Genomic DNA, 144,179 nt, shown 5'->3' on the forward strand with positions numbered 1-144,179 from the left:
AATCTCAGGGTTGGGACTAGAACCCAGCTTCTGATCCCTAGGCTTGGGGTTCTGCTGCTGCTCCAGGACACCCCTTTCTTCTTTCGGGGCTGACCAATTTCCTCGCTCCCTCCCCATCACCATAGCAGCCTCCGAATGTGTTTGCCTGGCCCTGAGCTTGGTCCAAGTTCCCAGGCTAAAGTTTTTACGTCTGGAAGTTCTGGTGGGGGCTAGGGAGGTTCAAGAGCAACCTGTTCAGACTCACAGGTGGGATGCCTTCAACCTATGAGAGTCCAGCCAGCGAGGTCTTGAAAGTGATTGTGAGGAGGAAACCACACAGCAGTGACCTCATGTTTGGTAGACCAGGGGCAGTGCCAGCAGGTATAGTCCTGGGGATGAGTGTGTGTGTGTATAGTTATACACACCTGTGTTAGCAAAATAGATGTGGATTAAGCATGTGGGTGTCTGCAGCCATTAAAAATTTAAATCCACATGTACTGAGTTGAAGGAAACAAAACAGTGTTAAAGATGCAAGCCGCTGAAAAACAAGTTTAGTAATAATTCTATTTTTAGATCTAAAACTCCTTGATGAATGTTTATGTTTGAATTCGTTCAAAGATACGGAAGGATACACCCCAAACTGCTAACATCGATTACATCCAATCAAGGGATTGAGATAACTTTAAAGTATTATCTCTGTAATACCTGGCCTATTATAGAGAGCCTGTTACCTTTGTAATTATAAAAAACTTGAATAGAAAACTGTGATTATGTGTGCATAGAAATATTAGTATGTACACATGTACACACGTGTCTGGATGTTTATGTTAGTGTGTGCACGTTTATTTACAGATGGGGAAGTCTCAAAGGAAAGCAGTACTTTGGGTACAAATTCCAGACACTGGTCACATCCTCTAACCCTTGCATCTTGGAAAGGACTCTCAAGAGTATGTACATTACTTGAAAATTTTGACATAAACATTGCCTGCATTGCAGGTGTAGGCTATTCCTGGGATTCTAGCTTAACCAAAACCCTTGGGGTAAATTACAAACGGGAGAGACTAGAGGAGAGGCTGCCGCCTCGCAGCCAAGACCAATGGTGGTTTAGAGGCTTCTTCGGGAAAATTCACCTCCCCTTGTATAGTGTTTGGGGGAGACCTCCAGTGTGCAGAGCACTGTGTGAAGTAGGAAATTTTGGGGGGCGGAGGGCGGGCGGGGGAGGGGCGGGAAGGTGGCTGCGCAAAAAAAGAGGGCTTAGAAATCTCAGCCTATGTTTCTGTTTTTTTGCTTTTTTGGCTGGCAGCGGCTTGTGGGATCTTAGTTCCCCCCACCCAGGGATCGGCCGCCCTCGGCAGTGAAAGCGTGGAGTCCTAACCACTGGACCACCAGGGAATTCCCCAGGGCAGACGCTTTAACCACCTCTCTTCCCTTCTCCCTCCCTCTCTCCCCACCCCACTCTCCCCTCTCCCGGTCCCCTTCCTCCTCCCCTTCTCCCACATCCTGAAGGAGTTCCCAGGCACCAGGATTTATTCCTTGAGTTTGACTATGCGTCCCTGAAGTGGTTAAGGGCTGGTTTCCTACTGACCTGGGCTTTCAAATTCCTACCTAGAGCTCCAAGAGTCCGTTTCTACCCATTGGGGGTTAGAAAGACTTTTTTCTAGTTAGGTGAGTTACCGAGCATGTGTGTGTATGCGTGTGCAGGCACGCTCACACAACACGTGAGAAGAGGAGACACGCCAAGGCTGACCGAGGGTCGTGCCGCCTGCACAGGGCTATAGACCTCGGCGCGCACACGGTCCCTCTGTAATAGAAGCCAGCTGTTCTAGTGACCTGATGTCCTTCCTGCTCTGCTGCTGCATCCCTTCTCCCCCTAAGCTTGTTGGCAGCAGCTTGGGGAGTTTGAGAGAAAGCGCAGCTCTCTGTGTCACTGGACCCTTTCCTTTGGACACCTCTCTGGGGGGGAGGCAGCTGGAGCCAGGCTGGCGGGAGCAGCAGGCAGAGCTGTTTGGGCGTCTTTCTGATGTTTCTGGGCCCAGCCAGGGGGTGGTTCTGTCCTCCAAGAACTTGGGGGCACAGTGGGAGGGAACTGTGGTTGCTTTCCCCCCAGAAGCCAGAAAGAAGAGCAAGAAGCGAAAAGGAGGGCAAGCGGAGAGAGAGGAGGAGGAGGAAACGGACATTCCCTCAGAGGGACTCCCAGAGAGCCAGGAGGGACCTCGCCAAGCCCTCTCCTGACCGCCTCGGGGCGTCGGTGCGAGGGTTACGCAGCGGCTGCGTGTGCTCAAGCCTGCCCGAGGGGAAAGGCGCGTCTCCCGGGCAGAAAACCCTGGTCTCTGCGTCTTTTCTCTGTGCTTAATCCCGGAGCTCTGCCATTTCTGCCTTCACTTGTGCTCCTCCACGCTGTGCATCTTGTTTTCTGGCAGAATTTTGCTCCCTCGAGCCTCCAAACTCGGACCTCCGTTTCCCGGGCAGGGGGTGGGGGCGAGGGGTGGTGCGGGGTCTCCTAGTCATTCTCGTCTCCGCTTTCCCCCGTGCATCTCAGCTGGACCCCCCCCCCCCCCCCCCACACACACACACCACTGCCCAAGAGCCTGCAGCAGCTGCCTATGGCTGGCAGCCCTCATCAACCTCAACTCTCTGCTCCGTTCTGTTTTCAAGACCCCCTCCCCCTTCCCAGCCGCATCGTACTTAACCGCCAGGTTTCCGGCTTTTCTCCCGCCCGAGCTGCTGGTCTCCCCGGTGAGCCCTGAATAGACTGACTTCATCTCTGTGCAGTACCTCGCTTGGCTGCAGTTCTTACCCCTCCTGAGGGAGTCTAAAGCCGACTTTTCTCTCGAGACCAGTTGACGTTCTGGAAGCCTCCCTGGTCCCTTCAGCCCACACTGACCACTCCATTCCCGGAATCCTACTGCATATACGATTCAGAACACCCACAAGTTTGCTTCTCATTATTTTTGTCCCCGACTACATGCAGGCTCCTTTAGGCATAAAGCCATGCCTTTTACTTTCTTCTCTCTCTGTCCCAACCCAAGGCTGGGATCATTGACTGAAATGGGAAAACGATAGCAAGAGATTAGAGGAGGCAGAGTGCTTAGAGAGTCCAGAATCTTCCACCAGCGTCTTGGAGGACATGTGCACATGCGTGGTCATCCGAGGTGTCGCCAATACCGTGGCAAACACTTGGATGTTCAATTGTTTAGAGCCATTTCTATTTTATTCTCCTCACAAGGACACAGCCCAGGTGGCTGTACAGAGACAGAGAACACCAGAGTGAAAACAGATTTGGGAGTCATTTCCCCTGCTCATTCTGTGATGAGAGAATCAACCACCTATCTTGCTACTGCCAGCCAGGTTCTTTTTGTCCCCATGCGCAGCAAGCTAAAACCCTGAGACACAGAGGTTTGCAGGAAAAAGAGGAGTTACTCGAAAAGGCAGCTAGAGGAGAAGACAGAAAAAAACCTCAAACCCGCCTCCTGGAAGGCAAGGGGCTAGGGTATTTATAGGCTAACGGATAAAGCAGTAGGGCGCTCTGAGGCGTGGGCAGCGTGGGGCGTGTGGGGAAAGCTGATTGGAAAAAGGCGTGGTAATCATTCTGCGCAGGTGTAACTAGGCTCCGGGCTTTGGCACGTTCAAAAAGTCACCTAGCGGGCACTCGCGGGTGCCCAGTTACAGGGTCAGTGGTCTCATCCAGTCTTAACCAGCTCAGCTCCAAGTAGTCACAGCTGACTCCCAAGTTCCTGGAGAATAGCTCAGGCACACACCTTATTGTTTAGGCTACATGCAGCTTGAAGGACACGCAGGTCTTAAAACAACCTTGATGAGTGAAGGCAGGTGAAATGGATTTGACTAATCATTACACAGGGTTTCAAAATGAACCACTGCAGCCAATTACAGTGACTGGGAGTCCCTGGATCTTAAGACCATTCACTGACTCTCCAATGTTTACAACTGTGGAGGCATCCGCCTTTATTCAGAGTGCAAACCTGCCTGTGATGGGGGAAATGTGCTGGTCGTCCTTTCACTGGCATTTGAAAATTTCCCCTATACTTCTCCATGATATCGTGGCTTCTCTTTGACAGAATAAGAGGTCAAGGAGGAGGGTGGATTTGAATAAGATTATCAGTAAGACTCCTTATAATTTAGATTTTTGTTCCAATTGTGATTCATATCTTTATGACCTTTGCAATGAGTCAGGAATCTCTGGTTGCAAGTGATAAAAACCCTACAGATATTTTCTGGTGTCCATGGAATTCCATTAACCGTTAGAATGATTAATTGATACTGTCAACGAAGTATCAATATGTCTGGTGGACACTTGTCATTCCCCACAGCCCTTCCACTCGTCTTCACTGACAAAGCCCCAGTGTGACCAGCCCCAGGGGTTAAATCTAGGATTCTGGAAACTATCTCTGTTGGGGACCCCAAGACCACTCCCAGTTCCAGTGATTTGCTAGGAGAACTCACAGGACTTAGCACATAGTTATACTCATGACTAAGGTTTATTACAGTGAAAGGATGCAAAGCCAAATCACAGAGGAACCCAGGCACAAGCATCTAAGAGTTTCTCGCAGTGGAGTCACATGGGACGTGCTTAATTCCTCCAGTGGGCTGTGACAACACATGTGAAATGCTGTCTACCAGTGACGCTCATTAGAGACTTAGTGCCCAGGGTTTGTACTAGGGAGTGGTCGTAATAGGCACTTTTTGCCGAGCACATACCAATATTCCAGACTTCCAGAAGGAAAGCAGGTGTTCCACATAAACCATATTATTTTTACACACAGTTTTGGCATAGTGAGGGGAGGTCTCCATGGGGAGGTCCTGAAGCAGAGGCAGAGAGAAGAGAAAGATTCCTCTTGTGTCAATAGGTCTTGGAGAGACCATAGCTGGTTATGGGCTTCCTCCAGAGACAAGGACTCTCAGGTGGGAATCAAGTGAAGGTAGTTACCTCTGTGTGCTCTCTGGCTTGTTACTAGGAAAGATGGTCAGTTTCGTGTGGGATGACTGGGATATGTCCTTCTGGTTAGAATTCATTTGATCCTACTGATTTGGGGCCTTTTGAGGATACTGTGTGGCCCAAGATTATTGACTAAGGTATGAGTGAGTCAGAGTAGCCACAAACCCAACTCAGATTAATTTAAGCAAAAAAGAGGACTTTATTAGCTTATGTAACTGGAAGGTCCAGAGCTGCAGTGGCTTCAGCTGGATCAAGGGGCTCATGAGGGTTGGTTTTCTTTCTCTACCTCCCTGTTCATCTAACTTGTTTCTGTGAGGCTTTCATTCCTCCGACTAGCTCTCTCTACACGACTGTCAAGGAAACTGCTGGCACTCTTGCCAAAAGTGAATCCAATCACAAGGAGATAATCAGACAAACCTAAATTCAGGAACAGTCTACAAAACCAGCCCATATTTTTAAAAAATCCAATGTCATGAAAGACGAAGAAAGGCTAAGGATCTCTTCAAACTGAATGAGACTAAGGAGTCTCATTTTCATGTATGAGAACTAATTGCAAAGTACCAACCCGGATCCTGGATTAGATCTTGGAATAAATTGTTATAAAGAAATGTACCGTGTATAAGACAATAGTATTGTTTCAGTGTTACATTTTCTGAATTTGATCTTTGTATTGTGGTTCTATAAAAGAATATCCTTGTTCTTAAGAGATAAATACAAAGTATTTAGGGATAAAGGAGCAAGATGTCTGCAACTTACTTTCAAATACAGTAATAATTACACAACAATATACTACAATATCAGAATAGACTAGACTAGACTAGAATAGGACATGCAGGGAAGGGGAAGAGAAGAAGAATGATAAAGCAAATTTGGCAAAATGTTAATCTAGATGAAGGACAAACTAAGTTCATTGTACTGTTCTTGCTACTTTTCTGTTTGATTTTTTGAAAACTTAAATTTAAAAATTAACAAAAAATGTGATGGCAGACCTCTGTCTCACAATGTCCATGTATCTATCTCATGGAAGAATCTAATTAGTCTGGATCACATACTCGTTTCATGAGGGTCAGATACTGTGATTGACAGCCTCACCAGGGACCTTATGAAATGGGAAGAATTCCCCAAAGAATCCAAAGGGAAGAGCATGGGAAGGAATGCCGGTTGCACAAAAATGAAAACCATCATATCCATCACAACACTCTCTCAGTCTTCCCTCTTCTCACAGCTCCCGGTCTCTCAGATCCTCCTTTGTTCGTCACCCGATGTCCACATGTGCACGTGGCTCCTTTCCAGGCCCTTCCTCCCTCCAGAATGGCACCAGGCAGAGGCAGCGACCTCTCAACAAATAGCTCCACACTTGGGGCTTTGGGGGCTTCCTCTCTCCTCTCATCACATCCACCTGGATCCCATTCCGCTTGGTCCTACTTTCTCTTAGGTCGATGATAAAGGGATCTATGTTCATGTCAATGTGTTACCAAGGATTAGCTGTGTGCTCTTACTCTCAGTTTACAGATTCACATTTTTTGACTGGGCCTTGCTTAATCCAAGCAAAAGGAGCCAACGGCAGGAGTGTCAAGCACAGAAGCAGTCCAAGGAGATAATCATTTGGGGCAGGTGGGCCTCTGGCTTCCTTTGCGGGTGCTGTGTGGGTGGCTTTTTTCTTCCTCTCCGGCCGGGATTTCTGACTTGGGGCTGACTGCTGTCCCTCGCAGTTGGGAGGAAGCCAGGGTAGCCAAAAGGAACCAGGCCAATATCACTTCATTTCCCAAAAGGCAATTTTGACAATTGATTTGTTCCCAAGCAGGAATGCCGAGTTAGCAAAGAGGTTGCTGGAACTGCATCCGTGCAGTCTTGGCTTGGATATCTCTGCATTCAGCCTTCTTGAGAACAAGGCAGAATTTAGGGAACCCATCTGCTGAGAGTGAAACTAGTAAGAAGAAATGAAGAGAATTCATTCATTCATTTATCGTGTATTTGTTCACTCATTTATTCATTTATGAAAGACTGAGTAGCATAGTGGTAAATGTAGGCCCACATGAACCTTCTTGAAGGTTGTGCTATATTTTGCACAACTCCAGGGGGCGCTGTTCACAAGGATCATATATGGCAGCCCTAGGTTAGAGGCAGTTGCGTTGGATTGCCTCACCTGGTTTTAAATCTGTCTACATCACCTCCAGCTGTGTGATCTTGGGTAGATTCTTCACATCTCTGTGATAGTGATTTCATATGTAAAGTAAGGATACCATCTGCCTCAAGGGGTGTCGTGAGGATTAAACGTGCAGATACATCTTCAGTACTCTGAACAGTTTAGACAGCCTCATAATGATCTGTTCCTAAAAACTTGGTAGAATTCCCTGGGGAGGTTATCTCAGTCTAAGCCTTTTCTGTGTGCATGTATTTTCCCAGACCTTTTAAAAGCAAATGCCAGACAGCATATTATTTCACCCATAAATATTGTATGTGCAAGTAACAGAAAAGGACTAAAGCAAAAAACAAACAACAATGACAACCCACCCCTATACAATACCATTATCACAATATCCAGTTGACATTAAAATTTCTCTGTCTCAATTACTTGTTTTTTTTCTTTTTGTAGTATCCAAAATGTGTTTATTAGGATGGTTTCCCCTGCATCCTGGTGCTTTTAGTGTTGCCTCCGTCTGAGGGAGCATCCTTCTGTAAGCCTTGCTTTGCCTCCTGCAGGCTGGGAGGGACAGTGCAGTAGCCAACACACAAAACTGCGATTCAATAGCATCTGAGCATTTTGAATCCATGAAGTAGGGTTTGAGGCTCTGAACCAGGCACTTCTTGTGTTTCCTCTCCTCGTCTGAAGAGGGGTGAAGAGATGAAGGAGATCCTTTGAGAGGCGTGTTCTCATAGGAAGGTTGTTCCTGCAGAAAAGCTCATGCTTCTCATAGATGGTTTTCACATCAGAATCCAAACGCAATTCACAAATAGTATTCACATGATATTTTATCTGACCTTTGGTATCTGACGACAAATGCCTCAAACCCCTTTCCACACACAGGTGTCCTGTGCCTTTCCCTGGATAGTACAGCTGGGCGCCTCTTGTTCCAATCTCCCACTTTCCTGAAGGCTCAATATCCACTTTTCAAGGCTCCTTGCTTTTCTCTTCCGGCGCCCATGCTGACATGGATGGTGGCCGATTTCCCTTCACTTTCTCAAAACGGTACTTGCATGCAGCTCTCAGGGGATCTGGGGTGGGGGAGGGGACTGGAAGCAGCGGTGGTTTGGGTGGAGAACTTGTTAAATGGTAGCAGCACACAGCACAAAACCCACATCCTGGTTCTTCACCGTCTCTCTGCTATCCCTGCCACCTGAGACTTCTACCTGGTCTTTGCTTCTCTCTGGAATCCTGGCCTCTGGCCGTCTTGCTGGGCCCCCTCTCCCTTGCCACTGCTGCAATGTCTCTCCATCCCTGTGCTTCCTCGTCCCTTCCTTTGGGATTGCCCATAGTGACCTCAGCTTCTTCTCACATTATCAGGCCAGGCACCTATTTCCCTTGGTCTAACTTCTCTCCCTCTGGACGAGCCCTAGGACCTCTTACTACAATGAAAAGGCCCATCAGAGTGTTTTGTTCCACAAAAGTCAGAATTCTTAGCTTCCCAACTCCTATCCCTACATCCTCTACAGCCTCGGGCACTGTGCTCGTGGAGGCTAACACAGTTGTTCCCCTGGATCGCACTAGCCTTTTACCTGGCTTCTGTGATGCCATTCTTGGCTCTCTCCAACGCGTACTTTATACTGAAGCTACAGTGATCTTTCCAAGACATTAACGTGCTCACACGGCTGCCCTGCTTAAAATACATCAGTGGTGTCCCCTTGCGCTTCAGACAACGTCCCAAATCCTCCACGTGCTCACAGCCTCTACCTGAGTCCAGACATCCCCCCTCCCCACCCTCACCTCATGCCACACTTCCTCTCACTTTCTCCATCCACTGGTTTTCCTTTAGTTCCTCAAACACCTGTAGTTGTCTCTAGTGGCCAGACCTTGGTCATGCTTTTTCCTCCACCAGCTCTGCCCTGCTACCTCCTTTCATCTGGTACCTCCCACTCCTCCTTCAAGTATCTGCTTAGAACTTCCCTGGGCTTGGGCTGCACCTGCAACTTCCTCTCCCTTTGTCTTACTTATGTACTTAGCACTGTTTGTTTAACGTCTGCTGTCCCTGCTAGAGTGTGGGTTATATAAAGGCAGGAACTGTGACTGTCTTGTTCATTATTCTACCACCAACTCCTGACACAGTGTCGGGCACAGATACTCAACAAATAATTATAAACTTAATTGAACATGTAAGAGGATAACTCTGGTGCCATGGACACTGGTGATAATGGAAAAACCCCAGTAACTCCAAAGTGGACTCATCTCTCTTTTAAGGAAATCAACAAGGCTGAATTATGCTCATACGCAGGTGCCAAGATTCTGCCATCTCAAAAGAGAGAGAGAGAAAAAAAGTGCATCCAGAGCTGCCCAGCTGGTGCTTACAGAAATACTGCTCTGCAATTTTTCTTTCTTCACCCAGGAGAGAATATTTTTTTAAGCCACATTTCCAGAGTGATACAGTTGCATGCAAAATGCCTCAGCTCCTGCTGATGAAGTGATTTCTGCAGAGAACTGACTGCCTTCCAAGAGGAAGGAAGGGCCCCTGAGATGTCTCTGAAAAAGATGAAAGAATTTCTAAAATAGCAGCTTAATATTGTATCACATATGGGATTTTCAAATTCACAGCTGGTTGGAAAACCATTTCCGGCTTCAAGTCATTGACTTACTGTTTCAGTGGCTTGAAGCACCCAGAGCTTTATTTGTGTGCTTGTTATCCAGGGGGTTTCTCTGCCTTTTTCCTCCCCTGTCCCTCCTTCTTGTTGACTGTTTCCAGTTGTGTGATGATAGCATTTGACTAAGTGTCCACATAGAATAGAAACTCTGTGGAGGTGGCACCATATTTGTGCTTTGTGCCTTTGATCCTGCATATAGCTATATCTCAGTATGTATTGTTGAGTAAATGAGTCCTCCATCAAAAGGTTGAGAGCCAATCAAAAAAGCATACAGAGGGACTTCCCAGGCAGTGTAGTGGTTGGGAATCTGCCTGCCCATGCAGGGGACACGGGTTCAAGCCCTGGGCCGGGAAGATCCCACATGCTCCAGAGCAACTAAGCTCGTGCACCACAACTACTGAGCCTGCACTCTAAAGCCCTTGTGCCACAACTACCGAGCCCACGTGCTTGCCACAACTACTGAAGCCTGAGCACCTAGAGCCTGTGCTCCTCAACAAGAGCAGCCACCGCACCGGGAAGCCCACACACTGCAACTTGCCGCAACTAGAGAAAGCCCACAAGTAGCAACGAAGAACCAACGCAGCCAAAAATAAAAAATAAATAATTTTTAAAAAGCGCGTACAGAAGAGAATCGCCTATCGATATAAAAGAGAATACTGATAGCGATCTAAACCCTCAGCTTAAATGCACTCACTCATACCTGTGTTACGCACACTACAGTTCCTATTGCTGTATAAAAATTACCCCGAAAGTTACTGGCTCAAAACAAGCACCGTTTTTATTATGCCCACAGGTTCTTTGGGTCAAGAATTTAGACAGAGCACAAAGGGGATGGCTGGTCACTACTCGATGACCTCTGGGACCTCAGCTGGGGGTGACTCAACAGGGAGCTGTTGATTGAAAAAGCACACAACCTAACAGTTGAGAAATATATTTTATTGGTGGACATACTGAGGACTTAAGCCCGGAAGACAGCCTCTCAGATAGCTATAAGGGACTGTTTCAGAGAGGTGAGGGAGGAACCAGGATACATAGGAGGTTTTGCAAAAAAACAAAAAACAAAAAACAAAACCAAAAACAACCCCAGGTAGTGGGAACATTGAAAGATTACTCTAAATTAAAGAAAAACAGACATCTCAAGTTAATAAATTTAGTGCTTTTCTATGTATGGGAAGATGCAAGAGTCTGAGCTCATTGACATCATTCCTTTGCTATGCAGCTTAGCTATCTAGGGCCAGTGTCCTGGTTTTCTCCATCCTGAATCCCCTCAGGGTGCACAGTGTGGGGTGGCTGTAGTGGCTGATGACTTGGTGGGCCGTAACACCCTTTGTTTACTGAAACATAGACAACATTCTTCATCCACAGGGCTGTAATCAACTGCAGGTTCCTTTACTCACATGTCTGGTGCTGGGCTGATATGACTTCAAGGCCAGGGTTGCAGGATTGTGGCCTCTTCAGGGGCTTGGGCTTCCTCCCAGCACAGCAACCTCGGGGTGGCTGGACTGCTTACAGGGCTATGAATTTCCAGTGAACAAGGTAGAAGCTGCATCACTTTTTATGACAGCCCCAGAAGTCACACAGCATTACTTCCCTGCCACTTAAGGGGAAGGAAAACTGATTCTGCCTCCTAATAACATCTTAGCAAGTGTGCACTGTAGAAAAGAGTGTGGGACAGGAGAGATCTTTGAAAAGATTCAGTCTGGTATACTCTCCCAAGTTTCTCCTACTGGTAGTTGGGTAACCAACTTTCAGGCATCAGGTATTGGCGGAAGGACCTGAAGCCAAGGTAATCTCATGTTCATACTGAATCTTTCTTGGGATTTTTTTTTTTTCAAGAAGAGGTCCCTGTCTTTATTTTCTTAATCAGGACTGATTTTTGGCTTACAAAATGGCTTTGTAAATGAAAACAGACAGGCAAGATGAGACCAACAGTTCTTGCCTGTGTTATTTACCAAGACATTGATAAGTGTTTGTTGTGGAAAAAAGGACTTAAGGTTTGGAAGAACTTTGAAAGTGATTTTACTCTTAGAAATTAATGCACATTATATAAAGGCTGGAAGCCCTGCAATAAAGAAACCCTTTAAATTTCGATTTGGGCACCTATTAGGTGGTCAACAAAATGTTAATTTGGGGAGACCAGAGTCTTGTCCCCAGCTCTGCACTGACCGTATCATGACCCTGACACAGTTATGCTCACGGGGAAGTTTTTCCCCTTTTTGGGCCTCAACTTATTCTGTTTGTAAAACGAGAAAGTTAAATTAGATGATATCGAAGGTTTGGTGGTCTCCAGGGGCAGCTGTCAGTTCCCCAAGCCACCCTCAAATCGACCCACAACAGTGTGCTTCCAAGCACACCAAATTTCAAGATAATCCACTTTCCAGGTTGCTGACCCAAAGACATGACAATTTAAAGAACCTAGAGCAGATGCCAAAGGTCCGTCTACTCTTAATCCGCTGGGACAGCCTTGCCCCATCAGCCTCATGGGGCTGTTGTGAGGGCTGAGTGATAGTGTGTAGCAGAGATGCTGCATACGCTAGACAGATGTTTTCACCACTGAAAATAACGTGTATCACAACAGCTGAGAGGTGAGATCAAAGTGCGACCTGACTCGTCTTTAGAGTGACTGGATTGAGGAGTGGGTGGATGATACATACCATTGATTACTTGACGTTGAACTTGTCAACCTTTCGTCAGGAAGAAAGTTTCAGACAGACAGATTAGAATTTGTGGGATGGAGGTGGGGCCAGCAGGAGATGTGTTGAAATCTGTTGAGCAAACCGAAGTTTCCACAAAGCCTTTGGGAGGGAAGGACCCATTTCGGTGGAAGGACCCATCAGAAGTTTGCGGTTGTGGCTGCTCTCCCTGTGGCCCCCGAGGGGCCCTTACCCTGTGTCACCACTATAGGCCATATTTGGGCTTTGGGTTGGGAAGTGACATGTACCAGTCCGCGTAGGCTGCATGAGCCCACAAACTGTGACAGTAGCCAACAGTAGCTTAATAAACGCCAGGCCCTGAGCCAACCTGCTTACAAGCTTGTTCCATTTAGTCCCTCCAACAGCCCTCTGAGTTGGGTCCCATTATCATTCCCATTTCATGGGGGAGGAAACTGAAGTTTAGGAAGGCCACATCTTTTACCAGGATTCAAACCCGCAGGCATGTCCTAAACCCGGCTCTGGACCTTGATTCAGAGAGTCTGCACTGTTTGCTCCTCAAAGGGGAAAAAAATGCCTGTTGAGCCTCCACAGGCAGGAAGCAGCACGTACACAATCTTCAGTAAGTCTGCAATAGCCCTGTGAGGGGGCGGGGGTGTTATCCGCACTTTACGGATGAGACTGGGCGCAGAGATGTTAACATGCACAAAGTGACCCAGCAGGAAGTGGAAGGTTTACACCTGATCCGCCTGACCCCGGCGTCCTTGCTCTTCATCCTTCTACGCTCTTGACCCTCCCTGAGCCATCCCGGATCTGCTCACGAGATGATTGCTCCCTTCTTGGGGTTCCGTGGGTCTATGACGATTCTCTCCATAGCACAACCCACCATGAGCTCTATGTGACTAGCGCATAGAGATCCCATCTCTACCAGGTGGAGAGCTCTGCCAGGGCGGGCCTAGGTCCTGCTTAATCTCTGTTTTCTGTGCCCCAATGCCAAGGGAGCAGAGAAGGCTGTCCAGAGCAGGACTGTAGAGAAGCTTGGTTGTAGAGTCCTTGGGCAGAGTTTTGGGGGCTGAGACTAGCAGGAGGTATCCTGAGATCTTATAGGCAGGGAGTAGTGAGTTGGGACAAAGGTCCCATTAAATGGAGGGCAGAGGGGTGGAGATCCTAGGGCGTTGGGGATTAAGCACCTGGGCAAAGACTTAAAGAGGAGTGGGGCGGTCGACGAGGGAGTAAGAGATACAAGAGGCTCTGAGAGCTGATGCCGGCCAGCAGACCGGTCCCCAGGACTTTATAGACACACGTCCCTCCCACATCCTTGTTGTTTAAACTGCCCTTTAAAAGATGCCAGAGAGACCATCGTGTCGCCCCCGCTGTCACCTCTCTGTCCACACAGTGCTTCGTGCAGTGGCTTGTTCAGAGGCATCGGGCACAGTGAGCAGAGGCCGAAGGGGGATAGGCAGTCAACCTGCACCAAGGAGCCAGGGTTCCCAAACCCTCTTGCAAACTGTCTGGGGAAAGCAATGACGCAACCACGGGCCTTGCTGCAAGTTGACGTGGCTGTCAGGATTCCAGGAAACCTTGAGAAGAGGAAGAGAGGCTTAGTAAAGGCCGGAACCACGAGGGGAGCCGGGGCAGGGCTCTGCCAGGATTGCCAGGTGATGGGGCAGGTTCCCCCTCCCCCACCCCATTCCAGGCTCCTCCTGCAGCGGCGCCCTGAGGGGCTGGATTGGATGGGTGATGTTTTCTGCTTAGGGTTTTGGAAGCCCTGAGGTTCCACAAAGAGGACTCAGGGGAGCTGCAAGACAGAGGCCACGTGGTCTGAGTCCTGAGTCCCTCACCCCCATGTTAAACGAAGCCACTCCTCTCTTAGCTGATTTCCGTGCTTGGCGCTCCCCTCCAGGCTGCGCTGCCCAGTGCCCTGCCTTCCTCCCCGCCCTCCGCTGAAGAGCCCACGTACACAGACACACGCACAAGCCATGAAGAAAGTGCACTTAGTCCCTTACTGCACGTCCACAGTGACACATTCAACATTCAGACTACAGAAGGGGGTGAGGAAGTGGCTACCCTTAGCGCTGCTGCATCCATGCGGGGCCTCTCTGCCAGCCCAGGGGGGTGACCCAAGGAAGCCAGCAAAGCAGGTTCCCCGGGCTCCCTCATCTCTCCTCACCACTCTTCCCTGCTCCTGCCCTGGACCCTGGCTCCTTCCGAAGCCCACTCCCCTAGACGGGGACATCTTCAAGCCTTGGCTGTGATGCGCACTCCTCTCCTGGGAGTGGAGGAGGGAGGGAAGACTGCCAAGGTGACTGGGGCCCCGTGGGGTGTGGGGGAGCCACCTGTCTTTTCTTGCTTTCTTGCACACCCTGGAGAGTGAAACTGAAAATCTGACGTGCAAAGGTGGTTACTCTCCTGAGATGATTCCCAGAGCTCTGGGAGCCTTATTTGCCGCAAGATCAACCATCTCCTTTGGGATCCTGGGTACAAAGCCTGTGATGCTGGGACTGTGTTCCCTCCCTCAGAGACTGTGTCTCTGAGTTCTGACCCAGCTTAAGAGGTTTCTGGTCCTGTGGGCTCTGATCGCCCTTAAGGCCAGGCTGCCATCCTGGCCACAGTAAGGAGGCAAAAAAGAAGCAGACCTTTAACAAATCCATCCACAGGGATACACAAAGGACTTCACCATGGTCCCCAGGCATTTGAATAGCGGAACTCAGAAGCAAAGAAATGCCTCCATTGGGAGATAGAGCTCCCTGATGTCTGAGATCTGGTCTCACATCTGCTCTACATGCTGTTCTGAGTAGGGTTCTAGGTGGAAGACCTAGGGGTGGAGCACTCCCTGCTTATCAACACAGGCTTATAAGCAGTGTGTGTGTGTGTGTGTGTGTGCGCGTGCGCGCGCGTGCTGGGACTGGGGGTGGGAGGGAGAATGGCTCCTTTTCCAGGGCTCTTTCTGTGCTCTTGGGTGGGATAGAAGGACCACCCCTTTGGCAGAGAACAGCTTGTTGCTTCCCCCACTGCTGAGTCCTTAAAAACTGGGATCAGTGAGAACTAAACTGTAGGCGGCTCTGGAGGAGATAACATCGGTGGTAAAAGAATGCTGAGTCAGGGTGGACGTTCTAGTTCTCATTCATCTCACCCCCACAGAACAAAACACGTTTCCAGCTCTCAAGCAATGGAACAGGGCAGTGGCTGGACCTATACGGTGGGGCACTGGGATCCAAGTTCCTTGGAGACAAAGCTTGGTGATTTCCTGGGGTCAGGCCTTGCTCACAGGTAGTGACACCCTGGAGGCGTCACACAGAAGCAGCTCTGCCCTGCTCACCAATGCTTCATGTCCCCAGCATCTGCCACCGCCTGCCCTGTCCTGGTTGGGGGAGGATATGGTGGCTATATAAATACCAGCAAAGAGTCTGGGAAGAAAATGCCAGGCAGCATTTCCAAGTTGGTTACCAGCTGGGCTAACTTTCTGTCTAGATTCCTTCCCACTGGTGAGCCCTGGGGCAAATGCTGCTGTATCCTGGGACCTCCTGTCCCGACCCTCTGGGTGGATCTTAGGCTTTTCTGTATGTGAGTCTTCCAGCTCACCTGCTGCTTGGTAGGCGATATAAACACCCCCCCAGTGATTTTTGGAAGCTGCTCCCGCTTGTCTGCATTGATAGTCTCACTAGCCAGAACCATCCTGGGATCCATGAATCATATCACATTTAGTTCAATCAAGAGAGTGGCCTGGTTGTAAAACTCTGCATTTAAGGAGCCAAAAGCTACCGAAGAGATCCGTCAAGACTGCAATGTTAACCCAGACAGTGCTGAATTGCAGCAGGAGCAGCCCAGATGTTTGTGACATGTGCATCTCTGGGCTGTTTGGGTGACAAATACTCCCAATCCCTCCCCATGGCCACCAGTGTCCCAGCCCAAGGTGAAGTGGGGCGTGAGTGGAGCCATTACTGCACATCTGGGCCCTGCCCGTCTCTGGGGCCCCAGGTTGGAATCCCAGGAAGGACCATGTTCAGTGGTTGACCAGGGGCAGTCAAGTGGCAAGAACATGGCTTTGGGAGTCCCATGGACCTGGCTCGCCTCCCAGCACTGCTGGCTTACTAGCTGGTGACCTAGCCATGGGCCCAGGGTACAACAGAGGCCCTGGCTCTCAGGGACTTCAGTGCCCCTCACCTCGAGAAAGCTCTAGGATTCTGCCCTCAGGAATGGGAACTGGCCTATTTCGCCCAAATGTACTGTTTTCCAAAGTAAACAAACCCTGGTTACTAATTACCTGACTTACATTCCCCGTGATCGCAATGGCAGGAGACAGAGCTAAGATTTGTAAGGAAGAACTGGAAAGGAGAAAATAGAGAGCATTCAGAGGTGAGGCCAAAGGCTCACATCAATCGGGCAGAATCTTGAAATTCCGGTTGGTGCTATTCAGAAAAGGCTGTATTTTAGAAGAGCCCCTTAGTCTCTAAACACAAATAAGCAGTGTCCTATTTTTTCATAGTTACAAAGACAAGTTTATTGTATCTATCACATATGTAATTGTTATGATGGTACATATATTATGTCACATTATTATATTAATATAATATATATAGTAACTATATTATATAATATATATAAAATAACTATTTTATATATAATACTATAGTATATATGATACATATAACTGCAATCCAACACTACAGACATGATGGTTTAGAAAGTGAAAACCTCCTGGGACTCTATGGCTGCCTTCTCCCTGCTGTCCCCAGCCCCCAGGATAACACACACAGTTAACAATTGGGTTTATATTCTTGTGGGTATTTTGTATGTAAAAACAAAAATAAATCTATGACTTTTGTGGAAATTGGATCACACTAAACATGCTGCTCTGAAGGTTGCTTTTCATACTTAACCACCTGTTTTGGCTATCTGTCCATGTTAGCACATGTCAACTTGTCTCATTCCTTTTAACAGGCAGGGGTCTTCTTAATGCATTGGGGAATCTAGACAAAGGAGGTAACCATGAAGTATATAAAGTTTGTTTGTTTTCATTTTCAATATTTTCTCTGCTGTATTTAGGAAACAGAGAATATCTGAAATTAGTTTTTAAATACTTCAGATACAGTTAAAAAAAAAACCATCACAGGAATGACAGTTGAATTGCTGTAGGAAATCAGTGAATAAATGGAAGATGCACTTCCCCATCCTGACCATTCTTTATTATTCCTTTTTTGTCCATTTTACCTTCAACCGGCCTGTTCGGACAATGGAAAACTTTCTATGGTAGGCAGAATAGTGGCTTCCACAGACGTCTATGTCTTAATCCCAGGAACCTGTGAATACGTTACCTCACATGGCAAGTGGGACTTTGCAGATGCAATTAAATTAGGGATCTTGATCTGGGCAGATTATTCTGGATTACCTAGGTGGGACTAATGTAATCATGGAGGCTCTCATAAGGGAAAGAGGAAGCAGGAGGGTCAGAGTGCTACACTGCTGGCTTTGAGGATGAAGAAGGAAGGGGCCGCGAGCCAAGGAATGTGGGCAGCCTCTAGGAGCTTAACAAGGCAAGGAAACGAAGTCTCCCCTAGAGCCTCCGGAAGGAATGCAGCCCTTTTGACACCTTGGCTTTAGCCTAGTATGATCTATTTCTCACGTCAGATCTCCAGAACGATAAGATGATAAAAGTGTATTGTTTTAAGCCTCCGAGTTTGTGATAACTTGTTACAGCAACAGTAGGAAACAAGTACCTCTCCATTCATTTGTTTGTCTCTAGGATGCTGACATGACATTTGGTACTCCCTTGGATCCAAACACAAATGCTGTGTCTTAAATCATGATGCATCTGTGGTTCTGGATGACCAGGAACTAACCAGAGTCTGCTTGTGGGAATCATTTTAGGTTATCAAAAGAAAAAAGAAAAATGACAGAGGAGAGCTCGCTGGCCTCCAGGAGAATGTGCATGGACCTCCCGGTTGAAAAGGCCACCAGAGAGGCAGGGGGACTTAGTATTCTGGCTCCATTTAATGGTTGGATCACAGAGGCTCTGTGAGGTCACTTGCCCAAGGTCACAGAGTGGGCTAGGGCCTGAGCAGGGCTGAGATGGTCTCTTCTCCCTGGTTCTGTGATGGTTCCTCTGCTCCCTAAAGGGAACACCAGCTTTGGGCACCACTGAGGGGTGGCAGGAGGAGGGGTGGGCCCACATTTGCCCATACAGCCAGGCCCACTCCCACCACCCCTTGGCTGGCAGCCAGCCAGATTTCCTGCTTGGGGAGGTGCTGTGGTACCCAATCCAGAAGACCAGGAGCTAACCCACAGCCTCCCTGGTTCTGGAACAATTTCCCAGTGTTCTCATGTGAGGGGTCAAAGAGGAGTGCTTGGCAGCTGCGACCTGCACAGAGAACGGTCCAACTTTTCCTCTGACCACGGGAACCTCAGAAGCGACAGTCAAAAGAGAAAAATAGCAGGTCACTTGTTACAAAGTGGGGGATTTATTTCTAGGTCTCCAGATTTTTCTCTTGGGCCTGAAAGTGATTGTAGGCCCTCAGCATCTCAGAGGTCAAGGCTGATAGGCCCACTCATAAACAAGGGCAGTTGTGTAACCCAGGGGCCACTTTCACCTCCCCTTTTACTTAATGAATCACTCCGAGTAATGATGAGTGGGGCTCCAGAGGGGCTGGTCATGCTCTCGAAGAAGCCTGATCCAGCCGTGAAAGCTGGAGATGGAAGCCACGTGGTCTGGGAACCTCCTGTCCAGGCACTTTACAGGCAGTATTGCTAGGGTTAGGTCCCAGTGCCTGCCAGCCCCGCCCCTCAGGGTCCTAGCAGGTGGGGTAAATCAGTGGCTAAATGGAGATCAGACTGCCTGTTGCATCAAGAAACTCCCAAGTACAGGCTCCTTTGCAAAGTCTGTTTGGAGAGCATGCTGAGATCTTGTCTGATTGCCAGATGCTACCACACCTGGCTCTCCCTCGTCTTAGGCAGCTGGACCACATTTCTCAGACTCCCTGGCAGCCAGGTGTGGCCATGTGTGGAGGACTGCAGGCCTCTAGAACCACCCTGCTAAGGAAGGGCTTGCTGCCTGGGGCAGGAAGTGCGGTCAGCAGACAGGCCTGGCTGTCAGCTCCTTCAGGGTCCGCTTCAGCGGCCGAGAGCTGCCTCGCCCGCTGTCACACCCTTCCTAGGGGCCCCCTGACTGCCTCAGGCCCGACAGAAAGGCTGGCCATTTTGGCCCAATAGAGGACAACCCTGACCGGCAGTATTGGCTCCGTTGCTTTGTCGGGACTGTGTCACAGCTTGACCTCTCCCTCTGCCCAACGCGGGTTCCTCTCCTTTTCCTTTCAGAGGTATTGATTCCCAATAACCTTCGTGCATCCCCGCACTTCACATCAGCATCCACGTCCCGAGAATCCAGCCTGCGGCTGTGTGACGGAGCGCCCTCCAGCGTGGTGTGAGGGGTGGAGGTCAGATGCGAGGACAGGCTGGGGCAGAGCGCGGACCCGGGAGGAGCCCTGGGTGTGAGGAATGTCTGCTGCGCAGGGTCCGCGTGGCCCCGTGGCACACCCCTGCTTACTTGCAACCGTGTCTTGATTCTCATCTAGTGTGTTTTTCCTTTTTACCTGGATAATATTTGCTAGAAATTTATTTTTACGAGCTTTTTCAAGCTCAAGTCTCCTTTTGAGTTTGTGCCTCAATTATACTGTTTTTATGTTTTCTAATTGAATTATTTATGGATGCTTTTATCTTTTTCTCTTTATTTTTCTTTGTTCCCTCTCCGTTGCCCCTTTCCCTGAAATTTTAATTTGTTGAATTCATTAATTTTATCTTTTTTTAAAAAGAAACTATTTATTTATTTCTTGGCTGCATTGGGTCTTTGTTGCTGCACCTGGGTCTTCTCTGGTTGCGGCAAGCAGGGGCTACTCTTCGTTGTGGTGTGCAGACTTCTCATTGAGGTGGCTTCTCTTGTTGCGAAGCACAGGCTCTAGGAGCCAGGGCTTCAGTAGTTGCAGCATGAAGGCTCATTAGGTGCAGTTAATGGGCTCTAGAGCACAGGCTCAATAATTGTGATTCACCGGCTTAGTTGCTCTGTGACATGTGGGACCTTCCTGGACCAGGGATTAAACCTGTTTCCCCTGCACTGGCAGGCGGATTCTTAACCACTGCGCCACCAGGGAACTCCCTATTAATTTTAGCTTTTAGTAATAAAAATATTTAGATCTATAAATTTCCTCACAAATACCCTTTGCCTATATCCCAGGTGATCAAATATATAGTGTTGTCACTGTCATGGTTTTCTAAGTACTCCTTATTATAGACTTAATTTCTTCCTTGACCCGGAGCAAATTATAATCTGTACTACATTTTAAAGTTTCTAAGGGTATCTATACTTTTTTTGGAAGACACACCGGGAAGCAAAACAATCATTTAAGGTTACATAGCCCTTAAGTGTCAGACTTAGGACTAGAATTCAGATTGACTGACTCCTGGTCCAAACAGGGGAACATGTTTAATCCATGTCTGGCAGAATAGTTCAAGCTTGGGAGTTTCTGGGAAGCCTCATTAGCTGAGGGAGCATATGAAATGGGAAATCATGATGTTTAGTGTCAGAGAGACATGAGTTCAAATTCTGCCTTGGCTCCTTGGCGCCTGTGTGACCTTGGGCAAACTTCTAGGCCTCTCTGAGTTTCAATCCCTTATCTATAGCATGGGGACAATAACATCAATTTCATGCTGTTGTAAAGATTAAATGAAATGTGAAATAGTGTGCCTCATACACTCCTTCCAGTAATATTCTATAGATGCTTGGGGTACTGGATAACTGGTTTAAACGACTAAACAAAAGGGTTTCTTTTCTTATTACAAAGTGTTCATTGCAGAGAAATTTTTTAAAAAATCCACAACAAAGCAAAAAGAAAAAAATAAAGTCATGTATAAGCCCACTGATAGCTACTATTAACAGTGTGATATAACCTTTCAGAATATACACACACATTCATATACATTCACACTCAGCTTAAAAGTTGGATGATACCCCAGAGCTATCCTGCAACCATCTTTTTCCCCTTTCACAGTTAACGCACGATGGCACCACTGCTCACTGGTTTTGTTTCGTCTGGTGAATGAGCACTTGGGAACCGGAGGTGGGCAGGCTAAGGCTGTGTGTTGGGAGTGGAAAGGCTGGCCTAGACTGATGGGAACATGGTGGTAGGCGGGGCTTCAGAAGGTGTCTTCCTGAGGCTGATTCTCTGAAGTCTGGACAACCAGAATGACAGTGGGTTTGTGAGAGTCAGGGCAAGAGGCTACAAACGAAAGATGAGACTATTTACCCATGGGGTTTCTGGTTCACTCCGCTGATTTGATGACTGTTTCACCTGCCCAGTCAAGTCCACAAGTCAGGTAGGATTTTATCTGAGTTGACTGACCCCTCTCTGGGCTAGGTGGGGACACAGGAAATGCGTCTGTTCTCAGGTTGCTGATGTAGTTCACACAATGCACCACAGCAAATATGAAAAAACTAAGAGCCACCTGAGCAGTGAAGACAGGTAGGATGGTTCGAAAAAGAGGGAGAGGTGCCTTCCAGCTAGCTTTTTTGTTTGGGGGTTGGTGGTAGTTCAGGACAAGGTTTGGCAGGGGAGAGAAAATTGTACTTTGGGGAAGTTTGGAGTTCAGGAGACCTGAGCCGGACTGGGCTAGGGCTGAGGGAGGAGTTGGTTGGTTGGAGAGGAGCAGGAGGAGCACCTCAGAAGCCCTGGGCTGAGCAGCGATGCGACTGTGCAGGGTGCACTCAGGAGACAGTAAAGGAGCGATCCTTTTGGAAGTCGGTGCTGGGGAATATGCACAATGAAAGTGGAACACATGCTTGGCTCTGGAATTGGGAGGTGGTCAGACAAGGACTTGATACCAAGGCACATGGTAAGAACAGAATTTTACAAAGACTAACAGTAGGGACCCTAGCTAGGATAAATGAGGGAAGAGTAAGCCTATAGTCAGAGAGGCCAGTCAGCTATGAAGGACTGAGGGTCTAAACTAAAGAGGGGTCTGTAGGAATATAGCAGAAAGTAGGGTCAAATCTGAGAAACAGCATAAAGATGAGGCTTGCAGACATGAGGTTAAAGAGAATGAAAAGTCAAAATGAGAGCAGTGTTTACAAGCCAAGCAAATCAGGAGAATAAGATTGTCAGAGACAGAAACAGACAAGTAAGGAAGGCACATGGAAGGTCTTATAAGCAGAGGTGGCCTATTTGCAGATGGGAAATAGCACACGATTATGCTCCTTGAGGAACCCTACTGAAATAATTCTATATTTTTTCTATCACAATGTATGTGTGTGTGTGTGTGTGTGTACATACATAGAAAAAGTCAAGCTGGGTTGCCAAAAAAATCTAGCAACTTAACTCAGTGGTGACTAATGCTCCTATGGTAGGTATACCAGAGTGGTAACATCTAACTGTCATGAAAACATTGAGTTGTATAATTGTCATGAAAGTCCTGGAGAAATTTTCTTGCTATGATACACATTTTAATGCTTTACAAGGTAAGTATTCAGAACTACATCTGCTTCTTTTTATTTGTAAAGAATAAGCAAATGATGTATGGAGCTGAAAATCAGCCTCCAGCTGAAATATAATAGGCACTCATTACACAAATGTTAAATTAACAAATTAACAAACATCGGTGCAAATAACCCACAGAGAACAATGTATTTAAAAGTTTTATGCATTGCATAGGATAAAAAATAACCAAGGGGCAGGGATGTATAGGCTGAGATGAAAGGGAAGAGCACATTTACTACTATAACCTTTTATAAACTTTGGACAATACATAGCTACAAAAATCTTGAAATATAAATGTCCAAGATTAAAAGGAAGGGAAGAAGGAAAAAGAAAAAAAAGGAAGGGAAGAAGGGAAGTCACCAGTTATAGGAAATGAGGAAGAAATGAAAACCCAGAAGTTGTAAGCAGGATTAGGTGACTCATGGGGGTCATGAACCCTCTCACGAACTTTAATGCCCATATGAGTTCAGCAGACATGCCTTAAGCCTATTCAAGGCGAGGAGCCGTAACTGATTCCACTTCATAAAGCCTAGAATTTAAAAGGGGGTAGAAAAACTTTACTCATAGGTGCCACTTGGGTGAGGGGGTCCAAATTTACACACGTGGGGAAGGAACCCTAATCCAAGGAGGTAACAAAAATTGATGTGGGAAACCTGTAGGGCCTTGGTTGAGAAAAACATGAAACTACTCTGCTAGGGGCACTGGCACTATTCAGGGCACAAAATTACATTAAAAATGCAAAAATAGAAAATTATAGATCACACAAGGAAACAAATCACTATGAGAGCCAGTAGATGAACAAATATAAGAACTAGTACTTCAAGAACTGAGGAGAGTAAAACAATCTAAAAGAGAGTAACAAACAAGTATGCTGAAAATTATTTTTAAAAAAACCATACGAAAGAACAGTATGTAAAAAGAGCAGGTGGACTTGGAGAGGAACCAAAAGAATTTCTAGAAATGAAAAATACAACCATTGAAATACACATGATTAAACAACAGATTAGGCACCAAGAGGGATTAATGGTTGAGTGAGATGGTCCAACACATGTTTAAGAGGAGAGATTAGAGAGAAGAGGGAAGAGCAGCATTCAAAGAGGAAAAAGCTAACGACTTTTCTAAAATTGAAGGACAGAAATCCCTAGTTTCAAGAAATATAACAAATCCTAAGTGGGATAAAAAATACATAATACACCCTTGTCTTTGATGTCTTGCAGTTTCAGGAGAAAAAAAAAATATCTTAAAAGTAGCCAGAGTAAAAGAGATTATCTACCAAGGAATAACAATTACACTGACAGCTAACTTGCGGCAACAGTGAAACCCAAAGAGATTAAAAGTCCTAAGAAAACAATAAGTACCATAATAGGAATGCATGCTTGATGAATCTTTCATGAATAAACGTGAAATAAATTCATTTTCAGACAGATGGAAAAAGAATTTACTACCAATAAACCCTCATTAAAACAGCTTCTAATAGATGTAATTTAGGATGAAAAAAATTGATCCCAGAGGTGGGTGTGAAGAACAATGGAAGAGGGAATGGTGTGCAAATAAGCTATAAATATGTGGTTAAATCTAACAAACTATTAATATATAAAATAATATTTTATGGACTGTATTAAAAATTCATATTATGAAAGAAAAGTCATGAGACTTCCCTGGTGGCACAATGGTTAAGAATCCACCTGCCAATGCAGGGAACACAGGTTTGATCCCTGGACAGGGAAGATCCCACATGCTGAGTAGCAACTAAGCCTGTGCACCACAGCTACTGAAGCCCGCGCACAGCTACTGAAGTCCGTGCACAGCAATGAAGACTCAATACAGCCAAGAATTCAAGTGAATTAAAGCCATAAAAAAAAAAAAAAAAAAAGGCAGGCCACAACTAGATCTCTGCAATGCATGAGCTATAATAAAAAAGGTAATAGTAATAATACCAAACACATAATGCTTATTATAGGTTAGGCATGATATAAGTACTTTATTTATGTACATTTATATGTTAAATATGTCATATAAATATGTTTTATGTATAAGCATATATCTATATATCTAATTCATATATATGCACACATTACTTGTATTTGTATATAAGATATATACATATAAAGTATATACACATGTATATACTTCCATTATACATAAGCTTATTTAACAAATCTATGAGCTATGTATTATTTTCTTTATTTTACAATCAGGTAAACTGAGGTCAAGAATGTTAAGTAATTTGTCCAAAGTCACATAGTCACTGACAGATCTGGGATTCAAACTGAAGCAATGTGGCGCATAACCATTAACAAAGAATCAATATCCAGAATAAAGAAATAACTCCTAGAAACCAATGAGGAAAAGAATAGAAAAAAAGTTAGGCAAAAAATATTGAACTGGCCATTCACAGAAGATATCTGAATGGCCTGTAAACATACAAAAAGGTGCAATGTCATTATCAAGTTTGAAAATGGATATTTAATTTTGGAAATTAAAACACATTGGTCAGATTAGCAAAAAAAAAAAAAAGTCTGCTAAAACCTGGTGTTGGGAGAATGTGGAGAATTACACCTCTTATAATGTGGAAATTCATGCTGGAAGCACTACTCTGGAAAGCAACTGGATGATTGATACCCGGTAGGGCTGAAGATGTGCAGCCTGTGATCCAGCCACCCCACACCTGGGCTGCAGCCGTGGGGGACTGTGCACGCATACTCGGTACAGGCAAGGTGCTCGTCACAGCCTGGGCCACACTGGGGAAAACATCGGAACGCTAGCCCGTAGGAGGATGGATCGACAAACTGCGGTATATTCATTTAACAGGATTCTATTCTGATTAAAATGGGTGAATTAATGCACAATCAGGGATAAATCTAGAAAAGACAACACTGGGTGTAAAAAGTTGTGTGAAGATAGGGAGAGTGTAATATTAGGCATATGCAACTGTAACAGTACTGTACTGAGGACCCTTGAACAACATGGGTTTGAACTGTGAGGGTCCACTTATACACAGATTTTTTTTCAATAGTAAATACTACAGCACTACATGACCTGCAGTTGGTTGAATCTGAGGACGGCAAATTGTGGATACTGAGGAACCACATACACAGACAAACCCCTGGACATAAGGGCCAGCTATAAGCTCTATGGAGATTTTGGATTTTTGACTGCATGACGGTTGGGACCCCAACCCCGGCATTGTTCAAGGGTCAGTTTAGAGAAAGACACATATAATACAAATGTCATACAGTGTGGGAAGGATTCACACCAACTGCAGTTCAACAGGGAAGAGTATACTGGGTTTGGAGAGGAGCACAAATCGCGGCTTCCACTCCACCTGTAATTTTTTTTTTTTTAATCTGGCAAAATGTTAATATTTGTTAGATCTGAGTGTGGGGACATGGTGTTTTATGTTAATCTCTGAAATTTTTCTCTATATTTGAAATGTTTCATTAAAAAACACTGCTCATTTATTGTTGAACTTTAAAATGTCTTGTTACGTATCTGCAAAACAGTATTAAAAGCCCTTGCCTAACGAGACGTCTACAAGGACAAATTCTAAAGCATTGTTTCCAGAATAAGAATATTCTCCTAACACAATTTTGATGCCTCAAAGCACTTTGTGTTCTTTAACCTGTGGTTGAACCTGATGTCTGGGTGTAAAAAACCTCCAAAAGGCCTCAGAAGCAGCGGTTGTAAAACGTAATCCCATTGGCACCATGGTTCCTCTGGTATCACATTATATTCCTTACTATATGCCAGGCATTGTGTAAGTGCTTTACACATAGGAATTCATTTATTCCTCCCTAGAACCCTAACATTGAAATAGGTTTATTATTTCCATTTTATAAATTATTTTCACTTGATAATTGAGGCATGGGCAGATTAAGTAACCTGCCCAAGGAAAGACAACTATTGAACAGTTAACACATACCCAGGTAGTCTGGCTCCAAAACACAGTTCTTAACCACTCACTGCACTAAAGGCTGTATGCCCTCTGCGTGAATTGATCTTGTACCCTCCCCTGTGAAAACTTGCCTTAGTCTTCCATCCAGCTACCTATCTTCTTCCATCCATCACCCATGACATTCGCTCCTACACTCTTATGATCTCCTCTCTTCTTTCACTAAGCAGAGAAAAAGTGGGCAAGGAAAAAAGGGCCAAACTAATGGTTGGGGGGGGTGGGGAATACTGAAGATCTGAAGTTGTCTGTTGATGGCCAATGAAATGTCATACTTAGTTCACTTTTAGGTGGCCGCAATGGTGGTATAACGTTCATTTGGAATATCTGTGCGGTCATAAAGACATTGGCGACACATTGTTTCATGCTGAAAAATAACGCTAGAGGTCAGTTATATTTGGTGTCAACAACACACATCTTTTGATGGTGTATGTATTAGCAATTTTCCTAAGCACCAGTTTAAGAGACAGTGTAACAGAGTAATTTGCATTTGTATTTTAAATCTGTGGTTTTAATTCATTGCCTAATGTTCAAAAAAAATGAACTGAAGCCTGGCTGATTATATAACTTTAATATTTGAAAAAAAAATTATCTGGAAATTAACAATGTAATACAATACACATTTGTACAAAAATGAGGGACTGTTAAAAACTTCTGATCATACAGACAAAAATATGATTAATTAAGCAAAGATTAGAAAAGGACAGGACATTTTGTAAATACTGTGCAATGCTTTAATTTACTGTGGCAGATACAAAAATCAAGAATTTATTAACAGATTATATTAAAAAAAGCAATTGCATGAATTTCCTAGCTGTTTAAATTAACGAAATTTAACAGTAGTGGTTCTTTTAAAAAATGAGGTATTAATTACACTGTAAACCAAAACCAGAGCATAAATAAATAAAGGCAATGTGCAATTTAGTGATAAATGATTATAAATTTCCACAACAGACAACAAAAATTTTCCAGTTATTTATGGGCTGTCATTTAAAAATTTGGCTTGCTTGTGTACTTCTTATTTAAAAATGACATAGCTATCGATATACAAGCACATCATTAAACATGCAGACCAAACCAACACAATTTTTCCATCTCTACCAAATAAAAATTTTGTTTACATTTTATTTAAAAACTTAAATCTGGCTTCTTATACATGATTCTTTTGTGCTTATTAGTTAGTAGTAACCTACATTAATCTTACTTTCTAGTTCAAGCAGTTTAAGAGAGAAGCAGTTTTATTTGCATGTGGATTAAAAACAGAGCAAACAAAACAAAATCAAAATGCCTTTAAATCTCTTAGGTGTTGCGAAAATTTTAATGATAAAAATCCTTTAAGTAGTATGTCCAAGTGGAAAACCGGAGTCACTTCTGTCTCAAAGAGAATAGTAAACTAACTCTTTTTCCTCCAAGATTCAGAAGTTGGCTTCAGAAATGCAGAGCAAGGTGATCAGTTCCTCCACCCTATAAGAATTCTGCTGGTGGGGTGTAGGAAGCATAGCGATAAGATAGTAGTGTAACTCAGAAAAAATATGGGAAAGTATTATTTGCATGTGAACCATGTGCTGGTACTAAATGCTGGCTTCATTATTATTGCAAATATATCTTCAGAGTTTTCTGAAGGAAAGCTATCAAAGCATAATAGAGAAGTCTTGATTTGGAAATATCTATAATGTGCTAATAAAACTGCTTCATTTGCTGTAAATTAAAAAGAAAACCATTTACTGTCTGACTTAAAAATGGTTTCTTTTTACATGCTACTTTATTAGAAACTCCAAAAAGGGTACTTTTGAATTTGCTATATTCAGAATCCAGTGAAAAACAAACATTTTGGCCAAAATGTTGAACTTTATTTTTACACCAAGCTACTTTGACACAAATGTTATTATTGTATTCACTTTTGTCAAATATCTTATCCTACCTTTCCCCCCAAATTAGTGTTTCAGTACAACTGGTGATGAAAAAATATCAGAAATAAGTCTTGTACGTCAATCAAAGTATATATAAAAACAGTTCTCTTTTTTTTTGTGCTTGTAATTGACTTAATTTATCAGTGATTAGTCAGGTCTATTTCCTTTTCTATATAATATTCTGACCCTTAAGAAGAAATGATTATACAAATATTACAGAGTGCTCAAAGTAACTAGTTTACTTTGCTGTGTGCGCCATGTGCATGCAGACTAACAACACTTAGAAGAATATAACCTTGAACCCAATTAGTGTGAAAATAGTTACACTCTTGTACAGTCATCTTTATTGATTTGTAAAAGCTGTGTACACATCTAAAACCCTGAATTTACTTTGTAAAAATAAATCTTTAGCAATAAATGGCACTATCAAAATCCCATTATTCTCAGGCTATTATGTAGTTATTTACATGCTTTTCAGCAAAGGTTGAAAAGAATCTTAGAGGACCAAAGCCAGTATATCAAAAAACCCTGTAAATTGCATTTGCAATTATACTGCTGTTTAACTGCTATATGAAAATATGGCTACATGCCTTACATGAATGATAATGTAGCTGTCTGTGTTGCTACTGTGTGCTAGCAGCACACAATCTGCCACTGGGCTCCACTCTGTCATCGGTGCATTTTTTTACTGCACGATGCTTTCCCCGTGGAACACCTGTGACAAACTACTTATGGAGAATGATAAAGTGCTATAAAAAAGAGGGACTGGACCCACACCTGTCTCTGCCATCTGGTCTTTTGCTTACTCAAGACGTGTTGTGTGTTTTAGAAAACCACGCCTCTACTGAACATACTTCATATTTGATTTTTAAAAAATCAGTATTTTAAAGTTGGTGAGCTTTGTCAAGGTGTTTTGAGACAGAAACATGAAGAGGTTAAAGGCACAATAAGAGGGAAGTAAATGCTACATATAAAATATATTTCAAGTCTTCTAGGTTACTCAAGTCCAAAACCTTCTGAATTTGAAATTCCAATGATCAATTTCTGTTTCAGGTCCTTTTTGCTCTTGTAGGGGGGAAGGCAAAGTTGATTGAAGCAGGTGTGGGCCACAGGCAGCCTAGGGAAAATTGTTTTAAAAGATACAAAGTCTTAAAACACACACAGAAAGACTGGTAATCAACTTTCAAAGTACCTGGATACACACATTCAGATTTGTTTTACTGCACTGAGATGACATCCATCCCTTTACTGAACAAATACTTTTGGAGTACCTGCTGTGTATCAGGCACCATTCTAGACACTGGGGCTGGGTTTACCAACAAGACAATGTTCTGCTCTAACGAAACTTACCTTCTAGAGGCATTATTTTTGGAGTCAGACAAATCTGAATTTGAATACTGTCTCCCCCATTTCCTGGCTGTGTGATTTTGTTCAAGCAGCTTCATGTCTCCACATCTCAGCTGCCTCATTACCACAAAAAGGCAAACTATCCGAATGGGTGGAAAGATGAAAAGAGCTGTCTACGTAAAACACCCAGCAGAACAGCAGATACTATAACTGGTATTATTATTTTAGTCTTGACTGTCAAACAATAGTAAAAAAGAACACTTGATACCCACACTTCTCATGCTGCTTCCCTCAAGGTACAAGCAACATTTTTTGATCAGCTCTCCCAACCCTCTCCCTGATGACACTGTTATCTTTATTCACGGTTCCTACAGGTTTCTAGACCTTTCCCTCAGTCTTTCTGAACTCCAGAGCATCAGAACAGCTGTCTGTGGCGGCAGTGAGAAAGAAAAGGACAGATTTCACTTCTGATTTATAAAGGGAAGAACTGACAGAGCTCAGGGCATATATGGGGCAGGAGAAAAAAAATGATTATGCTCAAAGGAGTGCCTACTCAAATTAACTAAAAATTACAAGGAGATTGGGAAAAGAAGCAGATTAGCATTCACCCATCAACACTATGGAAAATAATTTAAAGCCATCATCGGTATCACTTTCATATGCAAAGGGCACTAGATAAAGATTAGCATTAGAGGTGTTCCAGTACAAGAGGACTTCTGCAACTGATTACAATAGCCCCAAACTCACCTTAGTATTTTAAATTAAAAATACCTTTAAGTAAAAATGAAGGTCAAACAATCTACTATGAAAAGCAAGCTAGACTCTGGAAGCAACTACAAAGTAGTTGACTTAGCAAAGGAAAACGTTGATAGAAAGGAATTATTATCAGTTAGTACTGGTAGTTCTCAACATTCATACAGAACCGTAAGCCATAGTCTCTCTTATTTCAAAGCCATGTTTACTCCCAAGATTTTTCTATAAAAACAACTTCAGACTGAAAGAATCCTCTCATTCCAAACATATTATTATCAGCAAAACCTATAGATTAAAAAAAATTACAATCTGGAAATTCACCAGTTAGTAGAAGTTTCATTCTTTGAGATTTTAAAGTTCAAATCAGCCATTCCTCCCACAGGTACTCTGTCACTTCCTGTAGTAAAATGTAGTAACTTCTTTTGAAGATCAAGAGGAAATCCAAGCACAACATCCCAAAAGTATCTAGAGAACATCAAAGGAAATTTATATAAAATGTCTTGACAAAAATCCTGCAGACCAGAATAAAGTAAGGTAAAATAAGCTCGAGGGAAACAACTTTTCTTAAAGGTACATAATACTTTTAATGCGAAATTGAGAAATGACAGGCTTCTAAATATAGATTAGATTTTTGACTAACATCATTATAAAAATAGTCCAACAGTGGAGAGTACAAAAGCCATTTTTCTCCCATATAAGTTTCCTTATTTTTCAACACAGTGCTATTAAAAGGCTATTTATAGGCATGGCATCCCTGCAATTCTAGAACCAAAGTCATTTTTTAAAAAAAGTCAAATCTCTATACTTTTGTAGAAACTTATTTATATCACTTTCTTACCAGGAGACTGCTAAGTGATTTCATACTTAACATTCTCACATTATTTTCAAGATAAAATAAGGCAGTGTGTGCTATACAATATTTCAGCAGACTTAACTTGATTCAAAGATTGTAAGTTATACAAATAAAGGAACCACATTCTCTTTCCTTCCCTCTTCAGAACCCTGACTCTCAGACGCAGTGAGAGCTCACCGTATAGTCAAGTCGGTTTTCGCGTAGCCATCATACTGGGTACTTCTCTGCAGGGCATGCATATCCAGTTCAGGACTTCCACAGACCAGAATTTCAACCTCTTCTGGACGAAGCAGCTGCCAATAATTATTTATCAAAAGTGATAAGAAACGTGATGATTAAAAAAAGTGAAATTGGAACTATTTTCACTGAATCAAATAACAAAAATCATGACATTCTGATAGTAAATCAAACCATTTTTGTTCAAGAAAAATCTCCATTTATATTTTTCCTACTGAGGTAAGGTATTTTTGCTTCTGAAAGTTTATACATCTGGTCAAACTGTTAGGTTCCCCCTTCTGCAAATAATAGCAATTAACAGTTTGCCAGAAAAACAAGCAGATGACTAAGCATAAATCCAAACGGCAACCCTTCCCTGAAACCCAGCCTGAAACTCTTTCAGCTACTCCAGCATCTGTTGACATGTCTGGTTCCAACATCCATGAAACCTCCTGTCTACACTGTAGAGTTTGAGTAGTAGGCTAGTCTGTCTTGTATTGTTCACTTGTTTTTTTCAACTACATAGGTTGTCTCCCACCTTTTTAAGATTACAACTTAAAAACAGAGACCTGCTATGCTATTTATTTACTTTCCTTCCCTCCACCCCCATAACTACAGTGCATCACAGACAAAATCAATCAGAAATCAACAAGTGCTCCATTTTCAAAGGTACTTTCAATGAACATGTGACAAAGATCACTCTCAAATAAGCTCTCTCTTATGCAAAATAATTCACATGGAAGACCTCACTCCAAGTGAATGGAGGTACAAATGGCTTGATGGAGTGAGCCCAGGGTAGGAGGGGTGAAGAGAAAACTACGCTTTTATCTTATGACATTTCCGACATGCTATGCTCAACAGCATCTCACACGGCTAAGAAAAACTCAAACCAACCAGAGTCTACCATGACTCTGGAGACAAACTACTTCCTGTGGGTAAAAGGCAACCCAGAGGTGCTGGGGACCCCTGCAGAGTTAGGAAGCAGTTATAAACCTGTTCCTTAAACAGTGAGAAGTTGTCGCTTTTGCCCTGGAGCTTATTGTTAACTATTTTCTGTGTGTTGCCCCTCAGTATTAAAGACATGGAGCCCTTGGAATCTCTTCATCCACTCTGCCTGGGGAAATTTTTTAAAGCCTTAAAAGACGTAGTATAAGACATAGCATAAGGGGGGCGGGGGGTGGAGTTGACTGGTTTTTCCCTTTAGAGAATTAAGGCTGAAAGGAGAGAACTATTTTTATTTCTAGCTCTATCTTTAAAAACTAGAAAGCATTTTTTTAAATTTAAAAAGCCTATCTACTAAAATATTTAAGGAATTATTTGTTGATATTATAGTATTACAAAACCTAACTAGAAGCAAGAAGTTTTTAACTCACCATTAGGGCATTTGAAGCACACACACTATGAAATCCATAATAAAATGCAGCAAATTGCTTATAGATGGATTTGTTGAGAAGAAAGTCAATATAAAGCTGTACATATTCTGGAAGGCAATTTTACATCTGTTAAATAGTAAAAGTAAATGGCAAACACTAATTCACTTTAATTAAGAAATGGTGTTTTAACTTACCCTTCCTATTTTGATTGGTAACTGGAATTTTATCACCACCTGGCTTTAAATTGTATGACTTAATTATTCCAAATTCTTCTTGAAACACCTGATGGGAGATTCCAACACAGCATATTTATTGGTATGGCTGATATATTAACAGACTTCAGTGAACAGGCTTGTAAAATTTAAAAAGAAAAGTTTTTTCCCCCTCTTCTAAATATACAAACTACAGAAAGGCTAGGCTTTTGTGATGTTTGTATTAAAAATCGTGTCATGAAAGCATTTCAGGGTTAAAAAGTAGGGTCTTAACCTTCTTGAATACAGCTAAATACTGATGTTAGCAAAATTTGTGTGACCATTTAGGGTAGCACTCTGGTCTCTGGAGCTATGTGTATTACTATAATTTCCACCTCCCAATTACTGGTAGGGGAGCGGAAATGAGTGAGTTTTGGTGTGATCAATTAGCTTCTGCTCCTAACTTCTTGTACTGAAGTGACAGAAGAGGCTTGTTTTTAGAAGAGCTCTGAGAAAGTAACTGAGTCAAGGGCATAGGCCAGAAAAACAAGCAGATGACTAAGCACAAATCCAAATGACAACTCTTCCCTGAAACCCAGCCTGAAGCTGACTTTCTTCCAGCACTTTCCTTCACTGCTCACCTGTATGTGTCTGCTTCACGGTCTCAACTTTCTCATGTTAAGATCCTTTAAGATAGGGGGTGGTATGTACTGATCAACCCTTATTCATCTTTTCTAATGATGGGTGTATGGTAACAAAGGGTATTTTTCACATATGAAATACCTGGTTAACAGAAAGCTACCTGCTCTTAATGGTACCTGAAACGTTGAAAAGAAATCTTCTTCGACATTGCCTTCATAGGACAGGAGTTCACTTAATCCATGGGCCAACTCCTGTAAAGAGAAATCTGTTATCTGTGTTTTTTAAATCAAATAGTACTACCTCAAATAGTTAAGCAGATCTACTATAGTTCACTTACATGTGAGATAGAGTAGATAAACTCAGATTTTGAAATAAGATAATATTTGAAATATATTTTCCAGGGCACAAAATGCTGATTAATGATTTCTACCATGTAAAAGGCTTGGAAATATTTATTGGAAAAGCTCACATAAAGGAAAATATCTAGTTACACCCAGAGATATCACTCTGGGGTATATTCTATGCAGTGAGTAAGAGCACAGTTTCCACCATAATTCACTGCTATTTGCAACATCACTGTTTATGAGTTTGTAGTATTACTCACTTTCAGTTTATATTCTTAAAAAACCTGTTAATGTTTTAGGATTCATCTTTTAAACATAAAAATACACAGTTTGTACATGTGAAGTGGTTTTTACATTTCAGTTACAGTGCCCTCCTCTCCTAAGTTGAGAACACTGGGGAAAGTATTTTCCTACATTGCAACTCACTTCTCTGAACAGAGATTTAAGAACAGAAAAACTAAGCCAGTATTTTAAAAAAATTCAGGTTTTATGAAAAAAAAAGTTATATTTTAAATATTAGTAGAAAAGATAAAGAACAGCATGGTTAGAATGATCTTACACACTTTACATATTAAATTCTCCATTCCATTAAACTAAGACACTTTTAAACAAATGTACACTGGCACAGGTTTCGATATGATTTTCATCATCTGTTTCAATTATTAATAAAATTATGGATGCTGAAAATTGTAACAGAGAGATCTGCAGTTTTTTAAAGAATTCAAGGGACTAGTAGATGAATCCAATGGAAAGGATTTACTATCTTCTTTCAAAGATAAAATTTTTAATGATAAAATACAAAGTCAATTAGGTAATAAAGTTATATACTCAGATCTGCTTTATTCAGGATTGTAGGGCCTTTTATTCCCAGCCTTTATATTTTCAAATCCAATTTCTGTTGATTTTTTTTGTTTATCTATACTTAGACTCCACTGTAATATGTTATATCTAAAATATTAATTATCCATATAGTTCAAAACCTTTATGATTTTGTAAACGTAAAATTAAGAGTGTGCGATGATACAGACTGTTGGTTTTACACACTGTTTGAAAACCATGGTATTATTTAATAGAGCATGTTTGAGAGTGACTTAAGCAAAAAGAAAAGAGCTTTTGCAGTTGCTGATTCAAGGTTATACTGAGCCTCTCTTCCATTCTCAACTAAAGCCCTCAAGGGTAATTTCACAAGGCTGTGGGGAAGACTTGTGGCTGCTGGACAGCTCTGATGCTTTGAGTCATGGATCCCTTCTCTAGGAAACTAATGGAGTTTTCATCAACATGGTCATGGAAAAGCACTGGTCTATCAACAACTATGTTGAAGGCTCCAGCATTGAATATTTTGCTTATTTTCTGTATTTTTTGTCCTTATTCACAGATACTGTGTTTAAATTAAGAAATGTATCACTATAGGTTTCTCTTTGCTTTCCTATTTACTCTCCTTGAAACACACAGTGTACAAATCTAAATGGTAAACAAAGTACTGAATAAAAAAAAAAACACTTAAAACTTCTTTATGGATATATTTTACCACATATGAAATGGGAATTAGGTGCTAATTTTTAATAGATGCCATTAATAAACTGATAATCCATTTTTAAATTAAAAAAAAAATCCCCCACGTTCCACTGTCCTAACACAGTAGTTTTCTTGCTTTCTTTCAATCTTTATTCATGCATGCATGGAGACTGTTTTTTCTATAGTTGATCTCACACTACATGCACAGTCTTGATTCATTATTAAAGAGGCAATGTAAGAGTATGAAATGAACTCAGTGTCATCTTCAGCTCCATAATATAAAACAACATATTGGTATAGTCATTCAGAAAATATCATTATTAACTAAAAAAAATGGATATAAATGAGTCAAATTCAAATAGCTCTAATCATAAAATTAGACAATTTATTGATAAAAACCAATAACAAAATTAGGAAATTTATTGGCAAAAAATTTGACAAAAACTGCATATATGGGACAAAAAAAAATCACAGAAATCTAAAATGAGAAAGTAGCTTAGCCATCAGTATATATTATCTACTAACTAGTATATATTAGTTAGTATAGCTATAACAATAATTTCCATTGTTATACAAATAGGGAAATTAATTGAATCATCCAAGGTCATAGGTAGTGTGTGGCCAAAATACAAGACTATAGAGGACAAATCTTTCAGTTTCTCAAATAGAGTCTGCTGTATAACTTTTGCAATTTTTTCCAACTATTGTCTTATAAAAATATGGATTCAGGCTCTTAATCTGAAAGAATCCAAACCAACTTCCAAAAATGTGTCTGATATCACATGAAGAATGGATTTCTAATTGGTCACCTGTTCTGGAGAGGTTTCTCAACTTTGATAGGAAGGCTCCAACCCTACACCAGTCATCTGACCATTAAAACACAAAGATATCTAAATAGGCCCTTAATGAGCAACGAGAATGTCCACATCCAGGTACTTACTAAGAATATTATGGGAAATTCTCTGCTGACCAACGGCTATCAAAACTCAGCTGTAAAAAGCATTATTATTGTAGGGGATTATCAGGATGATGTGTATACTATCCATTTTTCTACTAAATTTTAACACTGGATTAAATCTGATGATTGGAAATCTAATTTCTGAATTGAATGTTATCAGAGACAGGCCTGTGAAATTCATTAATTTTATTCAGGGATGTTGTTGCAGACGTTGTTAACGATATTGCGTAGTGACACATTAGAAAGAATCCACAGAAGCTATCAAATACTGAGTCCTTTATTTTCTCATGTAATCTTCCCAATAGGTAAGTTTTACTATCCCATTGTTCACAAAAGGAAACTAGAGCTCAGAAATATAAATAGCTTATCTAAATTCACAGAGCTAATATGTCGCAGAGGCTAGATTCAAATCTCTGCCCCTGACTCAAAGCCAGTTCTACTATGCTGGAGGAACTTAGAAGTGCTGCAAAGTGGGTTATGTGTCTCTATATGGAAGGAGAAAACTCAACGAAAAGGAGACGGGTTACAAAGATAGAGGAAAACCACATTTAAAGATAAGAATAGCGTTAGAAGGAGAGAGACTGCAGTAGAAGAGAAATGATTTAGCATTAAGGGATAAAATGCTAAACAACTTTATACTTACAGGCATAATTTGACACAAGTCATCAGTGGTAACACTGCAGATGCCTACTGGCATATTTTGATCACTAGGAACGATGGGAGGGCTCAATAATTTCTTGTAGCAGCAGGGGGGGAAACGAATATCCAAAGTAATGCTGTTATAAACAGCTAGTCCCATAAGCTATGCATACTAAATGTTAAGCATTAACATAAAATCCATGACAACAAATGAGTTCTGAATCATGCGTCAGTCTATTTCTTGCATACTTCTTTCAGATCTAACACTGACTTTCTAATTAATCCCACACACTTCCTCTTTCCTTTCATTTATTTTCCCTTTATTTTACATAATATATTGATAATTCCTTGATTACCAAAAATCATGTAAAAAGGAGAGGTTCAGGTGATAGTATTTGATGATTTCCCTAGAAAAGTTTATCTAAGATCACAATAGATAACAACTGCATACATTTCTATAAAGTATTTAACATACAGGAAAACTTTCTAAATTTAAACAAAGATGTTGGTGATTTTATAAGCATCAGCAATTTATTCAGAACTCACTGCAGAACACACCATTGATTTTGGTGATCATTTTGGCTATTTCAAAATTAAATACAGGCTATGTAGAGAGCGCTGTGTTGAGCAGGCATATGGATACACACACAGACGTCCACATACACACATACTACTGATAAGCTAATAGGACAATTAATCTCCCATAGTAATACTTGAAAGGCTTATTACTTGGAGTTTACTCAAAGTTAAAAAGCCATAGATGTTATATTTATAAACTTTGCCCAATTGTATTTTGTTCATCAGTTATACAGCAGAATGTAATTTATCCATTTGCTAAAAAAGGGGTTTTAGATCAAATTTCATATCATTTCAACTGTCAAATAAAGATTATAATATCAATTCTTAAGGAAGTCATTAAATTTTATTGACTTAAAAGGAAATCTAAACATATGGGCTAGATAAATTATTGAAAACAACTTAAAAGATTAGAAGACAGCCAATATTTTAATTTGCTAAGGCAGAATGAAGGCTAATAATAATTTAAGGACTCGATATGTTATTTTACAGGTAACCATATCAACAGAGTCTGAGCAATGTGCTCTAGGGGAAAGATACAGAAAATAAGCTCTAACATACCCCTATAATTGTGATAACAGCAATAACAGTAATAAGCACGGTACTACTGTAGTCATCATTTATGACCATCTACTATAGCCACAAGTTCTAAGCGTTTTTCATTAAAATTTTTTTTTTTAATTATAATCCTGAAGGAAGGTTTTTAACAGATGAGGAAGTAGGTTCATAGGATCTGCTTCAGGACATTTCCATAAACAGAAGAGTCATGTTGAATTTCACACTAAATCAAGCTGCCCTGGTTGAAGCAGGGGTGGGGGGTGCAGGAATTCTGCTGGAGCCACTGAGGTGTCATGTGGTGCAAACAGAGCAGAGATTGAAAACCCTGCACTATATTACATCATCCCCACTCTTCTGCCCCTTTGGTAATTCTACTTCTAAAAAACCGTTACATTATGGATCTTCCTGCCATCTTTAAAACATTTTATAGTTATTTCTATAGGTTTTACTATAACATTTCTTGTATGTTTACTATAACATTTCTTGTAAACTTTATAGATTTTAATATTTAAAAATAATTGTATTAGAAATACAATAATTGTATTATAAATCTCAATACTGTGAGAACTACTAGAACAATAAATCTTTGGTCCTGAAATGTAAAAGCTGGAAATACGTATGGAACCAACTATATTTTCTAAATCATCATACCTATTCTCAATTTTTTGTTCTCCTCACATCTGACAGATCTCTTAGCCACTTACGTGATCCAATCCACCGTCTCTCACATTTTTTGTATATATTATCATGCTTTTTAGGGCATCAATCTTACTTTCTATAGTTTTTTTGGGGTGTGTGTGTGTGAGGTAAACACACATGATAATGAGACAGTAGTGGCTATAACTTAATTTTAGACAACTACTTAACTTGTAATATACAACATGTAAATATGCTTAATATGCTCTTTTGGGTAATGACTGAATAGAAACTAATGCCTACTGCAAAAGAAAAAAATACGCAAATTCATGATATTACATATCCCACTCTAAAAATGTTGTATAAGAACTGATACTTCATAACAAATATTAGAAAGTCAAAATAGCCAAATCTAAGCTATGATAAGAATGTAAAGTAATAAACATATTTATCAGGAAATTCAAATAGCTCCTAGTCTAGTGAGAAGCATCAATGACTCAGGCCTTCCATGAAGTTGAAACATTCAACAAATGACTACTGTAGATAACAGAATAAAAGCAGGAGTCTAATAATTGTTAAACATTCCTTACTGTGGGCTTAGCACCTCGGACCTTTAGATATGACAACACATACAAAATTTCAAATTAAGTTTACCATCACAATGTGTGGTTTTCCTTACTGCCTTTTCTTCCATCTAGCCTCTCAATTTTCATATACATTTTTCAGGATTTACTCTAACAGATGCAACAAAGACAGACATTCAAAGCCCTCCATCAGATCGCTCTTAATTCTTCTTTTGCCAGCACCTTTCAAACCTCTCTGAGCGCCCTCTGCTCCCATCAAGTGGACCTACACATTGCTCTGCAACAGGGCCTGCACAATGCTGACTTTTCCCCAGCCATTCTCCCAGCCTATGTCCTACTCTCTTCAGTCCTGTGTTAATCAAATATATTGGTTCCATTTTAAAATTTGGGAGGAATACGATGAATCTTTTCCTTCTCAGAACTCCTCAGTACTTAATGCCAAATGGTCACTTGACTCTGAGAACAGACTACCCTGCGTTGGTGGTAATCTGCCTATCTAGATGGCAAGCTTCTTAAAGGTAGATTTTTTTCCTGCTTTTAACCTATGTATCCCCAGTGTTTGCTCATTTATTCATTCCTCCCTCCTTTCTTCCAGAGACAATTATATTTTTCAGAATTTAAAAATGAATGTAGAAGGCATCTTGTCCAATCTCCCACCCAGTTCACGAATGCCCTCTCCAACACACCTGACAGGCATCAGAGGATGGCATAGGAACTTATAAAATTTTAAAGAACACCATAAAATAATGCCCTATGCTTTAAATGTTCCCATTCCATTCTACTGTTAATTTTATGAATGTCTCAGTGTTTGCGCCCACATTAAGAGTTAGATTTAATTTACATAATTTCAATTTAGAAAACTTAGTGAAATAAGCACAGGTGAAAGAACTAACAGAAAAATAGTTCATTATGAATAGGAAAGATACTATGACTTTTAAAAAATGTCTTAAATTTCTACTTTAGTTTATATATGAAATAGGAAATAATATTTATTTTGAAATAAGGTTTTCAGAGAAAAATGTTAATTCAGTCACTCCTTCCAATTAACTAAATCTGCTGATATAATATAGTTGTGATATTACAAAATAATACAGATTACTGGAAAATCTACTAGTAATTTGATAAGAATGTTTAATCTGAATAAAATGCTTAATGAGAACAGTTTTCCAAAATTCAGATAAAATTCTTAAAAATCTCTAGTCTACTAGCACCTCCTAGTGGAAAGTTTAAAGGATACAATTCCAACCAATCGGAATTCAGAATAGTTATCACATTTAAAGCTGCTAAACCAATGGCAGTATGAATCCTTATGATACGTAAACATGCCTGGAAAACAGAAGCATAATTTCATCAATATGACTGATTAAAAAAATCATCTATTAGAAGTAAAACATTTCAGCAATAGTTCTGTTACAAACCACCCTCATGTTAAAATATATCAAATACATGTCCAGAGAATGTGCAAGAACATTTTATTGTTCACTGGTATCCTGAATCAAGTGTAGAAACAGGGTAAAAAGACAGAAACTAAATTAATCAGTTGATTTATAAAAACTATAGTTTTATACTTTATAAGTTATGATCAAAATTAATTTTGAGGAGTATCTGAAGATTTCAATTTATCTCTGTCATCTCTATTTCCTGTTGCCAGAGAGATGCTATATATACATATATACAAAATTGAGAAAAATAAAGAATAAGAAAAACACTTAAAACTCTCTTTTGAAGAAAAATGTTTAATGATACTAAGGATTATATAAGTATTTTCTCTAAATAAAATCAAATTAAATTTCAAAGGTTTATTTAATGATTCTTATTTATTAAAATGGCTCATTTTTTAATGAAATAGACTTTGAATATTAGTGAAGAGCAAACTACAGTTCTGTTTTTTTTTAATTTCGAATGTTCTTTTCATTTCAATGACAAATTTTCACGCATTTGGTTTAGTCAGAAAACATGTGCATGCTTCCTTGCAAACAAACACTTTGTGTAGGATTCCCAGTAAGGTAATGAATATTATAATCATCAATTTGGTCAATTTTAAAAATATAACTAACAGTCCTTAAACAATTATTCAACATTTAAGGTTGACCAAAAAATCTGTAAAATCATAGGGCAGATTAAAAATAAGAGTGACCACTTGAATCTAACAATTAGGAAGAAAATACTTTCATAGAAATTAACTACTCACCATAATCTGGATGAAATATTTGGCGAATTAGAAGAAGGAACCATTCTTTAGTCAAGCCACCCATATCCAAACCAGCTTCCCCTACAAATGTAACTTTCAACTTCTTTTTCAGGTCTCCTCTTTTCCGGGTTAGCTATTGGATGAAATTATAAAGTAGAGGAGAACAAAGGGCAGTAAAGAGGAAATTAACTTTTTAAATTCTGGGAAATGTATTATTTACAGTGTCACAAAACTGCATCCTTCCTTCCTTCCATCCATCATCCATCATCCATCCAACCAAGCAACCAACTGACCAATAAATTTGCCCAACACTGTATGAGCCAGGTGTTGTAATGCTTGTTGAATAGATCAAGGCACAGAATTAGAGAGGTCAGGGAGCTTGCCCAAGGTTACTGCCTCCTAGCATCATATTGTCTCCAAGATTTTAATTTAGCAGAATACAATACAAAGTAATTCATTTCCTCTTAAATTGCCCTCAACATTAAACTTTAAAAAAAAATCACCTAAGTCAAATATTATAATAGCCACATGAAGATCTGGCTAAGGAAATGTATATGCACAAAGCTCTATAATATATATACATACAATGAAAGTATGTTTGACCCTAAATAGACCCAAGTTATCCTTGTAGATCAGACTTCTGGATGAGTAATCTGAGGCCTGGAGAAGTTAAAATGACTTGTTACACACCCAACCAGTTAACAAAGGTGGTCTAGAATCTAGGTTATATATTCAGAAACATGAATTGCTTATTTAAGTGTCCTATATGAAATCCTTTTCTGAAGATTTAACAACAAATCACTAAAAAACATATAAAAATGAACATTAGGCTTAATTGTGAACACAGAACTGTTTTTAACTATGGCATCAAAATATAAGGAAGCACACTACTGGCATATAGAAACAAGAGAGAGCTTACTAAGATTTTAGAAACAAGTAATATTATCAAATTTATTTAAAACTTTAATCAATTAATACTATTCTGGAATAAATGATATACCTCATCAAGAGAATCGCTAACCAGATGTGTCCGCCTTACTTTCATATTTAGAAATAACATATTCATATCAGGTCTCTGTCTTCGAGATACTTTATCCACCAGACTTTGCTAATCAAAAAAGAAAGCAAACATTTTCATTTTTACTTAAACTATAATCCCATTTAAAACATTTAAACACTTTAGTAAAAATCACTTAATTCTTCTCTTTGCCATCTCTCATATAAACAATTCCATAAACTCAACTATACAAATTTTGATTTATGAGAATGCCCTACTATTATTTCATTTTGGGACAATGATAACTGAAGGGGACCCAAAATGGAGGACCTGAAATAATTCATCTTCTTTAGTAAAATAATGTTGCATTACTGTTTCCATTTGTCTCATCTCTTAAATAGCATAGTTTTCTGTTTAATAAATACAAACAAAGTGGGAACACTGGAAACCAGGTATACACCTCTGATGGCTTAAGCTTTTTTAGATACTGGACTTACTCTAAAAGCACAATCTACTTTTAGAAAGTAATTTTTCAACATATTTCAGAAACCATTAACAATGTTCATATCCTTTGTCCCAATAATTCCACTTCTGGGAATTCTAAACACAGAAAATATTTTACACAGTGAGATGATCATCCCAGCATTATCTATAAGAGTAAAACTTTAGAAACATTTTAAGTATGTATCACTAATGGACTATAATATAGTTATCAAAAATGGTGGTCATAAAAACTATGTAAATAGCATGGAAAATGTTTAAGGAATGTACAACTGAAAAAAAAGCGGGGAAACAACATTGTATACACAATATTGTTTCAACTGTGCTGCCTTTTATATACAGGTAAAAACTATCAAAAGAACATTCCCTAAAATGTTAACAATAGTTATGCCTGGGTGATGGAAATATGGATGATTTAAAAAATATAAGGAATATATAAGTATCATGCTTGTATATCCAATTTAAATCTTTTTCAGGCTACCTCATCTTCTTCAGTAGCAAAGAAAATGAACTACTGTACAGATTAAAGATGAACATTTCAGACGTTTTAAGTACACCCAGCAATTTGCTTTAGTAGGTAAAATTTTAATACCCCAAATCTATATAATAAAGCTACTTCATGATTTTATAGATTATTATAATAATACACTAATTCAGAGCCCTTCCTCTTCTCTCCAATATTCAATTCTAAAGGCTCTTAGCCCTTTTTTTTCCCTTCTATGGTCCTCTCTTTTGTGCTCAAAGAGATTTGTATTCCTGGGCTAGTATGTTGTGTCATGGACCTGTTTTCCTACCCTTTACTATCTTCTGTTCCCAGTCTAGCTCCTGGGAGGCTGTCACACTGGAAATGTCCAACACACAAATTTAAACTAGGATGCTAATGGAAGCCAAGGCTTAGTGGCTACTCCTTCTATCAGGAATTCATATTGAATAAAAAGTGTTTCAAGTGAAAGATATAACTCAACAACAGTAGAATTTTAGACATGGTCTGATGAGGAAGTTATTTTTATTCTGGGGAATCTCTTTTACAACTTTAAATTATACTATATAAACTCTTGCTTACATTAACTACCTATAAGGCCGTCCTTGTGTTAAAATAGTCACCAGTCATTAATTCCAAGTGGTATGGCAGTTTACAAGTTAAAATGCTAGGAAACACCCGTAACTGATAATGCCACTTGACTCTTCAATTGCTACTTATTTGTGCCCATGCTCTGTGGAAGGCAGCCTGGGACACAGTCTATAGCTACTACTCTCCTTTTAATTGGAAGAAAAGTTAAAAGAAGATAGTTAATATCTTAAGCATGAGTGACACAGCAGAAAACTGCTCAGAGGAACTTAAACTTCTAGCTCTTTAGACTTACAGATATAAAAAAATCATAGCCCAAGGTTAAAAAAAAGCAATAAAAAGTCACATGAAATTGTATAACTGCAACTAATAGAAAACGTCAAAATAGCTAGCTATATTGGCTAATTTTTGAGCCAATATCTACCCAAGATTAAGTAATAATTCTGGTGCTAAATATACCTGAAACCTACTTTTCAGCAGGGTAATGTGGCTATGTTACTCCTTTGGTATAAACAGGCAATAACATTTCTTCTAATATTCCAATACTCAGTGTAAATCGACTCTGGGATGTCACTAGTCACTCAAATCTTTTGTCCCACTCTGAGACAGGAAAAAAATACTCACCTTATGGTGATTACTGAAGAATAAACAATTCTTATTTTTATAGTATTTTGAAGTAATACAACTTATGCCTTAGGATATATTCTTGGACAAGACATGGAAATCATTTCCTTTTACTCTATGGGTCTCTCTTTTAAGAAGACTACAGCCAATCTTCCAAGTTTTAAAGTTGCAAGCAATTATGTCACAAAAGCAGATACTCAAAATATATGAGCATTTAAATGTATAGTCTAGAGTGCTAATTAAAAAAAAAAAAAACTCCATCAATCTGATATCTATTAGATAAAGTACGTAACTTTACTGTGCTGAAACCGTGGTAGGCAGTAGACAGGACAAGCCCAGGGATGAACTTCATCCTGCTCCATTAATTTGCCTAAAACCAGCCTGATTGCTACCCCCAGTTTCAATGGGCCTCTATGCATTTTGGTTCCCTAAGAATCAATAAAACATCTCTCACCTTCTTTGGACATATTCCTCAGTTTTCCAAGACTATACTTCCTGTTACATTTTCTAATTTTTCAGTTGTTTCTATTTGACTTTCATAAAATCTAGAAAACAAGTCAGTGGTTGGAGTGGTTTGCTTTTAAGGACTCCTTTCTTTGTCCTCACTGTAGTTCTTTCTCACCAATGCTCTACTAGTGACCCTGGAGGATGGTATCTATAAAATGATGTCCAACAAGTTCCCAGTACTTTGGATCTGTGAGAGGCATTTAATCCTCCTGTTATATTTATAATATAATAAGAAGTTGACAAGGGGTATCTTTTCCCCATATCATGAACAGGTTGAAGTACTTTTTGAGGGAGTATGATATGAATTTTACTTTTAACATTTCCTGATTATGCTAGAACAATTCACAAGACATTTGACTTATTTGTTAAATTATTTACTATATATTGATTATAGTCAGCATAAATGTTTTCATAGCTGGCTTACCCTTGCGATGCTTATCATCTGTTGTTCTGAGTCTCTTTGAATAATGATTTTTTTTGCAGCTATAGAAATAACGAATGGGTACTGACAGAAGGAAAACCTGCTCAACAAGTGAAAACAGAAAAAGCAAAATGGTGTATTTTTAGCAAAATTATACTAAGGGAATCTAAGGTATCCCTTCTAACAATATTAAACATTATTTTTGTATTGTGTTTTACCATTCACAAAATGATTTTAGGTGCATCATTTCTTTGAATCCCCACAGCCCTGTGAAGTACGCTTCATTACTAGATGTGCAGTGCCTTTATTCTCAAAAGGAAGCTACATCTAATGTTCTGAAATATGTGCTAACCACTATTATTGTTTATATAATTTCAGTTTACGCAGTCACTTGTATATCATTACCTGGCAAAAATATGGGCAACAGCAGAACCAGGAGGCAGAAGTGTTGATGAAGGATTAGGACAGAAAATTCACGTGCAAAAATTAATATAAGGACCCATTATCATATGGATATTTCTGATGTGTGAGCTTCAGAAATGAGGAAATCTAGCAATAACTATGGTAGGAAAAGCAGTAAATTTACAAGCAATAAAATAAAAGTTAAAAAAAAGTGTGTTGCTTTAGTGCTGCATTTAATGATATAGTAATATGAAATGGTATGCATTTGTGAAAACACAACATATGAGAAAAGTTACGAAAATAACTTCTTTCCTGGGTCAGAGCTCATTCTGTGTTATGTAAAAGAGCCACAAGCCACACAGAGAGGTGCATTTAGAGAGAACTAGTACCGCAGCAATGACGCTGCAGGAGTTAGACTCCCACCAGCGATGGCTGTAATGAATCATCAGTTACAGGTGGAACGCATCCGAGGACAGTCAAACAGTGCATCCGTGACCGCTGGGTGCAATGTAGGCATTACGGGGAAAAAGGAGCTAGCCCTAGTGGAACTGGAAATGAACTGGCTTTCCCCTTGGAACAAAACCGTTAAAAAGCAGTAAGAAAACTGATCAGTATTAGTGTGTAATAATTTTGAATCACTAAGTGCTAACTAAAAATTTGGAAATGAAAAGAAGTGCAATGAACTCAGTAGGATAACACTGGTCTTATTATGTACTTTAAAACAGTGTGTCTCAGCCTTGCCCTAGTCAGGGCACACAGACAAATGATACTATGTGTATGACACACTGAGATAAACAGATGAGGTTGCCCATGGGCAGACATGAGACGTGCCCTGGGGCTCCAGGCGCCCCTCTAGGTCCAGGCTGGCTTCCCAAGGGCTGAAGGGATCACAGTCTCAAACCTCTGTAACTCGTTTTCGGTACATGAATACTACAGCACAGTGTTTAGTGAAGCTCTGCATTAAAAGATATCACTGAAATATGCACAATAACTCTTGGAATTGTACTGTGGTCTTGTCTACAACATTATAATTACATTCAAGTGGGACAAAAAGTGTCTTTGTGAAATAAGCCTTGTCAAGAAAATATCCATCAGACTGACCAAGGTCCCCAGAAATGGAATTCTTACTCAGTTCAGGTGTGGACTGAGATATGTCCAGAAGGCTAGTCTATGTTTTAGGCCAATTCTGGTAGAAAGGGTCCCTGGGAGCTTGAACCAATTTATGAACTAACCTGGGGTTTTAGGTTACTTATATCTATATCATATCTCTTAATCAGTCTCTTTTAGAATAATGCATTCTGCAGGGTATCTCGTGGTCTGGGAATACATTATGTCTGCGATAGTCTTGCTGGTTTAATCCAAAGTGTAAGTGTGAATATAAGGCTCAGGGTAATAAAGATGTTGGCCAAGTGTTTTGAAAATCTATTATCCTACTGTAATAAATCATTTCTGGTGAAGCCCTTTCTCTGTAAGATCCATTCTTTTAATGCTGTGTATAAAGGACAAATACTTCATCTACAGAAAAAGGGAGAAAAGGAGTGAATGAAAATGTGTGTGCACACACATGTGATCACTGTGTTAGATCAGGCGCCAGCCCATTATGGCCCACAGGACGAATACGGCCTACAACCTAGGCTTGTGAATAAAGCTTTTGGGACACAGACACACCTCTTCAGTTACATATTTTCTAAGGCTGTTTTTGTGCTATAATGGTAAATCAGAGACTGTATAGCCCAAAGAGTCAGGAACAGTTATAATCCTGTCCTTTGTAGAAAAAGTCTGTTGACCTCTGTGCTGGGTGATGGCACATAGAATAAGAAGATATAAGAAACTGCACACTAAACAGAATGTATCCCTTCTTAAAAAGATGTTACTAATCAAGCCAAAACCATATTAACATAAATACAAATTCAAAATGTAATAGAAAAAGAAAATGCTTTAAGAAATATAATGATATTTCAAGGCTGGATATCTAAACTACACTTATAAGTTTATATGTAAACATATGTGTATACTTAAATTTATTTATACAAACTTAAAAGCCAGTCATTATTTTGAATAGTATTTTACTTAGGTGAGTAATCAGATGAGCTTTTGATCGTACCTGTGAGAGTTTCCGAAGCTCTGCCAGGTGTGGTATTCTTCCATGAGATCAATGTGATCCAATGTAGAATTATAGAAATCAGTATAAGGAATAAGGGGAGGGTGAACCAAATTGTTTGCAGTATCTGTAAAGATAAATTCTAACATAATGATCTTTCCTAACATTACATGATTCATTTTAATAAGAACATTTTAATACCCACCAGAAAGCCTGTATCTAGAAATTCCTATTTTAAGCAATTGTAGTGCCAAATGAAAAAGGGAGTTCTAAAATTGTGATCAAAATGCAGCTAATAATTTCTTGCTTTAAAAAAAAACTTGAGGGCTTGCCTGGTGGCGTAGTGGTTAAGAATCTGCCTGCCAATGCAGGAGACACGGGTTCGATCCCTGGAACAGGAAGATCCCACATGCCATGGAGCAAATGAGCCTGTGTGCCACAACTACTGAGCCTGTGCTCTAGAGCCTGTGAGCCATAACTACTGAGCCCACGTGCCACAACTGCTGAAGCCCACGTGCCTAAAGCCCGTGCTCTGCAACAAGAGAAGCCACTGTAGTGAGAAGCCACTGCACTGAGAAGCCCCTGCAATGCAACGAAGAGTGGCCCCCGCTTGCCACAACTAGAGAAAGCCTGCACACAGCAATGAAGACCCAATGAAGCCAAAAACAAATAAATAAAACAATAAAATAAATCTTAAAAAAAAACTTGAATGGTGAGGATTATAATAGTATAGTAGTGGAAGTATGCAGATGGCCAGCTATTCATCCTATTTCCCCATCAGTCTCTTTTAGGGGTCCTCAGGAATGAATGGAAGTTCTTATATTCTTAGGAATCACTAATTAACAGGTCACGTGCAGCTGACAGCCATAAAACAGAATACTGCCCAATAAAATACATGAAGCTTTTTCATGCTTATACATTAATTGTGAAATCCATTAGCAAATTAGAAAATAAATTACTACAATGCTCCTCCTCAGAGGAATGGTTTAAGATGTAAGAATGCCTCTATAGTATTTTGAGACCCTTATGGAAATGTCTTTATATTTAATGAAAGAAAAGTAAAGATGATTGAATAATAAAACCTACTAAGTAAAGCCAACACTTTAGATGCTGATGGGATCCACCAGGAACACTTTGATATAGGTGGAAATTCTTCAGGCTTTGCAGGAAACAGGCGTAAAGAAATAAACTGCAGCAATCTCTCTACCAATTGTTTGAACCTCTTCTGGGATAATCTGGTAAAGATTTTGAAATAATTCCAATCAAAATTCACATTTTCTATTTTGACAATATATTTGTTAAAGATTAAAGTTCATCTTTTATGCATAAAATTTTAGACTATTCCTCCAAATTCCATTTCTTAAATTGCCAAAATTTTGAAAAGATGCAAAATCTTACCTCAAATATTGTTTATTAATTAAATAAGAAATAAACACCAAAATTACTATGAAGTTAGCATTAAACATTTCACTTTTAAGGCTTTTAGTATGCAGTCAATCCTCATTCATAGACCCTGTATTTGCAAATTCACCCATTCCCTACAATTTAATTCTAATCCCCAAATCAATAATGGTGGCGCTTTCCTAGCCATTTCATGGCTGTGCAAAGAGCGGCAAAAAACTGGAGTGGCTTATGTTGAGGCTGAACAAGGCCATGGTCTGCCTTCTTGTTTTAGCTCTCATAATGCAAACAAGAGTTCTTTATGCAGTCTACTTGGGGTTGTGATTTTCAAATTCTTGTGCTTTTTGTTAGCGATTTTGCCGTTTTAAAACGGCCCCTAACTACAGTGCTAAAGTTCTGTCTAGTGTTCCTGAGTAAAGAAGGATGTGATGTGCCTTACGGAGAAGGTACTTATGTCAGATAAAATTTTCCCAGACATGAGTTATGGTGCTGTTGGCCGTGAGTTCAATGTTAATAAAACAATAATTTATATCAAATAAGATGTCTTTAAATAGAAATACAGATAAAGCAAGGTTATGTACTGACTGGTTGGTAAAAATGTTGTGATCAAAGGCTCACAGGAATCTAACCCTGTATTTCTCATGGGAGCAATCGTTCACTAATTCACTGTTCACAGTAGCTTTATAGAATATAACTGTTGTTAATAACTAGAATTGACTGTATTTAAAAGTACCTTTGAGAATATTTAGCTTCTTTAACTTTTATTAGTCATGTGGAAAATAAGTGTTAATGTAAGTATAGTTCTGTGAAAAAAAAAGTACTGTACTTTTATAAATTGATGTTGATGGCTAATATTTTTTACAATGATGTTTTTAGGTAAGGAAAAGGAATCACATAAATATTGGTAAAATTTATTGATAGACAGGAAATAAAAAGACAAATTAAAATAGTAATGTCTGAGCAAATCTAGTCACCATCTTTGAGATATGTGAAAAATCAATGATAGGAATGTGCTATATAAAACGCAAAAGCAGTGGAGAAAAATCTCAGCAATAGCTGGCACAAGCAAAATGGTTACTTACATACAAAACAGATTTTTCATGTATCCTCTATGTAGTACTAAAGAATATGCTTATAATTGGCTTCTGAAGCACTGTGAATTACAAGTTTCATTTCTAAAGACCTGAAAACATTTAATATATCTTATTATAAAATTACCAACAAACTTAAAGCTTTAAGATTATAAAAGTTCTTAATATCATAGAATAATTTACTTTTTAAACCAGTGAACTAGGAAATTATGGTCGGCTTCCACTAAGGTAGCTATCTGTCGAAGCAAGTGAGCATAGATGACATACGTAGATGTGTTATTAAATTGAGGATTCTGAAAAAGATATTAAAGATAATTGCGTTAAAATTTTGTTAACATGTAAAAGGAAAGATACTATGCTTAATAAGCTAAGTGGCAAATTCAGAAAACTAAATTTGAGATTATGAAATACTAGGTGAAATCCTTTAAAACAAGAATCCATTTGTTTAATTATTTAATTAACAGTGACTTTGGAATTAAGACAGAGCTGGGTCTGAGAGCTAATTCTACCACTTACTACTATATGACCTTAGGAATGTTTCTTAAACTTTCATTTTCAACTCCCTCATCTGTAAAATGGGGATGATAATATCTACCATGGAGGTTGTTTTGAGTATTAAAAAAAAAACTGTATGTAAAGCACCTAGCTCACTGCCTGGTATAAATGGTGGCAATCACTACGATCCAATTAAAAACCTGGTTCTTCCTTGATTAAAAAAAAAGGGGAGAGAGAATGCTAGAAAAATAAAAGCTTTTAATGAAACTTCTGCCATTGTGAAATGAGTTATTTGCATATTTCACAAAGAACAAAGGGAGAACCACACAATAGCTTCTGAGAACTTTTAAACGTTAAAGGAGAGCTTGTAAACCAAGCAAAACCTCTAGTTACATTTCCAAAATCTAAAACTCCATCACAATGTACATTTCAGAACTCCACGGGAAAAATGAGTATTATTAAACAACAAACTGAAATTGTAAAAGATAAAAGAGCACCATGTGTTTTTCAAAACTGACTTATGGTCAGGATGTTTCAAAACGAGGGAGTGACCCCAGCTGATAACTACATCAAGCGATAGCTATAAGAAAAAGATGTCATGAGCAGAGCTTACTGCTGACCAGTACAGTCACTTAAAAATTTGAGCTTCATGTTGTCACTTTCTAGCTTTTACTATTCTCCATGTATATTTCCTCTTTTATATAGTTTTGTCTTTCTCCCCTTACCTCTTCCCTTCCTCTCCTTACATCTCTCAACTATCTCTTACCTATTTTTCCCTTTTTCCACTTTCTCTTTTTTCCTCTCTCCTCCTTCTTCTATCCCTATCTTCTATATTTCCTTTTATTGGACATAATATTGAACTAAACAGTCTATCTTATTTAATATAATTTTTCTTATCTTTAAATGAGATAATAATCTATATGAACACCTTTGGTAAATTGTAGAGAAGAATATAAACATAGTATGTTAGCTATGGGAATAATATACTTCTTTCTCAAAAAATGATAAAAACTAAAATTGCTTTTCATTTGTTTGGACCTTATTTATTTTTGTATCAATGAATCTGTATCTCTCAAGAGGAAAAAGTTCATCAACTTTGCTTTAGCAAATATAAACAACCACTTTGATTTTTCCATTAGAATTCTAGCTTAAACATTTATTGAAAATACACAGAAAAGTTAGAAACCTACTAATTGGGAAATAAAAGAAAGTTTGGAGCCCCTTAAAAAACTAGTTACAAGAAAGGAGGTTGATTGGAGGAGGAAGAAGTGCTTCCATTCTGTTTGTTCCAGAATCCCACAGCAGGAAGGCAAGAACTAAATTAAAATATTAATCCTGGAGATAATTTAGCCTCCCATTGTTTGTTATAGCTTTAATTCTCTGGTTACAAGTAATTATAATCTAAAAAGTATCAAAAATGTTGCTCAAAATAATATTAGTATTTGATATCATTTCACTTACACATGCATAGATTGAGATATGAATTACACACAACTATGTTCTTGCTTTCTTACCTGTAAAAGTATAAAGTATGCTCTAAGGTCATCTTTTGTTCGTGGACTGAAAAAGAAATGTGTAATTGATTAGAGATGAATGGTTAATCTTACAGTATCTAATAAAAAATTAGCAATGTTTCTGTGAGAATTGACTTGATAAAAGCCAAAAACTAGACTTAAATCTGAAAACATAAATCATTGCCCAAAGTGTACTAGATGACCGTTACGAAATATAAAACCACATCATCTGAAATATAAATATATAACGTGTGTATTACATTTTGAAATTGATATGTATACACATGTATATAAATACAGTTTTTAAATTAGTAGTAATATTTCTCTGTGGAAGCATTATCTTGACTGAATTATGATTTAAATTATTTAGGTTTAAATAAAATCTAAACTATTTCTTTCTATACTATTCTACATAACTGTCAGATTATTTTCTCAATGGAACTACTGTTTTGTTTTAGAAATTATACTTGAAAACATTTTAAAAAGCTCAAAGCAATTCATAAATATTAAAATCCCTGGTGATAGGAGAGTCCTTTTTTTTTTTTTCCATTTTATAGCTGTACCATGAAAATTTGCATTTTCCTGTCCTATGCACTAGTATTTTAGTACAATATATAGTTCTGGGTACAGAAATTGTATTAAGATAACAGGCTCTTTTGCCAGACAGCCTGGGTTCTAATTCTGACTCAGGAACTTACTGGTTAATTTGGGTAATTTACTTCTCTGTGAATTAGTTTCCTCAATGTGAAGTGAAAATAATCATATTACCTATTCCACAGAATTGTAGTGAAGATTCAATGAGAAATACTTGCAAAATTGTCTGAAAGGTGCCTAGCCCATAGTAAATAGTCAACAAACTATAGATCTTGTTGTCGTCACTATAAATCTAAAATAAAACAAGATTTTGGGGTAAAGACCACATGATCCTTTGATAAGTAAGTTACATCAAATTATCTTAATCTGTCTCGGGCACACATGTGAGGAGCAGGGGTTAGAAAGCTGTGCAAGCGTGCTTAGAGAGGACTGAGGTCCCAGCAGTTTCAGACCACTGGACTTCCTCATCCTCCTAAGCACTCTTTCCACATTCCAAATTTTCCTCTTCATTTTCAATGAAGCATTATGTATTCAACCAGAAACATAAAATTCTAGGAAAATGCAAAAGTATTACTAGAATGATAAACTAGGAAAATACTAAGTTAAAAATCACATGAAAAATACAGTGATTTCAATTGTTTTAAAAAGATGACTAGAAAAAACTGCAAAATGTTACATTTTTACTTTCACTATACTATCCTGTTTTTTCTCAATTTCCTATAAAACCACAAATTTTCTGAAAATTGGAACAATTATTTAACGCTACATTTAAGAACTCTAGTTCGTTTTTTTTGTTTTTTTCATTTTTTCTAGTTGGGTATTTTCAAATTGGGCTTAATATAAACATTTATATATAATTTAGTGGTATTACTTGGCTTTAATAGAAGCTACTATTTAAATTATAATGTTATTTAAGTAATATCAATTTAAATAATATGTACTTTTAAAAGTATACTCTTGTGTTCTGCATATTCACAGTTCAAAACATTATCAATTACGTTGTACATCACTCCTTACATAACAATTCAATATTTAGTTCCAGGAAAAATTATTTCAGTAGCTAAATTTACATTTCCTTATATTAGAAATAAGAAAAATTTTGCTCTGCTCCCAGGAAGCCCAAGGCTAAATTTAATGACTATATTATTTCATTCTAGGTGACTGACTTAACTACCCATTCTATTTTTGTAAAGCACATATATCTGTACACGACGAATTTGATATACAATTTTAAAGAATTCACAGATCCTCTGAAGCTCACCTGTGGACCTTCCTGAGAAGTCATAAGTCAAGTTAAAAAGGTTTGTTATAAATGGTTTATAATTTTGTTCTGATCTATGTTTTTTTTTTTAGGCTCTTTATTGGAATATAATTGCTTTACACTTTTGTGATGATCTATGTTTTTATTGTAGCAACTAAAATCTTTTCTGAGAGTAAAGCACACACATATATATTAAAGATAGATGAGATGTGTAAATTAACCATCTGTACTGATTAGCCAAATATTAGTTACAATTACCCTTTCCATTCTCGTAATAGGCTGTTAATGACTCCCTTTAATACTGTCTTCTGAATGTCTTGAGGCTGTAGGCAAAAGAAAATCATGAAATAATTGGGATTAGCTATTTAGGTGACTTTCATATGTTAATTATATTTACAGATCTGTTTCAATAGTTAGAACCAGACCTGATGACAGAGGACTGCCACTTACGGTAGTCTCCATTTCACATCTGAGAGACTACAATGAGAATGCTCCCTGGGATGTGCATAGTACAACCTGCACAAACATACATGGTGGCTGTTCGATGACAGCCATCAGTTTTATGTAACAGTGACAAACAGGAAGAGAAAAACAATTTCACTTTCTCTGGATTGGCAGGATAAAATCATGAACACAAGTCCAAGAACAGCATGTTTAACAATATAAAATGACTGTGTACATTTTGGACATATTTAGTCCCACCAACACTAAGTTATAATTGGCAGTTAGGCCCACAATTCATTAGTAAGTACAATCAAATTATGTTCAATTAAAAAAAAATAACAAGATAAAGATTTTTTGTTATAGGATTTGAAGAAGGCACTAAACATTTTTTATAGTTTAATAACTCAAATACTAAAAAAACTTAATTACTACCAAACATGTCACATAAGAATGAATGAAAACACATCTAGATGGTGCTTTTAATTTATGAGAAATAGTGACTAAAACCTTCATTAATGAGAAACTCCAAACAGTCATTAAAATTTGTCTGCCATGTTGTTATACAAAAGGAGCAAACATCAAGAAAACAAGCATACATCGTGGATTTGTTTAAAAAAACACATCATCACTTCTAAGACATGTCTGTCAGCACTCATTCAGCCTAGCATCTTATTTAATGTACATATTTAATATATCATTCCTTTCTCCTCCTTTGCTTGCAGTGACCCTTTATACCCAGAAGGCAAACAGCACCCCAGAGCGGCGGAAGGCTGCAGGAGAAAAATCACAGAAGTGTGCTGACTGGACACACTGGGTTTATGACACAAATCTCAAAAGGACACTCAACATCACTGACAGTGCTTCAACATTTCCTTTTTATCTACTTCCCTACCCTCCATGACAACTATTTCCAACCTTCTTCTCATTCCTCAAACCTCTAACACCTCCTTCACATCATCACTCTCAGTTATGACCTTGCCACACAGTTTAGAGAGAAAAAAGATGCACCCAAATGAGAACAGATGCATCTCCCCATTATCATTCTATCATTTTACCTGCACTGCAACTGACCAAGCCCAACCCCCTCATCTGAGGCCTATACTCCATCCCTCAACAATCTGGTTATTCAATTTTCTTCTCTCTCCCCTGTATCATCTATTTCTTCCACTCTACTAGATCATTCCCATCAGTAGAACACTACATCCTAATATCATCTGCATGGATGTGTCTCTACATTTTCACTCTTCTCCACCCTGATCTATGCCCTAAGAGGCTGACTACATCAATCAGACTCCTTTTTTTTTTTTTTTTTGCCTTCTGCTTGGATTCAGCCAATAGAGAACACTAACAGAAGAGGGAAGAGAGGAAAGCTGGGGTATCTATTCCCTCAACTCCTTCCCTGCAAGGTCACCCTGGGCTGTGCCCCTCAACTGAAAGTCACATCTCCTGTAAGGCAGCCCTCTCCCCCACAGCTCACCTCCAGATTCACCATACTGTACTGCTCCTGATGGTCTCCCTTATTCTGCTAACGCTTTTGTAAACAGTCCTCTCCAGGTTACCCATTTGAGTCTGTCATGTTTCCTGTCAGGACCCTGGCTAATATACTGCTCATATTAAAAACGTTTCATTTGGACCCAGGTACACTTTCAGCTAACCCTTCATTTCTCTGCTTTCCTTTACAGCAAAACTCTTCAAGAGCTGTCTGTGTTCACTATCTCTACTTCCTCTCCTCTCATGGTCTCTTCAACCCATTCCAAGCAGGCTGTGTTTCCACAACTCTGCGGAAACGGCTCTTATGAAAGTCAGTCATCAGTTATTCATCTTATCAAAGACAGTGCTCAATTCTCTGTCCAAATCTTACTAAATCTCTCAGCAGCATCTGACAAGGTTAATTATTCCCTCCTTGAAACACTTTTTTCCTCTCTGCTGATGCCTAAGCCCTATCCATCTAATTAAATGGCAATACCATCCACTCAGTTTCCTTCTTCCTTCAAGTCCCACATCCAATCTGTAGAAGTATGTTTAGCTCTAGTTCCATAATATACTCAGTCTGAACATGTCTCACTAGTTCCACTGCCAAAATCTTAGTCCAAACACTGACCCTCGTTCAGGCCTTGAAATGCCTTCCTAACTCCTTTCTCTTGCCCTACTACAGACCATCTTCCACATAACATCCAGAGAGAGACCTTTCTAAACTATAAATCATGTCACATCGTCCCTTTCTTCACAGCTTAAAACCTTTCAATGACTCTCCATTATAATTACAATAAAATTCAAACTCGGGGGCTTCCTAGGTGGCGCAGTGGTTAAGAATCCGCCTGCCAATGCAGAGGTCACGGGTTCGATCTCTGCTCTAGGAAGATCCCACATGCCGCGTAGCAACTAAGCCCGTGTGCCAAAAAAAAAAAAAAAAAAAAAAAAAAAAATTCAAACTCACATGGCCATATAGAGTTCCCAGATCAGGAGAATCAACATATTCTGGAACTTGTTAGAAACACAAAATTTGGAGCTCTATCCTAGACCTACTGAATAGTGAGAAGACTTTTCTGTGATTCTGATATATGCTAAAATTTGAGAACCTCTGATGTACAGATTCAATGTAATTCCAATACAACCAAATAACTTACCTCCTTTTGCTGAGTCAGTAAAGCATGATTTTTATTTTAGCAAGCCTTTCTAAATAAAGACTGAAAGTAAAAGTATTTTCTACTGGATTTTCATTTAATTAGAAAAGAATAAAATAATCTTTCTGAGAATTTCAACTAAACTTATCAAAAATTATATCAGTTTTCCATGTAATTATGTTACAAGGTGAGTTTTACAATATTTGTGTGGCTGCTTTTAAAATACAAAAGAGTCAATTATACTATTTTCGTGTGTTCATAAATAATACTTACAGTATTAAGTAAGGCATCATATACAGCATTCACAAATTTAGCATTAATCCCAGAGTCTTCAATAGTATTAAATGAGGCAGAGGCATCTTTCTGCAAATTCAATTAAAGAACCAAGTATATATAACATTTTAAGAACTATTCTAAGTAATATCTGAATCATAACTATTCCTTCATAATTTCTAATATTCTTAGTATGATGATAAAAAAGAACTGCTAGGGCAAAATTGCTAAAAATAAAAATAAATATATAAGGCTTATTTTAATAACTTTTAAAACTGAAAGAATGGAGTCAAACATTAACATTAGTACAAATTAAAACAATCTTTAAGAAATCACTTCAGTAATATTTATTTGTGATACATATAATTTCAGAATTAATACCTATTTATGTTTGCTTAAACAGCTGCTTAAGCCAATACTGGGTAGAAAAAGAGATAAATTTATAGTATCTTTTTTTGGAAAATTTAAACTAAAAGGGAAAATGTGCTTTATGTATTATTACCTTAAATGCAGCACTTAGTTCTGGGAAAGAATCAAACGTTGTGAGATAAAAATCATGTACTGTTTTCCAATCTCCTGATGACTTAGCTTTTTCTACATCTTCCCTAAAGTAAAAGCATTTATTAGCCATAACAGATAAAAATATTACTCAGATAAAATAGCATTAATTCTTTACAGATAAATGTCATCCAACATGCAACTTGAAATAATGAAGCTGAATACAGAAATATCTCCAGTTAATGTAAATACAGTTTATGAATTTATAATTCTTAATTGGATTGATATTAATCCAGCTTCAACTTCCCCATTTATTTGCTCTTTAAAAAGTTCATTTTTGACATGCTCCTTACAATTATCACTCTTTCCTTCACTTTATAGCCAAATTTCTTGACAGCTTTTGTTTACATTCTGTCCCTACTTCCTCATTCTTACTTAGTTCTCCAAGTGTCCATTTGGGTTTTTTCAGTAGTTTTTACTACTAACATAGTTTTCATGGTTTATACGTGTCACATGGTAGATGAAATCTTATTTTTTCAAAAGGACACATTCTATTATTTTCTTACTACCTTTACCTCCTCTTGCCTGTTTTGACTCATTTTCTCTTACTTAGTGTTTCTTTTGCTGCAACATTATCTATTCCTCACCTGTTAATTATATGTTTGTTTTCGCCTTCAACTTGAGACATCTAGTCTTTTGTGTCTTCACTCTTGGCGAATACCTTATGAGCCACAAGTTCAATTAATTTCTCACACAAAATATTGAATTACGCGAAGTGCTGACATGCAGGTGACTATATGTCTTCATGTAACAGTGAGCCGAAACTTACAGATAGTCTTTCATAGTTTTGGGCTGAACCGGAAGGACAGTTTCTGGAAGAACTGGGGCCTTCATTTCAGACGATAAAGCATCTATAGAGATGCGCTGTTTCTGTCTAACATCAAGGCAGATTGGTGGTAGGTCTCTCACTGTGAAGGATGAAAAAGCATTCAATGTAATTAATCATAACATTTTTCCAAATTACAAAATGCCAGGCTAATTCAACATGAACAGAAAACAAATGGATTATTTTGTATTGCATTCACCTTGGGATCATATAACAGAAAAACCTACCACACAGAAGGGCACTTTACTGGAGGGTCTGTTGCCACCTACAACTTCACCCATAGCAGATAAATTAGGCTGTACCTGACATTAAAAGTTACCCATAGATACAATATAGAGTTTTTCTTTCACCGCCTCCCTTCCCATAAATTGTCTTTCAGGGGTTATTTCAGTGAGACTAGATGTTTTTAGTATTTACTAGCTTTTTGAACACAGTTGCCCCTTGAGCAATGTGGAGTTTGGGCACTGACCCCCTCCAAAGTAACTTTACAGTTGGCCCTCCATATCAGCAGTCCAGCATCTGTGGATTCAACCAAACAGATTCTGTAGTACTATGGTACATATTTACTGAAATTTACTGAAAATATTAGCATGTACGTGGACCCACACACTTCAAAGTCATGGTTTTCAAGGGTCAACTGTATATATAAATAATTTATTTACATTCTCTGCAATTCTTTATTGGCAGTTTTAGCATTTTGGTATCAATTCGCATAAACATTTAATGTATTTTTCTATTTGCCCAAATATCCATCAGTTCATTGTTTGCCTTTTTGTTGCATTTCATAACCTTATAATTGTAAAATAAAACAAATGCAGAAAAAATTTCACAAAACAAACGTATGGCTTAATGAATTACTATAAGGCAAACATCTCTGAAACCACTAACCAGTCAAGGAATCGCGTTACCAGCTCCTCCTTGCTCTGCCTATTCCAATTTTAGTTAATTTCTCACAATTTCTTTTTTATCTCTTTCCTCATTTCTTTTTTGAATTTTAAATATATCCTCCTTCTCATCTTCTAGTTCTCTTAAGGCATCACCTGTTACAGTCCTTTGCTTTTGTGTTCCCTCTAGTTTATTTCTAAAATTAAAAAAAAAATCTAATTAGTTCCTTTATTGTCACCTAACTTTTCATTTTTTGCAATTCTGATTTATGGCATTCTTTCAAGTGTCATCATTTTCTTAATGAATTTTAGCTCATTTTGAAATAGTATTTTATCTATTTTTGTGGGCATGTGTTTCTGATGTGCTCTCATTGTTCAAGTGGCTGTTCTGTTTCTTACTCTTTTTGGTTACAATACAATTTTGTAATTAAAAATTATAGAATTTGACCTTGCTTTTCTGTAGCCAATTTTGTTTGAAATTAATTTTCTCAAACTATCAGAAGCAATTTCCCCCCTTTTTTGTTTTTATGCAGAATTCAAATATGTGGTATTCTGGGATTTCCAGGCCCTGTTTCCCTCCTCCACTTTTATTTCAGGTGCTGCTCAAATTTGATTCTAATCTCAGAATGCACCCCTGCCCCACCCCCAGCCTGGAAGGGGGCCCTAGTTTGGAGAATTCACAGGGGTTACCTGCTCCCTTCAGATCGCAACACGGGCACTCTGCATTCAACTGCTCTTGGCAAAACCCCTCCCAATTTCAGCTTCTCTCTCTCTCTGGTCCATCAGAACGCCTGGATGCTTCCTTCTGCTTGCACCATGGAGATTTTCTGATTTTGGTGATCTGTCCTGCTATCTTTTGGGGTTTACGGGAATTCTGTGGTAAATGATGTCCATGATGTTTAATTTTGCTGTACAGTTGGTGTGTACGTTCTATTTGGGATTCAGGGAGATTAAAAAAACAGTGCTGCTTATGCTGATACCTTCACAAAATCTGCCTTTTGATTTTATTTCTGAAAATGGAAAAGTATTTAAATAATACTGTATTAGTTAATTTTATCAACCTATTCCTTTAGTATTTTTTTATGATTAGTAAGCCAAGCCTTCCCTCTCTAGAGGTCAGAGGACCACGTATCTCTTCTAATTTGTGTTTTCTTCATTATAGTACATGTGAAGGATGCACTTACCACACTGCCTGGCAAACAGTAAATGCTCAATAAGTGTTATTTCTAGAATTTTATTATATAAGAGGTAATACAATATAAAATATGTTTTCCTAAATGGCCCACTTCAGAATATCATTTATTAAAGTATGTCACTGAACATTGTATTTTGATACTTTCATCACATATTAAATACTTTTATATACTGGGGCCTGTTGGGCTATGCATATGATTCCACTGACCTGTTTATTATTGTACCAAACAATTTCAATCACTACAGTTTAATAATACCTATCAATATCTGGTAAGGCAGTAGGCTTAGTGAGAGACGGTTGGTGGCTTGGGCCAGAGTGGTGGTAGTGAACTGATGAGAAATTGTTGGATTTGTGACATATCTGAATATAGAATTAACAGGATATGCTGTTGGTAGATATGCTGGCAGAAAGGTGGAAATGCCAGAATTTGTTAAAAGAAAGGTAAGCCAAAGATAACTGATAATTTAGCCTGACCAACTGGGTGAATGGTGGGACCATTTACAGAAATGGAGAACACTTAGAGGAAGTTGTTTTTTTTTTGGGTGGGGGGAGAGATGGGGGCTGGGGAGAAGCCAAAAGTTTTCTTTTGGCCACATTAAAGGCAGATGTTGAGTAGATATGAATCTTGAGTGCAGGGGAGTTGTGAAAGTTTATAGCTCATAGTAAAAATGCTCAATTAATGAGATCCCTAAGGAGAGTGTAAACAGAGAAGAAGCCTGAGAACTGAGCTCTGGGGACTGAGCCCTGGAGCGATCCAACATTAATGGAAGCTAATTAATTCTCCCTCTTTTATTTCAGAGTGAAAATATTAAAGGCTTGACTTTTATTTTGAATATAGCGCTAGTCTTATAATTCATGATGCAGTATTCTCATAGTTGCTATTTTCTAAACTTATAAATTCAGTTTCAATTTTTTTAATACAGAAATTAAGGAATCTATTTAAAAGTTTTTTTCAACCAATATGCTTAAATTTCTATTATTAATTCTAGTTTTATGCCATTGTGGTCAAGGAATATAAATTTAACAATTCCTCATATGAATAATTTATTGAAAACAACTTTGTCCATATATTATGAAATTTTGTTTTTTAAAAAACCTATATTCTATTTGAAAGGTACAAAGTGAGTTAACTACAGCAAACATCATAATTAATGGAGAAATATTACAAACATTTTCTTTTAAATAAAGACTGGAATAACATGGGAATAAATGTACTATCAGCACTTTTATTCAACACTGTACTAGAGGTCCTAGCATGTGTAAAGACAGAAAAGAGATTTTAAAAACTCAGGATTAGAAAGGAAGATAAAACACCATCATTTTCAAATGATTTGATTATAAACACAGACAGATCCAAAAGAATCTACAATTAGAAATAATAGAAGAGTTTAGTAAGATGGATGGATTAAAAAAATCAATATATGATAGTCAACTGCATTTATAAACACCAGCAACAAACAACTAGAAAATAGAATTGTTTAAAATTTGTAAAACTATTAAAAATTAAGTACTAATAAATAAATTGTAAAATCTTTGTAGAGAAAATACTAAAACTTTGTTGAGAGATTGAAAAAAGATCTAAATAAATAGAAATAAATACATGTTTATGGCTAGAAATGTTGACAATCATATAGAAGACAATTTTCCCTAATTGATCTTCAGATTCAGTGCAATTCAATTCAATAAAAATCCCAGCAATATTTTGGAACTTGATGAACTGATTCTAAAAATCACGTGGAAGACCAAGTACACAAGAATAGCTAAAGCATTTCTAAAGAAACAAGAGTAAGAAGCACGGACCTTGCTCTACCAGAAATCAAAAATTTTGAGGGTATAGTAACTAAGGCATTGTTTTACTGACATAGGATTAGATAAGTTGACCAGTGGAGTAGAGAATCATATCTATCCATACATGGAAGTTCAATACATGAAATACATGGCAGATCACTGGAACAAAGAAAGGATTTGAAAATATTAACCACATGGCGAAAAAACAAAGTTGGATCCCTACCTCATACCTTAAAAACTAGGAATAGGAGAATCCTTCTGATTTGGGGACAGAGAAAAGTTTCTTTAAGAGAAACTAAAAAGTACAACTATAAAAAAATAGATACTTTTGACTATGTTAAAATTAAAAACTTCTGATCATCAAATCTGAAACACATACAACAAAGGATGAGCACCAAGAATAGAGGTATTTCCTAAAAATCATTGAGAAAAAGAGAAATAATCTAATAGAATATTGTGCAAAAGAATCAAACAGGCATTCTAGAGAAAGAAACACATATACTCTACATACATCAAAAGACATTCAGTCTCATTAGTGATTAAGAAAATGCAAACTAAGAACGTGAGACATAATCTTATATCCACTCAACTGGCAAGAATTAAAAAGTATGATAATGTTAGGATGTAGATCAATTTGATATTTCATGTATCACTGATAGGAGTATTAACTTCCACAAACACTTCAAAAAACTGAAAAGCAGTTTGGCATTATTTTATAAACATGATCACATCCAGCAATTCACTCCTAAACAAATGTCCAAGAGAAATTTTGTATAAGTACATCAGAAGACATATAATATTCACAAAAGTATTGGTTCAGCAAAAACAAATCTAAAAATAATCCAATTATCCATTACTCAGAGAACTGATAAATACACTGTGGCATATTTATACAATATTTACAGCATTGAGTGCAAATAAACTATGACACTGTATTGTTACATTATACTATATTACATTATACATCATATCCCTATTATTAAAGTAAAGCAACCAATAGAGCCTTGCATGGACCAGGTACAGTGTCATGAATGAGAACTGTGATTAATCAAATTCTGCACATCTGAGGATAAAAAAACTGTTTTTCCCTAAACTTCTAGAGTTACCACACTTAATTTTATAATTAATCTTTTTTTATTTTGAGATAACTGTAGACTCCCATGTAGTTGTAAGAAATAATACAGAGATATCTCATGTACTCCTGACACAGACCATCAGATACAGAACATTTTCATCAACATGTTGCCCTCATGTTGCCCTTTACAGCCACACCCACCTCCCCCCTGCCTCCACCTTGCTTAATTCCTGGCAACCAGGGATCTGTCCTTTCAGATCCTTTCCTTTCTATAATGCTGTCATTTCAGAAGTGCTACATAAATATAATCATATATATGTAACCTTTGGGGATTGGCTTTCTTTTACTCAGCATAATTCTCCAGAGATTCATGCAGGTTGTTGCATGTATGAACAGTTTATTTCTTTTCGTTGCTGAGCAGTAATCCATGGCATGGGTGTACTACAGTTTATTTAACCATTCACTCACTGAAGGACATGTTTGGAGTTATTATGAATAAAGCTGCTATAAACATTCATACTTAGGTGCACTTTTATTTCTCTGAGATAAATGTCCAGGAGTGCAGTTGCTGGGTTAAATGGTCATTGCATGTTTAGTTTCTTAAGAAGAGCTGGAGGAATCATGTTCCCTGACTTCAGACTATACTACAAAGCTAAAGTAATAACAGTAAGGTACTGGCACAAAAACAGACACATAGATCAATGGAACAGGATACAAAGCTCAGAAATAAACCCACACACTTATGGTCAATTAAGCTACAACAAAGGAGGTAAGAATATACAATGGAGAAAAGACAGTCTCTTCCCTAAGTGGTGCTGGGAAAACTGGGAAAGCTAAATGTAAAATGAAATTGGATCATTCTCTAACACCACATACAAAAATAAACTCAAAATGGATTAAAGACCTAAGTGTAAGACTGGATACTATAAAACTCCTAGAGGAAAACGTAGGCAGAACACTCTCTGACATAAATCAAAGCAACATTTCTTTGGACCTGTCTCCTAGAGTAATGGAAATAAAAACATAAAAAAAACAAATGGGACCTAATTACACTTAAACACTTTTGCACAGCAAAGGAAACCATGAAACGAAAAGACAACCTATGGAATGGGAGAAAATATTTGCAAACAATATGACTGATAGGGGATTAATTTCCAAAATATACAAACAGCTCACACCATTTAATATCAAAAAAACCCAAACAACCCAATCAAAAAAATGGGCAAAAGACCTAAACAGACATTTCTCCAAAGAAGACATACAGATGGCCAACAGACACATGAAAAAGATGCTCAGTATCGCTAATTATTAGAGAAATGAGGTATCACCTCACACCACTCAGAACGGCCATCACCGAAAAGTCAAATTTACAGTTCTTCCTTTTATGAATTGTGCTTTTGGTGTCAAGACTAAGAACTCTTTTCTAGCCCTAGATCCTGAAGATAGTCTCCTATTATTTTGGTTTTTTTCCTGAGGTGTTTTATAGTTTTACATTTAAGTCAGTTATCCATTTTCAGTTAATGTTTGTATAAGGTGTGAGACCTGGGTCAGTGTTTGCACATGTCCAATTACTCCAGTACCAACTGTTGAAAAGGCTATCTTTCCTTTATTGAATTGCTTTTGGTCCTTTGTCAAATTATAACTGGGCATCTTTACATGGGTCTATTTCTGGGCTCTCTACTCTATTCCACTGATCCCTGTATTTGTCCCTCCACTAATACCTCACAGTCTTGATGACTCGTAACTATACAGTAAATCTTAAAATCAGGTAGACTGATTTCTCCCACTTTATTCCTTTTCAAAATTGTTTTTGTTTTTCTAGTTCCTCTGCTCTTCCACATAAATTTGAGAATAATCTTGTCTATAGTTGCTCCCCCCCCCCCATAAAAAAAGAAAACCTTTCTGGGATTTTGATATGAATTGCGTTAAACTTGTATATTAATTTGGGAAGAATCGGCATCTTTACTAAATCAAGTCTTCTAATCCCTGAACACAGTATATCTCTCCACTTATTTAGGTCTTTTAAAATTTCTTTCATTAGCAATGTGTAATTCTCAGCATATAAGTCTTGTAATGCTTGCTAGATTTATACCTAAGTATTTTATGTTTTAACGTGATTATAAATAATATACATTGTAAATTTCAGTGTACATGTGTTCATTGCTAACATAAACACAATAGGTTTTTGTATGTTATCACATATCCTTCAACTTACTAAAGTCATCTATTAGTCCTAGGAGTTTTGTTGTTGGTTTCTCGGGATTTTTTAATGTAGATAATTATGTCATCTGCAAATAGGAACAGTTTTATTTCTTACTTTCTGATCTGGATGTCCCTTCTTTTTATTGCCTTATTTTGCTGACTAGAACTTCCAATGCTATGGTGAATAAGGGTGGTGAGAACAGACATTTTTTTGCTTTGTTTCCAGTCTTAAAAGGAGAAAGAAACATGTACCACAATGTTCACTGCAGCACTATTTACAATAGCCAGGACATGGAAGCAACTTAAATGCCCATCGACAGATGAATGGATAAAGAAGATGCAGCACATACATACAATGGAATATTACTATGCCATAAAAAGGAATGAAATTGAGTTATTTGTGGTGAAGTGGATGGACCTAGAGTCTGTTATACAGAGTGAAATAAGCCACAAAGAGAAAAACAAATACTGTATGCTAACTCACACATATGGAATCTGAAAAAATGGTACTGATGAACCCAGTGAGAGGGCAAGAATAAAGATGCAGATGTAGAGAATGGACTTGAGGACACAGGATGGGGGGCAAAGGGGAAGCTGGGACAAAGAAAGAATAGCATTGACATATATACACTACCAAATGTAAAACAGATAGCTAGTGGGAAGTTGCTGCATAACACAAGGTGATCAACTTGATGATTGGTGATGACTTAGAGGGTGGGACAGGGAGAGTGGGAGGAAGGCTTGGGAGGGAGGGGATATGGGGATATATGTATAAATACAGCTGATTCACTTCGTTGTACAGCAGAAACTGTGACAACAATGTAAAGCAATTATATTCCAATAAAGAGCTGAAAAAAACCAAACCAAAACAAAAAAAAAACAACAAAAAAAAGGAGAAAGCATTTGGTCTTTCACCATTAAGTAAAATGTTAGCTGTAGGTTTTTTACAGATATTCTTTACCAAGTTAAGGAAGATCTCCTCTATTCCTATTTTCTGAGAATTTTTTTTAACCATGAATGGGTGTTGAGTTTTATCAAATGCTTTTTACATAATCACATGATTTGTATTATTAGACTGTTAATATAGTGAATTATATTGATTGATTTTCAAATATGGAAACAGTTTGCATTCCTGGAATAAGCCCCACTTGATCATGGTATATAATTGTTTTTATATATCGCTAAATTCTATTTGCTAATACTTTGTTAAATATTGGTCTATAATTTTATTTTATTTTTTTAACTATGTTTGTCTGGTCTTGGGGTAGCATTAGTTTCATAAAACGAAATGGAAAGCATTCCCTCTTTATCTATTTTGGAAAGAGACTGGATACAACTGGTGTTAATTCCTCTCTGAACATTTGGTAGAATTCTCCAGTAAAATTCTCTGGACCTGGATTTTTTAAAGAGTTTTAAAATTATGAATCCAATTTCCTTAATAGTTATAGGGCTATTCAAACTATATACTTCATATTGGATGAATTGTGGCAGTTTGTATTTTTTTGATGAATTCGTCAATTTCACATACGTTGTCAAATTTATGTAGAGTTGTTTGTGGCATACCTCTCCCCATCTTTTCAATGCCTGTAGGGTCTGTTGTGATAGCCCATTTCATTTGTGATAGTGATGAGCTGTGTCTTTGTTTTGTCAATTTTATGATAGAGGTTTGTCAATTTTATTCATTTGTTAAAAAAAAACAGCTCCATGTTTCACTGATTTTTCTCTTTTCAATGTCACTGATTTTTTGTTCTAATCTTTATATTTCTCCCTTCTGTTTGCTTTGGGTTTATTTTGATATTCTTTTTCTAGGTTCTTAAAGTGGGAGCTTAGACGCTGGTTTTGAAACTTTCCTTTTTACCTAATGCATGCATTGATTGCTATAAATGTCCCCTTTCCCAACTGCTTTAGAGGTATTTTGATATCTTACATTTTAATCTTCACTCAGTTCCATTCATTTTTTTAATTTCCTTTGAAACTTCCTCTTTAACCCAAAGAGCATTATTTAGAAGTATGTTGTTTGGTTTCCAGGTGTTTGGAGATTTTCCGTTATTTTCTGTTTTCGATTTCTAATTTGATGCAACTGTGGTCAGAGAACAGACTCCGTATTATTTCAATTTTTAAAAATTATTTAGGTTTGTTTTATGGTCCAGAATGTGGCCAGTGTTGGTATATGTTCTGTGGGCACTTGAAAAGCATGTGTATTCTACTGCTGTTGGGTGGAACATAAATGTCTATTAGATCCTGTTGGTTGATGATGCTGTTGAGTTCTTATATATTCTATATCCTCGCTGATTTTTCTGTCTAGGTTTATCAGATCCACAGTTAAAGACTTCAACACCCAATTGTGGATTTTTCTATTTCTCCTTTCAGTTCTACCAGGTTTTGCGCTACATATTTTATAACCCTATTGTTTGTTATGCACACATTTATGATTGCTATATCTTCTTGGTGATCATCCTTTTTTATCATTACATAATATCCCTCACTGACTCCAATAATTCTCTTTGTTCTGTTTATTTGATATTAATATAGCCATTATTGTATACTTTTTCCATCCTTTTACTTTCAACCTGCCTATATTGCTATATTTGAATTGCGTTTCTTGTAGACAGCATATAGTTAGGGCATGTTTTTAATCTACTCTGCCAATCTCTGCCTTTTAATTGATGTATTTAGACCATTTACATTCAATATAATTATTGATATATTAGGCCTTAAGTTCTGTCATTTAATATTTTTGTTTTCTATTTGTTCATTCTTATTTTTCCTGCCTCTCTGTGGGTTACTTGACCATTTTTTAGAATTCCATTTTGATTTATCTGTAGTGTTACTGAAAGGTTGCTCTAGATATTACATGTATACACATAACATTTTAATCTATGGTGTCATCATTTTATCAGTTGGAGTAAAGGTAGAAATTATACCTGCTTTTACATCTCTTTGCTCTGTTTATAATTATCTTAAGTATTTACTTACACATTTAGAACCATACCAGTATTACAATGATTGCTTCCACTGTCAACCATAATTTAGAAAACACAAAAGGAAAAGGAAAGTATTGTATTACCTATTTTTTGCTTATCATGTTCTTTCTTCTTCTTGATGTTCAAGGTTCCTTCTTTTATTGTTTCCTTTCTGTTTATGGAAACTTTTTTAAAAAAATTAATTAAATTTATTTATTGGCTGCGTTGGGTCTTCGTTGCTGCATACAGGCCTTTTCTAATTGCTGAGAGTGGGGGCTACTCTTCATTGTGGTTTGTGGGCTCTTCATTGCAGTGGCTTCTCTTGTTGCAGGGCACAGGCTCTAGGTGTGTGGGCTTCAACAGTTGCAGCATATGGGGTCAATAGTTGTAGCTCATGGGCTCTATAGCACAGGCTCAATAGTTGTGGTGCATGGGCTCCATGGCATGTGGGATCTTCCAGGAGCAGGGCTTGAACTCATGTCCCCTGCATTGGCAGGCGGATTCTTAACCACTGTGCCACCTAGGAAGCCCTGTTTAGGGAAACTCTTAATGCACTCTTTTAGACCATCTACTGGCAACAAATTCTGTTTGTTTTCCTTCATCTGAGAAAGTCTTGATATCCTCTTCATTCCTGAAAAATATTTTCACCATGTACAGGATTCTGGGCTGGCAGTTCTCCCAGCCACTTCCTTCTGGCCTCCATGGTTACTGATAACTTCTTTTTTTAAATTTTTTTATTATATATATATTTTTAATTGAGGTATAGTTGTTTTACAATGTTAAGAAATCTTCTTCATTTGAAAGGCTTTCCTCTATTGCTAAAGGTATCCTGTTTCTCTGGTTGCTTTTCAACATTTTGTTGCTGTTGTCTTTAGTTTTCAGAGGTCTAATTATGATATGACGATGAGAATTTCTTTAGGTTTACTCTGTATGGGATTTGCTCAGCTTCTTGAACCTATAGGTTCATGTCTCTTGACAAGTGTGGGAAGCTTTCAATTATTGAGTACTTTTTCAGGCTACCCTCTTCTTCCTCTCCTTCTAAGACTCCAATGGCAAGAGTGTAATATCTTTTCTTATTGTCCCACAGGTCTCTGAGACGATTCACTTTTTCTTTCCAGTCTATTTTCTCTTTATTGTTCAGAATGGGTAATTTCCATTGTTCTATATTCCAGCTCATTAACTCTTGTCCCTTCCTTTTGCTGCTGAGCCCATCCACCAAGCATTTTACTTTCGTTACTATATTTTGTCAAGTATTAATACTTCCAAACCAACAGAATAGATTAATATTCTATAGATTCTAAATTCTACAATAATGAAATGTAATTCCATTAATTCCATTCTAATGTATTCAGAATATATTTTCTATTAAGCAAACACAAGCATCAATCATCACAGCAGTAACACAGCTATAAGGTCCCCCCTCCTTCCTTCCTCCCTCTCTCCCTCCCTTCCTTCCTTCCTTCCTTCTTCACTCTCCCAACCAAGCATCTACCTTTGCATCTATCACTGACTTCAAATTTTATTACTGCTAGAGTATCTTTTAAAATAAACTTTCATAAGGGGGGGGAATTCAAGGAAGGGAGGGAATACGGGGATATGTGTATAAAAACAGATGATTGAACCTGGTGTACCCCCAAAAAAATAAAAAATAAAATAAAATAAAAAAATAAAAGTAAAAAAAAATAAAATTAAAAAAAAAACAAAAACAAAAAAAAAAACCAGATGACTGAACTTGGTGTACCCCCCAAAAAAAAGAAATTAAAAAAAAATAAACTTTCATATTAGAAGACAGTACAGAGATGCCAATTTCTTACACTCAACAGCAATGTTTTTCAAACTTCACTGTTTATAAGAATCACCTGAAGACCTTGTTGAACTAAAACAAACATCACTTGGCCCTCTCAAAGTCAGTGACTCAGTAGGTCTGGCGTGGGGCCCAAGAATGTGCATTTCTAACATGCAAGTCTGAGGATCGCATTGAGAAACACTGTTCAGTGGTTTAAGGAGAGAACAATGATGCTGACAATATAAAACAGATGATTAAATTTTTTAGTTTTATAACTGAGTTTTATACCCCTTATTAAATATGGAAATATCTAATTTCTAGCAATTTGTACTTTAAGCACAAACTGGACAGAAGTTCAATTTTTATTTATTTATTTATTTATTTATTTATTTTTTGGGGGGGTACACCAGGTTCAATCATCCGTTTTTATACACATATCCCCATCTTCCCTCCCTTCCTTGATGCCCCCCCAAGCCCCCCCCACCCTCCCCACCCCAGTCCTCAAAGGCATCTTCCATCCTCGAGTTGGACTCCCTTTGTTATACAATAACTTCCCACTGACTATTTTACAGTTGGTAGTATATATATGTCTGTGTTACTCTCTCGCTTCGTCTCAGTTTCCCCTTCATCCCCCGCCCCCTCCCATACCTCGAGTTCTCCAGTCCATTCTCTGTATCTGCATCCTTGTTCTGGTCACTGAGTCCAACAGTACCATTTTTAGATTCCGTATATGTGAGTTAGCATACAATATTTGTCCTTCTCTTTCTGACTTACTTCACTCTGTATGACAGACTGTAGTTCTATCCACCTCATTACATATAGCTCCATCTCATCCCTTTTTATAGCTGAGTAATATTCCATTGTATATATATGCCACATCTTCTGTATCCATTCATTTGTTGATGGGCATTTCGGTTGCTTCCATGTCCTGGCTATTGTAAATAGTGCTGCAATAAACATTATGGTACAAGTTTCTTTTGGGATTATGGTTTTCTTTGGGTATATGCCCAGGAGTGGGATTACTGGATCATATGGTAGTTCTATTTGTAGTTTTTGAAGGAACCTCCAAATTGTTTTCCATAGTGGCTGTACCAATTTACAGTCCCACCAACAGTGCAGGAGAGTTCCTTTTTCTCCACACCCTCTCCAACATTTGTTGTTTCCAGACTTTGTGATGATGGCCATTCTGACTGGTGTGAGGTGATACCTCATTGTGGCTTTGACTTGCATTTCTCTGATGATGAGTGATGTTGAGCATCTTTTCATGTCTTTGTTGGCCATCTGTATGTCTTCTTTGGAGAAATGTCTATTTAGGTCTTCTGCCCATTTGTGGATTGGGTTATTTGCTTTTTTGGTATGAAGCTTCATGAGCTGCTTGTATATTTTGGAGGTTAATCCTTTGTCCGTTGTTTCATAGGCAATTATTTTTTCCCACTCTGAGGGTTGCCTTTTAGTCTTGTTTATGGTTTCTTTTGCTGTGCAAAAGCTTTTAAGTTTCATGAGGTCCCATTCATTTATTCTTGATTTTATTTCCATGATTCTAGGAGGTGGGTCAAAAAGGATGGCGCTTTGATGGATGTCATATAGTGTTCTGCCTATGTTTTCCTCTAGGAGTTTTATAGTGTCTGGCCTTACATGCAGGTCTTTAATCCATTTGGAGTTTACTTTTGTGTATGGTGTTAGGAAGTGTTCTAATTTCATTCTTTTGCATGTTGCTGCCCAGTTCTCCCAGCACCACTTATGGAAGAGGCTGTCTTTTTTCCATTGTATATTCTTGCCTCCTTTGTCAAAGATAAGGTGCCCATATGTGTTTGGGCTTACTTCTGAGTTCTCTATTCTATTCCATTGATCTTCCTTTCTATTTTTGTGCCAGTACCATACTGTCTTGATCACTATGGCCTTGTAGTATAGTTTGAAGTCAGGAAGCCTGATTCCACCAACTCCATTTTTCCTTCTCAAGATTGCTTTGGCTATTCGGGGTCTTTTGCGTTTCCATACAAATCGTAAGATTTCTTGCTCTAGTTCTGTGAAAAATGCCATTGGTAATTTGATGGGGATTGCATTGAATCTGTAAATTGCTTTGGGTAGTACAGACATTTTCACGATGTTGATTCTTCCAATCCAGGAACATGGTATGTCCCTCCATCTGTTTGTGTCGTCTTTGATTTCTTTCATCAATGTCTTAAAGTTTTCTGCATACAGATCTTTTGCCTCCTTAGGCAGGTTTATTCCTAGGTATTTGATTCTTTTGGTTGCAATGGTGAATGGGAGAGTTTCCTTAATTTCTCTTTCTGCTCTTCCGTTGTTAGTGTATAGGAATGCAAGAGATTCCTGTGCATTCATTTTGTATCCTGCTACTTTACTAAACTCATCAATTAGTGCTAGCAGTTTTCTGGTAGAGTCTTTAGGGTTTTCTATATATAATATCATGTCATCTGCAAAGAGTGACAATTTTACTTCTTCTTTTCCAATTTGGATTCCTTTGATTTCTTTTTCTTCTCTGATTGCTGTGGCTAAAACTTCCAAAACTATGTTGAATAATAGTGGTGAGAGTGGACACCCTTGTCTTGTTCCTGTTTTTAGGGGGAATTCTTCCAGTTTTTCTCCATTGAGAACAATGTTGGCTTTTGGTTTTGCATATATGGCTTTTATTATGTTGAGGTAATTTCCTTCTATGCCCATTTTCTGGAGAGCTTTTATCATAAATGGATGTTGAACTTTGTCAAAAGCTTTTTCTGCATCTATTGAAATGATCATATGGTTTTTATCCTTCAATTTGTTGATATGATGTATCACATTGATTGATTTGCGTATATTGAAGAATCCTTGCATCCCAGGGATAAACCCCACTTGATCATGGTGTATGATTTTTTTAATGCGCTGTTGTAGTCTGTTAGCTAGTATTTTGTTGAGGATTTTTGCATCTATATTCATCAGTGATATTGGTCTATAGTTTTCTTTTTTTGTGACATCTTTGCCTGGTTTTGGTATCAGGGTGATGGTAGCCTCATAGAATGAGTTTGGGAGTGTTCCGCCTTCTGCAATATTTTGGAAGAGTTTGAGAAGGATAGGTGTTAACTCTTCTCGAAATGTTTGATAGAATTCGCCTGTGAATCCATCTGGTCCTGGGCTTTTGTGTGTTGGGAGATTTTTAACCACTGCCTCAATTTCCGTACTTGTGATTGGTCTGTTCATGGTTTCTATTTCTTCCTGGTTCAGTCTTGGAAGATTGTATTTTTCTAAGAATGTATCCATTTCTTCCAGGTTATCCAATTGATTGGCATATAGTTGCTTGTAGTAGTCTCTCATGATGTTTTGTATTTCTGAGGTGTCCGTTGTGACTTCTCCTTTTTCATTTCTAATTCTGTTGATTTGCATCTTCTCCCTTTTTTTCTTGATGAGTCTGGCAAATGGTTTATCAATTTTGTTAATCTTCTCAAAGAACCAGCTTTTAGTTTTATTTATTTTTCTTATGGTTTCTTTCCTTTCTTTTTCATTTATTTCTGCTCTGATCTTTATGATTTCTTTTCTTCTGCTCACTTTAGGGTTTCTTTGTTCTTCTTTCTCTAGTTGTTTTAGGTGTAAGGTTAGGTTGTTTATTCGATCATTTTCTTGTTTCTTAAGGTAGGACTGTATTGCTATAAACTTCCCCCTTAGAACTGCTTTTGCTGCATCCCATAGGTTTTGGGTTGTTGTGTTTTCGTTGTCATTTGTTTCTAGATATTTTTTGATTTCCTCTTTGATTTCTTTAGTGATTCCTTGGTTGTTTAGGAGTGAATTGTTTAGCCTCCATGTGTTTGTCTTTTTTGCAGTTTTTTTCCTGTAATTGATATCTAGTCTCATGGCATTGTGGTCTGAGAAGATGCTTGATATGATTTCAATTTTCTTGAATTTGCCGAGGTTTGATTTGTGACCCAAGATGTGATCTATCCTGGAAAATGTTCCGTGTGCACTTGAGAAGAACGTGTATTCTGTCATTTTTGGATGGAATGTCCTATAAATATCAATTAAGTCGAGATGGTCTAATGTGTCATTTAAAGCTTGTGTATCTTTATTTATTTTCTGTTTGGATGATCTGTCCATTGATGTAAGTGGGGTGTTCAAGTCTCCCACTATTATTGTGTTCCTGTCAATGTCCCCTTTTATAGCTGTTAGCATTTGCCTTATGTATTGAGGTGCTCCTATATTGGGGGCATAGATATTTACCATTGTGATATGTTCTTCTTGGATGGATCCCTTGATCATTATGTAGTGTCCTTCCTTGTCTCTTTTAATAGTCTTTACTTTCAAGTCTAATTTGTCTGATATGAGTATTGCTACTCCAGCTTTTTTTTGACTTCCATTTGCATGGAATATCTTTTTCCATCCCTTAACTTTCAGTCTATATGTATCCCTTGGTCTGAAGTGGTTTTCTTGTAGGCAGCATATAGAAGGGTCTTGTTTTTGTATCCATTCAGCCAGTCTGTGTCTTTTGGTTGGAGCATTTAATCCATTTACATTTAAGGTGATTATTGACGTGTGTGTTCCAATTACCATTTTCTTAATTGTTTTGAGTTTGTATTTGTAGGTGTTTTCCTTTTCTTGTGTGTCCTACTTAGAGAAGTTCCTTTAGCAGTTGTTGTAAGGCTGGTTTGGTGGTGCTGAATTCTCTTAACTTTTGCTTGTCTGGAAAGCTTTTGATTTCTCCCTCAAATCTGAATGAGATTCTTGCTGGGTAGAGTAGTCTTGGCTGTAGGTTTCTCTCTTTCAGGACTTTCAGGATATCCTGCCATTCCCTTTTGGCCTGCAGAGTTTCTGTGGAAAGGTCAGCTGTTATCCTGATGGGTTTTCCCTTATATGTTGTTTGTTGCTTTTCTCTTGCTGCTTTTAATATTTTTTCTTTGTGTTTAATTGTCGTTAGTTTGATTAATATGTGTCTTGGTGTATTTCTCCTTGGGTTTATTCTGTATGGGACTCTCTGTGCTTCTTGGACTTGGTGAATTATTTCCTTTCCCATGTTGGGGAAGTTTTCCACTAGAACCTCTTCAAATATTTTCTCAGACCCTTTCTTGTTTTCTTCTTCTTCTGGGATGCCTATAATTCGAATGTTGGTAAGCTTAATGTTATCAGTGAGGTCTCTGAGACTGTCTTCTAATCTTTTTATCATTTTTTCTTTTTCCTGCTCTGTGGCAGTTATTTCCCCCATTCTATCTTCCAACTCACTTATTCGTTCTTCTGCCTCAGTCATTCTGCTGGTTATAGCATCTAGAGTATTTTTAATTTCAGTTATTTTGTTGTCCATTGCTGTTTGTTTTTCTGAGTTCTTATGAACTGTTTCTTGTACTTTCTCTATTTTGTTATCGAGATTTTGTATCATTTTTACTATCATTACTCTAAATTCCTTTTCAGGCATTTTTCCTATTTCCTCCTCATTTATTTGGTCTTGTGGGTTTTTTTCTTGCTCCTTTGCCTGCATGGTGTTTCTTTGTTTCCTCATGGTTGTCCAAACTTTTGGGGTTGCTTGTCCTTGGGTTTTTTTGCGTTATTCTGTGACCAGCAGAGGTTCCTTTATTGTTCGTCTGTAAGCGTCGGTGTGTGGGGAGGGAGAGGGTACAACAGTGGCTCCTTCTCCTGGGAGGGAGTGAGCAGTGGCGCACTGATGTCTCAGTCAGGCTTGGAGGTGCCTGTTGCAGAGGGCGCCGGTGGCTCAGGCGTACACAGAAAGTCTTAGAGTTGGGCCTCTCTCGGGGTTTTTTTCTTTTCTTTTCTTTTTTTTTTTTTCTCTCGGCAGCCTCCCTGCTGCTGGCGTTGCAAGGGGTTTTAATCTAGCCCTGCCCGAGTGCCTGAGGGTACTTGTTATCCCTGAGCGCCTTAGGTGGCCCGCAGGGCGTCTCTCCACTGCCTGTTGCAGAGGCGCGGAAAGAGAGAGGCTATGCGCATGGCTCCTCCCAGCCGCCAGTGAGCCTGCAGCCTCCAGCCGCCATCATGGCCAGGCAGCTCTCAGGAACGGGCACTCCTCTCCGCGGACCTCCTCCCTCCTGTCCTCTCGGTCCGTCACCCTACCGGCAACAATGTTTCCCACACTGAACCAGCTCTCCTGCTCCCACACTCCCGCTCCTGGACCCTCCGTTCAGCCGCGGATCAATGTCTTGGTCCGGGAACGCTGAGCTGCGCTGCGGACCCTCTGAATGTTTCTCACTCCCTCCCGTCTGCCACAGCTCCGCCGCTTCACCCTCTTTGAGCCCTCGTAGATGCCTCCCTACCGGCTATGTCGGGCTCCCCGCAGTCCCATCCGGTGTCCGAGGCCGTCTGCTGGTGTTCAGCTGGTTCTCTGTGAGAATTACTGCGTCCTTCCGTGCATTCCCAATGCATCTGTGGGGAGGGATGCACTCCACGTCTCTCTACTTCGCCGCCATCTTTTCCTTCCCCAGAAGTTCAATTTATTAGTGATTAAAATTAGGTATCTATGTAAATGATTTGCTATGGGTTCTATTTGGCAATCTTTATTAAAGAGAAAGAATGTTGCAGAAAAGAACCCCTCTCCAGCACCAGTCTTGTTACTATTATCTTTTGAGGCTCCTCTACAGTTTCTCTTCCTCTTCACCAGGCTTACCCTTCCCTATCCCTTCCCACACACCTTTCTCAACCTGGCTATAAACACCCACTATTAACAACAAACAGACTCATTCATATATAAATTAACTTATTCACTCACAGAGCATATATACACATTTTTATACCCACTCATTTTTATTAATACCACACTGAGGTGGAAGAGTGAAATTTTATTTAGTAAGAGAACTGGATTTTGGCAAAGACTGAGAGTGGGGAGATTCTTACATAACAGAAATCGTAATGCCAAAGCAGAGAGGATTACAGGGTGAGGTTAGAATCAGAGGCCCAGATGGAATTTATTTTTAGTTTGGAAGGTAACTTGGACTGAAGAGTAATGCAGAATGCTAACGTACTATGTTAATGGGACTTGAGTCAGAAAGAAAGGCAGAATCCTTTGCTCACATTAGTGAATGAAAGCCAAACTACAGGATGTGACATTCGACTATCAAGAAAGGAAGAATAACAGCTCACAGCTGCTCTCATGTCCCTGAATATCAAGGCATTGTTTCTACAGACAGGCTTTCAGCCTGTTCTCACAGATGGTTATTAAAATCTAATTTAAAAGAGAAAATCAATAACTGTGGTGATGGATTAATTTAATCTCTAACTGATATTATAAATAGAACAGGCAAATCTTCATTCTATCATATGCAGCTTACTCTGCAATACAGAATATTGTAATGCACTGAAAAAAGTCGAAATATATTTAACAGTGAATCTGTCATTTAGGTTTCATTCAGCTAATACTTGGCAACACTGTGCTAAATTGATAAGCGGTAATCATTCTCCCTTTCAATATAGTGTTGTCAATTTTAGTTGGTTGCTTAGAAACATTAAGTAAAACACTTGATGCCATGCAAGAAGAATAAGGGTTATGGTGGCGTCTGGTAGTGTATTTTTAAAAACGTGAAGATCATAATATAATGATGTATAAGGGTGTGAGATTATTAGCCAAATTTTACCAGCTCACTGTTTTCAAGAAGCTGTCATAGGCTGACTCTGGTTGGAGATGAGTAACATGTAGCTTTCCACAACTGCACCACCAAGATAAAGACTGACATTGTAAACTGGCCACATGATTAGGAGACTGAAGACTGTTCCTGGTGAGCCAGCTCAGGTAGCAAGAGCAGAATCAAAGGTATCAAGAGTCTCTATGCAGGTGGGGTGTTCAACAGGAGGAACCTGGGTCTCTGTTCCTTATCCCTCTACCGCTGGAGAGGAAACACTGATGTAAGGTTTGCTGCTGGTGACACACTGTCGCAAAAAGCTATACCCTAAGCAGTCATCCCAAATAATTTGTAATTAAATAAGTAATAAGTAATGGAAAAATACCAGCCTAGGAAGTAAGGGCCTAGGTCCTGTTGCTGTGTGGGTTACTAACTTTCATAACCTTGGACAAGTTATTGAAATTCCTTGGGCCTCAGCTATGACATTATACAATGAAAGAGATACCCTAAGTCTGTTGTTCCCAAGGCTCCTAAGAAGAACTTCAAGGGCCACCTCAGGGGAATGGTGCTGTGTCGATGTGTCTACTCAAGGGAAGCTCAGCTTTTCTCTACTTAATATACTGATGCTCTAAGAAAAATTATTTTTCAAAAAGTGTTTTGCTTCGAAAATAAAAAATAACAAAAATAGGTTTGAAAACCACTGGTTCAATAATTTCTAACTTCCATCTCTAAAACTTTTACAAACAAAATGGACAGGACTTATAAACCAACTGAAAAAGGTAAAAATCCCCTACTATACAATATAATATAATGACCTATAACAGAAAAATTGAAGGAGCCTGGAAACTTAAAATGCATATGTCATCTAAACACCTGATTTTAGTTACAACCTCCAGCCTTACAGCAGGGTAAAGGAAAAAGTTCTGAAATAAGCCTCAAAAGACCTGGCTTCTCTTTCTGGATCTACATCTGACATTCACATGATGTGGTAGTTTTAAAATATGTCCATAAATTTGGATATTCCTCCCATCAAAAGATGGAGTCTAATTCTTTTCCCTTTGAATATTAGCCAGCCTCAGTGGCTCCTTGCTGATGAAAAATGTGGCAGAAGTGATGCTGTATGACTAGATTACAGAATAAAGCTGAACTTTCTATCATGTATAAAAACATGTGGCAAAACTGAATCCTAAATTTACACGGAAGTAGGAGCTAGTAAACTATGAAATGTCAATCAAAACAAAACTCAATGAGGATCAAACAAAATCAGTATGTTGGAAAATTAACCCCTTAAATCAAAAAACTCAGGTGTAGAAGATATTTTACAACTCATAATTCCCCATTTCCTCAGTCTATAGATGAGTAAATAAAGAGTCCCGAGAGCTAGGTTTAATGTCTAAGGTCCCAATGACAGTTCCTGGCAGTAGTTAACTCAAAGACTAAGTTCTTATTTAATATCTTAACTGACAACCTGTGAGTGCTGGGCAGGTAATAAGTGAGCTACAATTTGAAAGATCCCTCTAGCAGTTCAGTACTCTGTACTGCTTCTCACTACTTCAATAGTGGCAAGCCATGGCAACAGGGAGAGACCAGAGTGGATTAGTCATAACAGGTGGTGTCTACATCCTTGTCTATAGGATGACTTTTCAGAACATTTGGCAAAAATAAAACTGAAGGTGGGAGAAAGGAAGAAAGAAGTGAAAAAAAACACCACTCTGACTCACAGGACTTTAGCCATCAGAGCCAAATAAAGTGATACATTCATTGCTGTTTGGAGATGTACTTTTTACTAAGTTCACTGGTGCTGTATTTGTAAAACTGCAATAAAAAGCATCCATAAAATGTTCTTTTATGGGTCTAGATATAAAAATATTAAAAAGTCATTTTTATACAAGGTTATCGCTAATAGAATAGGTGTCTTACACTGGACATATCTTAGAGAATTTATTGTAGCCTTGAGATAGGTTACAGGGTGAACTGGCCAGAAACCCAGAAAAAGTACCTGCCATATATTTCCTCATTCAGTATTTACTGAGTAAAGGCTCTGTGTACCATGCACACTGGATCCTGGAAATACATAGAGATTATAAACGTACTTACTGTTGGAAGCAACAATTTCACTTCTAAGAATATCCTACAGATAAACCTCCATAGGAACAAAAGACATATGTACAGAACCTGTCACTGTGGCGTTGTTTACAATAGCAAAAGACAAAATAAACAACTAATTTATTTTAATAGGATCTTAGTAAGTCCAATACAATGGAATATAATTATAAAAAAAAGAGTGAGGAAGTTCTTTATGTACTGATATAGAAAAATATCCAGGGTACATCAACCAAAAAAAAAAAAAAACACACAAGGTGCTGGATAATGTATAGGTGGAAAATCAGAATGTATATTTATATTTGCTTTCATTTGCATAAAGAAACACAGGAAATAATACAAAAGACAGCAGGGAAGAGTGTGAAAGTGAGACATCTGAAACATACTTAATTTTATAGTTTTGATTTTTGAAACACGTAAGTATGCCATCCATTCAAAACATTAACTTTAATATTAAAAAAATTAGACTAGGCCTTTTCCTCTCCAAAAAACAGCTTAACGAGTTTATAGACTAGTAAGGTGACAGTTGAATCAACAAGTCAATGCAGCAAGGTACTCTAAGTTCTTGATAGATATTTCGCTCCCATAGGTATGGTTAAGAAAAGCTAAGTTCAAGGTTACTCACTCTGACCTAGAAAATGATCTTGGAGATTTAGTCCAAAATCAATTCATTCTCCCAGGAATCCTGGAGATGGGGTCATTTGAGGCCTTGGAGATACTTTTTCTAAGAGGGAAATCCTACAGCAGTTATTGCGAGTCCTTTTCTCTCCCCAGATGGCAAGTCCTGTGCTGGGTTTCTTCTCACAGTTTGTTTCCCTGTCTGCCTCTAAAGCTGCTTTTGGAGAAACTGTGAAAACTCTGTGGTACTTCACCTGCAAATAGATCACAGCATCCCACCACACACAGATCCAGCACCATCTGAGCTGAAGACCACTCTGTTCTCTCGGTTCTTCCAGAGGAGCAAAGAGCATGGGACGCGCTTCTCCAGAGCGTGTAAAAACTGCACAGTTCATTACGTCACCTCAGGGCCCTTCTAGAGTAAACTCATAAAATGGACTGCAGCTGAGAGAGGAACAGTGCCCCTGAGCACTGTCAGAGTTAATGTCAGCTCTTCCTGAATGACCGAGAGCACAAAGATATTTTAAAAGGTTTGGAGAGGAATTACTTCCTTTCTTTTAAAGATGGTCTGTGCTGTTTAAGGATGTTTTAAATAATCTGACAGGAGCATAATCACTGTAGAAAAGAAGATACAAAAGAGTAAGAGAGGATGTAGCGCTAACCCTCCCCCCCATTACTTACCATTTACATTGTTTCTCTGAAGATGTATCATCCCCAGCAGCTGTTATAGTAGGTAAAACTCCCACACTTCCATGATCTTTAAAAGGACAGCCAACTCGAGAGGCATACCTAGTCATGTGATCTACAGGGAGGAAAGGCATCCCTCAGCTGTTAGGTAAACCCACGCTGGGCTTTTGCAGCTTCTCTAATACCACTTGAATATCAGACAGGGAGACAAGCTGTTAGAGAATACCCAGCACAGGTCCCACTAGAGGGAGGAAAATTGTACTAACTGCCAAGAATGAGGCATCTTTGAGGAAACAATCTTATTGGCAAGAGAGGCTTCGCAAAAGATCAAGGAATTATAAACACACTTACATTTGGAAGACTTAGTCTAACTTCCCACTCAATAAAAGACTTCTTTTGCAGCAGCCCTGACATATGAACTCCACGCCGAATTCAAGCAGCATCTAGACAGAACTGCTAGGAGGAGTCAGCACTAGGAGTTCCAATGTGGCAAAGGAAGTCTGCTAAGAGGACTATTTCTGTAGAGTGATATATATACAACTACTCCAAGTTTAGGGTGGGGCTGAGTGCAGATTCCACACGAATGGGACAGATGAGAGGTAAGCAGACAACTGGTGGGAGCTCAAGCAAGTGGACCATAATCTGAATTGATACATGCTCCCAAGGAGGAGGCAGGCAGGTGTGGGCAGCAAGTTAGTGAGCTGGGTTCAGAGATCCAGATATTAACACTATAGAAGGAATGGAATATAGGAATCAGTGGGAACCAAAAGCTCAGGAATTTGAATAAACAGTCCAAACAAAGAAGGTCATGGCTATGCATCCTTTCTTTTTGGCTCCCTACCATTCTCCCTAGCAGACAATTCAGTGCTCATAAAGTTCCCAACACCCTGTTGTGGGCTGAACTGTATCTGCCAGAAAGATATGTTGAAGTTCTAAACTCCCAGGACCCGTTAATGTGACTTTATTTGGAAATAAGGTCTTTGTTGATGTAACTGAATTAAGATGAGGTCGTATTGGACTGCGATGGGCCCTAATTCTGTGACTGGTGTCCTTACAAGAAGAGAGAAATTTCGGCAATGAAAGACATAAGGGGAGAAGGCCATGTAAAGGGAGAGGCTGCAGTGAGGCATCTACAAGCCAAGGGACACCAAGAATTGCTGGCAACCAGCAGAAGCTAGGAGACAGGCATGCAACAGATTCTCCCTCAGATCCTTCAAAGGAACCAACTCGGCCAACACCTGGATTTTAGACCTCTAGCCTCCAGAACCAGGAGAGAATAAGTTTCCATTATTTTAAGCCACCAAGTTTGTGGCACTTTGTTACAGCAGCTGTAGGAAACTAACACATTCTCCAAGGAGATGACTGAATTCCTGGCAATGAAAGTGAGCTTCCTCCTTTCATTTCCTTCTTTTACTTCCTCTCTTCCCTTGAGTCCATAGTCCGAGCAAGAAGTGCCCTCCTCTCCCTGCTGGAGCCAACAGCTCAACCCCTATGCTTGTCTTCTTCCTATCCTCATACCACTTCTCTATTCTCTCTGTTCATTTTATTATTTTATGTTCCTACTGCAACTTTAATCTCTCCCTGTGTCATATCTTTTCACTTGACCACTCTACCCTGCAAGATTCCACTGTCCATCCTTCCGGCTGTCCGTCCTCCTTTCCGTCCATCCTTCCTTCCCTCCAGCTCAAGCTACTCTAAAGGCTGTCTACACTGCCCCTAGAATCTTACCACGAATCTACCCCTTAACTTTTTACAATTTCAATTCTCCTCATACCATCCTACTGAAACTGTTCTCAAAGTCACCAATAAACACATTAACCAACAAATCTTTGGCTCTGCCTCAGTGCTTACGAATCTGGTCCTCTCTTACCAATGGCATTATTGACTAAATCCTCTTCTTTACATTTTCTTTTTCCTTGAATTTCCAAGTTATAACACAATCTGGTTCTCTTAGCTCCTTCAGGGCTCATTTCCTTTTCTTTTTACCAACTCTCCTTCTTTTAAACTACCTTTGACTCTCCTTTCCTTTTTCTGTCTCTGTCCATTCATTAGCTATGTAAATTCACGCAGGGCAAGGCACTTACAACTGTCTGTGGCCTGAGGTGCCTCACCCTTTTGCACCCCGAAAATAACCCTATCTCAGGCTGCGGTATGGACTACATGCATCTGTGTATGTACAGTGCTTAGAATTGTGCCTGACACGCAGTGGGCACTGTATGAAGTTGCTGGTGTAGCTGCTGGAGTTACTGCTCTGGTGCACTCACTCCTACAGCTCTTTCCTGTCCTGAGTTCTCTCTTGTTTCACCCTATGCAGTAAATACTTGCTAAGATCCCCTGATGAACAAGGGAACTGCCCTAGGCTCTGCCAGGGTTATAAAGGTATTTACTCCCTCATGAAACATACAGTCTATGAGATTACAGTACACAAATGATACTACACAAGGTTGAGAGACTAAAAGAGGTGAGGAAAAAACCCTACATTGTAAGAAGGGAAGAATTATATCTGGTTAGGGAGAATCAGCAAAGGTTTAGAAAAAAGGCAGCTCTGAAGAACAGACAGGATCTGTCAGGTAGAGAAGAGGGGAGAGTGCATTCCAGGCAGTGGGAACAAACTGCAAAAACTCTGCGGCAAGGTGTGAGGCATCCGGAAAAAGAGTTGAAATGTAACTTGTATGTAGGAGAAAGGTGGGAGACAGAGTTGAAAAGCTGTCATATTACGAATATCTGTGTGTGTCAAGGTAAAAAAAATTTAATTTTGGAAGCTTTGGGGAGTATGGAGATGATGTAATTTGAGTTGTGTGATTAACGTGATGTGATTAATCAGGAGAGAGAAACAAGTCAATCAGGAGTTTCCTCTATCTGTCAGAACAAGAGTTTTGTTGTCAGAAAACGTGGGATTGAATTGTGGTTCTGTCGCTTAGCAGCGTGACAGTGGCCAAGTCACTTACCCTGTCTGAGCCCCAGTATTCTCACTTACAAAATGGGTGTGATTAGCAAAATTTTAAGATGGCTGTACGATTCTCAGCCTCCTGGTGTTCCATCCTGATCACACTGCACTACATGACAAAAGGGATTGTGCAGATCTAATTAAGGCTACTAATTTGTTGACCTTAAAATAGGGAGATTATCCAGGTAGGCAAAACCTTCTAACAGGAGGCCTTTACAAGCAGAGAGTTTTCTCCCACTGGTTGCAGAAGACAAAGTCAGAGACACTGGAAGCACTAAGGGGATTTGACACAAGGGATCCCGCTGCTGGCCCTGAAAACAGTAGGCTGGGATACCGCCAAAGGGCCTGTGAGCAGCCTGTGGCAAACTGTGAGTGGTCTCTGGGAGCTGAGAGCGGCCCTGGCTGACAGTCAGAGAGGAGATGGGACCTCAGTTTTACAACTGCAAACAATGAGTTCTGTCAGCAACCTGAGGACCTTCGAGGAGGACTCTTTCCCAGAGTCCAGCCCAGCCTCTACCTTGAGAGACCCGGAGTAGAAAACCCAGCCACACTCACCAAGACCTCTGGCTTAAAGAGCTGTGAGCTAATAAATGGTGGTGTTTTTAAGTCATTAGGTTTGTCATAATTCGTTAAGCGGCAACAGAAAGCTGTATGTATGGTAGCGAATCTAATACTTATTCTCTGTGATTGCTACGATGCTCAAAGAAAATTACATGAAAATTTCCCCTAAATTATAAATATTACACAAATAAAAGTCAGAGTTACTATCTCATTAATGTCTAAAATAGAAATCATCTCTCTCAATGCCTCTCGCCCATTGAGTAGGCTCATTTTATTTCTATAATGGTATTGCAATTTTGTTTTGTTGTGGGTTGCGGGACTGTGAGTTTGGGCACTGGTGTCTCCTTAGAGTAACACTGAGGTGATGAAATGTGTGTGTGTATGTAAATAAAAGAAGAAATTATCAAAGACAAAGGTTGATAAATGAGATAATATAAATTCTAACCTGCAGGAGCGTAGAACAGGTTTAGCGATTCCTTGGAGTGTCAACAGAAAATATGTGCAAGAATAATTTATGCCATGTGAAGCTTATGGACACAAGCAATTTACCAGGAATGAGGTCCTTAAACATTTCAAGCTTTGTTTTTGTTTGTTCAGGTGTGAGGGATATTTAAACTTTGCAGATTTGTTTTGTTTCGTTATAGGGCAGGTACACTTAAAATTATGCAAGTAACACATGTTTCCTGTGATAAGACAAAATAGAGATATATAAAGAAATAGAGCATATTAATGATATCCACCCAATCCTACTTTCCTGAGGAAACCATTAACAGGTTGGTGGGCATCCTTCCATACCTCTCTATCTGCTCAAAAGAAGTATAAAAGGTTTCCTCACACTTAAAAAAAACTGGAGTCACATTCTACCTATTACTGTGTAACTTGCATTTTTCATTTTACAATGTATTGTATTTCTGCTAGAAAATTTATGTACATATTTCTCTTAATAGAAGCATGATATTTACAATATGGATTACCATAATTTAGTCAACCAATTCATTCAGATTGCTTCAAATGCCACTATTATAAACAATGTACATTCTTTCCATATGTCTTTCAGCATATGTTATTTCCTTAGAATAAATTCCTAGGAATGGAATACTGGGTCAGTGAGTATGTGAGCATTTAAAAAATTGAATATATATCAAATAATTTGCTCTCCAGAAAAGATGTATCAATTTCCAAGCCCTCTACTCAATAAAAGTGTCAATTTTCACACTCCCTAGACAACATCACAGATGCACATGCCTTCATTCTCTGCCACTGAGTAGGGAAATGGCAACTCCTTGTTTTAATCCACACTTCAGTACTGGTGAGACTGAGCATCCTTTCACATGTGTACATATTTGTTCATATTTCCTTTTTTGACTGGCCTGTTCATACCTTGTGCCTTTTTTTCCTACTGCAATGTACATTTTACTGATTTATTGTTCATATTTCCTTTTTTTGATTGGCCTGTTCATACCTTGTGCCTTTTTTTCCTATTGGAATGTTCATTTTACTGATTTATTAATGATCTCTATGACTCAAGGATTTGTTTTTCACCAACCATGACATCTTACTTCAACTTTGTCTATGACCTTCTAAAATTCCTATAGAAATTTTAAATTTTCTTATGTCTTCAAACTTATAAATTTTTTGTTTTATGGCTGTTGGCATTGTTATCATTCCAAGAATTTTATTATAAAAACAATTTCCTGTGTTTTCTTCTATCACTTTTGTAGTTTTTAAAAATTTAAGTTATTTCCAAAAAGTTGGCTAGTTGGCCTAATTCCATTTTTTGAACAGTTTAATATCATTTATACACAATGTTTTACTGATCCATCTCCATGTATTTGGCTATCTTGGTGGTAGTCCTATCATTGGTACAGCTTTATAATATATGGTACCATGAAGGAATGCGCTCCCTCATTACTTTTTCTTGCATCCTCTCATTTATTTTTTTTTTTCCAGTTTTATATTTTATAACTTTTTTTAAGCTCTTTATTGGAATATAATTGCTTTACACTCTTGTGCCAGTTTTTGAGGTACACCAAAATGAATCAGCTATATTTATACATATAACCCCATGTGCCCTCCCTCCCAAGACTCTCTCCCACCCTCCCTATTCCAGCCCTCTAAGTCATCACCCATCACTGAGTTGACCTCCCTGTGTTATACAGCAACTTCCCACTAGCTATTTTAAATTTGGTAGTGTATATGTCTATGCTACTGTCTCACTTCATCCCAGCTTCCCCTTCGCAACCCCCCACTCCCAACCCCGTGTCCTCAAGTCCGTTCTCTACATCTGCATCTTTATCCTTGCCCTGTCACTGGGTTCATTGGCACCATTTTTTTAGATTCCATATATACAAGTTAGCATACGGTATTTGTTTTTCTCTTTCTGGCTTACTTCACTTGGTATGACAGTCTCTAGGTCCATCCATCTCATTACAAATAGCTCAATTTCATTCCTTTTTATGGCTGAGTAATATTCCATTGTATATATGTGCCACATGTTCTTTATGCATTCATCTGTTGATGGGCATTTAGGTTGCTTCCATGTCCTGGCTATTGTAAACAGTGCTACAGTGAACATTGTGGTACATGTTTCTCTTGGGATTATGGTTTTCTCTGGGTATATGCCCAGTAGTGGGATTACTGGATCATATGCTAGTTCTGTTTTTAGTTTTTTAAGGAACCTCCAAACTGTTTTCCATAGTGGCTGTACCAACTTACATTCCTACCAACAGTGCAGGAGGGTTCCCTTTTCTCTGCACCCTCTCCAGCATTTATTGTTTCTAGATGTTTTGATGATGGCTATTTTGACTGGTGTGAGGTGATACTTCATTGTGGCTTTGACTTGCATTTCTCTAATGATGAGTGATGTTGAGCATCTTTTCATGTGTTTGTTAGCCATCAGCATGTCTGCTTTGGAGAAATGTCTATTTAGGTCTTCTGCCCATTTGTGGATTGGGTTATTTGCTTTTTTGGTATTAAGCTGCATGAGCTGCTTGTATATTTTAGAGATTCATCCTTTGTCAGCTGCTTCGTTGGCAAATATCTTCTCCCATTCTGAGGGTTGTCTTCTTGGCTTGTTTATGGTTTCTTTCGCTGTGCAAAAGCTTTTAAGTTTCATCAGGTCCCATTTGTTTATTCTTGATTTTATTTCCATGATTCTAGGAGGTGAGTCACAAAGGATCTTGCTTTGATGTATGTCATAGAGTATTCTGCCTATGTTTTCCTCTAGGAGTTTTATAGTGTCTGGCCTTACATTTAGGTCTTTAATCCATTTTGAGTTTATTTTTGTGTATGGTGTTAGGAAGTGTTCTAACTTCATTCTTCTATGCGTAGCTGTCCAATTTTCGCAGCATCACTTACTGAAGAGACTGTCTTTTTTCCATTGTATATTCTTGCCTCCTTTGTCAAAGATAAGGTACCCATATGTCTGTGGGTTTAACTCTGGGCTCTCTATTCTGTTCCATTGATCTTCATTTATTTTTATAGATCAAACAAAGCATCATTTTCTTGTTCCCCCTCAAAAAACTGTTGAAAAATTCATTAAATGTTAGAGAGTAAATTGGGTGTATCTGATATCGCTGATATTTAAGATTTTCCATTCAAACAAACTTTTAGTCTTTTGATACAGTTCTATAGTTTTTCTTCACACAGGTTTTGCTCACTTTCCCCTTGGCATATTTCTAAATATTTCTTATCAAGTCTTGTAATTGATTACTGCTCGAATAAAGGAAATTATTGAATTTTTGTATATTTATATTGTTTCAGGCTCCCTAACCAAACTTCCTTATTCATGAGCTTTGTATGTCACTGTCTTACTCTAGGTAACAATTACCTAAAAATGATGATTTTGCTCCTTTCTGTAAATACTTACAGAGCTTATTTTTTTATTGTATTAACTAACTAGACCTAGCAGAACAATGCTGAATAACTGAAGTTTATTTTTTAATAGTTCAATAATATACTTTCAGCCACAATATACAGAATATGTACACTTTTATTAATTGTAACTACATTAATTATTAAATTTTTAAATTTTTTACCATTCTTGATGTTAGGGAAAACAAGATGTGTAGGTGAACTTCTGTTTTCAGTGGCTTCTTTCTTCTGGTTAACAGTTGAAATAAAACTGCTGAAAGTAGAAACCTGGCCTTTGGCTCCTCTGTCCAAACCCTAAAAACAGAAAGGTTAACATTGCAGCGTAATTCCTACTAGCTCTATTTAAATTATTTTACTGCAAAAATCATAAATATTTAAAATAGAGATTTTAATTTGATGACAGATTCATGACAGATAGATAGATAAAACCTGTATATAATACTGACTTACCTTTTCTGTGACCAATTTGTTTTAAGCATAAAATGAAAACAGTCATACCACCTTACTGCTTACAAGTTGATAAAGTTTGGAAATGGGGATAATAACAGTATCTTCCTCACAGGGTTACTGTGAGGTTTAACTGAGATAACATGTGTAAAGCAATAAGCACAGTTCCTTGTCCACAGCACACATTCCATTTGTGTTAACTGCTATTTTAACTTGGTTTTTAGGTAACAATTTTTGTGACCTCTGCAAATATTTTTTTCAATAGTTAACAAATATATGATACTTTGCAGGTTGATTCATTGAAGGTTTTGTCTTTTGTCGCAACTTCAAAAGCTCAAGCAAAAAGACAAACCCTTTCTCTCTAAACACGAGATCAGACTTGGGTGTAAGGGGATTTAAAAAAAAAAATAGGACTATGTACTTAAGTGCAGATAACAGAGCAATCTTCCTATAGCATAGAGTCTATCCATTAACACACTTTCCACAAAATAACTATAAAATTCATAATATATAATTAATCTGCATTTTATAAATAAAATCACATTACTAGTGAAATACTCAGCTATAAAGCTACCTCAGGGCTTATTCTCAGCTGTCAGCTGTTTCCAACTTAACACTATATTGCAGCTTGCAGATGCTTAATCAAATATAGTAGTTAACTTCTTCCCTAGCATTCACTTCTTTACACTAAAGGTACATAATTTCTTTGCTTTCAGAGTAGTTTCATTTCTTCCTTCCCCATTTACCAGACTGATTTCCACTCACCTTTTTAGAATCAACTTAGATGCCATGTAGCAAAAACATTTACACCCAGCAAATATTCACTCTCCCATGTGGCCCACTCTCTTCCAGCTAAACGGAGCCATCTGACTAATCCTAACAGGCCGCAAGCGGAAGTGATGTCTGCCATTTGTGGAGCAGAAAGTACTAAAGCATTTAAGGCTGGTGGGCAAATCTCCAGCTCCTCTCTCTTTTTCTCCACTAATAATAATCTCAGAGGCTACAAGCTGAGATGTTAGAGCTTCCATCAGCTTGGGTCCCCGAATCACTCTGTGGAGCAGAGCCACTGCTGACCAACGTTAGATTATACCATTAGCAATAAATGCACCTTTACAATTTTCAAACACTGAAACTTGGGGCTACCTTGTAAATGCAGCCTAACCCATTCTATCATAACTTCTCTGCAAAGCTTTTTCTGGTGGTCCACCATTTCCACAAAAATCAATCACTCTTATTTATGGTTGTGATTTACTTAAATTATTCCACTGAAATTATACTTGCTTTCACACTGATCCTTCATGCTGGACTAGAAATTCCTTATTCATCACAAACCTTGAGTAAATTTATTATGTTTCTCTTTTTAAGAGATTAGTATAGAAAATAACCCAGAAAAAAATTCAGATAACATACACATAGCATTTAAATGTTTTTGGATTTAAGAGACTTTTAGAAATTATTTAACATCTTTATTTCACACATGAGAAAAATGGAGTTGAGACTTACCTAAAGTCATTCAGCTAACAAGCAACAGAGACATGATGGGCACTAAATGAGAACTTGAGGAATGCTGCCATAAGGAAAGTACATGTATGCAATTCTGTGTGTGTGACATCTTCGGCTGCTTATAGAATTGGGTTTTCTTTTTTTGTTTGTTGCTTGCTTTATTTGTTTTTGCTTTCTTCTTGGCTAGATTTAGGCTCAGTGAAGTCTGAATCAATATTTGTGTTAGGATTAGCTTACGTGATCCGGCCTATAAAAGTTAAACACACTGCCCAACTGAAATAAAGTCATCTCCTAATAATGTAGGATATGAATCTGAAGTTTCAGAATCACAGACAATATCATCTAGGGTCTTCTACAGAGCCTATGACACACTGGGTGTTCCACAAATGATTGTTCCTGTGATAACAACACACTAAAACAAGTTGTGTATTGAGTACTTGGTATATGCCTACTATTATATTAGATGCTTTAATACAACATTCCTATGAGTTACGTATTTACGTCCCATTTTACAAATGAGGAAACTGAAGTACCATGCCCAAGTTCACAGAGCTGGGAAGTGGGAATTCAAACTGTAGTCTGAATGACCTTGATGTCGGTAATCTTAAACCACTATAGCTCAGCATCTCTCACTACAGTAACTATCACTCACTAAGGGTTTATCTGTGATAGGAAATGTGTTACATGTATCAGCCTGTTTTCACAACCCTTGTGGTTGATATTATCTTCTCTACTTTTATAGATATATGCTGAATTAAATTTAATAGCTTTAGGAGCAACTCACCTAACCAGAGTAAATTAACATAAGCAGAAAAACTAACTGTACTTTAGGAAAATCTTTGATATCCCAGCAATCTGCGAAAGACTCAATATTTTACTTTATTTTCCTCCCCATTCCTCTACCTCTTCTTAATAAAAGGAGCTCCCAAAGAACATTACTTGGATCACTTGTGGAATCTTCAAACAATAATAAAAAAAGGAACACCCCACAAGTAATTGATTCAATCAACAAAGCCATTTAACTACTATCAGATCTAATCTCTAATAGATTTATAATGTAGATTCCCAAGGAGGAGAGAGAAAACTGGAGAAAGAGATTAATAAAATAGTGATTGCAATACTTTTCTATAAAAGTCCTAGTAAGTGACATAATTTGCATAATCTTGGTAAGTTAAAACAATATGCTCAAGTTCACAGAACTAGCTGGTTAGAAAAATACAATAAAAATAACCTATACACTTGAAAAAGCATGTCATTCCTTGCTATAAATATTAGGATACTTAAATAAGAACTGTATTAACTTCTGGGGCCAAGTTTGCTTATTTGCATGTTTTGTTCTATCAAAACATCTTAAATAATAGTGGGAATGAAAGCCAAATCTGATATACTATATATTTCATTTATGCATGATAGTTAATAAAAAGTAACCAATCTGTAAAATGAGGTCAATGAATGGCCCCTTGGTAACAGAACTCTGTTAACTTAATATCTATAATAACTTAATATATCAAGAGCTTTCTTCATTGACAACTGTCACTGATGTTATCTAAGACTAAGCAACAACAGAATTTAAGGAGCAGTGAGGTTGCAATATAGTCAGAAAGGGAGAATGGCCCAGTGAGGTCAGACTGGAAAGGTAGGCAGGGACTACCATGAAGCCTTCGGGGTAGGGAGCATAGACTCTATCCCGGAAGGGGATAGGGAACAGTCATGGAGGACCTGTAAGCAGGGAGTGACATGATTATATCTGTATCTTAGAAAAATCACTCTGTCAGCAGTATAGGGAATAGACTGAAGGGGAATAATACTAGAAGCTACACCAGGCCTACTTACTGGGAGAAATGAAGTCTGACTGAGATAGCAGTTAAAGGAAATGAAGAAGAATGGCAGCCTGGGCCAAAGCTATGGCAAAAACAGTTATCTCAGATCCAAATGTGAAGCATAATGAGAATCAGAGAACCCTTCCATAAATTATAAAATAAATGAAATGAAAAATGGAAAATGCTTTATTTCAAATTTCAGGAAAAATACTTTGACACTTCACCATAAAGAAGAGGGTATATGATCAAAGAATATGTAAAAACTTGAAGCTTCTAGACTGGGTTATAAAAACATAGGATTTCTGAGTGACGAGAAAAGGAACCAGTGGTCACCAGGCAAAAGCATGCTTCTCGTGCCAAAATAATGTAATGTTTCTAACTGGCGGGGTTATCATTATGCTGCTGTCATCTACCAATCGCTGTGCAAACTTAATATAAGGACAAAACCATGGGAAACACTGGCATATATGACATGAGCCAACAAAGAAGATGAAGAATGAATGACCAAAAAAGATAAGGAATCTAAAAGAAGGTAACGTGTTAAAAATTAAGCAAGGATCAAGTTTCAAGGAAAACAGTGGTCAACAATGTTGAAAGATGAAGAGTGGCTAGGTCTAAAGGGTGCCTACTAGAATGAGCAGCTGTGACATCTTGGGGACAAAGGAAACAACAGATTCAGGAGAGTGGTGGTGGCAGAAACTGTACGAAATGGATTGGCAAACAAATAGGAAGTCAGGAAATGAAAGCAATGAGCAGGATTTGCTCTGTCCAGAAGCTTTATGGAAGGGTACAAAATGGCTGGAAGGGTACAAAGATGTGAGGAAAGATACACTGAGGATGTCATCATGGCTGCCAAATCCAACATTCGCTTCTACGGTCCTCACAGCACTGCTATTCTTTGTGCAGGAACGGCCACAGATTGGAGCAGAGACAGGCCCTCAACCAAAAGGCAGCCATCTGTAGGCTGGGTGGCCACACATTAGGTGGCCTGGCATAAAGGATATTGATGCTTCCTAGTATGTCAATCAGAGGAAGTCTTTCCAGATTTTAGATGGAGGAATATGGAAAAGAACTACCAGCCAAGAGTGAGAGAACAGCAGAGGCAAAGACAGCAGCTAGTCTCTGTTCCTGCCTGTTTTCTGGTTCTATGTGTGTCATTTCAATAAATCCCCATTTTCCTAAAGAAGGCTTATATGGCCTGATTTTCTGTTCCTTGTGATCAAAAAAAAAACTTAAACAACATGAGGGAAAAAAAAATCCTTAGTTGAGTAAGTCTCTTGCTTGTAAGATGACTGTGCTCTTGATACTTTATACTTGAGATGGCATGAAATTAATCATGGACAATTTCACAGGTTGACAGTGCACTCACTACAGATTAGTAAGAGCAGGCCCTCAAAACAGCAGCTGCCCCACAACATGCTGCACAAGAGAAACCCTCCTAATACTTTCATGAGAACACAGGGCAGCATGTTGTGCCTCGGTAAACTGATTAAAAATTAGAGAATCAAGAAGCTATCCAGTATTAATAGGATGCCAAACTTCAGACTAAATTAAAGGTTACAGAACATTACAAGTCTTCTAAGAACTGGATCTACCACAGTTATCACATCTGGTTCCCTGAGGAGTTCTGGAACTGCTATCTATGAGTCCTACAGAAGGCGCGCACCAGAGATGACGTCCTGGAACGTGGCCAGCCTACAAACAGTGGGCTGCATGTGCTGAAGAATAGATAGTAGCAGGATATCCAACCAGTTGTTACAGAGGAAGAGAAGCACAAATATGGAACACAGAGGGCAAGAAACACTAAGCATTGAGGAGAAAACCTTAAAATACTTACACCTGGCCTCATAAATAATAAGACGACTCTCTCTCTAGGCAGGGGCTGACTATGAGTTTAACAAGCAGCCCCCAAATTTTATGCAATAATTGCAAAACTAATCAAAGATCGTATTTCTTTCAAGTAGCTAACATGGACCTCAATGGTCTTTTTGACTATATAATCACACAAATTATATGTAAGATTATAATGTAAGATAATTTCAAAAAATTAAATAGACAAATATTTGGAATACCCGTTTTGCTCCTGTTATCATAAAATTAAATACTGTCAACCTTATTTTAAATTTTAATACATGAATTCCTACTTTCAACCTTTACTGGGGAACAGACTACATCTGAATTAAATTCCTGATTTGTCATATTTTTCTATTAGAGGTCAATAAGAAGGATATCATGGTTTTCCAGGATAGCTTTTATATTTTATATTGAATACCAAGTTCTGTTACAGTCAAACTTTTGATAAAATTTACTTTGGTCATCCTCTATCCCCCCAAAAGCTGCCTTAGAAGATAAAACATTTTTATTCACATTCTAAACCTTTTTATTTTTTTTATTTGGCCGCACCATGCAGCCTGTTGGATCTTAGTTTCTGGACCATGGACTGAATCCGTGCCCCCTGCAGTGGAAGCCATTGAGTCCTAACCATTGGACCGCCAGGAAAGGCTCTAAACCAATATTTGATAAAATAATAACTGCTGGCTCTGTTCCACTGTGATACACTTTCTAAAGCCGTGATATCTCACCATATTAGAGTCTCTGAAGTAAAATATTTTAAATTGCTTATAAAGTTCATTATTTTGTAATGTTTAGAAAATTCATTATTCATAACATATTTTAAACTATTAGCTTTGCAAACAGCTGGAAATGTGAGCATTTTAAACCATATCAAGTGAAAATTAATGCTGCATTCTAGCTATTAGACAGGTCAGGCTGGCAGAAGTTTTATTTACTATAGAGACAACACACACAAATGCACAGGTAGATGGAGTCTACATAGGGCTCTTTGGTTTGGTCGGTGACTCAATGTTGTCACAGGGGATCCAGTCACCAGGATATGTTAAATTATGTTCAGTATCTTCTATTTGAGAAGAGGTGTACATAATGTATTTCAGAAAATGTTCCATACAATAAATGACTGGGTATTTTAAAATTTTCAACTTAGCTAGTTGGAAAATTCACTTATGCATAATACCTGTCATCAGTAATACCAAATAAAAAGCACTAATGGTAATAATACAAAGGTAATTCTAGATACATTAGCATAGCGGTTCTCAAACTTTCTGGTTTCAGGACCTCTTTACACTCTTAAAAATTATGGTATGTGTGTACTAATTCCTTTTAAAATAGCAATAAACCCACTTACGGACAATAACTATTTTCCCAAACAAACAAAAAAAAGTGAGAAGAGTGGCATGGTTTACATTTTGCAAATCTATTTCTTATCTGTTCCTGTATTCAATTTGTTGCAATACCATGTGTCACACAGAAAACTGCACTGTACACTCAAGAGAATGAGAGAGAAAAAGACAACACAAATAACATCCGAGTATCATAACAAAAGTAGTTTTGACCTCCTGGACATCTGAAAGGATGTTGAGGACCACATGCTGAGGACTGCTGAGGTAGGAATAAACAGTAATTGGAACTAAGAATGAATCTAAGAAATCTTGCGAGAACAAGAAGACAACATTTAAATCTGTACTAATATAACCATTTGCCACATTGGCTATTGAGCACTTGAAATGTGCCAGTAAGTGTAAAATATACAGTTCTCAAAGACTTAGTATGAAAAAGAGGTAAAAAAATTTCATTAAGCATCTATATTGATTAAATGTTGAAATGGTAAGTTTCTGGATATACTGAATTAAATAAAATACATTATTAAAATTTATTTTATCTCTATTTTTATGCTTTTTAATGTGACTATTAGAAAATTGTAAATTACATATGTGGTTTACATTATATTTTTACTCGACAGAGCTGATATAGATGAAAACATGCCTTCCTAAACTAGATCCAATCCAACTTACAATCTTAGCAAACAAGTGAGAATTATTATTCTGACTCATTTCCCTGCATCCATTCTAGAAGAAAAGATTTGCTGGACAGGTAGAAAAATTAAATATGGTATAAAATATAGAATCAAAAGAATCAAAGCTATCTGAAGGAATAAAAACTGAGTTTTCTGCTTTGGTCATTTTGGATATGAACACAGGGACAATATACATATATAGGGCAATCTGTACACTTTGGCCACACCTCACTGATATTTACTTTTCAAATCCAAAGACGAATACTTCGGCGATACATTAAGTGCTCCTAATACAAAGCAGGATCCGTCAGTCTCAATGAGTCCAGGGAATACCTCATAGAAAAACTAGTTTACAAAGACTGAGTGGCTTCCTGAGATACTGAGCAAAGGTTATTGTGTCAAAAGATTGGTGAACAAATGTACATTTACATGTTTTAAATTAAAATAAAAAGCACTGAATATACTTTGCTTTACCAACTTTTAAAATAAACTGACCTAAACTACCAGTTAGGGCCACACCAGATGAGAGGCCTCAGCTATGTTTAGAGTCTACAAAGGAGACTATTTTAGGCTCTGTTCCTGGGTGAAGATATTTTGTTTTTCTTTTCTGCATGTTTTTTTTTTTCACAGTTCCCTATTAGGATGCTGGGTTATAAAATCAGTGCTCTACATTCTTCTATTAAGATGTGAAAAGTTGGCTGCTGTCAAGGTGTGAACCTTCCTCCCCAACTAAATAGCACCAGCCCAAGTGGAATTGCTTTCTTTAAGTGATATAAAGCACATCTTTCAAAGGAGACTAGGAAGGACATGGATCCTGGAACTAAATTTTAACACCAAAAGAATCACAAACGCAGTTGATCTTATAGATAACTGAAAATTAACCCCACTTAATACAAAAGACATGTTAGTCCTGAAGCTCAGAAATTTATTTATTTATCAGGAAGGCAAGGTGGTTTGGGAGATTTTATTCACTTATGTTACAAATTGCATCAACAGATTACCCATATACCATGAAATATTACTCTTAAAATGTGTGATCTGATGTAGTCACAACTCACGGTTTATTGTTCTTTAATAAAAACATCTGGATCAAAACCAAGTTAATTTGAAAGACAGCTTTCTTTAATGACTAGGTTCAAACTTCAGACTGACTTTTCAACTAAGCTGAATTAGTAAAATTTCAATAATTTCTAATTTCAAAAAGGACATTCATTTACTATAATTATTCTCCCCAAAATGTTTTTTGACTGCTTACTAAACTTTGCTAACTTATAAATATCAACTTAAGAACAACCAGTTATTCATATAAGGCTTAGCAGCCTAACATTTTTATAGTGCAAGAAGCGATCCTTATAATAGGAGAAAAAGTAGAAAAATCCAAACTTTCCAGAGCTTTCTTAGCTCCACCCACTTCCTCATTCATCTTCTGCTGATCTTTCTCTCTTCCTCAATTCAAGTAAATATAAGCAAGTTAATTTCCAAATACTATGCCAAAATAAGCTGCTACACTGGAACACTGAGTAGTACCCCTTTCTGAAGCCATTACTTTTCCCTTTCAAAAAAATTCATACGAACCCATGCATACTCCAGCCCTTAAGAGTTCAGAAAGCTCATGACATCCCTTAATTCAGAGGGTGTGTGTGTGCTACAGGAAGAGGAGGGAGATGGGTTGATAAAGGTAATATCTATAGAGCTTGAGGCTTGATATAGAAGGTTGTAAAGGAGTTCTCCGGTGTCCTAGTTGTTAGGATTCTGGGCTTTCACTGCAGTGGCCTGGTGTTCAATCCCTGGTCAGGGAACCAAGATCCTGAAAAATATGTGGCATGGCAAGAAAAAAAAATAAACAAAAATAAAGAAGAATAGAAGGTTGTAAAGGAAAGCACTGAAGGCACAGGGCAGGATTAGAAAGGGCTGGCTGGCTTACTTGAAAGCTTAATTTGTCAAGGCTCTTTCTTAAATACGGTATGTGTATTAATTAATTTAGTCTTATCTACCCTATGAGGTAAGTTCTATTACTATTCTTCCCATTTTACAGAAAGGGAACTAGAAAAAGCAAGGCAGTAGCATACCGGACACTTTTGGAGGTTCTCTGCTTCCTAACTTACAATGACCATTTTTCTTTAATTGTTAAATATAGTCAAATTATTTGTGTCCTAACATCCTGAATTAATTATGATTGGGAGGATAAACAGCCAACTACAATGTGGCTTTGCAATTTAAAAAAAAGTTGACAAACACTTTACAACCCACTCAAAATTAGACACACCTTGGTTATGTATTTATATAGCTACAGCCCTCCCTTTGTGTGTCTTAAGACTCTCTGATCACTCTTCTCTAATGAGACTGCTTTATTTCACACAGAATTTAATGATATACTCATACCATAATTAAAACTGATATTATCAGAATATTCTAGAATACATATTTCTTACCCATAATAGTTCTATCTCTAATTACAAAGTTTTGAACATATGTGTCACTGGACCACATCCTCTTTTCTAAACTAAGAAATACTGCTATAGGTGACGGTTCTTTGAACAACATGGTCCCTGACCACAGATACAGAGGACATGGAATAAGGCAAAGAGCGTGGGGGTTTTTTTGAGTCAGGAAAGTCTCAATTGAAACTGAGCTCTACCCCTTACCAGCCATTTTACCCTCTAGCAAGATACAGTGCACGCAACCTGAACTGGGAACAGTATCCTCCTCACGGTCACAGTGGTTAGGTGATTGACTTTGGATGTACTAACTGACTAGATGAGAGATACACGGAAAATGCTTAGCACAGAGTAGGTACTAAAGGAAATAGTGGCAATTATTTGTATTATTTATATGAACTACACATATGCATACGTGATGCATTTTGTAACATCTGTAGTTTTTTAAATTGCTTAAGATACCTTCACCACCATAGCCTTCATTCTTTCCCACCCCATCTCTTGTTTAGAAAGGGTACAAGATTTTCCAAAAATAAGATTGTTCCTAACACCTAGATGGACAAGTTTTATCGAAGTTCACACACACAACATGTTTCTTTGGAATGCTGTTGGCTGGACTGCCTTTTTATGTAAATGTTTTTCTCTGAGAGAACTCAACTGCAAACTTTAGAATCCTTTTTGTTTATTAATTTTCCTTCTCTTTTATCCCTATTGTCTAGGTTCCACTAGATTCCACTTTGTGTGGATTCTTCCATCCCGCACGCCTTATCACATGGCCATGACTCTAGTGGATGCACCACCATCTCTGGTATGAACTGAAAAGCTCCTTCCTTGCCTCTTTCTCCTTCCTCCTCCAGTCTAACTACCTCTAATCACTACCACGAATTTCATTATGTTGTTCCTCTATTTAAGAAATTGCAATGGTTTCCTGCTAAGAACAGAAAAAAAAAAAAAAGTCCCAACATACTCGCCTGCTGATTCTGGTCCAGCCCCCATGCAATCTCACTTACCTCCTACAAGTTGCCAGCATGCTCCCATCGGGCTTACTTTATTACTCCCTAATTCTTCCCTTCAAGCCTTGTTCACGTTGTTTTCCCCACTGGATTACTTTTCCCACTTGCTTTTGCCCATCCAAATCCTATCACCCTTCAATGGCCAGCCAGCTCAAATAATTACCTTTACTTTAAGGCCTTTCTTCGCAGTTCTGCACACACTGATTTCCTTTCTCGGATCTCCTATAGTGCAAATTGTTTCTATGGCACATGGTGCCTTTTACACGTTGCTTTGCTTTGTTGTGTTTTCATGTGTTAGCCCTGCCTACCGAGGCAGGAATCTTTTTTTTTTTTTAACTTTGTGTTTTCTGTAGCATCTAGCCCAAAGCTCAACATAATAGATGTTCAATAACCAGTAGTTACATTTTGGCCCAGCGGTTCCATCAAGCCCGTTTATACACCCCTGACACAACATGTACAAACTTCTCATTCTTGTTACAGACTTCCTACCAAATCCTCTCCACATACCTCAAGCTTTGTGCTCACCTTCCCCCTGCTTGACAAGTGTCCTGACCTTCAATGTATGCAAATTTCCCTTTACCATCCTAAAACAGTTCCTCCATTTCCCTTCACCTTCCTGACCTAAGTAAAGTCTAGCTCTTTCTTGAACCCACTTCATTTCTTGCAACCCTACGCCATGGAGAACCTCCCTTTCTCTTCTCACCTAATTTAAATGATGAAGTAGACAAACTCATCCTCACTTATCACTATTGTTTGCTCCTCCTTTGACCCTTTTCTTCTTCCCCATTCACCAATTTTTTCCGACTTCTATATTATATCAACATCTAATTTATAATATTCTTCTCCATTCTAATCTGTCAACTGCAGTAAATACATCATCAGCCCTCTGTATCTCTTATTCCCCTTAGCTCTGCAGGCCTGCATCACCTCTCTGCAGCAGCAAGGCCAAACTCCAAACACTGACAGGCCTCTGAGGGCTCTATCTTGGACCCATGAGCATCTCTAACTAGAATCACCCTACCTGCCATTTCTCTCAATTCTCCACTACACCTGATTTCTACTGTGCCTCATTCGCTTAATCCATACCTCTCACTACTCCATTTCAAATGCTGCTCTATAAACTAAGCAGACTGGGGGTGGTGTAGTTAAAATACAGACTGTGAGGAGCTTTTAATTTAGTACACGGAGTGTCAATTTTCAATCTTTGATACACCTGGGAATTTAAAAAAAGATGCCTGAGCTCCACTTTCAGAAATTTATTTAACTGGCCTGCATTTGGACCTGGGCAATGATGGCCAGGTTTGAGACCACTGTGCAAGTCACTTCCTGGCTAGAATGGACTTCCTGAACACTTAGGCAGTCTTAGGATCAACCATGTCAGGGCTGTTCTTTCCTGCACCCTCAATCCCACCCCTCTACCTTTCTTTTAAATTTCCAGGATACAGTCCCAACTCTTCAAGCTTAATTAGGGTCATCATAACCTGGCCTTCTACTTATTTTAGGGAGCCGTCACTCTAAACTATTTCCAAACTCTCATAAAAATGTGATACAATGATTTGCGGAAAAAGCAGTTATTGAGTCATAAACTCAATCTACACAGAGCTGTTAACCTGGGGCAAAAAAGAAGAATCACTAAAATGGTTCAAAGGGAGAAGTTACTGATGGCAATCAGGTTCCTAAGCAAACCCCCAGAAGCTTTATTTGATCCACATGGAGGCTGGAAAACAATCAAGCAGGCCACAAGCTGTCGTTCCCTGCCCCCCACTCCAAGGCCTTCCTCACCTACAGGTGAACTTGGACATCATCCCAGCTCCCTGGCTTTCTCGCCCTCTGGAGGACCAAGCACAGATTTTCTTGACTAAGGCTTTTCACGGCTATAGCTCCGAATTCCAGCTGTAGAAATCTCTCTTTGACAAATACACACCACACATCACCATCATCGGCAGGTTCCTCAGCTTCCCCTTGCTCTCCTAACTCTTGCTGCAAAATCTAAGAAGTCCTTTTCTGTCCTAATGTGACTCAAAACACCATTGCTAACGATAAACCTCTGTCATTTCTAAGCCTTAAATTCTGAATGTCTTTAAAAACAAAAACAATACCCGGTTATTTAAAACAAAAACGAAAACCAATGCTACCAACCCTGCTTGTAAGGCACCAGAAACTGGTTTCAGAAATCTCAGGTTTTTCTATTCATTCTTATGCTCTTCTAATTTAACCTATGTCTTTTCAAGGTTTTATTCAAGATCTTAAAAACTTCTTGAACTCTATTCTTCTGTTGGTCTAGTAATACAAGTCCATATTCCTTTAACATACTTCCAAAATCCTCTAAGCTCTTAAAACTGAAAGAGCTTATCTGATGATAAAACATGTACCTGACCTGAACTCTCTGACAATCCAATCTGAGCTGAACTGATAGGAAGCTACTGATAGACCTTACCTCATTTGGTGTGAATAACACATCCATTTCACTGCAGAGCTATTAATATGCTTGATTATGGGGAACTGGCAGGACCCCACTGTGGATATTATACATGATATATGTACTGAATTACCTTTCTAAAATCCAAAGAACTCTGAATTTCAAAGCCCTGAAGTTTTGGATAACAGTCTGTAGACCTGTGTCCACACTGTATCAATTTCTCCAAAGTTTTTATTCCAAGCCTTCAATTTTTCAATTACACAGAAATAAATAAGTTTCGGGGAGTGTGCTTACTTGAGGACCTAAACCCATTCACATAACTGTTCCTATAAGCATTTATGCATTCATTGTTTTAAACTGACTTACAAATGAACTGTGCAAACACTATTTGCCAGTTAAGAACTTTGCAGATAAACTCTGAAAACCCAGGAAACCAACAGCAAGAACTGGGTCTACAAGCCAGCTGGGTGACAAATTCCTTCAAAGCATTTCCCAAAGTAATTTCTACCTGCAACTCCAATTTATCAATCAACTGTAGTAATTTTTTAAAGTGTCATTTTACCACTGTCTACACTCTGCTGTGCTGATTTAACGTAAAGAGCTTGTTCTAACAATTTCCAGTTATCAGAGCCCTTAGACATTTTCGAAAAACCTACAAAATGAAAAATTATTCCTATAAGACTTTAAATTAGAGTGAGCTATTTTAGTAAGTTCTTAGTCATTTAAGAGGGAGGTTTTAAGAAATGAATTGCAAGCAGGAATAAAGAAAATGTATCATGGTCTCTAAACTTTTACTATTTTGTCATGCATGGCTGCATGAGAAGTCATGCTCTTTAAAAGTACTAAAGTTTCAAGAAGTATTGAAATATGATGTCAAATAAAAATCTCAAAAATCAGAGGTTAATTTCGTGTGTGTGTGCTCCAAAGTAAACAGTCATAACCACCAATAAAAATAGGGAAGGGGGGCTGTCCCATTACATCATCTGGCAATATGTAGTTTGAAGCCTGAGAGCGCTCTCCAAATAATCCTTAAGAAAATCCAGCTGGGAAATCATCCCCGTGAAGCTTAGATCACTTGAGTTTAAATAAAAGGTGACAAAAGCTTCCCCACCTTACGTCACACGTCTGTATCATATGAAAAAATAAAGCCATCGTTGAGGCATCCACCTCCCACTACCCTGTGAGCAATGGAAAGGTCACAATTAAGTGGAAACTCGCCGCAGAGCCTGTTCAATCTGAAGGGGGAACTGAAAGAAAAGCGAAGGAAAGGGGGAAATAAATCTTCGCTCCCCCAAGGCAGGCAGATAGCTCAGAGGAAAACCCACTCCCGCCTGCCTGACACCTTATCCTCATCCAGCAGATGATGCCGACTCCAAGATGCTGGTCTTCCTTAGAGAAAGTGACAGCCCCCCAAACCAGAAAATAACCGAAAACAGCCAGCGGACCCGGCCACCCCGTTTCCCGAGGGTGGAAGGTGCAGCTCGCGAAGTGATCACGGCTGCCCCTGAGGCACCACTCTCTGATGCTGGCCCGAGGGAGGGCTGCCTGCGCGCTGCTGCCCGGGAGGGTCCGGGGCTCCCCCGAGGAGACGCGGGTCCCCAGGCGCCCCTCGCCCCCCTCCCGACCCGCCGTCGGGGGCTCCGCGGCCCCCGCCCGGCACCTACCGCAGTCGCACCGGCGCCCGCCGACACGATGGGCGGCAGCTTCTCGCGCTCCGGCTCCTTCCCTTTCTTCTCCTCGGACGCAGGGGTCGCCACCGCCGGCGGCGCGGCGGGCGAGGGCACCCGAGCCGCCTCACTCATGTCGGGCTGGGCGCCGGGAGCGCGAGGCAGCAGCAGCGGCGGCGGCGGCCGGGCTGCCCGCTGCTGAGGCTGGCGCTGCTGCTGCCGCCGCGGCCGCGAGAGGGCTCTGGGCCGCCGCGTCCAACCTCTGCCGCCGCTCCGCCCCCGCCCGTGCCGCGGCCCCGCGCCGCGCGCGCCCGGATGCCCCGCCCCCGCCCCCGCCCCCGCTCGCTCGGCCGCCCTGCCTCTCCCGCCGGCTCCTCGCCTCAGTCGCCCCCGCCCCGCCCCCTGCTCGGCTCGCGGGTCCGGGACGCTGGCCGCGGCCGCGGCCGCCGTCGCCAACCCCGTGGGCTCGGAGGGGAGGCGCCGCCGCCGGGCCGCCATGATGTTTGCGGACCGTCGTCCGAGACGGCGAGGAGGGGCTTCGGACTAGAGGGTCGGGGGAACTAGGCGAGGCCTGCGAAAGCTCGCGCGGGGATGGAGCGTGCCGGAGTGGCGCTTGTGAGGCGGGGCGAGCGCGGCAGCCTTCTCTGCACCGACGGCCCTGACTTGGGGCGCTTAGACCCCCAGGGCCTCAGCTAGTGGCCTCTTCCTCCCCAGCGCCCGCAAAGCCGTCGCCTTGGGGCCGTTGCTTGTCCCTGCCGCCCCCGCCCGCCCCAGGAAAGGAGTCTCGAGTCTGCGCTTCCTCAGGAGACTAGCTTCCCTTTTTTAGTCTCCCGAACCTTCCTAGCTGCCCAGAGAGCCCCCGCCTACAAAGGAGAAGCCTCAGGGTGGGGGGAGGGGAAGTGAGACGTCGTGAGCTCCACCTTCCCCACCGCAGGGCGGGACGGCCAGGCCACACTTTCCATTCCTGTTCCTCTCGTCCCCACTTGGAGTGCCAAATCCGCCTCTCCCTTCCCGTCCCCACGCGCCTACATCTCGCTCTCTCGCTGCATCCCTTTGCTGCCTCCGATCCTTTCCTTGTTCGTTTCCTTTTATAAGTTACAGATGGACAGACGCAAATTCTGCTGCATAATCCTTAATGTCGGATCATTAATATGGGTACGAACTTTAAAACTGAGGAGGAAAGCTTTTAATCATGATATGAAACCACCCCCGCCCCCGCCCCCATTCCCACCCCCACGACCGAGCCACAGAGACATTTCCTTTCCTTTCCGCCCCCTCCTTTTCCTTTTCTCAGTCTCCTGGAGCTGCGGAGACACCTGCTGATCTAAGGGAAGGGAGAGAGTAAGAGTGCGCCGCATCGCCTATTAAAAATAGGGAATGTCTTGACATTCATATCTTCAGATTTTTCGGTTGTGGCTTTGTTATTTTACTTGAGGTTGAGTGAATGTTCAGATCAAGGATACCCAGATCCGAATAACCAAAATATATCCCTGAAACATGTTTGGGCCGATGTTTGGGTTATCTGTTATTTTACATAATTCAGAGTTGTTAGCATAACGAAGTACTAGTTACATTCCTTCATGAAATGAGGTTGTAACAAGCGGATCTGAAGCAAACCATGTAATGAATATAATAATTAGTATTCAAGGTTACCTTGTATATTATAAATTCTGACTTTCATTTGTAGAAAGGCTTTTTAGTTTTAATATAGTTGCTGTCATCACCTATTTAAATGTTAATTAGCAAAAGGTTTGAAGTGCCATAGAGTTGGCAAAAAGTATTTCAGTGCTAATTAGCTTTGGAGGGAAGTGATGTGGACACATGACTTTGAAGCATTCTCCTTTCTATTTTTCTTGAATTCTTTTTCGGGATTTTCTTTCCTTCTTAAACCTCTGAAATATTCATCCGGTAGGGAGGAACATACAATTATTTCCTGCTTTTAGAGGGCCAGTGTGCTGATCTTTTGATACAGCAACAACCGAAATATTAATTTATAAACGGAAGCCTTTATTTTAACTACGGTTCCAGATTGTCTGTGCTGCCGAGCTAAATTAATAGAACAGTTACTAGGGGAAAATAGCACAATCGGCCCTCTATACCCACAGGCTCTGCCTCCACCAATCGAAAATATTTAGAAAAAAATTTTTCCAGAAGTTCCATAAAGCAAAACTTGAATTTGCCACCATTTATATAAGCATTTACATTGTATTAGGAATTATAAGCAATCTAGGGATGATTTAAAGTATGTGGATCCATATGTGTAGGTTATATGCAAATACTATAACATTTTACAAGCGATTTGAGCATCCTTGGATTTTGGTATCCATGGGGGCCCTGGAAACAATCCCCCTTGGAGGGACAACTGTATCCTTTTTCCTATCGTTTTCAACTAGATTTAGTAATTTGTGATTAAAATGCTTGGATGAGAAACCACTTGGATTACATGCCTTATGCTTTCTCTTTTCATGTGCGAGACTAAATAGAAGTTTGTCTGTACATGTAGTCACATTCAATGGAACAAAATGCTTCAATATTGGCAAAACAAGGCAAGTCAGAAATTTTAATTTCTGCTACTGTACCAGAATAGATAATCCACTTCTAAACAAGTCCACTGATTAATTCACCTGTGAGATATATCCAAAAAAATGATAATTGGTTGATGTTTTCTTTTACTTCCTGTTAAATACCTTGCTTTCAGTGTACCACCCCATGCTTTCCTCATCGACATGCGCTCCAGGATGAGATTGGAGAGTGGGAAAGGGGCTGCTGGAAAGCTTCAGAGTGATGGCTCCAGTGGGGTTAAGAAAATTAGTCCTAACTGCCACCAAGATGCTTCTGAAGGCCCAGGTAGGGGTGAGAGGGTTGTGGTGCAGGACACACAGTGAGCTCTGGTTGTTCTGTACAGAGGTGTGGAGAAGATGAGTTTCAGCTCTGCCAGGTGTCAGCAAAAAGTGCAAAGTGATGGCATCCAAGTACAAACTCGTTAGCCCAGGAAAACCTGGGAGTGAGGCAGGAGAAACATTTCACCTTTCTAAGTCCAGGTGGAAACTGTGAGCTCTTTCGTTATACCTATGGGGTATAGGAGTTTGGGGGCAGAGTGGGGAAGTTGGAGACCTGGTTATTTCCGTGAAAGAAAAGGAAAGATCAAATTACAAGATAATGAAAGGTCTAAATTATAGATAGCATTCTACTGTAATTATAAACAGTGATACTAATCTAGTGAACAGTAGCAAAGTAAGTTCTGGCAGATTGGTTAAAAGTGGTTATAGCTAGCACCTTAATTATATAAAGTAAAGCTATGAATTAGTGAACTTTTTTTTTCAAAGAAAACGTCTTTTTCACGTTTCAACTGAGTGTTGTTCTAAAGTAGTAAACTTGGAGAAATAAACGTATTTTAGCCATGTTGACACTGTTAAAAAACATTGTTAGAACTCTTCCATAGATTTAATTGCTGTGGCTTTTTAAAATCACTGTTTAAAAGATAGCTTTTCTTTATTACATGAACAGTACATTGTCATTACAGAAAAAGTTATAAAATTCAGATTGGCAAAATGAAGAAAATAAACTCTGGATCCTTCCCAACTTCAGATGATCACTAAGACCTTGGTCTATATCTTTACAAAATCTCCTGTCTGTCTATCTCTCCAGCCATACACACACACATAGTGTTTCTTGCTTTGTTTTTATAGAAACAGAACATCCTGAAATACTGTTTTGAATCTATGCAATTCATTCTTGAGAATACCCCCAGTGGTGCGGTAAATTACTATCTTTACAGGATGAATTTTTTTAAATCACTCAATGTTATGTAGGGCCAAGACTGAGGACTAGAGTGGATGATGATCAAGCTTCGTATTTTGAACCAGACCTCTCTAGATAATCTGTTCTTCCTCTCTGGATTCCCATGGCCATTGACCTAGTCAATCGCTTAACATTTCTAACCCAGATTCTTTCCATAGCTTGCCAACTGGTCTTGCCTTCAGTGTTTTACCTGCTCTTGTTGCTACCAGAATGACCTTTTCAAAATACATAGCTTCTTGTCAGACTATTCTTTAACAATACTTCAGTGACCTCTCAAAGCAAAACTGAAACCCCTAATATAACGTTCACCTGAATTCTTTATAAAGAAGTCCTATTCTTTATGTCCTAACTAGAATCAGTTGTTTCTTTCTTTCTGCTCCCAGAGTGTTGTACATACCTATATTTATGCACCTATTACACTACATTGTAATTATTTTTTCCCTTCATAGGTCATGGCAGAGAGGGGAAGGGCCATGTCTAATTACCCCTGAATCTCACGTTGCGCACTGTCTGGAGTGTGTTGTTGACAAGGCACTCAGTAAACCCAGAATAAAGGAAAATAAGATGTTTTCTTAATGTGGCTTTTCAGGGGTTCTGAAAACAGTTTCCAAAGAGGAATGACAAAAATGCTTCAAGTGATGAGATACTCATTTCTTTTTCTTTTTTCTTTTTTAATTGAAGTATAGTTGATTTATAATGTTTCAGCTGTACAGCAAAATGATTCAATTACATATATATATATATACATGTACAATATTGCAAGGTATTGAATATGGTTTCCTGTAATATACAGTAGGGCCTTGTTGGTTTCTCTATTTTATATATCTATTAATCTCAAATTCCTAATTTGTCCCTCCCCATCCCCTTTCCCCATTGGTAACCATAAGTTCGTTTTCTATGTCTATGAGTCTACTTCTGCTCTGTAAATAAGTTCATTTGTATTTCTTTTTTTAGATTCCCCATATAAGTGACATCATGTGATATATGTCTTTCTCTTTCTGACTTAACTTCACTTAGTATTGTAATCTCTAGGTCCATCCTTGTTGCTGCAAATGGCATTATTTCATTCTTTTTTAATGGCTGAGTAATATTCCATCTTGTGTGTGTGTATACACACACAATGTGATATATATATTCATTGTGATATACAATATACATTGTGAGAGATGTGTGTGTGTGTGTGTGTGTATCTTCTTTATTGAGCTGCACTCATTTACATGATTTGATCTGGTATTGCTCCTTAAAAGTCTTGATCTTCTAGCACAACACTGTCCAATAGAACTTTCTGCAATGGTGGAAATGTTCTCTATCTGTACTGTCCTATATGTAGCCACTAGCCACATGTGGCTACTGAGTACTTGGAATGTGACTATTGTGACTGAGGAACTGAATTTTAAATTGTAGTTAATTTTAGTTAACTTATATTTGAGTAGCCAAATGTGACTAGTGGCCACCATATTGGACAGCACAGCTCTAGAGTCACATCTGAACTTTAAAAGAACAGCCCAAAATTAGTGGTACCCTTGTTAATTAACTTTAATGTATCTTAACTTCATTCTTCAGAATATATGCAAGTAAACATTTCCCAAATGATGAGGCACGTTTAAATGAGGTCTAAAAGGCTAAGCCTAAAAGACTAAATAGCTTCTTTCTTTGCGGGGTGGGGTTCTTTTCTTTACTATTTTCACAGAAATTTGCATTTTCACAAAAGTGGATGAGACAAACTACATTTGAGTACATCTTGTCTTAGCCCAGTGCTGTGTGGAAATGACCTTAATCCAGTGCTACAGAGAAGAAAATGTTAATAGCAATAAAGTGGAAATGTCTGTATATATTTTCAAGTTGGTCTTGGATGCCCTCTTTAGACATTTACAAAGAAATAGCAATATTTAGGTATGTATATTTATACCTCTTCTAAATTTTAATCCCAATTTTACATTTGTTTTCTACTTAAAAGAAACAACAAAAATAAATAAATAAAACAATAAATGGCATGATAAAAGCATCCCATGCATGATATACCTGTTTCAAATTTTCATGAGTCTAAGTTAACAGAAACTCTATGTCCTAAGGCTGCTGAAAACATTAAAACAAGCCAGAATGGCAGACATTGTTATTCATTCTTTCCTTTTGTCTTGCTAGCAGCATCCTGATTTAATTTGGGATGACAATATGCCTAGTTAAGAGTGGTTTCTTTTCTGGACTTCCTTGCAGCTAGAGGTGGGCACGTGACATAATTCTGACCATTGAGGTGTAAGCCTGATGGTTTAGGGGAAGTTTTTGCTAACTTTTATCCTGCCTGAAATGAGGGTATGATGTGTGGATATGGTGCTACAATCTTATAACCATGAGGCTGCAAGCATGAGGATGAATGTCAAAGGACTCAGGACAATGTAGTGGGAAAATTGAAGGAATCTGGAACATTCCTGGAATTGGGGAACTGAAACACCAGCTTGGTTTGTCTATATCTGGTTTTTCTGTCATTTGTAACTAAACACATTTCTTTTACACTCAGCTTGCACACATTCGAACCCACAAATTTTTTTCTTAGTTGATCCCAAAACTAGTTAACTGGTTGAATTTCTACTGGTTTAACCTGTTGTTTCAGTTATAAAGACACAACCCTAATCAAATAAAATGTCTCTTCTTAATTCTAAGATTTTCAGAAATTGCAGTAATCTTTAGAAAAGCGTGAACTTTATTGTTCAGGATTAGAAAAGATGCCTCCATATTTCAACTCAAGGTACTGGAAAGAGTTAAATTAAGAGTTGTGAAAATTGGCTTTTAGTTCTAGTTCTTCCAATTTTTAATTAATTCTGTGGTCTTGGCAAAATCACTCTGTCTTTGAGTTAGTTCCTGATCCTTGCATGAGTGTTGTAAAGCAAAATGAGAGAACATACAAAAGTGCCTTTTGAATTACGATGCATTTTAATAAATCTAACCTAGTGAGCTCTTATTGGGTACCAGAGAATCTAAGAATTTCCAAAGATTGGTTCATGTATTCTTCTTAGGAACCTACTTTTAATATTGCCGTGGAATAGGAACTCATCCCCATTTTGTAGATGGGGAAATTAAGGAATCATCTAGTAAACTGTGCAGATTCATCTCTTTATTCCCCCACAAAGCACAGAATAGTTGCTAAAAAAAATATTTCTGGCAGGACCAGATGTACATTTTATTCCTTTTCAGGTCCAGTAATTGTATACCACTTCGGATGTTGTAAACTCATAGATTCAGGCATAATCAAGGATGGCTACTGAAGGCTTACTGAGCACCTCCCTCTTGTCCGACTTCCTAATGGAACACTTGCTACTACAGATACTGAAATAATCATTCTTTATTAAGGTGGCAATCCAAGTTCAGCATCTTTGGCTAACAATTTCTCTGCCTCTAGACATTTTTGAGTACAGATACAGAGGATCCCCAGCCCTTTGCGACCTCCTGGCCCACTCAACAAACATTTTTGAATGAATGAATGTTAAATGTTTCACCAAGACCCTGCTTTTGGGGGCTCTGCAAATGTTACTATGTTACAATCATGGTTTGATCAGGAGAGCAACAGAGGATGTTCGGGAAAGATTTGGGTAAGCATTATGTTATCTAATTATAGTACATAAGGTATTAGAATTTATTTCTGAAGGGCAGGTGTATATGGAATTGGGATTCCCAGTATCACTACTTAGGTGAAGGCATTAGCACTTGGGGGATACACTCACATGGTAAATTTCCTCCAAAAACAAAGGAGATGCATTAAACCTTCCTGGGGTGACTCTATGTCTATCACATTCTTCTTCATAGGAAGCTGAAGTCCTGAGTCACTTCATCAGCAACAGGATAAAGGTTCATTTGAGGGGGATTGCCAACACGAGGACACTTTCCAGAATGTCAAGGAGTTCCTGGCTTCAGGGTCTGTGCTACTGTATTCTGATGATCATGAACCATAATTTCTTATCTCTGACGCTTCTTTTCACCATGCAGGAACTTTGCTTTGTGACAGAACGCTAAATGGCACTAAAACATCTACTTGAAGAAAAAATGCTATCAACATAGAAGTACTAATACATTGGTAAAAAACTCACGGTGAAAGTCAAGAAGTTCCATGACTACCTTGATACTCATGGTTTTATAATTATACTGATTACAAACCTCTTTTGGAAACCTGTTTCTAAGGACAAATTTGAATTCTTCATGATGGCGCTATCACAGTGTTAGATTCTTTTGTCCATCACTGCAGATGGGACACTAGTCTGTAAGCCCAGAAAAGCCAGGATGCATTTCAATGCCCTCAGCTATCTCTCACTGTAGATAATGTGCCACTGAAAGTTTTAATTTTAAAAGGCGTTCCTGACTGTTGCTGAAATTTGGCCTCTGTACACCGGTGCTGCACTAAAACTCAGAGACAGAGTTGGGGTGAACTAGAAAAGGACAGCTTTATTGCAGGGCAGCTAGTGCTTAAAAGATCCAAACTCCCCGAAGGCTTTCAGGGAAAGGTTTATAAAGACAGGGTGGGGGACGGGGTTTGGGGGTGTGTGTGATCAGCTGGTGGACAATTCTGATTGGTTGGTGGTGAGGTAATTGGGAGTCAGCATCAATCTTTTGGTTCCAACTGGTCTGAGGTCTACGTGCTTGTGGGCAGCTAACAATTAACTTCTTCCACCTGGTGAGGGTTTCAGTATCTGCAAAATAGCTCAAAGGACGTAGCTCAGAATATTATCTATAGTCCTTGAAGAAGAACTAAAGGTCCTTGACTTTGTTTAGTGACTAAAGTATTATTATTTTGTCTTGCTTAACTGTTTTCCTTTCTTTCTGCATTTTCTCACTTCTCTGATTAAATTTATTTTTTGACTAGTTTTCCTACAGGCAAAAGGCAGCCAGAAGACATGGGTGGGGGTTTATTCTGGTTTATCCTGCTCAGTTACATGACCACCTTTATCTAGTTGATAAAATTGATAATTCAATCACCAATTAGCCAACATTACTGATCACAGCCTGATACAGCAGGCAACATATTGGACTGGGTGCTTAGGATACAAGATTACGAAACTATCCCCAGACGTTTACAGTGTAGTGCCATGGTCCTCAAACTTTTGTATGTAGCAGACCCTCCTGGTAGCTTTTTAAATTGCAGGCTTTCAGACTTCACCCAGAGATTAAGACTGTCAAATTACAAAATCCTCAAGTGGAAATGGGGGAAGGGTAGGCCTTCATGTTGTAGTCAACGGAATGGTAATCTCTAGAATGTGAGTGTACCACCTGTGTGCCTGTAGAGTCTTGGAAGTAGAATGGGTGTTGTAGAGTCTTCTTAATATCCATTTCCCCATCTTTAGGTAAATACACACTCCCCATCCCTAACCAATGTGCTTTATGAGACCGTGTCACCATGTCTGGTTGCATGGGTGGGCACATTGCTCAGAGTTCATCAGCGCGATCCCCTCTCTCCATCACAGTATTTGGCTTGGGAATGGGCAATAAGAGGTGAAGAAGTGTTTTCTGGGAACTTTTAGGGGAGGATGTGTCCTTATGTAGACAACCTGCAGGGACAACCTCCTCTCTTCCAAGATGTGGTAGAGTAAGCAAGTTCCCAGGGAGTTAGGGATAATGCTCCTCAGAATAAAGAAGACACCATGCAGGGCAGAGAGGAAGGATAAAAAGCAATCAAATGTTTAAATGACATTGATGAACTACTCAATTCCTTTGGCTCATTAACGCCTATTTCTTTTGAGAAACAGTTTGTGTTGTGTGTGTGTTTGTGTGTGTTGCACGCGCATGGTGTTTTTTGTTTGTTGTTCCATTGTTGTTACTTGCAGTGAAATAAGTCTTAGCTGTTGTGGTAACTGTGAGGTTGCCCCAGGAGTCCTCGCTGTAAACAAGCTACTCCAGGTGATTTTAAAGTAGGTGGTAATGAACCTAATGTAATACATTTGGATAGGTATCATTTTCAGAGAGTAGAGGTGTTTGCCTCATCAGCTTAGTTTTGAAAACTCCTAAGGAAAATATGTAGGTTAATAAAAAGTATGTAACTAAATCATATTTAATGAGCTGTGTTTTGAAGCTTTGACTCATTTGTCCACAATGCATCCATCAAGGATAAATGCTTTTGAAACTTAAAATCATACATTTTCTGCTCTGCTATCATAAGAAATGATTTCATTGCAACCACAATGACAACAATTTTTATGTCTCTTATGTGGTAAAATGGAGAAAATGAGTTTTAAGTAATCATTACTTAGGGAAAATTGAACTGTCACCTTAAATAGTCAACAGATCAGAAAATTTAAACAAACCTAAGAGTTCCTTTAGTCTTTAACTCATTAAGGTAAAAAATGCTGCATAAAATTGATATACACCATTATTGCCATGTTGCCCTTTCAGATAGTGTTACCGAGTCCAAGCTCATCCTGCTCACCACGTGACAGGCCAATAAATGGAGAGATGAGTTGTTGGGGCAAGGAATAGCAACTTTATTTGAAAGGCCGGCAGACTGAGAAGATAGTGGACTCGTATCCCAAAGAACCATCTTGCCTGAGTTAGAATTCAGGCTTCTTTTATACTAAAAGGGGAGGGAGTAAAGTCAAACGTTTCCTGGTTCCCATCAGCCTCTGGAGGGGATGTGTTAATTTCTTCCTCCCTGCAGTCATTCACAGGTGGGTCTGGTCAGGATGTTTCCTGTAAGCTAAGCAAAGGTATTTTAGCTTAATGTCCATTACCTGGAAGGCAGGGTTCCCAGAGATGGGCCACTATGTATAATTTAAGCTGTAGGCAACATCCCTTTAGTGAGTAACTTGTAATAGAATACAAAGTTTCTTCCCTATTATAATATCAGTTCACCATATCTATATTCTTTTGATGATGAAATAGTGAAATACTAAAATTTAATGAACAGTAGATCAAAATGGACTAAAGAAAATTGTATTGTTTATTAACCCATACCTTGGAGGATTAGGTATAAAAAGATTTGCATAAATGACAACTAATTAATATTAATATTCTTTTTACTTGAAGGTACTCATTGTTTATGTAATTAACCTGTTACTTTCCCAAAAAGATGTTTTCTAAGGAAAGGACATGAAGGAAAAGGGACCAAAACAATCAAAACTGTTTCTATAAAATTCCACCGTGCAATTTTAGAAGACCTCCATTTCATTAAATAAAATAATCTTGTGTGATTCTAAAAACCTTACCTGTGGCACAGGTCTGAAATCTTTCTGTCTGGCACCCGAGGTCTCTGAAAGGCTGATTGCTTGAGGCAGAAGTTCCATTGGTCAGTATGGTCGGCAGAATTTCTGAAATGCTCCCCGAAATCGTCCCACACTAATCCCAGCCCCTGTGAATGTGAAGCGATCTCCCTCCGGTGACTGTGTTATGTGACACAGCTGACCTTAAGATAAGGCTATTCTCCAGGTGGACTGTATCTATTCATTCGGGCCTTGAAAAGCAGAGTGCTTTCTCTGGCTGGCAGTAGAAGTTGGAGAGATTAAAAGTGTGAGCAGGACGCCATGTGCCATCGTCTGGCTTTAAGCATGGAGGAGACCACGAGAAGGAATGAAAGCGGCCTTAAGGAGCTAAGAGAGAGGCCCCGGTGACTGCCAGCCAGGAAACAGTGACCTCAGCTGCACAACTGCAAGGAACTGAATTCTGCCAACAGCTTGAATTAGTTTAACAGTGGGATCTTCCCAGAGCCTCCACACAGGAGTCTCCACGCAAGGCTGACTCCCTCACCTCAGCCTCATGAGACTCTACAAAGAGAACCCAGCCAAGCCCGCCTGACCTACAGAACTGTGAGTTCATAAATGGGTGTTGTCTTACACCCCTAAATTTGTGCTAATTTTTTACATTGCAATAGAAAACCGACATAGTCAGGAAAAATTCGACCAGAATATTTAAGGTAGAAGGAACCTCAGAACTAGTTCCCTGGGCAAAGGAGGCCTATTGACACAGGAAACCGTGTAAACCAAAAGCTGTTTCAAATTTTTAAAAGTCTACATTGTCAAACATTTACTATCAAATACTACTGTACAGATTTACTTTTTTTAAAAAAGGTTTATTTGTGTATGTATTTACTTATGGCTGTGTTGGGTCTTCTTCGTTGCTCTGTGTGGGCTTTCTCTCTAGTTGTGGAGAATGGGGGCTTCATCTTGTTGCAGAGCACAGGCTCTAGGTGCACAGGCTTCAGTAGTTGAAGCACTAGAGCTTAGTAGTTGTGGCTCATTAGCTTTAGACCACAGGCTCAGTAGTTGTGGTGCACGGGCTTGGTTGCGCCATGGCATGCGAGATCTTCCCGGATCAGGTATTGAACCTGTGTCCCCTGCATTGGCAGGCAGATTCTTAACCACTGCACCACCAGGGAAGTCCCTGTACAGATATACTTGATCTTGTTAACCATCAAGTTTCTTTGTTTCTAGCCCCACTGAATATAAGTGCTTTCTCTTTTGTTCACCGTTGTCCCCAAGAACAGAACCTGATACCCCACGGGTACTTAACATTTTTCAAAACAAATGATTTGGGCCAGGATTATTATATCAAGTTAGTATTATAACAATTTTCAACTGTTGCTGATTACTTGTTTTGAACTCATTAGAGAGAAAATAAACTTGTGTTATAAATGATGTTAGGTTGGCCAGATGATTCAAATCATAGGCTTCATGGGCAGGGGAAAGTAATAAAAAGAACATTAGTTATTAATCTGTTTTCAAGAACTTGTTGTTTGTCCACACCCCACCTCTAAATATACAGATGAGGGGAATTAGATCAAATAAGTCTGTAACTGTTAGCTAAATTGTGGTACTGGCTCTAAATGTTTATGCTAAGAAGTTTTTCAATCAAACAAAAATCTTTCCAAATTTAAAACTGATAAGTGCTACTGCTAAATCAGCTGTGTGAAGAGAAAGTGGAAACAGACTAAAAAAAGCAGGCTTCAAATTCAGTTATTGGAACAAGAACTCAATTCCATTCAATTTAACTAAACAAAACTTAGCACCGACTGTATGTAAGATATTAATAGACATTTGGATTATGAGGATGAACAAACATGCTTAGATCCTGGAGGAATTCTGGTGTAGGAGGAGAGCTAAGGCTTGTACCCACATAAAAATCACATGAGGTAGAATGTGAGGGAAGCTATTAGGGAGGCACAAGAAGGCTATGGGAGGGAAATGGGTGGAGAGCTTACTTGAAGCTGGAAGGGAGGAAAGCTGGAAATGTTTCGTGGAGGAAGCATCACCTGGCACCATGATAATGACCACTGAGTGGAGTTCACTCCAAAGTTCATTTACATTTTCCAGAAGAGATGTTTCGTTAGAAACTTGCCCCTTGGGTTCTTGCTTCACCTATGGCCTGATATCTAAACGGAAGGAAAACCCGCTGTAGAGTTGCTCTGCCTCAGAAATAATTAGGCAGTGGAGGGGAATGAGTTGGGAGATTGGGATACCAAATTGTACAGTATAAATATATGCAGCTTATTGTATGCTAACTGTATCTCAATAAAAGTTCTTAAAAAAAATAGGCAGAAACTTTTTAGACTGAAAGCTGCACTCAGTTTGTACTTTCTCAGCACTCACCCTGTACGTGCTTATTCCCTTGTCCCTCAGTTTTCCTTTAAATGCAATGAGGCTTAATTTTACCCTGGGATTAATGTGGAGGATCAAGCATTTTAAAATGTGAAAAGATACAGCACTGATATTATTATTATTGTTATAAATTTATTCATTTCATTCATTTATTAATTGGCTGTGTTGGGTCTTCGTTGCTGCACATGGGCTTTCTCTGGTTGCGAGAGCGGGGGCTACTCTTCATTGCGATGCGTGGGCTTCTCATAGCGGTGGCTTCTCTTGTTGCGGAGCATGGGCTCTAGGTACGCAGGCTTCAGTAGTTGCAGCACATGGGCTCAACAGCTATGCCTCTCGGGATTAGTTGCCCTGTGGCATGTGGGATCTTCCCGGAGCAGGGATGGAACCCATGTCCCCTGTATTGGCAGGCAGAGTCCTAACCACTGTGCCACCAGGGAAGTCCCCGGCACTAATAGTAAATAGCTGCTTCCTATCAGAGGAATAAAGAGCATCTCCAGTCACGCTTGTAGCTGGTAGTTTCTTCTCCCCGGGTCAGGGAACTAATCCCTAGACTCTGCACTCTGGCACTTAGCCTCTGTTTAAAGTGTTCTTTTTACACTTGTGGAATGTTTCCTCAAACTTAAATGCAGAATTGATGAAAAGACATGACAAAAAATTACAAAAGACACCTGAGAAATAATACGCATTTCGAAAAGCTACTTCTTATTCATATTGGAACTGCATCAGTGGTGTTTAGTACTCTTGATTATATTGCCCTCTAGTGGTATCATGAGGGTATAAGCGCAATAAACATTTCCTTTTAGTCTTATTCAACATTTATTGAGCATCTATTGTATACTTAGCGCTGAAATAGACTATGAGAATACTGAGATGTTAAGACACTGTTTCAATTCTTATTGGTTTCTTGGCCTAGCAGTAGAGATATTTAACCGTAGCATAGTGTGAAAAGGAACTACAGGAGAAGTACGTACAATGATCTATGAGTACGCAGAGGAGAAAGTAACTAATTCCCCTTAAGTGTGTCTGGAAGGGCTTTTCAAACAAATTACATTTAAGCAATACCTTGAGAAATGTATAGGAGTTTTCCAGGTGTGTGTGAGTGTGTGTGTGTGTGTGTGTGTGTTGCTTCATGATTTAAGGAGCAACCTGAGTAAAGGAAGTTAATCCTTTAACTATTAAAATGCACAATGTGTTCAGGTGACAGCTAAGTGCCTTTCATGTGAGATTCAAACATGCTTCATCCTGTTGTCATAATCCTGCTTCCCCACATATACCCACAAAACACAAACTTGCTACAGGTTGTATATTAGAAAGGTTGGGATAAATTAATGAAATAGGCATGTATATTAGAGTTAAGATTTTGCTCTACTGTGATTATACCTATCATGCTTCTAACAATAATATATCACATATATAATACAAAATACAATTTTTATAATTATAAATGATGTATTCTTAATAATACAGATCACTGTTTTAACACAAACTATAGTTCCCATCCTCCCCTTTCAGGATGTATAATACTGACTTTTACCATCCCTTTTAAAATTCCTATGTTCCTTAATTTGTGGGAAAAAAATCAGAGCTTGAAAAATACAATTACTTAACTATCAGACTCCAGTGTTTTGTTACTTTGCAGACCATCTTTGTGGGTATATCTTTTCCTTTTGTTGTACAGGAAATACAGCACCTTTCTGGCTTCTGGATGTCTAGTCAACACTTGTGCAGGGTCCTGGGCTATCCCTAGCTCTGCCACCTTTGAGATGCATGCTTTAGGCAATTTCTCCTGGTACCTGTTTTCCGCCTCCTCCGTGGCATGGTGGAGGGATGAGGTATGATTATCTATAATCTATGACTGAAGATTCTTTCCTTTGCAGAAGAATCACCCCATAGGGGGCACACTTGGGTTCTGAAGGCAGACAGATTGGGACCAAACCCTGGCTCTGTGGTTTACTAACTGAGTGTTACTGGCAAGCGCTGTGGTCTTCCTGAGCCCTACTTTGCTCATCTGTGAAATGGAGATGTTAACATCCACCTCCAGGATTGCTGGAGGGACGAATAGAAATACATGAAAAGTGTCTGGCACAGAGGAAGTGATCAGTAAAGCTTCATCCCCTTCCCAACGCCCTTCATTCATTGTAATAAGCATAAGCTGTTCCAAACCTCTACTTAAACGTGAGCACAGTAGAACAACTCGTATATAGATTCCATTTTGCCAAAACTACCTAACATCCAGAAAGGGCCTTACCATTTGAAACTCAATCTCATATGCCTCACCTCATTGAATCCTCAGCCAACCTTGTGAGGGAGGGCATCTTAACATCTCTTAACCACCGTTGACTGAGAATCTACTATGTGCCTAATAAGATGCTGGGAGTACAGTGCTCAATCCCTGCCCTCCAGAAGCCCCCTCAGTCAGGTGGGAGGAGGCAGATGAGAAAACCAGCTACAAGTCAGTTTAACAGGTGCCATGATATAGGTGGAAGGTGCTAAAGGAGCACAAAAGAAGAGCACTTAATTTAAGTTGGTCTTTGGGGTGAGGTGGGCAGATAAAGTGAATCAGGAAGAATACATAAGAGTCTCTCTTGTGACTAATGAGAGAAAATATGCTTGGGGGCTGGGTGGAAGGGAAAGGGCAAAGGTGAGGGAGAGCATGGTGGAGGGGGGTGCTAGAGGGGGACTTGACCAGAAGGAAGAAACAAAAATTATTGAGGCTAGAAGACGAAGTCCACACGTGCGATCAAATAAATCTTCTAGGTGGTCATATTTTGGTCATTTGTGTGTACAGTGGATTCAGTGCTGTGAGATGAATGTGCTGTGCAGCCCAGGTAATTGAAGTTTCTTAGAAAAACTGTTACCTCTCTCTGAAATAACTTAGCCATGTCTAGTTAAAGATTAAATAAAATTGTCACCACTGTCTCTAGTCCTAATCAGAGTAGTGATAATAGTCCGTGGGGTCATAGGGCCAATACTACTTTATATACAGAGATACTCCTGCAATGTATTTTTCCTTAAACCCATGCATTTTCTAGACAATAAAAACTAGAAAAAGTGCCCCACTTTAAAAAGTAGCAAAAGTTGCCTCGCTACCAACATGACTGCTTTATTCACTCTGCCTTTGCCTATCCCATCCATGCAACCCAGCTCTTCAGTGGATGTAGGTATCTTAGGTTCGCTTCTCTTTTTGCTCAGCCGAAGAGGGAGTGCTTGAAAATCAGAATGCCCATTCTGAGGTAAATGCGCACCACAGTGGCACGATGAACAGGCTTCCTTGCCATGACGGTGACGGAGTTCTGCTGTGAGGTACACAGCAGATTTTTTTCGCTCCCTAACTTGGGTAGGGATGAACTCACTCCTTCTCCAGCCTCAATTCCTGGCACGAACAACCAAATATTTGCATTTTTAGAGTCCTTTTTTGGGGTGAACGTTTGGTGTGTAGAACTTTTCCTCCAAGTATAATTTTAGCATCAAATTATTTCAAATCCTGGCAAGTATCAAAATACGAGTGGGTGACTTAGGAAGGATCTATTCTCAAGAAATAACAATGGTGTCAGTACAATCCAAGAGTCTTGGAAAAGGGTTTATACACACACATACACACATGTAATACACTCCTTCATTTCCCAGAAATTGAAATTGATTTAACACATTGAGATTAAGTTACTTGAGTGTTTCTTTTAAATACCAAAGAATAAATTTACTCTTTGGCATTGAAGACAAACATGTCTAACCCACAGAAAAGAGGGCAGAGTTTGGGTTTAACAAGTATTTTAGGAGTTACTGTTGCAAATGCAACCCCCATCCCCAATACACCACTCCCCTGTCTCTCCTGGGGCTTTCCTTCGTGGAACACTAAAATCAATAATGCAATTTTAAGGTAGAGATTCAGGGTATATACCAAGCATCCTGTGTGGTTCCAGAATATACATTTGCAAGGGCAAAATGAAACACCCCCAAAGCATAAATAACTACACATTTGCACATATAATCACTCTTATTTGCTTGCATTCTGCATTCCTTTTAATTTCTCCTCCTACCTCCCAAGTTTTGAGAAAGAAATAAAAGTTGTATTTTTCTATGTACAATATCCTCGCAGGTGGGTTGTCATTGTCCTTGGTAGCAGGTAAATAGCAGACTTGAAGTGATTGCTCTCTTTCTGTGTATTTTGTGGAGTCCAAAACAACATAAGAACTCAATTTAATATTTCTGCGCAGTTACATGAGGGAAGTTAATCTACTGACATATACTGGTTTACCTTGGGGGATTTTTGTTTCTAAAAAGACAGGAGAAAGTAGATTATCTTTGAAAATTTGAGAATTCATATCTCTTTACTTTGGCCTTGATTCCTGACATAGGTGTAATAATGAAATAAGAATTACCCATAATCCCACAACATAGAGATGATTGCTAATACGTAAGCACATCACATAGATGTCATCTATTTATGTCTAACAACATGTGAGGGTGGGTGTGTCTGTGTAAATTACATGCCAAGTTGCACACATCAGGAGGCCCGCATGAGGTGGTCACCAGGCCAGCGTTTGCCAAGGGGCTGCATTTCTGGGCACTTAGCTGAAGTGAAGTGCCAGTAATGTTCTACACTCCACAGCCTCAACAGCTTTGTATTACGACTGTAGTACGATCGAAAACAAAGCAAACAAACAAATGGCACACAGAAACACTAGAACTAGAAGGGGAAGCCTCTACCTCCCACAAGTCCCTCCAATGTCCTGTGCTGATAAAGTTTAACCCTGTCCTTTGGGCAGAGGAAAGACACTCAGAGGGTCCATCTGCATTATCACAGAGCAGGTAGTGAAGAGTGTACTTGGAACTGAAAGGCAATCAATTGATAACTGACCCCCCCCCCCCCCCACCTGAAGCAAAGGGAAGCATGTTCCCAAGCTCCTCTCAGAGGGCCACTCATGGCAGATGACCTGGCCATCTATTTATCAAGATTTCAGGCCACATGATTTGAACGCCTTAGATTTCTCTTCCCTCTGCCTTGAATGGTTTTTTTTTTTTTTTTCTCCTTCTTTTCTCTTTACATCTTTGATGAAAAAATACTTCTTGCATTGCCTGCCACAGCCCTGCTGAGCAGACAGTGGATAGGATCTTGCCCTCTGGCCATAGTTGATTGCAGTCTGACTCAAAGCCAGATCTTTCACTGGCCAGGACTGGCCAATCTGAGTCTCCCTTTGAAAAATTAAAAAGCACAAAGATTGCAACTCACATCTATATACAGACTTGAATCACAAACTGTGTGCTGGGGAAGCAGAGAGTGGAAGGAAGAGGTCAGGCAGGTGAGCAGAGAGCTGTGACCCCTAAAGTGAGTGAGAGGGAGAGAATGTCTTCCAAATCACTTTCCAGTTCCTATGAGGCTATACCTCCAAATTTAGGTTCTGGGAAATTCCCTTCAATCCTATCAGTAACCCTGGAGTTTTACCTTTGCTGGTTTTAATGGGTGTCTGTTTCATGCTAACATTTGGCCTCTTTCTAGGCCCAGGTTTCTCATCCCTGGCACTATGGACATTTGGAATGAGATAATTCTTTGCCGTTGGAGGGAAGGTGGGTGGACTGTCCTGTGCATTGTAGGATGTTTGGCAGCTTGTCTGGACTCTACTCACTAGATGCCAATAGTTCCCCCTATCATGACAATAAAAAATGTTTCCAGACAGTGTTGAATGTCCCCTGAGGGGCAAAATCACCCCCAGCTGAGAAAATCTGTTCTAGACCAGTCTCTGCTTAGGCTCTCAAAGCTGGTCCCCTTGTCACCCCTAAGACAGGCCACATCAGTGCCTTGCCTTTGCCCTATAAACTTGCTCCAAGCCGCTATCCTTCCTTGGCCCAATTTTTCTTGGCAGGCACTCTTCTCTTTCTCTCCTTCCCTTGGAGTTTGAACTAGACTCACTGCCCTTGGCTTACAATCCTCAGCCTCAACTAGTCTGATTTCCTCTGTAGCAATCTCAAAGACTTAAACTATTCTTCAGAAAGTCACTAACGACCTAACTCTATATTAAATCCAATATACTCACGGGGCCACACCTTTTTCCTGCAACCTGTGCACTATCATTCCTTTCTATTCACTTTTGCTCTTAGATTAGATTGAACAGGGGATGGCAAAGAAGCAAATACTTTACCTCCGCAAACTTATAGCTTCCTTGGTATAGCAAAATGTTCCCACAAAACAATAAGAAAATCACCAAAGAAAAAGGTAATAAAATTCTCAATTGAATACCATTGAAGATCAAACAAGGGAAAATGAGAGAATAAGTTAATCAACAATATTAAGCAATTAAGACATGCCCCTCCCCATTTCTGATGTTATGGGGAATAGACAAAAAAAACCTATTGCTTTTAAGAAGTTTATATTCTAATTAAAAATCCAATGCGCATATATATATATATGAAGGAATAATTGAATAAGATCGTATATAACAGGTTCATTTTGCAGTGTATAGATAACAAATGTTACACAAAGTTAACAGAGCATGGGCATCAGATTACTTCATATGTATATACTATTTTTGCCATTCTTAGAGGACAGCCACATCACAGTGTACATTAATTGAGTATATACTATGCCAGACTCTGCGTAGAGAATTTGACATTATTTGCTTTGTTGTACATAGGATGAATATCGAAAGGGACTTTTCCTAAGGTCTTGGACTTTTACTTTTTTATTTAAGGCTTGGACTTGTAGATAAGGCCTGCAAATCTGAGAACAATAGATGATAATTAGCCCCACATTTAAAAAAAATTGAAGTATAGTTGGTTTACAATATTGTCTTAGTGGTTCAGTGTTTTTGCAGATTATACTCCATTATATAAGATAATGGGTATAATTCCCTATGCTATACAGTAAACTCTGGATACTTATCTATTTTATATATAGTAGTCTGTATCTGTTAATCCTGTCCTCCTAATTTGTCCCCCCTCCCACCCTCTGCACTTTGTTAACCACAAGTTTGTTTTCTATGTCTGTGCGTCTGTATCTGAGTTTTGCAAGTATGGAGGTAAGTCAAAAATTATCCGCACTCTGGCTGTAGAATTTATTTTAATTAACTTTTAGAAAAGACAAATACATCATTTTCCGATGTAATCTCCTTGCTTTTCAATTCACTTTGGCCATCTGTCAACAAGCTTTTGTATTCCCTCATTAAAAAATGTTTTAGGCTGAGCTGCAAGCCACAAATGCACCCCTGTCTTCACTCCTTCATCAGAAGTGAATCTTCATCTTCGTAGGGCTACTTTCAGGGGGGCCAAACAGGTGAAAGTCCGATGGAGCAAGATCAGGACTGTAGGGAGGAAGCTTTAACACCTCAAAACAAAGTTTCTGCAGAGTGTTGACAGTGTGGGCAAAAGTGTGCAGATGTGCACTGTCATGCAAAATCACAATGCCCTTGGATAGCAGTCCTCTGCATTTAATCCAAAGTTTAGGCTTCAGCTCTTCAATAAGCATCTCACTATAATGAGCACTGTTGATTGTTGAACATTTTTCCTCATAATTCCAATACTGGCCCTTGAGAATCCCAGAAAACAATCCTTTCATGTGTACGTTCAATGTTGTCATCAGCTGTGGACGGGCGTCTGGCTCCTTTTTTTTTTTTTCATTTATTTATTTATTGGCTGCATTGGGTCTTTGCTGCGCGTGGGCTTTCTCTAGTTGCAGCGAGCAGGGGCTACTCTGTTGCAATGAGTGGGGGCTACTCTGTTGCGGTGCACGGGCTTCTCATTGTGGGGGCTTCTCTTGCTGTGGAGCACAGGCTCTAAGCGTGTGTGCTTCAGTAGTTGTGGCACATGGGCTCAATAGTTGTGGCTCGCAGATTGAGTAGTTGTGGTGCACAGGCTTAGTTGCTCTGAGACATGTGGGATCTTCCCAGAGCAGGGATCAAACCTATGTCCCCTGCATTGGCAGGCGGTTTCTTAATCACTGGGCCACCAGGGAAGTCCTTTGGGGTTCCTTCTTGATGGCTAACACTTGTGCGACCCTCCTTGAACTTCTCTATCCATTCATACATACTTCTTCACGACAAAACACTTTCTCCATACTGCGCACAAAGTCTTCAATAAATAACGGCACCAGGTACACCCTCAGACCACAAAAAATGAATCACTACGTGCTGCTCGTCTTTCATGCAAATCACAAGTGGGGCATCCATTTTTCCTCACACCGCAGTTACAAAGGAACTGATGTAACACATTCACACCTGCACAGCAGTGACTGGAAAGCGCTAGTCTTGAACGGAAGGCACTGATAAGACAATGCCGCCAACAGAAGTTTTAATATAACTGGCGTGCAGATAATTTTTGACTCACCCTCATATATTCATGTCATTTCTTTAGATTCCACATATAAGTGATCTAATATAGTATTTGTTTTTGTCTGACTTCTTTCGCTAAGCATAATATTCTTTAAGTTCGTCCATGTTGCTACAATTGGCAGTATTTCATTCTTTTTTCTTAGCCCCACATTTTTAACTGGCTTTGTTAGACACATCTCTGCAAGACTAGCTGAGAGGCTGCCAAACTAGTCTTTCATCCCTCACTGCCATTACCCATCCATAGTCTTTGTAAAGAAAAGGTTGGAAGAGAGAGGGCTGAAAATGTCATTGAGGCAAAAGAGTTATTGACTTGTTGACTTGGAGCTAAGCTCTGTGCTCCACCTTCCCCTAAGTTCGGTGAAGTGCGAGCCAAGGGTGACTGGGGTGCTGCAACAAGAGGAGCCCGGATCTCCTGCCTCAGATGGATGCTGGCTGAGCTGCTTTTTGCTTGGAGATTTTGAAGGTGGGGGCTAGGCTGCAGCTGCCCACAAGGGCAGAGGGAGAAGAGAGATTGTGGAGGTGACAGCCCGTGTGCCTGGTACAGGTAGGGCAAAGGTACACGCGGTTCTGTAGGGCCAATTATATATTGGAGAAGAAAAGTGGGATCCTTGCATCTTAATGGGACTCCACGGAAATGAAAAGGCCTTCTTGCCAAGGAGAGCCACCCACATAAAAATGTGAGGGGGTGTGTGCCTCTGGGCACAGGATCAGGAACCCGGGGGGAATGCATCATCTGCCCTAGGGGCCTGTGCAGGACAGAGGTCCGTAAGGAGTCTCCAAAGAATTCACACACATGCACCCCACACCAGAGCCAGGCTTTAGTCTTCTGTCATGACAGAGGTATCAGTGTCTAAGAGAGCACCAGCTAAGTGAAAAGACTGCCACTTTTCTTCTGTTTCTCTCTCCTCCTGCCCTGACCCTGGAAGACCAGAAGCAGGCAAAAGAGGGATGAAGAGCAAGAAGGAATGAAAGGGTTCCTGAATCACAAGTAAAGCTCACTTGGTGGGAAGGCAGAAGCCTGGGGGTGGGGGGAGAAGCTTTTAGGTTTGTATTTGTATTGGACAGGACTTTTTAACATTTGGAAGGGAGGCTTATCCTTGGAACCTAAAGTTTCCAGAAACCTGTTGTTCAAGGGCCAGAAAGGGAGAGGTGATATGACATGGTGGAAAGCAGGGGCTGGAGGTAAATGAAACCATTTCCTGCTTGTCCCTCATCAAGTCCAGGTTGTTAACAAACTGGTTGAAAGTACAAAAACCCTGTGAAGTATGATTATTGTCTAATAAACACTACAGTTCAGAGAAGTTACCTGCCTAAGGTCACATGGCCAGGAAGTGGTCTCAAAGCTGGAAAGTTGGTACCTGTGACACCACACCCAGTGCTTTCTCACTGTATCCCAGCTGCCCACTTGAAACAGAGCGAGGTTTGAGGTTGGCATTTTAAAAAGAGGTAGATGAAAGCCACGAAGAAGCGCTCTAGTGGGGCTGAGAGAAGACAGCACAGAAATCAGACCCTCTCAGGAGCCAGGATGTAAGATAATGGGGACTGAAACAACTAGAACAGTAATGGTGGCAACAGAAATTGGCAGGACATGATGACCAGTTTGATAGCGGGAATAAGGAGAGGCTTAAATAACAGGTTACCAAAGAAAAGAAGCTATTTGGGGGCTGTCCCTAATCTATTGAGGTAAATAGCTTGAAGGGCAACCTGTCAGTCACGGCTGCTATTAAGAGCCCAGGACTGCCTGGGAAGGACGATTGGTCTAATCTAGTTTAGCCTTTCTTCTCTTTTCCTTGACTGGGGATGCAACGTGAATGCTAATGCATGTGGTTCAGAGGATTCACAGCGACATGTCGCCCAGGAAAGCCAGCCGGCTGCCAAGACACAGCACAGGGTGACACTCACTGGAGTGAATTGAACACAGCAGAGCGGCTGGCTTTAACCCTGTGGGTGGATGAGTTTTTCCCTCCCCCTCCCTCTTTCCCTGGGGCAAGGCTAACAGCCAGCTCCTCTGGGTCAGGCGCGCTCTAAGCAGGGATAACAGAAAGGGGTCTTTTGTCAACCAGATTTCCCCACCAGCAGGGACTGCAAACTCAGTAGCTCCATCCTAGGAAGGGGAAAATAACAGAAAAGCAGACATTAGAATGATTGACAATGCAGACCCAAAGCCTGGGGGGTGGGGGGGGAAGAGACAGGAGAGAGGAGCAGAGGGATTTGAAAGACAAGAGGTGGCAGGGAATCAGAAGCTCTCGGTAAAGGGAGGGACTCCCCAGGGCCCTGGGAAAGGGTGACGGCGTGGGTGGCCCTGGGAGTTGAGAACAAAGGCCGGGCGGGGGCGGAGCTCTGCGCAGCGTGCACTCGGTTGGGATTAGAGCAGATGGTTGGAGCAGGAAGTTACTGTTCTGAACATCCTTCTGGACGTGTCCGTGAGTGAGGAGACTGATTCAGCTGTTCTGTAATGCCAGAACACCGTTTTCCTCTGCACCGCAAGAGGAGAAGCTGTGCTTTCAGGAGTGACCCATAGTAAGCAAAGCCACAGAAATAAAAATATAAGTGAATGCCAATATACTGATTTATAATGATAAAGACGGCTATCGACAGAGCAGAGTCTTCATGTTAGCTAATCTGTAGGTTCGCTCCCTGCAGGCAAGTGATGAGGGGAGTCAAGTTGTGGCCTGAAGGTTGTAGATGAGCCCACAGTTGGAAAAGGGGTGGTTTGCTACATCATTCACAGCAGGGATGCAGGCAACACAGAATGACTATCTCCTGGGCAGTGCTTAGATGACCCCAGCAACATTAGGTGCTTTAAATTTCCCCTCTTTTTATCATCTAGGTCACTGTTTCTCAAAGTCTGGTCTGAAAATACCTGCATCTAAATTCACTGAGGAACTTAGATGATTGAGATTGCCAGGTGTCTTCCCAGATTTTCCAGAATCAAAATCTCAAGGGAGAGGCGCTAGAACCTTCTTTTTAGATAAGTCCTCCACAGCAGTGGTCCCCAGCCTTTTTGGCATCAGGGACTGATTTTGTGGAAGATAATTTTTCCACGAACGGGGGTGGGGGGTGGGGTCGGGGGGATGGTTTCAGGTTGATTCAAGAGCATTACATTCATTGTGCACTTTATTTCTTTTATTATTACGTTGTACTATATAATGAAATAATTATACAACTCACTGTCCACCAGATCTGTGGCCTGGGGGTTGGGGACCCCTGCTCCACAGGATTTATGAAGCCTAAATGTAGTTTTAGGCTGACTATTCACTTTCTTTTCAGTCTTTCTTCAAGTGAAGTACATTTGGTTGATTAGATTTGCCCAGCTAAACTTACTATCTATGGCATATAGGAAGCCAGTAGCTCATCCTCCTCTCTGGGTTCTGATCCACTAAGCTATCAGTATAAGAAGTCAGGTGGAGATCTAAGTGTCAGTTTTATTTAGCACTCTCTGGTCAGGCTTAGGTTGACATATGGGCTGGGGCCTCCTAGCTCCCTATTAGAATTTAGATTTGGGGACTTTTCCAGGTCTGAGACCGGAGAACGGGAGGGAGGCCCTGACAAGGAGGGCTTTCTGCATGGAGAGTGAGAGTGGGGTCAGATACAATTGAGTGGGTCCAGAGGAACCAAGAGATAAGAGGCTGAAGTCTGCTGAACAAGGGTAACTCTCCCTTGTGGACAGTCCCCGAGAGGACAGGTGCTGACAGAAGAGTTTCCCCTCAGGAATCACACTGAAATTCTGCTGCCCTGAGCTACTCTAATTTGGATTCCACAATGGACTGGAATACAGACAGCTCACAGCAAATGGCTTCTAACCATACGAAAAGATGATCAGTCTTACTCACGGTGAAAAATGCAAATTAAAACTACCACTTTTCCAAGATACCACTTCCCACCTATCAGATTTGCAAAAATCCACGTTTGACTCAATACCCTTGGTGAAACTGTGGGGAAACTAACACTCATACGTTGTAGGGGGGTGGTGTGTGGGCGTGCAAAATGGTACCACCCCTATGAAGAGGATTTTGTTCTACTTCGCAAAATCACATAAGCCTGAAATATCTTGTCAAACCAGATAACAAGGAAGCTATCAAGGACTGCTGGAGACATATCAAAAGGATGTAAGAGTCAACTTGAGTCAACTCCCACTGGCCAAAGATGGGACAAATTGAGCATTAACAAGAATAAGTGCAATGGATTGAAACACATCAAACATGTTTAAATGCATGAGATCATAATGTTACAAAAAAATTGGGGGTTACTTTTGGAGGATGATAGGGAACAATCGTTATCTTGAGAACTGGTAAATAAAGGGAAAGCATTAAGCGTTTATCCCCTTTTTCCTCTACAATTTCTACCCCTTGAAGAAAAATAGTTAAAAAGTATTAACTTTATAGAAATATTCAATTTACTAAATACAGAAGGATTTAGGATGCCGAGAGAATTAAAATGTAACCATGAAGAAAAGATTGCCTTTACACATGTATTCCAGCTAATAAATGAAGAATGATAGAATTAGACTAACATCATATCCCTAATGAATTAATGCAGTCATTTATGCAATGATTATCCAGGGGTGCTAGCATCACCAAATGTGCCTCCTGGTAGAATTATATACTATCCATGAAGTAGTTTCAGCAAAAGAATTGAACCTGAATTTGATCAAATCTCTACATGTAATTGCCAGTTTATGGGAAATATAGGGATCTAAGGAATGTGTTAAATGATACCCGGCCCCTAAGCAAAATCCAGGTGGTGAGAAACTCTACAGGACAGATTTCTTTGACATGTAAATTACAGACTGAGTGAGTGAGAGAGGAGGAAAAAAACCCCAAAAAGATGGAGCAGGGAACCTATAAATTGAAAGGGATTTAAAAGCTATATAACCATTTACAATATATGAACAGTATTTGGATGCTGATTCAAATAAATACACAAAAAAAAACCCCAAGAAGTTTGAAATAATCAGGAACGTTTGACGCTAGATTGCGTATTCATAATAAGAAGTTATTATATTTTTAGGTGGGGATGGAATTGTGGGTTTTTTTTAAGATATACACAATTAAAATAATTATAGATAAAGTGATATGATACTCGGGATTCATTTCAGAATAACCCAGGGTCAGGGAGGATGCTGGGAGAAGTGGGTGGGAATATAAATGAGACGAGATTGCCTGTGAGTTGATAATTGTTAAAGCTTAGTGAAGGATAGGTCAAGGTTCATTATGCTATCCTCTCTACCTTTGTATATGATTGAATTTTTTTTATAATAAAAACTGATTTTTACAAATAAAACAAACTGAAGATAATACTAATGAAGCAAATACCAACCACAAGGAAATAGAGCTGACACATTCCTCCTAGTTCGGGCCTTTGGTGAGCCATCCAATGAGATAAACACAGGGCAGAGTGATGGGGAGGAGGAGCATCACAGACAGGAGCTCTGGAAATTGGCAGAGGGGTCCTTTTGCACTTCAGCTGAAAACCGGTTGGCATCTGCATAAGGAAACCACCTGAGGCCACCAGAAAGGAGCAAAGAAAACAATTCTAGGGTATTGCACAGGGCTTAGAAAAGTCCTTCCCCAGTTCAGAGCAGAGAAATCTCTTAACACATGGGACATCTGAATACTAGGTAGAGCACTCAGAAGGGTGTTGTTTTGTTTCTTTGTTTTTAATTTATTTTTTTTATTTATTGGCTGTATTGGGTCTTTGTTGCTGTGAGCGGGCTTTCTCTAGTTGTCGAGAGTGGGGGCTCCTCTTCATTGCAGTGCGAGGGCTTCTTATTGCGGTAGCTTCTCTTGTTGCAGAGCACGGGCTCTAGGCACAGGGGCATCCGTAGTTGTGGCTCACGGGCTTAGTTGCTCGGCAGCATGTGGGATCTTCCAGGACCAGGGCTCGGACTCACGTTCCCTGCATTGACAGGTGGATTCTTAGCCACTGCGCCACGAGGGACGCCCAGAAGGGTGTTGTTTTGGTAATGGAGCCAGAATAGCAGTAGACTATGGTTTCTTAATCTTGGCACTATTGACATTTGGGGCTAGATAGTTCTTTGTTGTAAGGGGTGTCCTGTGCATTATAGGATGTTTAGCAGGATCCCCAGTCTCTACCTGCTAGTTGCCAGGAGCACTCCCACTCCTGTAGTTGTGACAACTGAAAGTGTTTCCATACATTGCCAAATGTCCCCTTCCCATAGGGTCAAAGTTGTCCCTAGTTGAGATTAGTTGCTGAGACTAAAGACTACTCTGGTCCTGCCTAATGGAACTTAAAATCAAGCCACAAAAGAATTAAACCATTTCTAAGGCACTCCATTGCATTCCAGAACAAAGTTTAGGAGTATTGAAAAGAACACAAACAACCCAGCATGCCAAAAGACAAAATTCACTATGTCTAGCATCCAACCAAAAATTCCTGGCATGCTAAGAAACAGGTAAGATAACCCACAATGAGGAGGAAAATCAATCGATTAGTAACAGACTCAGAAATAATACAGATGATAGATTAAGGAAGAAGAATGTTAAAATAGCTGCAATGAATATACTCTATTGTTAAGTATGCAGAGGGAAACATGAGCAGTTTTGGGAGAGATGTAAGTGATAGAAAAAAGACCCTGATTGAACTACTAGAGGTGAAAAAGACAATGTCTAAAATGAAAAATACACTGAATGGGATAAACAGTAGATTAGATACATTGGAAGAAAAAGAAATAGTGAACTGGAAAGCATAGCATGGAAATTATTCCACGAAAACACTAAAGAGCATGAAAGCCTTGGAACAGCTTCAAGTGGCTTAATATAGAGTTTCAAAAGGAGAGGGAAGACTGGGGACAAAATTTTTTGAAGAAATAATGGCTGAAAGTGTTCCAAATTTGATGAAAACTATATATCTACAGATTCAAGAGTCTCAATGACAAACAGATAAAAGAACAGTACACCAAGGCACATCCTAATCAAATTGATTAAAATAAGTGATAAATAGGAAAATCTTTTAAAAGAGAGTAAAAACACAAATTACGTACAGAAGAACAGAGAAAAGAGTGACTTCTTGTTGGAAACAATTGGTTAACTTAGAATTCTATATCCACCAAACATCTTTTTAAAAATGAAAGCACATAAAGATTTTTTTCAGGCATATAAAAGCTGAAAAAAATTCACTGACAACAAACCAGAAGTACAAGAAATCTCAAAGGAAGTATTTAAAGTAGAAGGAAAATAAAACCAGATAGAAATCTGGATCTATGCAAAAAATGGGAGCACCAGAGGTGATAAATATGTGGGCTAATACAAAATAATTTTTTTCTTATTTTAAAACCTCTTTTAAAAGGACCCAGATATTATTTTAGTGAGAGAAATGTTTCTTTTTTCTGAAATCAGTATGTAAAATAACATGATTTTATCTCACCCTTTAAACATTTCTGCTTTTATATTAGTTTTATTATGTATCACTATATTAGTGCAGTGGTCATGCATAGTAGTTATCATCAAATAATAAAATATATCACTAATATTATCTATTATGTAGAGGAATTGCATGCTCATTTTTTTCCATGCAAGAATGAATAATTAAAATCTTGGAGATAACTGCTGTGGTTTATAAGTATCAACTGGAGTGTTTCAAATAGTGGTATATTATTATTTGACTTGACTTTTAGAAAAATCACTAGAGTTAACAATATGGACAATTACTTGAAGCAATGGGGAACTTGGAATGAGATTAAACTGCGGAATGTAAGCTCTCAAAATTTGAGGTCATTCAGAGGACCTTAAGCTAGCTTTGCAATATGGGATTTTGGTGACTAAATTTAAAAATAAAAAGATGTGTGTCTCATTCTGGATAATTGTTTCAGCCTATTTGCAAAAAAAAAAAAAAAAAAAGTCTTTAAAGTATTAAGTATTTTTAGTACCTTAAAAATAAGCTGGCACAAGGCTTACATTTTATGGACTTGGAAACTGAGGCCTATTGAGATTAAGTTACTTGCCTAAAATCACACAATTAGTAATTGGATAGCATTTGGCAGGCATTCACCTTATATACTGCAGTGTGGGAGTACCAACACGTGAATTTCAAGTAGCAGGATCCCTCAGTTATGACATCTTCAGGACTCCTTGTCTGCTATTCAGAGTTTTGGTCACTAGGTGGCAACTTAGACAACAGCACCCTCTGATCCTGTGATTTCTCCAGTCTTGATTACCCACTTAAGACAAGTTAATGCTAGTCATTCTGTTACCACAGAATAAAGAAACTTCCTTAAAAAGTCACCAGGCCGTGACTGAGAGTCAAATAAGCATAATATTCAGGGATTGGTTAAAAAAATAATAATAAAGTAAAATAAATGTAAACACATTTAGAAAGGATTGTGGGTTTGTCTACTACATTAGCATTCCTCCCCCGGCAAATTAAACAGCTAAGCATTCCAATGTACTCACCAGAAGTCACATAGGAGCTTCCAGTTTCTCCATTTTGTACATTTATAGTTGTTTACCTTGAACTAAGTTGCTTACCACAGGGGGAGTCACTCAGGTCAGTTCTATCTCATAACCTCTCATGAATCTCTCACTTCCTCACCATCTTCACCATGCTTTCCTGGTCCAAGTCCTGCTGTCACTGCCTTGGACTCTTAAAATATCCTTGTAATTTGACTTCCTGCTTTTTCACTCTCAACTCATTTCAAATTCATTCAAATACTCACATTATTGTGTGAGTAGTCTTTTGAATGTTGAGAAAGTGTGAATCTGATCGTGTTGTTCCTGTTTTGAAAACCATAGAAAATGATTCAAATAAATTAATAGCACCATTAATTTATCAACTAATATTTAGAATGAAGTTCTGAGTCAGTAGCATGGGGCTACTTCCTCTGCCTCATCAGAGAGAGAGAGAGAGAGAGAGAGAGAGAGAGAGAGACAGCCCTTGTTATGCACGAGTAAGAGCTGCTTCCAGACTCATGGACATCCCGTTCTCCTTACTGCAGAGCTACAGTTTCTGATAATATAAGGTGGCTGGGTCACATACTTGGGATGTGAATTTGACTGTAGCAAGGAACTGAGTTTGAAAGAACTGTTTCTGAAAGGGAAAGAAATATAAAGGGTTTCAAAGAATTCTGGAATAAACTCCTCACCTCATGGAAAGATAATCAGGCAAAAAGATCAAAAGACATTTCCTAAGGACTGCAAATTTATACCAAGCAAAAGGCACAAAATCCAGAAAATTATCTAGGAGGTAGCTTTTTAGCTTGTGAGTGAAGAGAAGAATTTTGATGGTAGCCAGGGAAATAATAAAAGAGAACAAAGAGAAATTACTCACACTATAGACAAATCCTGGGACTCTGTACAACTTTCCTTTCTTAGGGCTGAGTAAACTTAACATAAAACAAAAGAAAATGTCTCTCTAGCATGAAAGATGGTAATATTACACTCTAGAGGGTGAAAAAGAGCTAACTTTTGATAAAGACCTGCTTCAAGAAACTAGTTAATTTTAGAAATCATCTATATTGTGCTCTTAAAAATGTAGAAAATGTGGACTATATGAAGCAAAGGATCAAAGATAAGAAAATAAAATGTCAAAATAGGAAAGGAGCTGATTAAATGATGGACAGAAAAGGACTTGGGTAAAAAATGTTGAACGGAACTGAAAGTGTAAATGTAAAGTAAGAAATAATCAGAATCAACAGTAAAGAATTAACACTGTAGAAAATCAAATCAATGTCAAAACTCTCCCAGGATACAGAGGAAAGGACTAAGAGAAGAACATGCTAAAAAAGAGAATGATGGATGTGTAGGGTAAGGAGGAAAGACCTGAAAATACAGACAGGATAAAAGGCTGGAACTAGTGGAATTGAAGCAACAATTTCAAACATATATGAACTTGTGAAAGGTTAGTTTGAAAATGAAAGCAATTCATAGTTGTAAAAGGAAAATGTTTATATAAAGGGACCAAGACCTGTATAAATCCCAGTGAATCTTTTTTAACTGAAATTTGTATTGAGATCATTGTTAATTCGTCTGCAGCTGTAATAAATTAGAGAGATCCCATGTACCCTTTATCCAGTTCCCCCAATTGTAACAGTTCACAAATTATAGTATAATGTCATAACCACTATATTAACATGGAAACAATCCACCAGTCTTATTCAGATTCCTTCAGTTTTACTTGTACTCATTTGCATGTGTATATAATTGATTTGTATGTGTGTGTATTTTGTACAATTTTATCACATGTAGGTTTGTGTATCCATCATCATAGTAAAGATGCTGAACATTTCCATCACCACAAGGATCCTTCGTGTTGACCTATTATAACCACACCAACCTCCCTCCCACCTCTACACAGTGCCCTTCAATCCCTTACTCCTGGCAACCACCAGTCCATTCTCCATTTCTAAGATTTCTTCATCAAGAATGTTGTATAGATGAAATCACATACAGTATATGACCTTTTGAGAGTTGCTTTATTCACTCAGCATAATTTCTTGGATATTTGTCCAAGACTTTGCTTGACTCAATAGTACATTCCTTTTGGTTGCTGAGTAATATTCTACAGTATGTATGTGCCACAGTTTGTTTAAATGTTCACCTGTTGAAGATTGGTGGTATTTAAAAATTTAAGCATAAAGAAAGAATTCAATATTTCCCTAGGCAAAACAGCAATTGTAAAAATTTTTATCAACAAAAAAGTGAAAAATCAGAATTATCTTAGATCTTTCCAAATATTTTTATTAATTGGTGCTTTTTGTCCTGATATATCAAACCACCAGTTATAAATTTTATATAGACTTAATACTTGTGTTATTTTTAAAAATTTAGATATAATTGACATAAAACTAATTTCAGGTGTGTAACATGAGTCAGTATTTGTATACGTTGAAAATGATCTAGTTAACATCAATCACCAGGCATAGTTAAATGTTTTCATCACAAGAAAAAATAAGATCTGTTCTCCTAGCAACTTTTAAATATATATGTAATATACATAATAATTGTAATTACTCTTAGTTAATAATATACATAATATATATACTTATAGTTAACAATATATGTAAATATATTATGAATATATAACAGTAATTACAATTATTATACATATAAAAGGACAATGAAAGTGAGACCAAGTATGCCAATTATGACAATAAGTGTAATAGAGTTAAATTCTCTTGTTAAATGGCAAAGACTCAGATTAATTAAAATCTATATGTAGAACATTTATTACAGGCAGTTCTAAAACAAAACAAAGAGAGAGGTTGAAAGAAACGTGGATTTTAAAACAATTCCTGTTTTCCTTGTAATTGGGTCTAGCACTGACCTCTCCTCATTCTATTGTAAGAGTACCACCAATTGATATGCCAGCCATCTCCCCACAAGGCTTGCTGAGAAGTATCATTTCAGTAGAACAAACACTCCTGCCTACCCATTCCTTTCCTCCAACAAAGAGGGCTTTAAGGAGGACAAGGGGGGATTAGAGGTTTACTTTCAGGAGTACCCAGTGTTTGTAAAGACTAGGAGTAGTTGACAAGTTCTCCTTTCCACAGGCAAAGAAGAAAAGCTCAAGGATTATTTATAAAGTTTGAGGGCTTTTTTTTTTTTCTTTCTGTATGAAAAGGAGACTAATATCTTGCTCTCTGATTGAAAGCCCAGAAAGCTATAATGACTGCTGAGCTTCACCAGGTGAAGAAAGAGCCAAACTGAGAGGGGACAAAAGACTTCTCCAGGAGGCCTCCCCTTTTGAGTTCCTGAGAATTCAGAGTATATATCCATTAGTCCATTCAAGTCCCTCAGAGTTAGGGTTAAAGACTGTAGATGAGGCTGGGAGATAAAGCTTACTAGAGACTGCATAGCTTGGGCCAAAGAGGAGCTTATATCAGAAGAATGTCACACACTGCTGAGTTCCATGTGGGGGTCAGGGGAAGGATGCATTTGAATCTGCAAGGGCTTACCTGTGCCTAGGGGAGATTCTTGGGATTGAATCTCTTATCAGTAGGCACCTAACTACCCACCAAGTCTATAGATAATGAGCTGGTTCAGCCAGGATGAAAAGCAATAGAGAGTCAGCTGCCTTGTGGCCACCAACTAGTGGTTGCTCACAAAAGAGAATAACATTTACATCCAGCAAATCGAAGGTCTGTAACTTCCCTTGCACAGTCACATAAGAGAAGGTGTTTTCCCCTTTACCAGCTGAGGGGAAGTCACAGAAATGAGGAAGAGGGTAAGAGAGCATAACACATTCTGCTGACCTCCTCTCCTTCCCCGACACTCACCAACTCTTTCCTACCAAGCTACTGCAAGCACATCTCCGGCCTTGTGCTCCTTGTGCTCCAAGGAGGGGAAGAGATCAATATTTAACCTAACAGAGACTGAAAGTTATAAGATCAGACTGAAATATTGTGAAGAATCTATTCAGTTCAGCTCATAAGTTATTTATATAATAAAGCTGTTCCATGGTGATACTCCCAATGAGTCAATATACTTCAGTCAAAATGGTTTTAAAAAGAAAAGAGTCATTATAATATAGGGTTGGCCAAATAGTTCATTCAGGTTTTTCTGTAAGATGTTACGGAAAGCCCAAATGAACTTTTTGGCCAATCCAATTTTAATGAAGAATTCAAGAGAAAAATGCAATAAATGGTAAAACAAACAAAAAAAACAAGATTTATTTTGATATAGTTTCCTTAGTGAAGATAGTCATGAGTCCTAATGAGCCAAATGATATTCAATGAAGATTTACAATAAAAAACAAGTTGAAGGAATACAAGGAGAAATGTAGAAAATCATTGTAGATTTGAAGCCTTTAAAATATGATGAGACAACTAAAATTTGGTGAGGTAAATTTACTTGCCCAAAGTCAGGCAGGAAGAGAATGGCAGAATCACGCCTAGAACCCAGATCTGTTGACCACTGGTCTGTGTTCTTCACATCTCCACAAGCTGACTTCTTTCCTTGACATGTGCACACGTGTACCCATACCTACAACATGTCCAAATTAAAACATGTCCCCATGTCTAAAGCTGGCATTTAGGGAATTGTTGTTGTTAACTGTATATGCAGGATGAATCTCAAAAATATTGAGAGAGAAAAGGTTCTGCTGACTATTAGGAGAATTATTGTTTCAATAGGCAAAATAACTTTGGAAGCCTGGGATAACTTAATAATATTTGGCTTTCATAAAACAGTTTTGATTCCTTAAAGCAAGAGCAAATAGCCAAGCAGCAAATGAAGGTAATAAAGAGGGTCTTATTGCATATGAGAGTGACTGGCATACCAGCAACTGCATTCTCCCTCCCTTTATTCCTTCTAAATAATTAGGGTAATAAATGAAACTGGAAAGGGAAAACTCTTCAGCTTACTCTCCAGACCCTTGAAATAACATTGTAGTCTGGCACTCTGCTGCAGACCAGATGCTGATAGACACTCTGTCTCTTCAGCTGTATTCAGAAAATGCCAAAAGAACAAACAGCTCCGAGTGAAACAAAAAATGTTCACATCTGAACAAAGTTTTCTCTTTGTAGCTGTCTTTGCCCATATAGAATTAGCAACTGGAAATCATAAAAGTTTCAGTGAAAGAAAGAAGGAAGGAAGGGAGAAAGGGAGGAAGGAAAGGAAGAAAAAAGAAAAGGAATCTCATCATTTAATATGTAAGACACTGATATCAGAAATGGTCATTGAAAGCTTCTAAATGGCCTGAAGTGGAAAGAAATATGAATCATTCAATCCCATTCTAATTTTATTGATAATGCATAATCATAGAATATATCCTAGTTCATAAGCATTTCTTTGGAATTTTACTTCCTGGTAAAGAACAAGGAAGAAATTATGACACTTGTGCTTTTAACAGAGAGTAAGAATTCCCAGACCCAAGGTTCTTTATCCTACCATTCACCTATATAACCTGTGAGTTCAGGTTTCTCATTATTTTATCAGGATGGGGTAGAGTAGGGACCAGATTTGCCTAGAGCAGGGAGGTCTCAGTGCTCCTATCTATAAAATTATGTCAATGCTTGGTTCTTGTAAGTATTCATGATTTAGGCTTAGTAGTTAGGAGTGAATAATCTCATAGACCAAGAGGATATCCTTGTCACTCATAGATCTGAAAATTCCTTGTCTGTAGAGCTGTTTAAATTCAGCACTTTAATTGAACACTTCTTTTAAGTAGTCTACTTTTCCCGTTACAGTACTACCATATATATTGCTATATGCCAAGTGGTTGAACTCCAACTTTTCACCACTCAGCTACATGGCTGAGTGATGGAGCATTGAGTATCCTATGGAATAGTATTACAATGAAATAAAAATAGATGACAGTCAGTCTATTTTAAGTATAGGTAGATTACTAAGGCAAATGCTTAGGGTGACTAAAGAGGAAAACATCCAAACAGGTAAACTAAACCTGTCTCTATCTATCTACCTATCAAGTATCTACCTACCTACCTGCATGTCCATTGTTACAAGTGACCTGAGTAGATTTACTGTCTATCTAGAAATTTACAACAACAAAGCATTGAATCCCAGTTAAGTTTTCAATACCTATGATTAAAGATGCATGACTTGTATGCTGCCTTATTGGTGGTCATTAAACCAGAAGATTTGTCCAGAGATACGATATGGTGGTTTTTATTCCCATCAAGAGGACTAACATTAGCAGCTTGTTCCTAAAAATACCCTGTCCTTTAGTTGTGTAAATCTGTCTTGTTATCTTACAGGGAGCAAATGTGGGGAGGGGGGTGACTCAGGCATACAGGAATAGGCGAGAACAGTGACTTCTTAGAAATGAAAAGTTGAAATAAAATCTTTTGAGTCAACAGGGAAGATGCCACAATTGTGTGCATCCACACACACGCATATCTATATTTAGAGAGGTGATTCACAGCCAGGAAGGATAGAGATTTCATATTCATACCTTCTAAAATCCCCCCTTTCCCAGCTCTTCATGGATCAATGTGAGAGAACAGGTGCTTTTTTTGTGCCTTGTGATATTGTAAATTATGCACACGTTATTCCTCATAGTCTCTAATAAGTAGCAGAATCCCAAGATTTTGTCTAAAGTATTTGTTTGAAAAGTAACACTGGATTTGCCAACTCATCACATCGTGAATGCAATGGTGATGTTTTACACAGTGTCATTGCTGTCTGCATTCGAAGTTACTGATCTTACTCTTCCTAAGATAACTTGGGATAACAGTTATCCCAAAGGTGATAATTTCACAAGAAGCTTTGTGGCCTGTTTTTCTTCTGAGTCTGCTTGGAATCCCTAGGGAGTGAATCCCAACTGAGGAAGGCTAAAGAGTCATAGCCAGGATGCTGAAATAGGTCAGGTCATAACCAGAAAGTGGAGCAGATTCAGGGCCAATGAAGGAGTTTAGAGCCCACTGCAGCGCTGACTAAGGGGAAATATGGACAAGCCTTCCCAGATTCTTTGTTTCCGGGCCACGGAACAATCACTAATGACCGGTGTATATTTCCATGGAATGTCTGGATCAGTTCATATCTTAGGGTAGCCCTATGGTTTCCCCACAGTGTCTTAGCCCCCAGCACGCATCATCATGGAACTTGTTGGATTATTTTGCAAAGGAAAAAATAATATAAAGGCAAGAAAGAAAAGGTAGGAATATGAGTACTTAGTGGAGGTCTAAATAGTGGAATCCAGAAGGATGGGAACAGAACTAGTTATTTCTCATGATTAGGAACATACTGGCAAAGGATATCTGTAGTCAAGCTTCTAAGTTTATAGGAGATGTTTCATTGTTTGAGGGAGTGAAATGTTAGCCAGCAAAGATAATCACAGAGAGCTCACCAAAAAATTAGCAGCTGAGTGTCAGTAAGGCCAATGGAAAGTAGTATGTGAGAAAATACAATGGTTCAAATTTTGCTTTTGGGAATGGGACTTTGAACTATCACATATGCTCAGAGAAGCCCTAAAGTCACACTGTCCAGTGCTTGTTGAATGAAATGGATCACCTTTTTTGTTTTGTTGTCTAATGTTTGAGACGCTAAGGTTCTAGGACCTCCTTCAGGGACAAAGGAAAACTGGGCCTATTTGAACTTCTTATGTTATTGAGCCAAATTTCCCAATTTCAGTCTAAACAGTGCAGTAGGCAGCTCTGTGTGGCAGCCCAAGACATCCTAGTCTTTTCATCTGTTTAGTGACGTAGGATGTGGTTTGCCTGATTATTGCAGTTTTATATCTCCAAGAAGCAGACTCTGAGATGGAGATTGGCATGCAGACATTTTAGGGCATGCCTTTGAAATCATCCCCTGTGGAAAGGAAGGAAAGGAAGCAAGACTGGGCAGAGGGAAAAGCTGAGCTGTGATGCAGTCTTAACAGATGCCTCAGCCAACCATATGGGGAGATGGAATGAAATTCCAGGGGTGCCATGGGCTGGGCCTTTCTACCACTGTGTTAACCAGTTGTTAGATATGGAACCTCTTAGGAAGGAGAGGTGATCTTTGTCAGGCAGTTTCCTTCAGCTGAGCTGATCACTAAAAGGGATCCCATTCCTGATTTACATGGTCGGACAATAGGATGCTGCTTAGGCTCTGATTAATGAGACACCAGGGCTTAGCTGCCAAGTAAAAGACCAGCTCTTGGGGAAACCAAGGAGTTGACAGATTTGTCATCATTGATCTCGGCTTACCTTCCTGGACTCCTTGCTCCCTTTGCCAATGCCTCTTCATCTCCCTGCTCCCTCCTTCCTTGCCAGGTGCTCTTCTGCTCACCTCCCCATGTCTCTACCACACCCACCTTTCCAGTGCAAATGGTTTGATAAATTCATTCACCCAAACTTGTCAATGACAGGAACTGGTTTTGCATTTCAATGTAAGATAGAGTTTATGAGCCCAAAGAGTGAAGTCCTCTGGAACTTCAGGCTGTCTTGGATGAGCAGAGGCATTGCTTGGGAAGAGGGGAACACCTTCCTGAGTCATAGGAATGAAGGGGTATTGGGAGTCTTCAATCCCTGAAGGTTAAGCATGGCCCTGGCAAGATCGCACAAGATTGGTGAGGATGCAGCCAGCAAAAGAGAGAAGAAAAATAAGCTTTTCATGAAGGCTTCTACTGCTGGGCATGATTGACAACTGCTGATGAAAGCAAGAGCTGGCACCCTCAGCGTGGGAACGGCTGCTGCCTAGCAACTCAGGCTAAAGAATCAAAGCAGAGGTTTTTCTACCCTGAACTAGGAACTCATCCTTTGTCAGTTCTGATGAGTCTGTTAAACTGAGACCAAGTGGAGACTAGAGAAGCTAGACCTCTCTTAAAGTGTTGATGGTGAAGGTAGCTTGCATTGGAC

At 39.2% G+C, this 144,179-nt stretch overlaps 1 protein-coding gene across 2 annotated transcripts; it reads right to left on the reverse strand.

Moving 5' to 3' along the window:
* Window positions 1–27,449: 27,449 nt before the first annotated feature.
* Window positions 27,450–105,372, reverse strand: HECTD2 (HECT domain E3 ubiquitin protein ligase 2). 2 transcript variants are annotated; one of them, XM_057737334.1, is made up of 21 exons: window positions 105,235–105,372; window positions 90,224–90,353; window positions 59,780–59,918; window positions 58,955–59,057; window positions 58,453–58,542; window positions 55,370–55,434; window positions 53,257–53,302; window positions 51,431–51,540; window positions 49,842–49,990; window positions 48,759–48,882; window positions 46,256–46,352; window positions 43,134–43,241; window positions 42,134–42,266; window positions 41,180–41,268; window positions 37,593–37,751; window positions 34,309–34,383; window positions 33,494–33,581; window positions 33,300–33,406; window positions 31,888–32,003; window positions 31,179–31,322; window positions 27,450–29,874 (listed from the first exon to the last, which is right to left on the reverse strand). In XM_057737334.1, exons 1-21 carry the CDS (start codon window positions 105,370–105,372, stop codon window positions 29,754–29,756), a joined length of 2,331 nt encoding a protein of 776 aa, XP_057593317.1. In that variant the 3' UTR covers window positions 27,450–29,753. The 2 variants fall into 2 exon arrangements, with proteins under 2 accessions (XP_057593317.1, XP_057593318.1); XM_057737335.1 differs by lacking the exons at window positions 59,780–59,918; window positions 90,224–90,353; window positions 105,235–105,372 and adding an exon at window positions 59,598–59,692.
* Window positions 105,373–144,179: the final 38,807 nt, after the last annotated feature.

Source organism: Hippopotamus amphibius, chromosome 5 (assembly GCF_030028045.1).
Source record: "Hippopotamus amphibius kiboko isolate mHipAmp2 chromosome 5, mHipAmp2.hap2, whole genome shotgun sequence".
NCBI classification, from domain to species: domain Eukaryota; kingdom Metazoa; phylum Chordata; class Mammalia; order Artiodactyla; family Hippopotamidae; genus Hippopotamus; species Hippopotamus amphibius.

What these genes read in the sequence shown, in the direction of transcription:
- HECTD2 (XM_057737334.1), bottom strand. Translation starts at nt 105,372, where the DNA reads ATGAGTGAGGCGGCTCGGGTGCCCTCGCCCGCCGCGCCGCCGGCGGTG. An exon ending in CGGGCGCCGGTGCGACTGCG is followed by an intron (nt 90,354 to 105,234) that starts GTAGGTGCCGGG and finishes TTCTGTTTTTAG; the next exon opens with GGTTTGGACAGAGGAGCCAA. An exon ending in AATATTTCATCCAGATTATG is followed by an intron (nt 41,269 to 42,133) that starts GTGAGTAGTTAA and finishes TCTGTTTTCCAG; the next exon opens with GCATGTTTACGTATCATAAG.